At 54.4% G+C, this 116,365-nt stretch overlaps 7 protein-coding genes and 3 long non-coding RNA genes across 37 annotated transcripts; 4 read left to right on the top strand and 6 right to left on the bottom strand.

Moving 5' to 3' along the window:
* Positions 1-526: 526 nt before the first annotated feature.
* ATG4D (autophagy related 4D cysteine peptidase) lies at positions 527-10,514 on the top strand. 2 transcript variants are annotated; one of them, XM_037887979.2, is made up of 11 exons: positions 527-661; positions 2,143-2,443; positions 5,477-5,560; positions 6,312-6,485; positions 7,070-7,403; positions 7,619-7,683; positions 7,942-8,090; positions 8,713-8,791; positions 9,290-9,366; positions 9,453-9,572; positions 10,072-10,514. In XM_037887979.2, exons 2-11 carry the CDS (start codon positions 2,227-2,229, stop codon positions 10,243-10,245), a joined length of 1,473 nt encoding a protein of 490 aa, XP_037743907.1. In that variant the 5' UTR covers positions 527-661; positions 2,143-2,226; the 3' UTR covers positions 10,246-10,514. The 2 variants fall into 2 exon arrangements, with proteins under 2 accessions (XP_037743907.1, XP_037743906.1); XM_037887978.2 differs by having other exon boundaries at positions 530-661; positions 2,140-2,443.
* On the bottom strand, positions 10,503-14,340 carry LOC102940064 (galactosylceramide sulfotransferase). Its single transcript, XM_043532840.1, has one exon. It carries the CDS (start codon positions 12,829-12,831, stop codon positions 11,767-11,769), a length of 1,065 nt encoding a protein of 354 aa, XP_043388775.1. The 5' UTR covers positions 12,832-14,340; the 3' UTR covers positions 10,503-11,766.
* A 2,105-nt stretch (positions 14,341-16,445) lies between these two features.
* Positions 16,446-27,819, bottom strand: KRI1 (KRI1 homolog). 2 transcript variants are annotated; one of them, XM_043532839.1, is made up of 19 exons: positions 27,662-27,819; positions 27,212-27,288; positions 26,756-26,861; positions 26,119-26,218; positions 25,463-25,514; positions 25,054-25,103; positions 24,722-24,818; positions 24,395-24,469; positions 23,432-23,544; positions 22,425-22,551; positions 21,964-22,059; positions 21,380-21,550; positions 20,707-20,782; positions 20,098-20,201; positions 19,705-19,846; positions 19,068-19,198; positions 18,675-18,739; positions 18,035-18,130; positions 16,446-17,232 (listed from the first exon to the last, which is right to left on the bottom strand). In XM_043532839.1, the coding sequence occupies exons 1-19, from the start codon at positions 27,741-27,743 to the stop codon at positions 16,785-16,787; spliced, it is 2,208 nt and encodes a 735-aa protein (XP_043388774.1). In that variant the 5' UTR covers positions 27,744-27,819; the 3' UTR covers positions 16,446-16,784. The 2 variants fall into 2 exon arrangements, with proteins under 2 accessions (XP_043388774.1, XP_037743972.1); XM_037888044.2 differs by having other exon boundaries at positions 16,446-17,229.
* Positions 27,820-29,748: 1,929 nt separating this feature from the next.
* On the bottom strand, positions 29,749-32,637 carry CDKN2D (cyclin dependent kinase inhibitor 2D). Its single transcript, XM_037888024.2, has 3 exons — positions 32,546-32,637; positions 32,127-32,284; positions 29,749-31,478 (listed from the first exon to the last, which is right to left on the bottom strand). Exons 2-3 carry the CDS (start codon positions 32,268-32,270, stop codon positions 31,119-31,121), a joined length of 504 nt encoding a protein of 167 aa, XP_037743952.1. The 5' UTR covers positions 32,271-32,284; positions 32,546-32,637; the 3' UTR covers positions 29,749-31,118.
* Positions 32,638-34,377: 1,740 nt separating this feature from the next.
* Positions 34,378-48,759, bottom strand: AP1M2 (adaptor related protein complex 1 subunit mu 2). Of its 3 annotated transcripts, none has more exons than XM_043533036.1 (12): positions 48,403-48,759; positions 40,417-40,573; positions 40,112-40,179; positions 39,542-39,672; positions 39,146-39,293; positions 38,757-38,883; positions 37,686-37,828; positions 37,018-37,089; positions 36,198-36,356; positions 35,737-35,862; positions 34,887-34,962; positions 34,378-34,643 (listed from the first exon to the last, which is right to left on the bottom strand). In XM_043533036.1, the coding sequence occupies exons 2-12, from the start codon at positions 40,535-40,537 to the stop codon at positions 34,621-34,623; spliced, it is 1,194 nt and encodes a 397-aa protein (XP_043388971.1). In that variant the 5' UTR covers positions 40,538-40,573; positions 48,403-48,759; the 3' UTR covers positions 34,378-34,620. The 3 variants fall into 3 exon arrangements, with proteins under 3 accessions (XP_043388971.1, XP_043388970.1, XP_037743951.2); XM_043533035.1 differs by lacking the exon at positions 48,403-48,759 and adding an exon at positions 44,930-45,411; XM_037888023.2 differs by lacking the exon at positions 48,403-48,759 and adding an exon at positions 41,531-41,815.
* LOC122463404 lies at positions 38,105-40,898 on the top strand. Its single transcript, XR_006286753.1, has 3 exons — positions 38,105-38,539; positions 39,445-39,742; positions 40,749-40,898. It is a non-coding gene; the product is annotated as an uncharacterized LOC122463404 (long non-coding RNA).
* SLC44A2 (solute carrier family 44 member 2) lies at positions 45,505-81,120 on the top strand. 10 transcript variants are annotated; one of them, XM_043533034.1, is made up of 24 exons: positions 47,425-47,471; positions 62,026-62,074; positions 62,371-62,444; positions 63,598-63,682; positions 64,008-64,101; positions 64,573-64,657; positions 65,302-65,421; positions 65,615-65,675; positions 66,309-66,435; positions 66,997-67,080; positions 67,946-68,058; positions 68,834-68,965; positions 69,840-69,939; positions 70,227-70,319; positions 70,567-70,651; positions 71,356-71,618; positions 71,739-71,833; positions 72,825-72,928; positions 73,408-73,481; positions 74,182-74,252; positions 74,539-74,627; positions 75,162-75,246; positions 76,194-76,349; positions 79,052-81,120. In XM_043533034.1, exons 6-23 carry the CDS (start codon positions 64,604-64,606, stop codon positions 76,313-76,315), a joined length of 1,872 nt encoding a protein of 623 aa, XP_043388969.1. In that variant the 5' UTR covers positions 47,425-47,471; positions 62,026-62,074; positions 62,371-62,444; positions 63,598-63,682; positions 64,008-64,101; positions 64,573-64,603; the 3' UTR covers positions 76,316-76,349; positions 79,052-81,120. The 10 variants fall into 10 exon arrangements, with proteins under 10 accessions (XP_037744071.1, XP_043388968.1, XP_043388969.1 ...); XM_037888142.2 differs by lacking the exons at positions 47,425-47,471; positions 64,008-64,101 and adding exons at positions 52,055-52,203; positions 57,476-57,631; XM_037888143.2 differs by lacking the exons at positions 47,425-47,471; positions 64,008-64,101 and adding an exon at positions 45,505-45,634.
* On the bottom strand, positions 58,700-59,700 carry LOC119564821. The gene is made up of 2 exons (XR_005223672.2): positions 59,539-59,700; positions 58,700-59,086 (listed from the first exon to the last, which is right to left on the bottom strand). It is a non-coding gene; the product is annotated as an uncharacterized LOC119564821 (long non-coding RNA).
* Positions 80,475-87,481, bottom strand: LOC122463403. Of its 3 annotated transcripts, none has more exons than XR_006286752.1 (3): positions 87,319-87,481; positions 86,156-86,283; positions 80,475-85,223 (listed from the first exon to the last, which is right to left on the bottom strand). It is a non-coding gene; the product is annotated as an uncharacterized LOC122463403 (long non-coding RNA). The 3 variants fall into 3 exon arrangements; XR_006286751.1 differs by lacking the exon at positions 87,319-87,481 and having other exon boundaries at positions 80,475-84,853; positions 85,041-85,223; positions 86,156-86,697; XR_006286750.1 differs by lacking the exon at positions 87,319-87,481 and having other exon boundaries at positions 86,156-86,697.
* Positions 87,373-108,814, top strand: ILF3 (interleukin enhancer binding factor 3). Of its 13 annotated transcripts, none has more exons than XM_037887740.2 (21): positions 87,507-87,623; positions 88,597-88,814; positions 93,153-93,245; positions 93,329-93,555; positions 93,885-94,065; positions 94,434-94,581; positions 95,899-95,990; positions 96,375-96,470; positions 96,834-96,945; positions 97,661-97,758; positions 98,169-98,280; positions 98,382-98,510; positions 98,789-98,988; positions 99,499-99,669; positions 100,166-100,303; positions 100,522-100,698; positions 100,983-101,139; positions 101,426-101,479; positions 105,242-105,607; positions 107,816-107,953; positions 108,161-108,814. In XM_037887740.2, exons 3-21 carry the CDS (start codon positions 93,243-93,245, stop codon positions 108,292-108,294), a joined length of 2,733 nt encoding a protein of 910 aa, XP_037743668.1. In that variant the 5' UTR covers positions 87,507-87,623; positions 88,597-88,814; positions 93,153-93,242; the 3' UTR covers positions 108,295-108,814. The 13 variants fall into 13 exon arrangements, with proteins under 13 accessions (XP_037743670.1, XP_043388959.1, XP_043388957.1 ...); XM_037887743.2 differs by having other exon boundaries at positions 87,529-87,623; positions 88,742-88,814; XM_037887742.2 differs by lacking the exon at positions 88,597-88,814 and having other exon boundaries at positions 87,373-87,623.
* Positions 108,815-116,365: the final 7,551 nt, after the last annotated feature.

Genomic DNA, 116,365 nt, shown 5'->3' with positions numbered 1-116,365 from the left:
GCGAGGTGGGGGCCCTCCGACCCCTCCTGCCTTCGACGTGGGGGCCTTCCGACCCCTCCTGCCTGCGAGGTGGGAGACCTGCGACCCCTCCTGCCTGCGAGGTGGGGGCCCTCCGACCCCTCCTGCCTGCGAGGTGGGAGACCTGCGACCCCTCCCCCACTCCTTCTACTTAGGTGACCTCTGACCCCTTCACTTCGATGACCTCTGACCCCTGACCCCTTCATCTGAAGTGTCTTCTGACTCCTCGCTCCTTCCACTCTGATGACCTCTGACCCCTGACTTCTGATTAGGTGACCCCTGACCCCTGCTGCTTGGGTGATCTCTGAAGCCCTCTAAACTCCAGTGACCTTTGACCTTTCGACCCATCATAGTTTAGTCACCTCTCACCTCCGGCCCTGTCAGACCCCGCTGACCTCTGACCCCGACCTCCCCCTCGAGACCCCACTGACCCCAGGGACTCGCCCCGTCGCCTGGCAACGCCACTTCCGGTGACGTAAGGCGCCGGCAGGGAGGCGCTTCCGCCCGGAGAGGGGCCGGCCGCTTCCGGGTTCTCGCCCGGAGCTAAGATGGCGGCGGCGGGAGGTGGGGGAGCCGCGGGGCCCCCCCCGGGGACCGAGTGAGCAGCGGAGCCGGCCCGGGCCCGAGCCCCGAGTCCGCCCAGGTGGGGCCGGGGTCGTGGGGGGCCGGGCTCTGGGGTGCTTATTTGGGGGGCGCTGGGCTGCAGTTTGGGGGCAGGGCTGTGCGGGGCTCTGGGCTGCGGTTGGGGGGCAGGGCTGTGGGGGGGCGCTGGGCTGCGGTTGGGGGGCAGGGCTGTGGGGGGCTCTGGGCTGCGGTTGGGGGGCAGGGCTGTGGGGGGGCTCTGGGCTGCGGTTGGGGGCAGGGCTGTGGGGGGGCTCTGGGCTGCGGTTGGGGGCAGGGCTGTGGGGGGGCGCTGGGCTGCGGTTGGGGGCAGGGCTGTGGGGGGCTCTGGGCTGCGGTTGGGCGCAGGGCTGTGGGGGGCTCTGGGCTGAGGTTAGGGGGCAGGGCTGTGGGGCAGGTGTGTGGGAAGCCCTGAGCTATGGGGGGTGCGCTGCGGACAGGGCTGCAGGGGGGAGGGGCTGGGGTTATGGGGGGGCTGGAGTCCCCCCAACAGGCGTGTGGGGGGTGGCACTGGGACAGGGCTATGGGTTGTTTTCAGGTTGGAGGGGCTCAGCGTGTGGGCTGTGTGGGGACAGCCTGGGCTAGGCAGTGGGGCGCTCAGGCTGTGGGGGTCCCCCTGTGAGGCGATTGTCAGGGGACCTCAGGCAGTTCCTGGCTTGGTAAGTTTGGGGAGGGGGGCCCCTCGGGTGTGGAGCAGGGCCTTGGCTGTGGGGTGCCAGAGCTGCCTAGGAGGCATCGGCTGGGTGGGGAGCAGCGGGGCTATGCAGGTGTGGGGCAGGTTTGGGGGGGTGCCAGGGGTAGGTCTTGGCTCTGGGCCGTGTCTGGGGTGGGACTCGGGGCTATGAGAGCTCTCTTTGGGTAGCTGCATGGCGGAGAGGTGGTGAAGAGTCTTGGCTGGGGGTGCCAGGGCTGTGGAGGGGACCATGAAGGGATTCCCCTGGCAGAGGTGCCTGCGGGAGGTCAGGTGACGGGAGGACCAGGGTGTCCAGGGCTTGCAGTCCTCAGAGAGCCCCTGCAACCCAGTGCGGCAGGAAGCTGCTTCTCCCTGCGTGCCCAGTATGGAAAGAGGGTAGGGTGAGGACAGCACCGTGGGGGTGGGGCATGTGGGTGTAAGGTGAGGCAAGATCCCTGCTGTAGAGAGGTGTGGGACAGGGTGTGGGGCAGGAAAATGCTGTGGGGAGAAAGGACTCTACGGGAGGCTTCCCTCTGTGCCTTACCCACTACTGACTGCGCTGCGCTGCCCTGGCTTGGTGTGTTGCACTGACTTACTGCCCTGATGCCTGGATTTGTTCCCTGGGCCTCTCGCTCACCTGTGCTGTGTCAAGCAGCCCAGCCCGCGTTCAAATGCCCTTCTCTTGCAGCAGCATTGAGGGGTGAGGTGCAGACCTGGGGGAAGTGACAGGGTGCAGGGAGGGGGTGACATTCACCCCTCTGTGCTAACAGTGAGTATCCAAATGCCGCCGCCTCCCTGAAAATAACCCCTTGTCTCTGGTCGCTCAGCAGCTCTGCTTTCCTGGCAATGCACGTGCACTTGCGTCCCGGCCCCGCCACCCTGAGAACACCGTCTGCGCCTGTCCCGCCTTCTCAATGAATTCCATCTCGCCTGCCTCGGTGCAGTACGTCAGCCAGGACAAGCTGCACCATTCAGATGACAGGAAGCTCTTTAACCCCAGGGCCGGGAGCCAGGATGGGAGCTGCAATGGGCTGTTCCCGGGGGGGGCGCAGAGCGGCCAGCCCAGCGAACCTGACGAGGTGGACAAGATCAAGAGCAAGCTCCTCTCAGCCTGGAACAACGTGAAATACGGTGAGCGCCCCAGCCTCCTGGGTGCTGCCCGGCTCGCTGTTGCGCTGGCCTTCGGGGCGAGGAGATCTGCGTCCTACTCTGACTTGCCGCCCAGTCAGTGCACCTGGGATTTCAAATGTGCCGGGAGCGGCTTGGCCAGCGGGGAAGAGAATGATGAGATGTCACGTGTCTGTGTTGGAACTGGGGCTGCCCCAAAATGTGCTGTCTCTGGGGTTTTAAGCTCCCCTCCGCTCCTGGTCTCCTGGGAGTGCTTGGCCTGGATTAGTTTAGCTGTGCCAGCGCAGCAGCCTGTTGCAGGCCGCTTCTGGCCTGGTGTGGTGATGGTAAAGGGAGCGTCCGTGGCTGTGTGTTGAAAAGGCTCTTCCCCCAGATCTCTAGCTGGGGCATGGCAGCTCCAGTGGTGGCAGCTGTTGGTTGGTGCATTGCGATCTGCTAGTTGTCTTGTAGATTCCCATGTCTATACCTCTGGTGCTTGTGTCAGAAAACTCCTGCTCCTGGCCATGGGGGAGCAGCCCGTCCAGGTTGTCTACGGTCCCTGTGGGTGTGTCTGGATGCTGTGGCAAGTCTAGGCCTATGAGCAAGCCAGGCCTTGATGTTTGTGAGAATCCTGCTGGCTGGACTCCAGCCAGTGGCCCTGCTGGGAGGCTGGGCTTCCACCCATGCTCAGCCCTAGCTGTGTTGTGACCTGAAGACTCCTCAGTCCACCTGGAACAGGGACCTTGAAATTCCTGTTCTAATCCCAGCCCTGAAACTGACGCCCTCTGGGCCCAGGGCAAGTCACTTAACCCTCTCTGTCTTCCCCAGCGGTGAAATACGGGGATCGAATGGCTCACCCACAGCACAGGAGGGTGGCGAGGATCAGTCAGTCAGTGCCTCCACATGTCTTGCAGGCTTAGGGGGATCCCTAAGAAATGGGGAACGTCTAGTGTAATGGCTACAAACTGGGCCCATCATTCATGCTGTTTCTAACCAGGACAGCTTCGAGTCCCATTCCTAGCAGGGTAGCAGAAACCTCGCCATGAATGGAGGGGGTGGGGTTCCCCATCGCAGCTGAGTGCAGGTTTCTCTTCCTGTAACTCAGTCAGTTCTGGCAGATCAAGGGCTCCTTCAACTCACTGGCTGCTGACGTGGCTGGAAAGACCACACTCCCCCCCCCGAGTGCTGGCTCTGTTTGTGTCAGGGCATCGAGAGCTGACCTCAAACCTACCCTCCTCCTCCTGTGGGTGCCTGTTGCCTGCATGTGAGAGTCACTTTATCTTGCTGATAAACTTTGCAACACTTCTGCTGCATCAGCATGTCAACAAAGGCAGTTCTGGTCCTGCGCTCCTCTGGGTGGTTAGGATCTGGCAGCTAGAAGGTCCTGGGAGGACAGCTTCACTCCTATAGAGCCCTGGCCGAAGGTCACCTGCCTTAAGGAGGATCAGGCTCCTCCTGCTGTGCCATGTGACTCCTGGGCCCTGGTATGGCTGGTCTAGGGGATAATGCAGGAGTGTTTCAAAGAAAGTCCCTAGAATCCCCCCCCACACACACCCCTGCAGCAGTTGCTACCTTGCAGCCCTGTGAGTGGCCAGGATCAAAGCAGAGTGCAGGGACTCCCAAGGGTGGAGGCAGGTGCCTCAGGACCATAGAGGGCTGTTAGTGGGCATGTTGAAGGGAGCAGGTGAGCGAAATGCAGAGCTCAGACTGTGCGAGCTGAGAGGTATTCCTGGCCCCAGCTGGTGTACGCACCCTCTCTACAGGGGCTGCTCATTGTTGTGCTCTCCGAGTTCCTCCCAGGCGCGCATTAAGCAATGGGATTACGTGTCTGTCACCTGTTAGTCCTCCCCCCTGCCCCGGGGAGCAGCCCATGCAGTGATGTGGCGTCTTTTGGTAGCATTCTAGAGTTGTTTGAAATGTCCCTGCTGCTCTGTGTTGGAGAAGGCAGGTCAGCGAAATGTCCCTTGTATTTGGAGCAGAAGGTGGGAGGTTTGGGAAGGTCCTTCGTTCCCAGAGGAGTTTGTTCCACCATCAGGGAGTGGCCTCTGAGAAAACTCTCTCCTGCCCAGCCAAGCCTTGCCCTTAGGGCACAGCGCTCTATTGTGCCGGGGAGTGGAGCTGTCGACCAGGGTCCCCTGGAGCTTTGGATGGTCTTTTAGATATCTTGGGCCCAAGCCAAGAAGCGAACCCCTTGAAGCTAAGGACCGAAACCTTGATCTGGAGCCAGCAGTGTGGGAAGCCAGCGTAGAGAGTGGAGGAGAAATAAGCAGCGCCTTTCGTCCCCACCCTGTGTCTAGACCAGTGCGGCAATTAACATGGCTGCTTCTAACAACCTGCTGCGTACTGCTGGCAAATGCTGGTGACAGCTCCTGGAGCCACCCACAGAGGGAATTTCAAGGCGCGGTTCTTGACTGTTGCCTGTTTCACTTCCTCCAAGGGGCTGTAGCCGGTAGCCTAGAGCAACAAAGTAAAGGGCTGGGAGGGCCAGCCAGCACGTGGAGCGCAGCATTCCTGAGGGAGCTGGCCAGAGGACTGGTTTGGGTTTGACTGGCGAGGCTGTGTGGCAGGATTCAGCTGCCCCTTGACCCGCTCTGGCTTTCTTTGTACCATTGCACCAAGGTGTGGCTGTTGGCATTTTCTCTCCTTTAAATGACATGCACGCGGGCAGGTGGCAAACACAGCCAGAGCTGCCCGCACAGGGGCTCAGTCAGCCCTACCCCCAAGTGATCCCCCCCAAAGCTGAGTACATGGTGCCTGCCTGAACCGATTGCAGTCAGGACATGATACTGAGGACAGGGCACCTCTGGAGCACCTGGGATAATGCCCCATGGCAGGGAAATCTAGGGCAGCCAGCCAGGCCATCAGAGCTTTGTACACTGGCTGAATCCATGCCCTGTGCATGGGAACACAGCTGTGGGTTATTGACCCTGGCTGCTGGGGATGTGAGGGTTTAGCAGGAGGAAGGAGCTGGCTACTCTCTGATGGTCAGGACCTGGGAATGGAAGGGAGTGTGGACGGGAGGGCACTGCTCACTTCTCTCTGCTTCTCCCCTCCCAGGATGGACGGTCAAGTCTAAAACCAACTTCAGCAAGCTGTCCCCCATATACCTCTTTGGCCATGTCTATTGCTTTGAGGTGGAGGGTGAGTAGCCGGGTTAGCGCAGAGATCAGCCATGACTCCATTTTGCCTAGCTCCCGTCTGGCCAAATGCCCAGAATCAGAGCTGGGTGGGATTTTTCAGTGAACCGTTTCCTAGCCAGAGAATGCTGATTTGTCCAAACCAGGAAGGGCGGTTTCACGAACCTCTCGACTTGGGGAGAAGGGAGGCAGCTCTGGAGTTGTGGAAACCATTGGGTTTGGTGTTTCCAAAATGAGCAGTTCCGGTTTCCTGGTTCGTGCCGATTTTGTTTATAAATTCAAACTAATTTGAGCACAACCCCTCTCCCCGCCCCCAGTGGACGGAAACAAAGTCTTTGCAGTGACCCAAACCAAAACTCTTCCCTTGAGATCTTGGCTCTTCGTCCCGATTCGGGAAGGGGAAAAGTGTCAGAATCTCACATTTGTGTTGGATGACATGTTTCCCACCCAGCTCTACGTGGAATCCCACTCCCCCGCCCCCATCACACACCTTAATCCCCAATGTTTGGGAGCCCTGGCCCAGAGCTCTCTCCTGTTGATAAGGCTCAGTGCTAACATCGCCCCCTCTGGCCACTGGCGGAGCAGCACTGAGAGGCTCCGAAATGGGGCCGTGACAGCGGGGTTCCTTTCTGTGTTGCTACCCTGCCCCTGGATTGAGTGGGGAGGCCCCCCATACATGTCTGGTGGCCCGTGGCTGAGCAGGGGTGCCTCCTTCCCCGCTGTGGCTGATTGGGTGGGGGGGGTCTCTCCTGCAGAGGACGTGGAGCGGTTCCAGAAGGACTTTGCCTCCCGCATCTGGCTCACCTATCGCCGGGAGTTCCAGCAGCTGGAGGGCACCGTGTGGACCACGGACTGCGGCTGGGGCTGCATGCTGCGCAGCGGGCAGATGATTCTCGCCCAGGGGCTCCTCATGCATTTCCTCGGCAGGAGTGAGTGTGGGGACAGGGGCTGCTGGTGGATGCCGCAGAAATCCAAGGCTGGCCAGCATGTGCCCAGGGCTGCCGGGTCCGTGCCCAGGCCCTGGGGGGTGGCATGTGGGAGGGGTAAAGGAGCTTCAGAGGAAGGGTTAAGACACCTTGCAGGAGGTGGCAGTGGGACCGTCTGCCCCCGGGGGAGAGTTCTCCTGCCCCAAGAGCTAGGGGCAAGACACTGCACATGCTCAGCACAGGCCACAGCTGCTCTGGCTGCTGGGGTGGAGGGAGCAGCCGGCGCTCCGAGCACCCTGGGTCGTGTCCCTTTGTTGGTAATACCCTGCCTAGCCCCTCCCTAGAGCACTCAGCCTTTCACAACATAGGTGGGTGTTTTTGAGGGAAACTGAGGCAGGGGCAGGAACAGAACCCAGGAGTCGGCTCTCCAGGAGGACAGTGCGTTTCTGGCCTGGACTCCAAGAGTGACTTTCAGGCTGAGCTCTGGCCCCTGGAGAGGGGTATTGGCATCATGCCACGTGTGGACCCTGCGCCCCCCAGGGCAGACTTGTGGGACACGTCGCCTGTACCTCTCCTGTTACTCTTAGACTGGACCTGGCCCGATGCCTTGTTCACCACCAGCCTGGTGGAGATGGACCCCATGAAGCCTGTCTCTCCTGCCCGGCCTGGCAGCATTGGCTTGCAGCAGCTGCCTACCCTCGCCATGGACAGAGGCAGGGACCACTGGGGCATCTGGGCCCCTCTGTGCCCCCTTAGCCCCCAGGACCTGGAGAAGGAGCGCAGCCACCGCACGATCGTCTCATGGTTCGCAGATCACCCTCAGGCACCCTTCGGCATCCACCGGCTGGTGGAGCTGGGGAGGAGCTCGGGGAAGAAAGCCGGGGACTGGTACGGCCCCTCCATTGCGGCCCACATTGTCAGGTGAGCTGATGACGGCCCCCAGCACTGGGGATCAATCCATGCTGACTCCATCGGGGCGGCCCTGGGCATGACATGGGAGCTCTCCTGAAGCACAAGCCTGCGGCCTGCAATCTCCACTCCCGCGGTGCCTGGCATTTTCCGATCCCAGTTGCGGAGCTGGGCTGGGGCGAGGCCAGGCGCAGGACGCTCATTCTCTTCCCCTCCATCTCCTGCAGGAAAGCGGTCGAAGGCTGTTCGGAAGGCAGCAGCCTGGCTGTCTACGTATCTCAGGACTGCACAGGTGAGCTGCCCCAGGCTGGTGCTGTGGTGATGGGGTAGCCTGTGGCTGAAAGCCGATGTGCTCCACGGACACCCGAGCTAGGGGGCGCTCTGACTCTCGGGTGTCACACCTAAAGGCTGGGGGTCTCTCCCTGCCCCGGGCTAGGATCTGACACCCCCCCCACCCCCCCGCAGAAGAAGCCAGACCCTACTGGTGTCTAGGGTGGTGCCAGGCTGCCAGTGACTAACCCCCCTCCCCTCTGTCCGGTGACCCGCTCAGTGTACAAGGGGGACGTGGCGAGGCTGGTGTCGGGGAGCGACGGCCGGACCGTGCCTGATCCCGGCGCCAAGCGGAAAGCTGTCATCATCCTGGTGCCCATGCGCCTGGGCGGGGAGACCCTCAATCCTGTCTATGTAGACTGCGTGAAGGTAGGGCAGAGGCGGGGCCTGAACAACTGGGGGGCCCTGATTGGTGGGGGAAGGAATGGGAGGCAGGACTTGTCCAGCAGTCCATAGCTGTCCAGCCCCCATCACATAAGTATCTGCCTGTCCCAATCTCTAATGTATTTCTCCTCACTGCTTTCCGAAAGGCAGGGCAATGCTATTATCCCCATGGCATAGATGAGGAAACTGAGGCACAGAGAGGCTAAGGGACGTCCAAAGGTGCCCCAGGGAGTCTGTCAGAGCTGGGAATTGAACCTGGGTCTCCCAAGTCCCAGGCTAGCACCCTGCCCGTCCTTCCTCTCAGTCCCTGTGTTGCCAGCTGCTCTGGCATGGTACATCAAGCTGCCTCGAGACACGGCCCAGTGTAGGAACCTCCTGAGGCCCTGGGGTAAGCCCAATCTCCCTGGAAGTCCTCTCGGTGACGCCCCCGTCCAGCTCCATAGTGGAGAGCAGCCCCACGTTTAGCTGCATAGATCCCTGCTGTGTGCCTCGGCAGGCCACGCCTGCCCCAGGGCCCGTGCTGGGGGCAGGGCTGCTGCCGTGGTGGGGCAGCAGGAAGTGAATAGCAAGGCTGAGCCCCCCACCCTGTGTCTCCATTTCCCTCCAGGAGCTTCTGAAGCTGGAGCTCTGCATCGGGATCATCGGTGGGAAACCCAAGCACTCGCTCTACTTCGTGGGCTACCAAGGTATGTGCCCGCAAGCTCCTGCCCGGTGCCCATCCCTGGCATGTTCGGGGCAGCAAAGCGGGAGCTGCCAGACGGAAAACAGGCTCTTCCCGTGGGAAATCTCCGGCCTCTTGGCAAAAAATGGAAACACCCGCAGTTTCCAATTTGGAAACACTGCTGCAGTGCCTCCCAGTCTCCTCCCTAGGCCTGGCTCCCTGGTTGGACTACAGCTCCCATGCTGCACCACAGTCTCCCTGTGGTGAGGGGTGGTGGCTGTCTCCTGGGCGTCCCTGGCCACGGTACATCATGGGAGGTGTAGTCTGGCTGGGGAGCCTGGCCCATAGGAGAAGGGGGAACAGGAGGGAACCAAACCACCGGTCCCATGTGGCACCGCAGCGGGTCTGAGTTGCAATGCTTTGGGTTGGGTGCTGGGGCTGGTGTGATCCGGGCTGCCTGAGGGAGGGGCTGTTGAGCTCCTGCTGATGCTTCTCCTCTCCCCACCTCCCCCCTGCCTTCCAGACGACTTCCTGCTGTACCTGGACCCCCACTACTGCCAGCCCTTTGTGGACACCACCAAAAAGAACTTCCCCCTGGAGGTCGGTACAAGCCGGGGGATGCGGGGGGCAGCTGCTGCCGGGGGCTGGCTCCGTAGAGTAACACGTGCACACGCTCTCTCTCCCAGTCATTCCACTGCAGCTCACCCCGCAAAATGGCCTTCAGCAAAATGGATCCCAGTTGCACCATCGGCTTCTACGCCCGCGATGGGCAGGAGTTGGACACGCTGTGCTCGGTGTTGACCAGGGTAAGGGCCGCAGCGGGCAATGCCTTGGTGCCAGCTGGAGTGGGGACCGGCTGGGAGGTGCGCTCTGCTGGGGCCCCAGAACACCCTCCCGTAGCCCCTGTGCTGGTGTCTGGCGTCTGCGCTGTGCATGCGGGCACCTGCCTGGGAAAAGTGCCGTGTGGATTCTGCCTCCTGCCACTGGCGGAGACTTAAGCCCGCCTCAATATCTGGATCCTGCCTGGTCAGAACAGGGCAGGGCAGCTCCGTTCTCCTCCCCCAACGCTTGCCCATGCGGGTGAGGGCTCAGAGAACCCGCCATGCCAAGCCAAGGGGCTAGTGCCTCCAATGGCCTGGCCTTGAGCCTTTTCCCTGCCCCTTGCAGCACGGGCTCCTGGAGGTGCTGGCTGGGAGCAGGGGGACACCGCGTGGATTTTGCAAGCAGATAACGTGTGTGTGGCGAAGGGGGTGGGGTGTCTGCCTCCCTCTCGTGGCCCTCTGACCCCGGCCCTCTGCCCCCCAGGTACTGAACTCCTCGTCGGCCAAGGAGAAGTACCCCATGTTCACGGTGACGGAGGGTCAGGCGCAGGAGTACGGGCTGGCCGAGCTGTGCTCCCGTTTCTCCCAGCAGACCGTGCAGCTCCCCAAGCGCAGCAAAGCCAAGAAGCCCAGCTCGGACGAGTTCGTCTTCCTGTGAGCGGGGGGGGGCTGCGCCCCATTATTTATTACTTATTTATAGAGACATGGCGGGGGCCACTGGCTGCCCCGCACACCATGTCACAACACTGGCAGTGCAGCGGGGGTGCTGGGCCGTTGCCCGAGGGCAGCCCCCCCGGCTGTGGGGACAAGCAGCCGGCGAACTGGAGAGAGCCCTGCTGCACACTGTACTTCCCAATTTACACTGGAATAAATCCCTGGCACTCGGGGGAGAGCGGTGCCCTCACCTAGGCCGGGCCTGTTACTTTGCTGGGATGTAGCGCTCCCTGAAGCTGATCGACGGCTGTGCAGGTCCTTTGTGGTTTCCTGCTGGAGTCTGGCTCTGCCCTCTGCCGGCTCCTGGGCTGCCAGGGCCTGACCCCGCTGTCCCTCTGAACCGGAGTGCAGAGGTCAGATGGCCCAGCTGCAGCCTGTCCCCAGAGGGAGCTGCCATCCGCAGGCACTGATCCTGTGAGGTGGGGGGACACCTGCATCCCCTAGGGGACCCTAGCACTGCTGTCCACAAGACCACTGCCCTTGTGCATCACCCCTCGCACCACAGGGAATGAGACTAGGCCTCCGAGCCGGGAAGTGGTTACTAGCAAATGTGAAGGGCTAGGCCCTTCCCCCATGGCTGTCCCGGGAGTAGAGCCACAGGGCTACTGTGGGGGCACCAGGCAGCCCCTCCACTGCTCTAATCCAGCCCTGGCACAGAGGAAAGCTGGAGCCAGGGGCCCCATGGCTTATGGGGTGTCGGCAGGCTGAGAGGGCTTTAGGACGAGAATCGAACCAGCTATGTGCAACGTGTGTAGTGAGGGGTGGCTCTGGAAACCCTCTAAGAAAGGGAACTCTCCCTACCCCCATGAGCACCCTTCTGGGGCAGCTGACCCATTCCCCCCTAGCCCAGGGCAGCCCAACGGAGCAGGCTCTTCCTGCATCGGTGTCAGAACATGAGCCACAGCTGCTGGTTTTGAATGGACCTGGTTTATTTATTGTGGGTGCCCCCAGCTCAGGACACAGTGTGCGGGGATGCTTCCCCCCCCCCACCCCCCCACCCCGTCAGGCGCTCCTTGGACCTCTCGGGTAAAGTCCTGCTGGAAGGAGAAAGTTGGGGAGTGCGTGTGACATAGGGTGTGGCAGGGCCACTTCCAGCTTCTCCAGGGTGTGCTACAGCAGTGCCCTATGGATCCGGCTAAGAACAGGGCTCCCGGCTGCTCAGCCCCCAGTGGGGCAGGGGAGAGGGGTTGGGCTGGGCGCTACACACACTGAGCTTGCGGTCCTGAGCGCTGCCCTGAAGGGCTCACCATCTAGCTAGGCGAAGGGTGAGGAGTCGCAGGCCCGGAGCGGGAAGTGGGCAGTGACAAAGCAGCGAAGAAAACCCAGCTGTCCTGCCTCCTGCTCTGCTCGCGGGCTGTGGCTCAGAGAGGGGCTGTAGTGCCAGGGGGCTGGGCTGCTGCTCTGGGCCCTGAGGCCCAGCTGGGGCTCACTGGTGGGTTATCAAAGCCCCCTGGCCTGTCCCCCACTAGTCACATGGCAGGGAGCACATCTCCCTGCCGTACTGTCGGTAGTAAAGGTGGGCGTGATACTGCAGCTCCGGCAGCACCAGGCGATAGCAGCTGGCGTGCTGAGCCGGTGGGAGGCTGGGCCGCAGGTTGTAGCCCAAGATGGCAGCGGTGTCAGGCTGCCAGGGCCGCAGCTCGTCTGCTGTCTCCTCGGGCCCCACAGCCTCCCCGGCCAGGCAGGTCTCCCGGGTCTCCCGCAGCAGCAAGCGCAGGGCGTCCAGCTCGCCCTTCATGCGCATATAGCCGTAACGTTCCACCCGGCGCCACAGCACGGCCTGGAAATACCGGTAGAGCCGTTCGTCCAGCCAGTTCCATGCCCGGATCTGCCGCGCCAGCCCCGGGGCCAACGCCTCGTCCACGGCCCCCTGGCGGGCGTTGAGCCGCACATAGGCCAGCTCCTCCAGCCGCAGCCCCAGCAGCTCCCGCGCCAACAGCAGGGACTCGTCGAAGTGCTCGGCGATGAGCACCAGGTGGAAGGTCCGGTTCAGCTGCTCCAGCTCCCGGTCCCACCGGCTGCCCCCTTCGTCGCCGCCGGCCTCCAGCCCCAGGTCAAAGGCCATGGGGTTCCTGGCCAGCCCGTTGCCCACGTCTGCCAGGTCGTAGTACCGCGCCGGGGCCTGCAGGAAGGCAGCCAGGGGCTGGGTGTGGTTGGCGAGGGGCCGGAAGGCGGGTACGGTGCTGCGGTAGTAGGCGAAGACGGACTGGAAGGTGCGGACGGGGTCGCGCAGGATGGTGAGGTAGAGGCTGTCCGGGGGCATGACCCGGCGCAGCTCGCTGGCTGCCAGCCGCAGGTGGCTAAGCAGCAGGTTGTAACGGGCGGCGCCCGGCGGCAGCGGCTCCACGAAGGCGGCAGCAAAGCGCTGGGGGTAGGCGAACTGGTAGGTGTAGCGGGGGAAGGCCACAGTGAGGTTACGCTGCTCGCCCAGGCGGAAGAGGATGTTCTGCAGGGTGCTGCTGCCCGTCTTGTGGGTCTTCACGAACACCACGCTGGGGGGAGGGCGGCCGGAGCTCTTCCCCCGCAGCATCTCAGTGGGGCTGGTTCTACCCACCTCCCTGCGGTGGGGGAGAGGGGGTGGGTTAGGGGCCCTCACTGCTGGAGCAGGGCCCCCAGGTGCTGCACGGCCAGGTCCAGCCCCATTGAGCTGAGTCTGAATCGACTGGTGGACAGGATGGGAGAAAGGGCCAGGCGGGGGAGGGGACTCAGCCTGCAGCCCTGAGAATAGAACCCAGGTGTCCTGAGTGCTGGCCTGGGGCCCTGGTTGTGCTGCTCCATCGTAAACCTCCCGCACCCCTGTCCTCTGCCCAGCGGTCCTCTGTCACTAGTGGCTGGCCTCAAGGCCCTGCATGCACGAATCCCCTGGCTGCTGGCCTCCGGGCCAGGCCGTGCTGGCAAGGCCAGAGCGGGGGTATCTGGTGCTTACCCCCAGCCTGCACCACTTGTTAGCGTAGGCTTTGCTGCCCTCAGCCTGGGGCCTAGCCAGCTGCTGGGGGGCTCAGGGCCTGGCCCTCCCATGGCAGGGAGGGTGCCCCAGCCCTTGGCTGTTTCCTGTGAAAACTGCCCCAGCAGCCACTAACTGCCAGGGAGTGTGTCGAGGCTACAGCGGGTGATACTGAAAGGTGAACCGTCAGGCTGGAGGGAGGTTACCAGTGGAGTTCCTCAGGGATCGGTTTTGGGACCAATCTTATTTAATCTTTTTATTACTGACCTCGGCACAAAAAGTGGGAGTGTGCTAATAAAGTTTGTGGATGACACAAAGCCGGGAGGTATTGCCAATTCAGAGGACCGGGATATCCTACAGGAAGATCTGGATGAGCTTGTAAACTGGAGTAATAGTAATAGAATGAAATTTAATAGGGAGAAGTGTAAGGTCATGCATTTGGGGATTAATAACAAGAATTTTAGTTATAAGCTGGGGACGCATCAATTAGAAGTAACAGAGGAGGAGAAGGACCTTGGAGTATTGGTTGACCACAGGATGACTATGAGCTGCCAATGTGATATGGCCGGGAAAAAAGCTAATGCAGCCTTGGGATGCATCAGGCGAGGTATTTCCAGTAGAGATAAGGAGGTGTTAGTACCGTTATACAAGGCCCTGGTAAGACCGCACCTGGAACACGGTATGCAGTTCTGGTCTCCCATGTTTCAGAAGGATGAGTTCAAACTGGAACAGGTACAGAGAAGAGCTACTAGGAAGATCTGACGAATGGAAAACCTGTCTTATGAAAGGAGACTCAAGGAGCTTGGCTTGTTTAGCCTAACCAAAAGAAGGCTGAGGGGAGATATGATTGCTCTCTATAAATATATCAGAGAGGGAGAGGAATTATTTAAGCTCAGTACCAATGTGGACACAAGAACAAATGGATATAAACTGGCCACCAGGAAGTTTAGACTTGAAATTAGGGGAAGGTTTCTAACCATCAGAGGAGTGAACAGCCTTCCAAGGGAAGCAGTGGGTACAAAAGACCTATCTTGCTTCAAGATTAAACTCGGTAAGTTTATGGATGAGATGGTATGATGAGATAAAGATCAATTAATTGCCAAAATCATGTTATCTATTCATGGTAAATAGGCCCAATGGCCTATGATGGGATGTTAGAGGGATGGGATCTGAGTTACTGCAGAGAATTCTTTCCTGGGTTTCTGGCTGGTGAATCTTGCCCACATGCTCAGGGTTCAGCTGATCGCCATATTTGGAGTCGGGAAGGAATTTTCCTCCAGGGCAGATTGGAAGAGGCCCTGGGGGTTTTTTGCCTTCCTTTACAGCATGGGGCGCGCGTCAGTTGCTGGAGGATTCTCTGTACCTCGAAGTCTTTAAACCACGATTTGAGGACTTCGATAGCTCAGACATAGGTGAGAGGCTTTTCGCAGGAGTGGGTGGGTGAGATTCTGTGGCCTGCGTTGTGCAGGTCAGACTAGATGATCATAATGGTCCCTTCTGACCTTAATATCTATGAGGCCTGGCCTGTTCTGGGTTTGTGACGTGCCTGGCACCTTGGGGGTGTGCCAGGGCACTACTGTAATACACCCACACGTACAGCGCCTGGCACCATGGGGGTGCTCCTGGACACGACTGTAATACACCCACACGTACAGCGCCTGGCACAATGGGGGTGCTCCTGGACACGACTGTAATACACCCACATGTACAGCACCTGGCACAATGGCAGCCTGGTCCAGGATGGGCTCCTGAAACAGCAGCAGCAGCCCCCTTGCTTTGCTTGCTGAGGTGTGTGGCCATTGGGGACAATCAGCAAGCCCTTGGCCCCAAGCCAGCACTGCAGGTTTTTTTTTTGGGGGGGGGGGGGTCTCATCCCAGCCTGCCCACTATGAGCCTTCACCCACGGCAAGAGCTGGGCACTGAATTACAGGGTAGCCATGGCCCAGCACCCACAGCTGCTCCTGCCAACAGCCACATTCAGCCCCTGCAGCCTTCCCTGCCCCCCCAGTTTGCTGAAGCTCCCCCGATGCACCCCACAGGTGCCAGATACTCACTGCTTGGCCGCCTGCCGGAGGAGCAGCAGCAGGAGTCCTGCCAGCAGCAGGGCACGGCACCGCCATGGCCCAGCCGAGTGGCACCAGCGAGCCAGGGCCATCTCGTCCCGCTCCTGCTGCTCTGTGCCCAGCCTGGGGCCACCAGCGCCTGCCACGGCCTCTTAAACCGCTCGGAAATCCAAGGGCTGCCTCGCATCACCTTGCTAAGGCGGCTCAGGGGCTTAGCTGCAGCCCGGAGGGGGACAAGCGACGGGCCCAGCCCCTGAGGGGCACGGCAGGGCCCAGCTCCAGCCTTGGGCACCTGGGCAGCCCCATCAGCCTTGCACAGCCCCCTCCCCCCAGCCAGCGCTGGTAGGGACAGGGCAGCTGGGCCCCAGGGCAGTATGGGCACGAGCCAGGCCCAGGCTGCCCCGCTGTGCCCCAGGGGCTGAGCAGTAGCAGCAGGCCTGGGCCCTGCGGGGGAGTATGGGACCAGCAGCTAGGAGCCGCAGGCGGTACCAGGGGCTGCCCAAACCCAGACCAGAGCCAGGCCCTGCCTAGGGTAGCCAGGCTGACAGTGCAGGACCAGGGGCCGGCCCAGCCCTGGGGGCCAATTTGTGTAATGGCGCCTCAGGGCCCCGCCCCACTGCCCAGGACTCCCTGTGCCCCTGAGGGGAGCTGGGGAAAAGCAGGATCTACCCCCACCCCGGGGCCTTTCTGCTCCCCCCGAGAGGCAATTTTGCATCCGAAAAAACAACAGGCACTGCCCCACGCCCGATTAGGGCAGGTAGGAGACTCGGCTCCACATGGCATTAGCAGGTTCCCCCGAGGACACCAGCTGCCAGGGCTAAGTCCTTGGGTTAAAGCAAAGGCAGCTCCTGGTCTGCTCTGGGGGGTCAGCCCCGGCGATGGTGCTCACCCAATCCGGCCCCACAGCCTAACCCTCCACAACCCCAATCCCCATAGCCCGAGGAGCGGACAGCCCTGTGCAGCCAGCATCTCCCTCCGTGGGAAACCAGGGGAGGGTTTGGCTCCCCCCGGGCTGGCACCCCTTAGTTTCAGTGTGTCCCCCGGACTCTGGGGGAGGCAGGCTGGCCAGGGGGAGCCACAGCTGGCCCTGGCAGGATGGGCACCGGCCGCCCCAAGAGGAAAGCTGCGGTCAGGGAGTCAGAGCACTGGACCGAGGTTTATTTCAGAATCCGTGTAAAAAAGGGAACAAGGCCCAGCGGCGCTGAGGGAGAAACAGGCTCTGCTCCACTCTCTGAACCAAACACTGAGCCCCACCCTGCCATGCACCTGCTCCAGCAGGGGAAACCGAGGCACTGAGCCAGAACAGGGGTCAAGCCCACTTCTGGTAGCAGGAAGGGGTAGACACAGTGACCCCAGCTGCTGGGGAGGGGCGAGAGTTGCCCCCCCACACTCAGTTCCAGGGCAGGCCTGGGGCCCCTCTCCCCCCGCTGCCAGGCGATGGCACCCAGCCACGCGAGCCCCTGGCTCTCTCCGTGCTCAGGCCCGGGCGGCTTTACCCACGGGACCCTGGCGTCCGGGCGCCTCGGCCTGCTGAGTCTGTTGCGCCAGCTGCTTCCTCTTGTGGCGGCGGAGCTGGAGCCAGCGCAGGCGCCGGGGGTTGAGCCCGTAGGCCTGGAGCCTCTGCCCGCTGAACTCCCGCCCGCCCACCCGCACCCTGGCGCCCAGCAGCCGCCCCCGCCGGCCCCGCCGCGGCCCTGCCCGGGGCCCAGGGGAGGCCTTCCCCGCCAGGCCCCCGGGCTGCCCAGCAGGGGACAGGGTGGGGCCGAGGGCCCCTGCTGTGGGCACCGAGGGCCCCTCGTCCTCTGGGCGCGCAGCTGGCCCGGCGCCGTGCGGCTCCTGCTCCAGCTGCCGCTGCTTCGCCTCGTCCTGGGGCTTCTTCCCCAGCTTGGGCCGCGGCTCGTCCTCGCCGGCCTCCTCCGCGCTGCGGGACAAGGAGAGGGGCCGTGTGAAAAGCGGGGGTTCCCCAGCCCAGGGCATTGTGCGAACTCAGCCCTGCCATGCCAGAGCCACCCACCCCCTGCGAGGCCTGCGGCCGTGAGAGCAAAGGCATCGCCAGCCCGGGGGCCCATCTAGCCTGGTATCCAGTCTGCAGCAGGGTCCATGCCAGTGGAAGGGGCAAGACGCCCTGCAGGAGGCAGCACAAATAGGATCCCCTCCCACCAGGCAGAGGTCAGGGCTCCTGCCCCAAAGCCGTTCACGCTGTCCATACAAGCGCCCAGACTTTTCAAGCTGCCCAGCTCTTGGCCTCCCTGGGATCATGTAGCAGGGAGTTCCACCGACCCACTGTGCCCCATGTGAACACAGCATTTCCTTTATATGAGGGCGACGGGCTCAGGAGCATTGCCCCCCACCTGCCCAGCCTGCTTCTCTGGGGACAGCATGGGGCCGGGGGCACTGACCAAGAGGCCCAACAGCTGCGGGGAGAGGAGGGAACATGCTGTCCGCAGAGCGGCCTCAGTTCTGTAACCCCAGTGCCTTTAAGACTCCCTGCCAGGGGCCCACCCCGCCCGTGCTGCCAGCCCCCTGGAGCCCCATAGAATGTGCAGCAGCTGGGGGGCCCATCCAGCAGCCCCCTGGGACTCCTAAAAACCAAGGAAATTCCCAGCCAAAAAAATATGGTTAGAGACGAGCTCCCATGCAGGGGGCGAGGGTTCAGATCGCACGGTGGGAGCACGGGGGACCCAGCGCTGGCGCCCCCTGCTGGAGCCCAGGCCCAGGCTACGTACGCGGCGGAGAGGGACTTGAGGATCTGCTGCTTCTTGCTGGTGTTCTGGGCCTTGCGGGTGTAGGCGGCCTTGTCCTGGAGCTCCTCCTTCTCCGACCTGCGGGGAGACGCGGGGCAGGAGGGCTCAGATCCTGACCCACAGAGGGGGACCCAGGGGTCACATTCCAAGGCCTCTAATTGGAGAAGGGCTGAGAGCCAGAGAGCTGGGAAATGGGAGAATCAGCCTGGCCACGTGTGAACGGGGCCTGGACCGTAATCTGGCAATGCTACGGCAGAGCACCAGAGAGGGAAACTGAGGCACACACAGAACCCAGGTTTCCTGACTCCGAGCCCTCCCCTCCACCCCAGCTCTAACCTCCACACCTCACTCCCCTCCCAGAGCCAGGGACAGAACCCAGGAGTCCTGACTCCCTGCTCCGCCCCCCCCCGCTCTAACCACAAGACCCCACTCCCCTCCCAGAGTCAGGGATAGAACCCAGGAGTCCTGTTCCACAGGGCTGTGGGAATCTCGCCCTGCATGTGGTTTCTGAGCAAAGCAAAGTCCTGGTATGAAGCTCCCTGGGGCCCAAGGACCCATCTGCTGCTGTCCCATCCCCCACCTCCAAGCGCCACAGAGGAGGGCCAGCCCCCCAGCCCCTCACCTGTACATGCAGGTCTTGCGCAGCGAGCACCAGCGGTTTAGCTCCTTGTCATCAGCGGCCAGGATCTGACGGGGGACGAGAGCAAAGTGGGGGAGGGTTCATGGCCTGTGAGGAGCAGGAATCCACTGTGGGGGAGGAGAACCCCAGGAGCCGGGGATCCAGAGGGGGAAACCGAGGCACAGAGAAGGGACAGGATTGATCCCCTCAGGTCAGAGAGTTGGGGCAGAGCTAGGGAGAGAACCCAGGAGTCCTGGTTCCCAGCCCCTGCTCTGACCACTAGACCCCACTCGCCTCCTGGAGCTGGGACAGAAGCTGGGCTAGGCCCAGAACTCTGCGGAGGCCGGCAGAGCACAGGGATGGGTGCTGGGCAGGGAAGGGGCGGCAGGCGGGTACCTCGTCGGTGCTGAGGCCGAAGTCGCAGGGCATCACGGTGCGGTACTTGAAGCGGCAGGGCAGGTCACCGATCAGGTCCTCGTAGTCCAGCTGGTAATACTCGTCCAGGTACTGCTCGAAGGAGCCCACCTCTGGGGGGGGAAATTGCAGGGCTCAGCACAGCCCTGGGATGGGGGCGGCTTCAGGAGCTCCCTGGTCCAGCAACCCCCTCCCAGCCCAAGGCAGCACCCCTAGTACAGCCCCCTCCCAGAGGTGATCCCCCACCCAGTTCAGTTCCCCTTCTCAGCTGCGGAGGGCCCTGAGGCAGACCCAGAGGGAGCCGGGGGCTGGGCCCCCCTGGCTACAGGGTGCCTTTGGGGCAGACCAGGGAGGGCACCAGGGGGCAGGAGGGAGCCTGATCCAACGCGGCCATGTCTTAGCCAGCGGGGGGCACCCCAAGTGCGGAGCCTGCTGGCCTGGGCAGAGCTGCGGGGAGCCATCGTGGGGACACCCAGGGAGGGGGCTGGATAGCTGGCAGCACGTGGCTCCCGGTGGGGTGGGGAGGGGGCAGGACGGCTGCTGGGCCCAAGGAGCCTGACACCCCAGGACAGCCTGCGCTGGAGAAAGCTCCAGGCAGAACCCCCCCCAACCGCCTTACCAGGGTTGAACGGGGGCTTCTCCCGCTCCACGGCCTCCGTGAAGCGTGTCTTGAGCTTCCTCTTCCCCAGCAACGTCGGCGGCTCCTTCTGCCGCTTCCGGGGGGGGCCTGGCCGCATGTGGGGGTCGTAATCCGCGTCCATCTGGGGGGACAGAACCGCCCCGGCGGCACCCGTCACGCTCGGCTCAGGGAGACACCCTCCCCACAGTACCTCCCAGCGCCATGGGCCCCGATCCCCAAGTGGGGTGCCCCCGAACATGCCCCGCTGGCACCACCCCACTGGGGCATGCCGGGAGCGCCCTCTGCTGGAGTCACCCGGCACTGCCAACAGTGTCATGAGTTCAGCGGAGTCTCAGCACCAGCTGGCAAATTCCCTCTACCCCAGGGACGTACAATGAAGTTGGGGTCCTCGCAGTGTGGCTCGTAGCTCCCCTCTTCCTCCGGCCACTCGCCCCCCTCTGCGTCCTGGCCGGTCCAGTTGTCCCAGTTCCAGCCATCTGGGTCCAAAGGGGAAAGAGACGGTTTCTTTAGAGCAGAATCGTACTCCTACTGCTCCCCCACACACAACCACTGAGAGGCAGCCACCTCTGGGCTGGGGCGTGGCAGCTGATTTTAACAGCACTGCCCACAGGGTTGGGGACGGGAAGTTCAGATGCAATGTCCCCTTGCTGCCCCCCGCCGTTTGCAGTGTGGGGCCGCTATGGAGCCAGCCCAGGTAGGCTCCGAGTGGCGTCTGCGTTGTGCCGCGACAGCTCCCACAGAACCAGCCCCTCAAACTCACGCACCCCTCCCAGACAGTGAGTCATTTGCATATGTAAATATGCAAATCAAACCACCTTCTCCCTGCAGCATGGGGGTGAGGGGAGAAGTGACCTGCCCAGCTGGTCTGAGCAGGGTGGGGACAGGACCCAGACATCACAGGGCCCAGTGTGTCCTGGATGGTGCCCCCCCATTGTCCTCCCCGCACACGCCCCGCCCCCCTCCCTTCCCCCATCCACCTACCATCCACGCCCTCCTCCTCCTCGAACTGCGGCTTCTCCTCCTCCCCCTCCCCGTAATACTTGGCGCCGAAGAACTTCTGTGGGGTGGGAAAAGGAGAAGGAGCAGAGTGAGCAGCTGGGCTGAGTGGGGCAGGATTTCCCCCCCGGGCAGGGAGTCCCAGCCTGGGGAGGGGCTGTGCCCAGTGGGACAGGACAAGGGAGGGCTCCTCTGTCCCAAGGCTGGTCCCCACGAACACCCTGGGCCCATCCCAGCCCCATGCAGGGCTGCATCTCCTGCCCCGGAGCGGAGGGGACCGCCCTGCCATTGGGGATGCGGCCTGGTGCCATCCCGCTGACCCACAGAGGAGCCAAGCCAGGCCAGGCCAGGGACATGGGCCCCTGGGCCAGCTGGGAGCCAGCTGGGCTTGGCGCGGACATTAACCCCTTGGAGCCCAGAGGGGTGTGGCAGAGTCAAGAGATGCGAGGGCCCCATGGGGAGAGTGGGGAGGTGTCTGCAGGCCCGCCAGGAGGTGCCGGAGTGGCAGGGTCTGTACCGCAGGCCGGGAGGCACCCAGGCCCCATTTGGGGGTGGGGGGCGGTGTTTGTGCTGCAGGCCAGGAGGCGCCAGGCCCCCCAGGGCGAGGTGGGCGGGTCCCGGTCCCCCGGGCGAGGGCAGGTGTGCAGGGGGCTCTTGCCTGCATGAGCCGGTCATGTTCGGCCGGGTCAAAGGCCCCCTCCAGCTCCTGCTCCCCGAAGCCGACGGTCGCGTTGCCCGTCGCCTCCCGCAGCTTCTCCAGCTTGGCCAGGATCTCCTGGCGCTTCAGGTTCTTCAGCTGCTTCAACTCCTCCTGCTTCCGGGCCTTCTCCTGGGGGGAGGGGACTTGGGGTTATTATGGGATGGGCTCCCCTCACTCGCTCACACCTTTGTTGTCTCCCCCGCGCCCGCCAGAGGGTCCATGCAACCCAGAGAGACGGGGCGGGGTGGCTCCTAACCTGCGAGAGACTCCCTGTCTGATAGAACCAGCCCCTGAGACCAACCCAAGACAGGAGCAGGGAGAGAACCCAGGCATCCTGGCTCTCAGCCCCCCCTCCCCCGTTCTAACCACTAGACCCCACTCCCCTCCCAGAGCTGGGGATAGAACCCAGGGGTCTGAGCCCCCTGCTCTCTCCCCCCATTATTCACTCAGCTCCGCGACTCAGGCTGCCCCACAACCTCCAGGGGGTGGAGACCCCCCAGCCCCCTTCAGCCCACCCCCTGCACGCTGTGGTCGTCTCTCACCTTCCTCTTCCTCTCCCTGATCTCCTCGCGCTTCTCCTTGCGCCGCTCGTCCTTCCTGCGCACCGAGCTGGCGATGGTCCGGGGATAAGTCTTCACCTGAGGGAGGGGGGATGGGACGACGACACGGGATCCGCGTTACTGCTAGACCCCCCCCTCCCCACACACAGGCGAGACTCCAGGGCCCCTGGTGTCCTGCAGCCACAGCCTGAACACCCCCACCCACAGCATGGGGGGCACCCTGCACTGCAGCCCCCAGGCCTCACTCCAGCCAGGGGGGCTGGGGCTGCATCTGTGTTGGGGTCTCCCAGCTCCCCCATCCTGGGACCCTATCGTGCCCCCGCCAGCTGCACTGGCTCCAGAGTCACTCCCCCTCCCCGGGGGAGGAGCACGGTGCCTGGGGAGGGACGCAGCGCTCGAGGGGGGAGGGGCAGGGGGACACGGCGCCCGGGGGTATCCCTTACCAGCTGTGCATCAGGCTCCTCAAAGCGGAAGTTGTACTTGCGCTCAAACTCCTCCTGCTTCTGGAGGAAGAGCTCCCCCTCGTCCGAGGAGTCCTCCAGCCGCAGGGGGGACACGGCCCCAGGGTCCCTGGGGAAAGATGACAAGGCCGTGGGGGGGTGTCTCCAGGAACTACACCCACCCTAGAACCTCTCCTAGGGGTGACGTGACACCCTGGGTGGGTCGTCGGCGCCGGGGATCAAACCCACGACCACGGGATCTAAAGGGCTGAGCTAAGAGCCAGCAGCATTCACCTGCACCACCGAGGACGGGGGTGATGTTTAATTTGGGGGCCCCAGCCCAGGCTCCCCGCACCAGTCCTCCCCACTGCTCTAGCCCTCCCCAGGCCTTTGCCTTATGTTTCCACCTCCCCAGGCCAAGGACAAGTGCCCCCTGCTGACAGCCGTCACCCCCACTCAGTGGCACCCCATGCTTGCCCCCCAAGTTGATTTCAACACGTGCCCCTCCAGGAGCTAGCCATCCCCTCTGGGGGGTGCCTATAGGGAGCTCTGCTCACAGGCCATGTTTTCACCCCCGCCTGCTATCCCCAGGAAGCCCCCCACCCCCACGGCTGCCCCCCCACTGCCCCACAGCAGCCGAACCGAGTGGTTTCTCCTCTTACAGGAGCAATACCCCCCCCCCCCAGTTCCTGCTCTGATTGGCTGGGGTGGCCACACCCACCCCAGACTGGCCAATGGGGCGGGAGGCCAGTCTCCAGGAGTTCCGAAGGGCACATGTCCAGGCAGCAGCTGGGGCGGGGCCATGACTCTGGGGGCCCAACCCCTACTGGGCTCACCAGCCCCGAGAGTCAGGCCAGGCCCCCCAAGTTAGAGACCCCCCACCCAATAAAACATGGCCCACTCGTGATCTGGCTCCTGGGGTCAGGGGATCCCTTCATCCAGCCAGCCCCAAGGGGCAGGGAAAGGCAGCGGCAAGACAGCTGCTCCCCAGGTGCGCCCACTACACTTGCCTTCCCTCCTCCTCCTCGTCCTCCTCCCTGTAGCCCTTGCTCAGGATGTAGTCGCGCAGGAAGCGCTCCCCGGGGTCCAGCGCGGGGTTGCTCCAATACTCCTTCAGCGGGGCCTGGCGGAGAGAAGACGGCGGAACTCACTGCCACAAGGTGGCGACTGAGGCCAGGGCATCGATACGGGAAACAGGAGCAGCCAGGGTTAGAGTAACTGAGAGTTGGGAGAGGGGTTTAGGACCCCCTCCCGCTTTGGGGCAGGACCCCAACCCTCTAACTCACATGGGTCAGGAGGGACTTCCCCCGGGGCAGGCGATCCCATTTCTGCCTCCTGCTCCTACCTCTGAAGCAGCTGGTGCCACTCCCGTCAGAGGCGCGATCCCAGGCTAGACAGGCCCCTGGGCCGAGCCAGAGCTGCAGGGAGATGGGGGCAGGGAGGAGCGGATCGAAGGCTGGGCTGGCCCTTGCTGCGGCTGTCACAGGCCAGCTGGCCCCGGAAAGGCCGTGGGGCTCAGCAGCTCCAGGAGATCGCTCAGCTGGGGGCGGGAGGGTTAGTGGGCTTGGCTGGGTGGGTGGGGTCAGTGGTGAGCAGGGCAGAGAGCAGAACAGAGCCCCGAGGGTCCGACGCCCGGCAGGGACCAGCAGGAGCCTCCTGCCTGTGGGCTGAGGATGGACTCTCCAGAGGGGAGACGCCGGAGTGCCCGGACCCTGGGCAAGGGGCCGAGCACTGGGCCAGGGGCTGGTGGACACGATTTGGGTTTTACATTGGCTGTAGACCCTATTCACCCGCCAGAAGGGGGAGCTTGTGGGGGTCTCTGCCGGGGGCACAGGCATCCTCCTCGCACCAGCCGCGCCCAGCCCAGGCGGCCAGGGGCAGGTCACATGGGACGCTGGCCCAGCACCACAGCCCTGCCCCGGGGTCGGGGGCTCCGACAGCACCTGGCTGGGGGAGAGCGGGCGCCCACTTACCAGGTCCTCGAGCTGCTGGTCCGGGGGGAAATCCTGCCCTTTGAGCCAGCTGACATAGCCCTCCTGCTCGCGCGCCTGGGGTGGAAATAAGCAGAGACCCCGTCAGCCCCCCCGAATCCAGCCAGCCCAGCAGGAGGTGCCATGCCGTGATCCCCACCTAAGGGAGCCAGCCCCCAGAACTGCATCCCCTGAGCCCAGCCGCCTTGACCCCACCAAACCCCGCGCCCCACCCCCCCACCCCCCGGCACAGGAACCGTCTCTGCCCAGAGCTCCCCTGGCTGAGCCCAGGGACCCAGAGCAACCCCCTCCCCGCCGCCCGTCACCCACCGTCTCCTCCGTGCTCTTGATCCGTTTCTGCAGCAGGGCCGAGCCGCCCTCCCCCGCGCTCTCCTCCCCGTCGCTGTCTGCCACGAACGGCCGGAAGCTGTCGGGACGGGGACGCCTCGGGATTAGCAGCAGACACTGGGGTTCGAAGCCACGGGACCCCCTCATCGACCTGCCTGGCTGGAGCGTTGAGCACCAGCTGCCCCAAGCACACCTACCCCTTTGGGGGCCCGCATCCCCCCCGGTGGCCCCTGCGTCTGGTGGGTCCCCATAGGGACTCACCCTGGTCACCCACACACCCCCCTCTGTGCCCCACACCCCGTCCTCCCCCTCACCTCTCCTTGATTCGCTTCTGCTCCTCAACGTAGCTCTGGGAGGCAGCTCTCTGCACAGCAAAGGAAACAGAGGGTTAAACTTGGCACTGGTCTCCAGACCCCGGCCCTGAGATGCGGCCACCTCTGGGGTGGGGCATGGAGGCTGTTTATACAGGGATCCCTCCCCCAGCGCTGAGATGCGGCCACCTCTGGGGTGGGGGCCAGCAGTCTTTCAGCAGCTATGCTGCAACAGCATAGGGCAGGAAGAGGAGAATCCCATGTCCCATTGATACCACAGGTGGGGTTTAAGGAGGAAGAACAGGCTCTGTAGTGGGGAAGGCTTCCCTGGCACCTCCTCCCTCCTCTCTCTGGGCAGAGATACAGCCCCCCACCCCCACCCCGAGAAGGCCCTTTCCAAGCTGCTCCCCACCTTCTGTCTTTCAGCTGCTGCTTCCTCGTCCTCCTCATCCTCCTCATATTTGCTGGAAGAGGAAAAAATTGGTTATTTGTCTGCTTCAGCCTTTCCGCAGCCCCTGCGCCATGTCAGCCACCATCAGGAGAGGAGCCAGGCACCCAATCCTGGCTACATCAACACTGCCACAGACCCACAGCTGCCTGCGGGAGCAGGACCCCTCAAACTCTGCACTGCCCTTTCAGCAACAGGGCAACCAGGCCTGACCCTTTGGCCGGTGGGCTCCAGAGGGAGGTCAACCCTTCTTCCGCATTGTCCTCAACATACACCTAACACCTGGAGTGCCGCATTAAGCCAATGGCTATAATCCAGTCGCAGGCTTCAGGGCCTCAGCCAGTCGCTTGCAGGGGTCAGGAAGGGATGTTTTCCCCAAGTGCACAATTGGCCAGATATATTCTGGGTTGGGTCTTTTCCGCCCCGCCTGCCTCTAAGGCATCAGAGATTGGCCTCGGCTAGAGATGAGATACCAGTCAGTGCAAATCAGGGCTCTGAGCTGGGACAAAGCATCCTCCATCTAAGATGCGTGGCTGGTGGGTCTTGCTCACTTAAACTAGCCTTAAACTCTTTGAAATCGCCCCTCCGGGGACCTCTGTGGCCCAGCCCCCGCTCCTTACCCTTCCTTCTCCAGGATCACCTTTCTCTCGTAATCCTTCAGGTACATGGGTTTCTCCTTCCTCTTCGGGACCACCTCCCTCCCGCTTTCTGACAAGGAATCTGAGGACACAGCCCAGCTCAGTGTGGGGAGCCAGGCGCTCCGGTCAGGGGGAGGCAGCTGGACGCGCACGCCAGGAATTCGGGTGTCCTGCAGGCTGGGAAGGGGAGTCCCCATAGATCAGGGAGCCAGACCCAGCCCAGCATTCCTGGCTCAGGGACCCCAGCCATGGGCCTTGGGGGTGGGGGCTTCGGGAATGGAGCACAGGCAGTGGGGGAGGGGGGTCCTAGCTGGGAATTAACCTGGGGGGGGGGGGCAGGAAGGGGATCCCATGTGGTGTGTCCCTCCTAGGTTACTATGGCAACATGGCAAGCTGCCCACAGGAGCCAGGACCGTGCCTCTGGCTCCAGCGCTCCCCCCGGCACAGCCGGGCAAAGGGGGCAAAGTTACTGTGACCAGCGGGTCCCACCTAGGACGATACTTCCTCCCGGCAGCACCACACCGTTAGGCCAACGCTGCGGCTCTGATGGGGGGGAGCCACCGGGGGCAGGGAGAGAGGGGGAGGACTGCACAGCACACACGGGACGGGGAGACATTACTTGCTTGGCTGTAGAAGGTGGCATCTTTCTCGTAGATCCTGGGGTCCTTGGTTTTCAGCAGGGCCAGAGTGCGATAGAAATCTCTGTCTTCCAGGGGATCCAGCTCCTGCGGAGCCAGCGGGTTAGTCAACAGCGACCCCCACCCTTTTTCTGGGGCTCTGGCTCTAGCACTGATCCCACCCCACAAGGCACCAAGGGGGCAGCTCAGCGTTATCCCCACGGGACAGAGGGGGAAACTGAGGCACTGAGAAGGAAAGTCACCCACTTAAGGGCATAGAGCCAGTCAGTGTCAGGGCCAGGGCCAGAACCCAAGAGGAAACCTGGCTCCCAGCCTCCTGCTCTGACCCACAAGCCGTCCCTCCCCTCCCTGAGCTGGGGACAGAACCCAGGAGTCCTGTTCTGAAGCCACTCCGCATTCTCAGGCCCGCTGACCCCCAGCCTCCATCCCAGGCTCACCACGTCGTCCCCACTTTCCTCCGATTCCGAGCTGGACTCCTCACCGGCCCCGGCGTCGGCCCCATAGCGATCCTGCACTGGGGTGGTCAAAGGCAGTGGGGTTAGCGGGGAGCTGGGGGGGGGGGTTGCGGGTACCTATTCCCCTCTCCCCCAGGTGCCCCACCCGCCCCAACTTTGCACCCCCCCCAGCCACGCCCCACCCCCTCCTCCAGGACCATAGAAGGAGGCGGGGGGGTGTCTCTGGGTCAGGGCAGGGGTCTATTCGCTGAGCTTGGGGGCAGCCCAGGACAAGGGGGGGGCTGCAGGGGCAGATGTTATGCAATGGGGGGGCGCTGCAGGGACAGGTCCCTGGTGGGGAAAGGCGCCCTTGGGGTGGGGGGTTCCCCAGGCTGGGGTCGGGGGAGCCCCCGGCAGGCCCCGCCCCCTCGCCAGGCCCCGCCCCCGGCTCACGCCGCTGCAGCTCCTCCCGCCGCCGGTAGCGCCCGTAGCGGGCCGCGAAGCCCGCGTTGATTTTCAGCCCCGGCTCCGGCATCTTCCTCGCCCACCACGTGGGCGCCGGGCACTTCCGGGTCGGGAAACCACGTGGGCAGGCCAAGGGGGCGGGGCGCTCGCCCCTGCAACCCCACCCCCCCATTTAAAGGGACCGCAGCAACCTGGGGCTGTCACTGAAGACAGTGTCCTTCCCCCTCCCCCCCCCCAAACACCCCCAACCAGAACCCCCCAGGACACCCTGTCCCCCCCAGCTCTGCCGGTGCCCCTCAGTCCCAACCCACAGCCCCCCGGCCATCCCAGCCCCAGGTGCCCCCGTGTATATAAAATCTCCCCACTGTATTTTCCACAGTATGCATCCGGCGAAGTGAGCTGCAGCCCACGAAAGCTCATGCTCTAATAAATTGGTTGGTCTCGAAGGTGCCACAAGGCCTCCTTTTCTCTTAGCAAAGCCCTGGACCTTAGGTAGTTCTCTGGCTCTTACCCCTGCAGCACCCGAGTGCCACAATCAGGAGGTAGGGCCGAGCTATTGTACAAATGGGGAAACTGAGGCCCGGAGAGATTTTTTTTTGGACCTAAGCTACTTGCTCCAGGCCACCTGGGGTCTGTGGCACACGCTGCTGGAGGGAGAGGTGCACTGTTCGAGTTCACCCCACGGTGAACTATATCACTGGGATGCAGCAAAGACAGAAGAAAGGGGCCTGGGGTGGGGGGGTAAGGAGCTGCAGCTGGGAAAAGCCTCTGTCTCTGGTAATCTCCTCTCAGCTGCTTGTGGCTTCTGGCACTTGCCACAGGCTGGGATGTTGTGAAACAGCCCCAGCTGGGCCTCGGGCTTTTGCTTTTATTTTTTAAAGCTCCTGGCAGCAGCCAGCTCTCCTTTCTCCTCCTCTCCTAGCTCGGAGGCTGGGCTGCCCCACCCTGGCCTGGCAACAGGCACCCAGCTAGCGTTGCCAAACGCTGGCTTCCTTCCTTCCGTTGCTGTGTCACTACGTGCCACACCCAGAGGCTGGGCCCAGGCCGCGGGGACAGCCCGCCCGCCCGATAAAGCGTCCCTTGCAGCGTCACCTATTGCGCAAAGATCTCTGCGGAGACCCAGCCAGCCCTGGGAGCGGAGACAGGCCTGGGAGCTTGGATCCCCACCCCACGAGTGCCAGTGTGGCCCCTGCGCCCCCCCTTACAGGTTCCTATAGCAGCATCTGAGCCAGGACAGACACCCTCCCTTGCAGCAGGAACCTCCAGGCCAGTAGCTGGGAAACCAGCTCCCCTGCCTCCTAGGGGCCCAGCAGAAAAGGGGAAGGTACCTGGCTAGCATCCCTGAGCTGAGCTCCGGGCATGGGTTGTGGGGGAGCATCTAAGGTCGCGCTGGATTCCCAGCCAGAGTCACAGCAAAGGCTCCGGAAAAACCTGAATAGTTCTGAGCCCCTTCTCCCTGCAGCCCGACATGGAACAGTTGGGAGGAGAGCTCTGCCTGAATCTCGGGGATATGGGCGGGTTCTTTGCATCTTCTCCAGTCCCTGTTGCAGGCTACAGGAGAGCAGGAGGCTTAGACAGGGGAAAGGAGAGGGTGCCACCAGGGAGCAATGGTGCCAGAGCCCCAGTGTCCTCCCCCTGGCAGAGTTACATCAACTGGCACACAAGGCAGGAGAGCCCCTGGCCCAGCCCATCACGGTGCAGTGACGGGGGAGCCGGAGCAGGAGCCCAGAGCCGGGGGGCAGTGCTGCCGTAGTTGTGTGGGATGTGACGTGGGTGCAAAACAAGAAGTATCGTGGCAGCTGCAACTACTGCCCAGCTCTGGGAGGGGAGAGCGGTCTAGTGGCTAGAGCAGAGGGTGCTGCAAGCCAGGACTCCTGGGTTCTGTCCCGGGCTCTGTTGCAATCTGTGACACCTCAGAAGAGTCACTTCCCCTTCCACTATCAAATGGGAGCGGTGACGGGAAGTTTGACTGAAAAGTGCATTGAGATCCTAATTCCCCACCTCTGTGGCAAGACAGCTGCAGGGAACCCACCCACGTCGCCATCTCTGCCGGAAGGAAGACCCAGGATTCATAATTCACAAATATTAATTTAATGGTTAAAAACATTAAATTATCCCCCAACATTTTCTCCAAAGCACAATAAATAGAATCTGGTTTAATCTTTTCTCTGTTTTAAAAAAACCACTATATACACAGCACAGATCCACCAATTCATCCCGGGAAGAGGCTGCTGCCAGAAGAATCAAGCTCAAACGTTTTCAACGCAAAGACAATTCTGTTTCAAACACACGGGCGCTCGCGGGGAAGGGACACTGCTCGCCCGTCCCCAAGGGGTCTAGCAGAGAAGGGAAAACACCAGCCACCATCCCCCAAACCGTGGCTGGAGCGTGGCTTGGCAAGACCACAGAGCCCAGCGTGAGCTGCATTGCATGCTGGGATGTGTAGTCTCTAGGGCAGCCTGGACCGAGGAGGGGCGGGAGGCACAGAGCTGATCTTGGAGCTGGGACGGGGCGTGGAACCCCATGGGCAACATGAGGCTCTTGCCAGTGGGACGCCCTCTTTAATAGCAGCCCCATGCATTGCCATGGGGGATCCCAAATGCTGGCCGGCCCTAGACATGGGTATTTGCCCCATAGCTCCAACTCAAGTCCAGGCCAGATGGGGTGCCAAGCACCTGCTGCGCTGACACAGGAGCAGCCCCCCCGTGCTGGGCTCTAACCTCCTGTCCCCCTCATCAGCTTGGTCCCATTAACCCTTTGCATGCCGCAGTTCCCAGTGCCCCCCACCAATCCCCGCCCCTCCCGGCTGGGTTCAATGCAAAACGGACACTCACAAAATAACACTGTACAAGGCAGGGGGACCGGCAGATATGGGGGTGGGGAGAGACCAGAGAGCCCTGTGCATGGAGCGCTCTCCTAGGGAGCCACACAACCGCCCCACTGCTTTGCGCTGAAGTGGGAGGGGGCAGGGAAGGTCCGGCTTTGCAACTGAAGCACCGTTGTGTCACTGTGCCCTCCCCACACCACAGACAGTCTTCGCAGCTTGGCAGGTACTCCTCCTGGCTGCAAGGTTAGCAAGCCGCCCAGGGATCCGAGTTTGAATCATGGGCAGCAAAACCAGGCTTCCCCTCACATACACACACAGGTCAGCAATCCGGGAGGGAGCGGGGAAGCACCCACGGCAAGGAGGATGGGGTGGGGAGAAGCCCCCCCTCACTTGGGAACATCCTAGGAGGGGAGAAAAGCACCCACAAAAAATATAAATAGAAACAACAGTGAAAGTTAAAGACGAACTCTGAGGTAGGTGGGGGGCAGGGAGCTGCCTTTACACGGGCCGGGAATTAGGATGGGAGGGGGCAGGCAAGTCCCTCCGGGGCGGGTGCAACGGCAGGACTGGGGATGTCCCAGGAGGAGCCGTGCCACCCACCTCCTGCCCAGGAAGGTGTTACGCGGGGGCAGAGAGGTGCTGCTCCAGGATGGCCTCAAGGTGCGAGAGGCCCAGGTGACGGGCAAGCTCCAGGGGGGTGCGCCCCTCGGCGTCACGGTGCCGCAGGTTGGACTCGGGCGCCAGGTACCGCACCACCTCCGTGTGCCCCTCCCGGACGGCCACGTGGACGGGCAGCGCCCCCGCCCCATCGGGCACGTTGACGTCGGCCCCATGCTCCACCAACACACGCAGGGTGTCCAGGAAGCCGGTGCGGGCGGCGTCGTGGGCGGGCGCCCGGCCGGCCTCGTCCTGGATGTTGGGGCTGGCGCCCTGCTTCAGCAGCTCCTCTGCCACAAACGTGTTGCCGAACATCATCACCTGGGCGAGCGGAGGGGGGGGGGTCACACGCAGCCTGGGGGGAGGGGATTTGAACCCAGGACCGCGAGCCCCCCCATGGGCAGCTGGGGACTGCACCTGTGCCCCAGAGCCCTCATCCCGCTCTAGGCAGGGAGCGGCCAGGGACTGGGACTCTAACCCAGGGCCCGGGACTCTAACCCAGGGCCCCCACCCAGTGAGACCTGGAGCCAGGCCAAGTGGCAGCCTTCCGCCCGGTGGCTGTATCGGTCTTGTTTGGTCTCCACCCCCCCAGCTGTTTATAAACATAGCTTGTTTGGGGGCACCTGCGGGATTAGTGTAAACCCGGGAGGGGCGGCCAGAAGGCATGAGGGGGGGTGGGACCTGGGTGCTGCAGGGGGGCATGCGCACACGAGGGCGCTGGAGATGATGGGGCAACAAAAACTGGGACCCCCGCTGGCTTGCCAGCCCCGTCCGGGAGGGAGAGCCCTGAGCTGGACAGCCTGGGCACAAAGGAGCTGGGGGTTCCCTCACCCCCCCAGTGCCCTTCGACCTGCAGCTGGGGTGGGGGGCGCCAGCTCCCCGTGGGGATCCCCCAAGCTCCTGGTGGGGTCGCGGGGGGTGGTGCCTGCCCTGCTGGGGGCGCCCCGGGGGAAGGCGGCGGGGCCCCACCTGCAGCGCCGTCTTGCCGAAGCGGTTGTGCGAGTCGGGATGAACCAGCTCCTGGTGCAGGAGGCGGCGCAGCTCGGCCAGGTCCCCCCGGGCGGCGGCTCCGCTCAGCCGGTCCCCGGCGCTGATCTCGTCCCCCAGCAGCATGGCCGGGCGGGGACCTGGGGGCGGACACACCGGGGGGGTCAGCCCGTAGCCCCGCCGGGGATCGCCCTCCGCCCGGCTTCCCCGCGCCGGCCCGGCCCCTCCCGGGACACCCCCCTTCGCACCGCTCCCCGCGGCTGCCCCCTGGGACCCATCGTGCCCAGGCTCCCCCGCCCGGCCCCCCATTCCCCGCCGGGGCTCTCCGCACCCCCGCCCAGCCCCTCCCCGGGCTGCCCGGCCCCCCAGGCCCCGCCCGGGGCTCTCCGCGCCCCCCTCACCCTGCTGCGGGTCGTCTGCGGCCAGGGAGCGGGGCCGGCGGCTGCGGCAGTGGGGAGGGCGGGGGCGGCGCTGGGGGGGGCGCTGGGGGCGGGGCGGGGCCGGGCTCAGCGAGGCTGGGGGCAGGGGCCGGGGCGGGTCCCGCGCTCGGCTCCGCCCACGTGGCCGCCCCGTGTTTGTTTTTCTCTCCCAGCTCTGGGCTCGATACATTGTATCCGAGCCACCCCCGCCCTGGCCACGCCCCCTCCCCCGGAGTGGCCAATCGGAGCCCGGCTCCGGGCAAGCTCTTGGAGCCTCTCGCCTCCTGATTGGCCGCCGGCAGGCGGCGGGGAGGGCGGGGCTCCCTGATTCAAACGCAGCTTCGGGCGGGAAGGAGGCGGCGGCGCCGGGGTGACCGGGACCCCCTCGAACCACCCTGGGGAGGGGCCGGGCCCCCCCAGCCGGGCCGCGCCCCGCCCCAGTGAACCCCCAGCGGCCGGGACCCCCCTTCTGCTGGGAGACTCACAGACTCTAGGCCCCCCTGGGGCCAAGCCCCCCAGGCTGAGTGACCCCCTGGGGCCAAGCCCCCCACCGGAGGAGCCGCCCCCAGCTCATGCTCTCTGCCCCCACCTGCTAGGAGCCCCCCATCCCATGGACCCCCCACAAATGCCAGGAGCCTTGCAGAAGTTCTGGCACCCCCAGACCTGGGTTGTGCCCCCCCCAGCCATGCTCTGTGGGGAAGGGATCCCAGCAGACCCTGCATGGGGGGCAGGGCAAAAGCAGCCGCTTGTGGCAGGCAGGCAGCGACCAGCTGCCATGCCCCAGCCCCCCCGATGAAGCGTGACAGACAAAGCACCTGCCCCACATGCTGCATTGGAAGATGGGGGGCCAGCCCCCTGTGATCCAGCTGGGCACTGCATTACCAGAGCGGGGAAATTCCCAGGCCTTTCCCCCTGTGCTGCCCCCCGGCGAGAGGGGGAGGATACGTTCCTCTCCATGCCAGCCCGTTCAGCGCACCCATCCATCCTGCCTTGCTCCTGCCCACATCCCTCCGCCCCTGGCCCAGGCGCCGAGCTGCGGGGGGTCGGCCTTTACGCCCGGGCCATTAATACCCGGCTCTCGGGCGAGCAGCCGCTGCGTGAGGATGACTGGCAGCTCCAGCCGCCCGGCGTGAAGGGCCGACGCGCCCTCGCCTCAGCCCCCGCTTTGCCGGGACACAGCACCGCAAAGCCAGCAGGCCCGGGGAGGAGCCGCAGGCCGGTTTGGAACCAGGCCCCAGTCACCTTTCCCCACGAGCACTGGGTCAGACCCTCGCCCGGGGAAATGGAGCTGGCAGGGGACAGGGCAGAACTCAGCCGCAGCTCTCTGCCTCCTGCCCCCTCCTGGCCGATTGCCCCCCAGCTGATCCATAGCAGGGATGACACATAGGAGTCCACCACGCAACTGCCATTCGGGGCAGTACAAACAGAGGCCGGCCTGTAGCAGCCAGATACTCCTGCTTCAAAGGAAGGGACCCGGCGCCCTGCAGTGCTGCGATTCCTTGGCGCTGGAGTGCCCTCCTGACCCATTAGAGATTGGCTCATGCCCGGGAGCAGGTGGGTTTAGATCCCATCCCAGCTCTCGGGCTATGTCGTCCTCCCTTGGGTTTCTTGCTGGGCCCAATCCTGTGCTCAGGGACGCATATCCAGCCCCGCTGACTGCAATGGGGAGCAACTGAGGGCAGAATGGGGCCCTCTGCAAGTCCCGCCCAGGTACCCGCAGCACCTTCCAGCCCAAAGGGGTCAGGAGAGCCCCTCCCCGATTCACATCGGACACCCCCCTGGCAGCTGGCACTAAACCATCCTCAGAGCCAAGCGAAGTTCATTTCCTCTTTATAAATCAATAGATAAATCGGGAGAAAGGACCGGGCCCTGGGGTAGGGGAGTTCGGAAATTCGGCCCCAGCTGGGGGCAGAACGGCGGACAGCAGCCCAGGGGGAAACGCACAAAATTCTCTCTTAAAAGGGCCTCTCTAGGTTCACAGGGCACTCGCTGCGGTCCGGGGGCTCCAGCCTCCTTCAATCGTGGGGCCGCAGGATCCCTCGCCGCCCAGCTGGCGCCTACTGGGTCCGGAGCTGGTAATCTGGACCGAGAAAGGGAGACGTGCGTGTGAAATGCGGAGCCGGGGATCGTAATGGGCCAAGTGGATCACAGGAGCGCAAAGTGCACCATGGCCTGGTGACCCTTCCTGGAATCCGCCCACCCTCAGTAGACCCCCACGCCCATGGCCAGGGGGCCGATACAGAGTGAGCTTCCCCCCTCTAGGGCTGAGAGGGGAGACCCCGGCCAACGCACCCCCCAGCCGGACAGCCCCTGGGTGACTCACCCCCGCTCTGGGTGATGTACCGCACCCAGGGCAGTGCCTGGTACCCGCTCTTCTCGATGATCTTCATGTAGCGCACCTGCCGGGGAAGGAAGTCACAAGGCAGGTGGCTATTTGGTGGGGACATTCCCGCCCTCCACTGGCTCCACTGGGGGACTGCTCCAGCCTCCCCACAGCTCAGAGCTGTACCCCCTCCCCCCGGCTTGCCAGTCACCGGGACCTTCCCCTCTGGCCCCTCTCCGGGGGAAACCGAGGCACAGGCTTGCCCAAGGAGCTGGGGCAGAGCCCAGCCCTGGCCTGACCTCCCTGCGTCTCCAACCCATCTGCAGAGTCGCTGCATTTCCCTTGGCACCGCCCCCCGTGACAGCCCAGACTCTGCATTAGGGTCGCAGGCTGCCCCCTGCTGCAGAGGAAGGCTCAGGGAAGAGGAGGGGGAATGAGCCCCACTTCTGGCAACTGAGCTGCAGTCCGGGGGGGGGGGGGGGGGCTCCCCCGTCCCGGGTCCAGCTCCCTCGATGAGTCGCTTGCCCACAGAACCGCCACGCAGCGGAGCGTGTCAGCTCATCTTCCCCAGCCCCCCACCCCCCCAGGGCCGGGGGCGGTCATAGGCAGGATGGCGTGGAGAGACCAGGGTGGGGCGAGAGGGAGGCTGGCAGCTTGGACTGAAGGCACCATGAGCAGGGGCAGGGGTGATGGCATGGGAAAGGGTATAGCCCCCCCCCCCCCCCCCCCCCGGGCTTCCCCAGGCCCTCTCCCCACTCCCCACACACCCTGCCCCCCACTCCCCTAGTTCTCACCTCTCCACACCCAGCCCCCCTCCCTCCATATAACCCCCCTGACCGCTCCTGCTTACCTGGATTCCGGAGACGGTGAAGTAGGGGATCTCAAAGCGGACAGCGATGGGCGGCCGCCCCTCCACCTCCTCCTTCTCCACGCTGGGCAGCCCAAAGTGGGCCCGCATCAGGAACTCTTTCCCACCCTGTGGAGACAAGCATGGCCCTCATGGGGAAACTAAGGCTGCAGATTACCCCAGGGCGCCCCCTCCCCACCTTCCAGCATCCCTGCGAACAGCTGGCTGACCCGGGGGATCGATTCGACCAGGACAGGCAGCAGGCAAGTAACTCGCCCAAGGTTACTTAGCAAAGTCAGTGTCAGAGCCAGGGGTAGAATCCAGCAGTCCTGGCTCCTAGCACCTGCTGCTCTAACCACTGGACCCCACTCCCCTCCCAGAGCCAGGGATAGAACCCAGGAGTCCTGGCTCCCAGCCCCCAGCCCTTGCCAGCATAAGGGGGAGGACAAAGGCCGCTCTCTCACCGGGAACGACTTGATGCTCCAGATGACGATGTTCTTCTCGGGCATGTACTTGGCACTGCCAACGCTGGTCTTGAACTTGGGGGAGTCGGCGTCGCTGGGGACGGGGACCGAGATCTCCACACCATTGGCCACCGACTGCTTCTTGAACTGGCCCTTCGCCTTCCCAGGGCAAGGGGGGGAACGCAGCGTCAGGGGCGTCCCCTTTCACAGCTCAGCAACCCCATGGGCTGAGCCAGCTGGGGCCGGAGGGCTGGGGGGAATGAGATCAGACCCTCCCGCTGCTCAGCCAGGAAGGCAGCAGAGTTACTGTGCGGAGGAGTTAATTGGTGGGGCTTATCATCAGCCATGAGGACACTGGGCCCTGCAGCCCAAGGAGCGCTAGGGGAAAGGTCTCCTGTCTAGGTGCCTGTCCAAGCCACTCACAGCCACCCCCCGCCCCCGGGGGGAAGGACATGTTAACCCCATGTTACAGATGGGAAAACTGAGGCATGGGGCAGCGTGAGTGACACACTCAGGGTCCTGCAGGAAATTGAACCCAGGTCTCATGAGTCGAAGGGAGTGCCCTATTCACTAGGCCATCCTTCCCCACTAGAGTCTTACCCCACTGGGGGCATACAAAGCTCTAGGTGTTCATTCTCCTTGGCAGGCTGAGGGTGTTTTGGGGGGGGCTCAGTGCAGGCCAAGGGGAGTCCGCACACCCCATTAGCTCTGGGGCATCTGGCACAGCAGTGTGAAAATCTGGGGGGGCGCAAAGGATCGAGGTGCCCTTGGACCCAGTCATGACAGGTTACCCCCGCCCACACCCAGCCCGGGGGCTCACCTTCACCATGATCTCCACGCGGCTGTGAGAAAACTTCTCAATGACCGACTCGATCCAGATGAGGGGCTTCACCTTCCCGCAGGGAGAGAGAACGGAAAGTCAGGCCCCCCCCGCCCCGGGTAGTGCCCAGGAGTGGGGCAAAAAGGGAGTCGCTCCAAGTCCCACAGCGAGTCATTGGGAGAGCCAGGGGCAGAACCCAGGAGTCCTGCTTCAACCCACGAGATCCCCACCCCCTTCCCAGAGCCAGGGGCAGAACCCAGGAGTCCTGCTTCAACCCACGAGATCCCCACCCCCTTCCCAGAGCGAGGGGCAGAACCCAGGAGTCCTGCTTCAACCCACGAGATCCCCACCCCCTTCCCAGAGCCAGGGGCAGAACCCAGGAGTCCTGCTTCAACCCACGAGATCCCCACCCCCTTCCCAGAGCAAGGGGCAGAACCCAGGAGTCCTGCTTCAACCCACGAGATCCCCACCCCCTTCCCAGAGCCAGGGGCAGAACCCAGGAGTCCTGCTTCAACCCACGAGATCCCCACCCCCTTCCCAGAGCCAGGGGCAGAACCCAGGAGTCCTGGCTCCCAGCCCCCTGCTCCCTCCAGTCTCCTGTGTCGGACGGGGCAGGGGGCACAGTGCTGAGTGTGGTGCCGTGCCCTCCCTGCAGGCCCCCTGCCCACCTGCGTGTTGAGCCGGTAGGACATGAGCTCGAAGTCTCCGTCAGGCGGGATGAAGGAGATGGTGCGGTCGTTGTCGAAGCGCGAGAGCCGCACGCACTGGTGGAACTTGACGTCCTCCAGCTCCACCGACTTGTTCTTGCCTCCTGGAACGGCGAGCAGAGGGGGCAGCTGTGAGGGGGGTGGCAGAAGGGCTGGGGGGGTGCAACTGGATGGGGGGAGCCCTGCAGACACTCAAGATCTACTGCTCTGTGATAAGAAGCTGAACCCCAAGTGTGGCGGGGTGGTCCCCCCGCCACGCTGGGAGAGGGCCGAGGGAAAACAGCCACAGCTGTAGCCCGTGTAGTTAGGGCCCAGCTGGCCCTTATCAGAGGGCTGTGGGCCAGAAGGGGAGAGACTCTCTCTAGCTACCTGGAGAGAGGAGGACCTGGCTGCTGGGGAAGCTGAGGGGGTACCCAGGGAAGGGCAGAGGGAGCTGGGGCGCTCCAGCCTAGCAGAGCCCCAGGCTGCAGGCCGAGGTAAAGGCCCACACAAGGGTACTAAGGCTGCAGAGGGGCAGCCCAGGCCTAGACAGGGGCAGCTGGTCTGACCCTGCTTGCCGATGATGAGTGGTACGGACTGCGTCTGCCCCAGGGAGCGGGGGCTAGACGATGACTGACCATAGTCCCTGAGGCAAGGGAGGGATAGGGGGTTGGGGGTCCACTGAGAGGGGAGACCCAGACTGAGCCCTAGGCTAGAAGGGCACCGGGGTCCAGGAGGGGCACGGGGCCAGCAGCAGGCGAGACACCGACCGGCAGAGGGTGCTCCTGGCTGAAAAGAGCTAATTCCCTGGGCAACCAGCAGGCAGCGCCGCAGCGGTGAGTTGTCGCCCCGCGACACCAAGACACAGTTTATATAGGGCCTACAATAACTCCAGCTGCTAAAGGGAGCTCTGCCATAAGTGTGGGGGGAGCAGCTGTGGGGTCAGCCTGCCCCTCCACACAGGGAGCCCCCCTCCCCTTGTACGTGCTCTCCGCCCCGGGCAGAAGGGGCTAAGCCGTGGCAGGGGCAAGCCGGGGCACCCCGGGTACTCACGCCCGGTCAGCTCAAAGAGCATGCGGTCGTTAAGGCCCAGCCGCAGCTCGGGCATGCCGGAGAGAAACGTCTTCAGCTTGATGGTGCCCACGATCTCGCTGAGCAGGACACTGCCATTGGTGTTCACCTGGGGGGCCGGGAGCACGGTCAGCCGAGGGACCCCGTTCCCCTCTTCCGCGCTGGCTGGGCACAGGCTCGGTGCTGGGCCTGGGCCCTGCCCCCAGGAGCCAGCCATGGCCCCAACACACGCCGGGGCTCCTGGCAAGCTGGGCTGGGGGGCTTGGGCAGCCACCAGCCAGGGCAGGGAGCCAAGGCTGGAGTCTCGTCTCCAGCCCCCGGGACCCCTTGGCCCATCTCCCTTGTGGCCCCAGGGCCGCCCCCCCGCTCACCAGCAGGTTCACTGACTCAATGACATCGATGAAAACCTCGTTCTTCTTGTACTTGATGCCCTCGGAGCGCCAGGACACGGCGTTGGTGACGGTGGGGGGCACGTGGGACTTGCCGGTCTCCAGCTTGTTGCCTTGCTGGGTGATGTACCTGGGGATGACGCCCGGTTAAAAGAGCCCATCCCCTCCCTGGGGCACGGGCTTTGCTGCCCACTCTGCCCCTGGCCGGAGAGATCCTAGTTACACCCGCGCCAGAGGTCCAGCCCCACGAACCCGACAGGAAACTCCTCTCTCTGTACTAGCCTCCATTTCCTGAGCTTCTCCATTTGCCTTATTTTCACTGGCTGCCTTCCCGGGCCCAGCCACGTGAATCGACTGGCCCCTGCCCGGGCTACTCACTCCTGGAGGATTTTGCTGTCAGTCGTCTGGGGGAACCCGAAATCCATCAGCTCATCCAGCAGCTCGTAGATGACTACGAAGTTGTCTCGGATGCTCTCCTCCTCCAGCTCCTTAAAGTACTCGGAGAAGACCTGGGAGAGGGGCAGGAGCACCAGCCACTTCAGACGCTGCTCGCTCGCCCGCCTTTTCCCAGGGGCCGAGGTAGGATCTCCCTTCCCCGGGAATAACCCCTGGCCCCACTGAGTCAGCTGGGCGAAGCCACGCCAGGCATGGGGGTGGGAGGGGGTGACCAAGTGGATCTGTTCTGGGATCACATGGAGCTGGGTGCTGCCAGGCTGGGGTGGGGGTGAGGGGGAATCAAGCAGATCTGTTCTGGGATAGGGCAGAGCTCCAATATCCAAGGCTTTGCTGCCTCCCCGTGCAGACGTCATTGGCTCTCCCAACCCCGCTCCGCTCAACTGAAGCGGGGTCCGGGGACATGACGCTGAGGCTGCAGCCCCTCCCGCCCCCCAGCAGGAGGCGCCGCAGGGACGCACCCCCATTGGATCCAGCACCGCCCGCGTCGCTCACCTCCACCACCTTGTAGAGGAAGGAGTAGACCAGCGAGGCGTTGGCGTTCTTCATGGTGGTGGCCACCACTGTGGGGCGAGTTAAGGAAAGGGGGGGTCACTCTGGAGAGCAGGGTGCCACGTTCTGCCCATACGCCCCCCCCTGCCCCAGGAGGGACCTGCCGGGGGGAGAGGGGTCAGGCAGCTGCCAGTTAGTGTCGTCCATTTGGGGACACAGCACCAGGAGATCACGGGCACCAGAGCTTGTGAAGGTCGGGGGGGGGATGCCCAGGGGAGGCAGGGCGGCAGCCAGCGCTGGTAGGATACGGTACAGGTTGGTGTGCTTGATCCAGAGGAAGTGGACTTTGCCATGGGTCAGCAGCGGGGTCAGGGCCCCCTCCTCCTCCTTCTGCATCAGCAGCGGCATGAAGTGATCGATCTCTGCCATGCTCACGTCCCCCTTGTAGTTCCGGCTGATCAGCGGCTGTGGGACAGAGAGGCTGGGGGTGCGTGGGGACAGGCCTGAGGGAGCCCCCCCACTGGGACCCCTGCAGGAGAGCACCAGCCCTGCCATCCATGGGGACCCACTCCCCACAGCGAAGCTTCGCCCTGTTCCACCACGGGCTGAGGATTTTGTGACCTTTCTTTCATTCATTCAGGTGAATAGCCTGGTGGACTCCCTGTTTAGGGGACTCCCCCCCTCTGCTCTGGCCTCCCCCACTCTGCCGGGCTCCCCCACAGCACCCACGCAGCCCCTGCCCCGCATGGCCTGGCAGCCCCTCCAGAGCCCAGGTGAGCAGAGCCCAGAGCTCCATCAGGGTTGACGAGGCCTTCGTGGGGCAGGTTGTTCCCGCACCTGCCCCTGGTGGAGCTGGAGCTGGGCATCTGGATGGGAGATGGGCTGGCTGGGTCTCGGGGCTGGCCAGTCCCACTTTGCTCTGGCCATTCTGTGACCTTCACGGGACCCTGCGGGGAGGGGGATGTCCCCCCATCCCTTCACAGCATGCTCCTCCCCACATCTCATCTGCTAGTCAGAGCAGGGGGGCTGGGAGCCGGGACTTTGGGAGGAGATTGGGGTCTAGTTGTTAGGGGGGAGGGCTGGAAGCTGGACTCCTGGGTTCTCTTCCCAGCTCTGGGAGGGGAGTGGGGTCTGGTGATTGGAGCAGGGGCCTGACAGCAGAACTCCTGGGTTCTATTCTCAGATCTGGTTCTGTGGCCATGGGTGAGTTTCCTTCCCCCGCCCCGTGCCTCAGTTTCCAGGGCCAGTTCAGAGCGGGGGCTGGGGTGGCACTGGACCAGGGCAGAGCATGCTGGGGGTTCTTTCCAGCCTCCCTTTAGGGACCATTTGCAAAGTGCCCCCCCCCCCGGACCCAGCTGCCCAGGCCGAGCCGGTTGGGGGGTGGAGGCCTGGGGGGCGGGGGCAGCAGGGCCCAGGGCTCACCTTGCCTTTGAGGTCCAGGACGAAGACAGCGGAGGCTGACATGATCCTGGCCTGGCCCCCTCCCGGCCTGTGCGCAGCTTCCTCCTTCCTGGCTCCCCGCAGAGTCACCGGGGCCAGGTGAGGGAGCTGCGCCCACAGGTGAGCTGGCCCCTTAAAGGGGAAGTTACACATATCTGCCGACAGGAAGGAGGGAGGCGGCCACAGAGGCGCCCTGGGGTGGGGACACACGGAACCCCGGCACACCTGGGCCCACAGGCACCGGGACAGACGGTGCTTGTGCCCCCCCGCCCCCCCGTGGGTCTGCCCCGCAGCTGGCCTGACCTCTGGGCTGCAGCTCCAGGGGGCTGGGCTGGAGGAATCCTCTCTGCCCTCCAAGAGTCCAGCGAACCCCCCCTCAGTGCTTTGCCCCAAACCCCTGCCCCCTGCTTAGCACCTGGGGGTCATTCCCGGGGGGGGGGCAGAGCCCAGCCCTGGGGCTGTCAGTGTGTGGGGGTGTCCGGGGGGAGGGGGGCAGGCTGGGGGTGGGGCAAGGAGGTAAGGGAGCTGGGGGGCATTGTGGAAAGATGGGGGGCAGGAGAGGGGGTGGCCTGGGGCAGGGGAATCTCCACAAACTCCTTGCTCTGCCCAGGGCCCTGGCCTGGCAAGAATTCCCCAGCCACCCACGTGGGCGCATTCCAGCCCCGGGCCGGGCAACCTCGCCAGCCAGGACAATGGGGGCCTGTGCTGGGCAGGGCCAGTGCCAGCCGGAATCCAGCCTCCTCTGCGCCGGGCTATGCGGCTTGGCACTGACGCCTGGCTCCAGGCGTCAAAGGCGGCTTGTGGAGCGGATGCGGAGGGGCGTGGGAGCCGGGCTGCGCTCAGCAGCATGGCACGAGCCGGGGAATGCGGGCGGGTGGCAGCTGGAGCTGTGGGAGCTCATGCAGCCGATGCCATTTCCCGCTGAAGAGTCTCACAGGAGTGTCTAGAAGCCCTGAGCAGATCCGAGGCCCCCCTGGGGCCTTGCGCTGCCCAGACCCCCACCGAGATCCAGGGCCCCCCTGGGGCCAGGTGCTGTATGGACACAGCATGAGAGAGATTCCCTAAAGAGCCAAAGCCTGGGCAGGGAAATAGAGGCCCAGAGAGGGATGTGACTTGCCCACGGTCACCCGGCAGGGCAGTGGCAGGGCCAGGAATGGAACTCGGGTGTCCTGAGTCTCAGCCCAGTGCCCCACCCACTAACCCGCAGTGTCTCTGGGGTATGATGTGCGTGGGCCGGCTCCGATCCCTCCTCTCCCCGGCCCAGCAGCGGCACGGGACTCTCGGGGCCTTCCCCTGCTCCAGCTCTCAGCCCATCTCCTAGCGGGGTGGGTGCCCACCTCCCAGACACCATCCTCTGGTTGGCACCCCCTTGCCAGCAACCTCAGCGGAGAGGAGACCTGCTCCCTCCAGCTTTGGCGGGGGGGGCCTACGTGCCAGGTGCTGTTCGGCTGTTGCCATTCGGCAGCACTTCGTATGCAGTGCCGTGGACACAGCCTGTTTGTTATTGGCTGTGTGCTGCATCGGGCGCGGCCCCTCCCTGAAGAGTGCCCGCTCTGCTCCCCGGGAGCCGGAAGGCAGCCGAACCCAGGGGCCGCAGGGACGATTCCGTTACAAAACCCAAACCCAGGCGTCGGGCCCCGCCTGGGTGGGCATCCAGCTCGGCTGCTGCTCCAGGGCTCTGTGCTGGTGCCACGGGGCAGAACTCAGAGCTTTGAGCATCTCTGCCCCTGGCACCAGCCTGATGGAGAGTCAGAGTCACCCCAGCATCGGGGGTGCCCCCCGGGTTCCACTGCAGCCGAGCTGCCCGCAGGGCTAATGGAGTGCCCGGCTCCAGAAAGCAGAGCCCGAGCTGCCAGGGCCTGGCTCCCCCATGAGCAGGGGACTCGCCCTTTTCCAAGGGACCTGAAGCCCTTGGCTAGAAGATGAACAAAGGGCCCAGCCCCTGCCCTGTCCCCACATAACCCTTGTGATGTGTTTCCTAAGCGAGGCAGCAGGGGGTGCTGGTGCTCCCCTTTCAGGGACCCAGGGAGTCTGTTTCCATGCCCGTGCTATGCTGCGCCTGCACCCTGGGATCTCTTCAGGGGTGCCCAGTGCAGGAGCCTTGCGGCTGCCCCCGAGGGATTCAGGGAGGTGCAGAGATCAGTCCGTTTGGGAAGCGAACCCTGGGGCTTGGCAGCACAGAGCCAAGAAGGGATGAGAAGGAAGGATGGGCTGACGGCCCAGGTGCTGGGGTAGGACCCAGGAGATCTAGAGACTGTTCCTAGCTCTGCCCCAGACTCTCCTGTGGGGCCTTGGGCCTGTCCCTGCATCTCTCTCCATTCCCCCTCTGTCAAATGAGAGTGAGCCTGCTGTTCTCCCGCTCGGTCTGTCTGGTTTCTTTAGATTGGAAATCGGGACTGATTGTCTGGGCAGTGCCTGGCACGATGGGGCCCTGATCTCAGTCGGGGTCTGGGTGGGGCCCAGCACGACGGGGCCCCGATATTGGTCGGGGTTTGTGCAGCGCCCGGCACGACAGGGCCCTGGTCTCGGCTGGGGCCTCTCGGCACTGCTGAGGTACATATATAATAATAAGGGGAAGCTCAGGAAGAAATCAGAAGCAGGCAATTGCTCTGTGCTGGGCAGTGTGGGCACATGCTGGTGCCAAGCCCTGGGCTCTTTGCCCAGGGACAGAGCCCTCCATGCTCAGCATGTCTCTGTAATTGCACGGTGTATATTTGGGTGGGTACAAGCACGTTCTGTCAGGGGGGACGACCCATGGTGCAGCAGGGCCCACGCCCAGGGTAATTGGAGGGGGTCAGTGAGCAAGGCAGTTCCAGGCCGCGTCGGGAAGAGCTGCTCGCCTTTCACAAGCATTCCTGGATCTGAGGGAGGCAGCAGGACTGCGGCTGGGTGGGGTTGTGGTTGTGAGTTCTTGTAGTAACAGTCAGGATCACAGGCCAAGCAGCGCACAGGAAATGTGGCCGGCTGGCTCCTTCTCAGGCACTGACATCCCTGTGTGCCGCCCACGGGCTCTATGGGGCTGTAGGGGCTGGGCGCTGCTGAGACCCAAGGAGGAGCAGGGTGGGATCTAATGCAAGGGGTGGGTCCTGGGGGGGTCTCAGTGCCTGGGACCAGTGCCCCCTCCCCTCCTGCTGAGCTGATGCAGGGAGTGAAATTAACAATGAGTTTTCATTAAAAAAAATTCAAACTCTATGGACTGATTTGTTCTGACAGGCTGCAGGGATGCTTCTACACGGACCGCTGGCCTCATCTGATACAGCGGGGATATCAGGCTATATGGACCCATAATAATCTATATGGCAGGACATGGGATACTGGACTATATGGACCAGCAACAGTCTATATAGTATGGCAGGACATGGGGTGCTGGTCTGTAATGACCTGTAAGTCAGATCCATTAGGAAAGAGTTGTGGATACTGAGGTCTGAGGCCTGGTCCCCTATGCAGTCGCTTAACGAGCTGGACAGACCCGTGCTGCTGTTCCGGGCTGTTTAGGGTCTTGTCCGGTGCGCATCACTGTGGTATCTTCTCCAGCGCAGCAGGGGGTGGGCAAGTGGGCCAGCGGACCTGTAATGGCTCGATCCTGCAGGGCAGGAAGGAGGGTGCTGGACTGTATGGCCTGATGGCCTAACCTGGTGTGGCACTGGCAGGCAGGGAGATATCAGCCAGTAGCGATCCATGAGCTGATCTAGGGTGGAAGATGAGATATGTGGACTGAAGGTCTGACCTGTAATGGCAGGAGGTTCCATACTGGGCTATATGGACCGATCTATATGGACTGATGGTCCAGTCTGAGGCCGCAGTGGGTGGGATATTGGACTATACGGACTGATGGCGGGATGGGGCGGCCATGGGGCTATGTGGCCCTGCCCCAGCGGACCACAACCCCTCTCTGCCCCTCCCCAGGCAGGCGGCGGAGGACCCAGGCGATCGGGCAGCCGAGCTCTGGGGGTGTGTCCTCAAGCCCCGCCCCCCCGGCGGACCCCGGGCTGTGCCGGGCGAGCGGCGGCGGCGCCGGGTGCTGGTGATCGCAGCCGCCCGCGGGGTCCGGGCCAGCGATGGAGAAGGAGCCGGACGGGGCTTACGGTAACGGGGGGGCTCCGTGGGAAGGGGGGGCTGCGTCCAGGATCGGGGCCCTTCCCCGCCCGCATCGCCGGGCATCTGGGCGGGAAAGTGCCCGAGGGGAGCTGGGTGGGGCTGCCCCCATCTGCTGGGCTCAGCCGGGGGGGGGTGAGCTGGGATCCCCCGTTGTGCCCGCCCACCCGCGGCTATTTCCCCTTAGGGCCCCCAGACAGCTGGACCCTGTAACGCCCAGGGGCTCAGCCCCGCATTCCCCCCCCTCCCGCAGTCGGGGTTTGGGGCCCAAGTGCCCTAAGAAGGGAGCCGCGCCCCTGGGCTCCCGCTGTCCGTGGGGGGCGGTCAGGCTGGGGGCTGCGGGGGGAACCAGGCCCGTTAGCTGGTCCGCTGCATCGCCGGGGCGGGTGATGGCTGATGCTGGTTTGTGATGGGGAGATGGGCGCTGTGGGGCTGGGTTCGCCTCGGCTGCTTCGAAAGCAAAGATCCCAGCGGGGTGCAAAGCCAGGAAACCCTCAGTCCTGCCCTGGGGAGGGTGCAATGCAGCCGAACTGAGAACTACGGCCAGGAGACCCCGACCCAGACCGGGGCCCCGTCGCGCCAGGCAGACCCCACCCGAGACCGGGGCCCCGTCGCGCCAGGCAGACCCCACCCGAGACCAGGGCCCCGTCGCGCCGGGTGCCGGGCAGACCCCACCCAAGACCGGGGCGCCGTCGCGCCGGGCGGCGCCCAGACCCCGGCCGAGACCAGGGCCCCGTCGCGCTGGGCGCCGGGCAGACCCCGGCCGAGACCAGGGCCCCGTCGCGCCGGGCGCCGCCCAGACCCCAGCCGAGACCAGGGCCCTGTCGCGCCGGGCGCCGCCCAGACCCCAGCCGAGACCAGGGCCCTGTCGCGCCGGGCGCTGCCCAGACCCCGGCCGAGACCAGGGCCCCGTCGCGCCGGGCGCCGCCCAGACCCCAGCCGAGACCAGGGCCCCGTCGCGCCGGGCGCCGCCCAGACCCCAGCCGAGACCAGGGCCCCGTCGCGCCAGGTGCCGCCCAGACCCCAGCCCAGAGCAGGGCCCCGTCGCACCGGGCGCCGCCCAAACCCCTTTAGTGACAGCACTCAGCTGCTCTCCCTTCGCGGGGAGCCGGCTCTAACCCGCCCCGCAGCGCATTTGCAGGCTGCTGTGTGTAGAGGGGGGCTGGGAGCGCCGGATATGTGATGTTACAGACCATTAGTTCCCTCCCCCCCATTCCGGGTCCCCCAACTCTCAATCATGTCCAGTTCCTGGGGTGATGTTCCCAGGGGGTGTTTATCCCAACCAGCCCTGGGCTTGGCTGCCACCCCACCCCCACTTCCGTTTCCCTCCGTGCGGAGCCCTGTGTTTCTAATCACCAGCACCACTTGCTCTGTTTCCTTCCACCCAGACTGACAGGGGCAGGGGAAAGGAGTGGGGGCGGGGTGGCTGGGCTTGGGGCACACCCTGGTGTGACAGCCCTGTGAGAAATGCGATGGGCCAGGGCAGCTGCCCGGCTCCCCTAGGTGCGTGCCCGCACTTGCTCTCCTGCACAAACAGTGCTGATAGCTACGGGGGGGGAGCAGGGTCTGGGGCCGCTCCTAGCAGGTCCCGGAAGCAGCGGCGTGTCCCATCTCCAGCTCCTATGCATAGGGGCAGCCAGGGGGCTCCCCTCCACACACTGCCACCATCCCAAGCGCTGCCCCTGCAGCTCCTGTTTGCCGGGAACCGCAGCCAATGGGAGCTGCAGGGGTGGTGCCTGCAGACCGGGCAGTGTGCAGAGTCGCCTGGCCTTGCCTCCGTGTAGGAGCTGGAGAGGGGACATGCCGCTGCTTCTGGGAGCTGCCTGAGGTAAGTGCCACCTGGATCCTGTACCCCTGAGCCGCCCCCCCCCCAGTGCCCCAATCCCCTGCCCCAGCTCTGATCCCCCTTGCACCCTCCGAACCCCTCGGTCCCAGGCCAGAGCCCCCTCCTGCACCCCAAACCCCTCCTCCCCAGTCCCACCTTACAGCCTGCACCCCCAGCCGGAGCCCTCACACATCGCCTGCACCCCATTCCCCCTGCCCCAGCCCAGAGCCCCCTCCCACACCCTGAACTCCTCATTTCTGGCTCAGCCCCAGAGCCCGCCCCCCAGCCAGAGCCCTCACCCCCTCCGGCACCCCAGCCCTAATTTCATGAGCGTTCATGGCCCGCCATACAATTTCCATACCCAGATGTGGCCCTTGGGCCAAAAGGTTTGGCCCCCCACGATCTAGCGTCTCGCCCCTTTCACTGCAGAGCACTGTGCAGCCAGAGGGTCAGCATGGTTATTCCTTTTGGTCACTCATTAGTGGTACTGCGGTGGCTACCAAACCTTGGTCCTGCGTGGAGAGCCACTGGGCCAGGCGCTGCCCAGACCCCTCCCGAGATCAGGGCCCCGTCATGCCGGGCGCTGCCCAGACCCCGCCCAAGATCGGGGCTCTGTCATGCCGGGCGCTGCCCAGACCCCGCCCGAGATCAGGACCCCGTCATGCCGGGCGCTGCCCAGACCCCGCCCAAGATCAGGGCCCTGTCGTGCTGGGCAATGTACAAATGTAGACTGGGAAATAGTCCCTGCCCCAAAAAGCTCACTCTCAAACAGCCTCCTCCCCAATGCCCAGGACTCCTCAGGGACCCCCTGTGGTGGGCACAGAATTTTGACTCTCCTGATTTATGGGGCAAGTTTGAATTGAGGAGATGGTTTCCGCACCCTCCCCCCCTGGCCCAATGAGACAGAACAGGGCTGGGGGCGGAGCGCTCTCACCTTCCTGGTGGATAACGAGCTCTTTCCTCTGTCCTGGTCCCCACGCAGGGAGCCCCGGAGCGCCCCACCCTGGTGATGCTCTGGCTCTGGCAGCCAGATGGCACCCCAGCGGTTGGGATGTCGTCAGCCCGGTCTGGGGGGGGTTGTTCTCTCCTGGAGGAAGAGCTGTGGCGGGAGCCAGACTGAATCCATCCAAGGAGGTTTCTTGGCTCAGACGGCTGGTGTGATCGGCTGCAGGGCTGGGCTCTGTTCTTCTCTGGAGCCAGCTCTGCGTGTAGCGCCCTGGGGACAAGGCCCAGGTTGCTGTCCCCTCCCTGGAGCCCGTGGGGGTCCGCTCAGCCAGGCCCACGCCGCCAGCGCTTTGTCCCCACGCGGGGTTTACGCTGAGCTGGCTCACTCCGGCCCAGACATGTCGTTCTCCGCGGTGAAGGCAGAGCCGCTGGATGCCCGGCTGGCTCGGGGAGCTGAACGCTCGCGCTGCTCCAGCTAAACTAGCTATGGGGCCTGGGTGGGAGCTGGGATGGCACTGGGGGGCTGGCCTGAGCCGCCGTCCATCCCGCTGTGGCCACACAGCTATTTGTAGCAGGCTGGCTTGGACAGAGCTAGCCCGGGTCTGGCTGCCCGCGCTGGGAATCACCCATCCAGGCCGCTGCATAGACGTGCCCTTAGAGTGGGCGCTGTGTGGGTCCCAGGGCAGGCAACGGGCATATGGACTGGTGGCCCCGGAGGTGAGATCCGATGTGCCTGGCACAGCGGGGGCCTGAGCCTGGCCGTGGATGGCACTGCAGTCCAAGCCCCTCTTCTCCGTAGATTCCTGCGCTCTCGATAGGTGCGGCCACTGCACCCATCACCATGGTATCTGGGTCCCTTCCAGGCACGTGGGGCTCACTCACTCGCTCTTACTCTCTCCCTAGGTGAGCGTAGGGGATCCTCGGCCTTGTCTTCCCCCTCGGCTAGAGCCCGGCCTGCCTAAGGGGGCAGGTCAGGTCCGTCACCCTCCAGGAGGGGGAGAAATACCCTGCTTTAGACGACGGGGCTGGGACCTCGCCTGACAGGGCTAGCTTGGCTGGGGAAGGGCAGCACGGGGTGTGGGGGTGTGGTGGGGGGCAGGGGTATTTGCAGGGGATGCGTCTCTCTCTGTAGGGGTTCTCCAAGGCGGGGTGATGCCCTGCCCCCTGTACAAGGGGAGCGTCATGGCCGGATTCAGGGTTTGCAGCTGGGATTCCGGGCTGCAGATGTGGGGTCAGAGGTGCCCCCCCATTCCCACCCCCGCCAGCTGGCAGCGTTTCAGAGCATGGCATGCCGGGAAGAGGGGCGGAAGTGGGCCAGGAACTGAGGAGGGAGGTGGCTGCCTTCCAGGCATTCAGAACAGGGTGGGTCGCAGAGCCACTCACTCCCCAGGGACACGCTGCCTTGGGAGAGAGCCCACAAAGCGTCGAGTCTCTTGGTTTCGATATGTGTGGCTTTTCGCTCCCAACCCTGCTGTGTTTAAACGGGGAAGCCCAGCCCCTGCCTACACAAGTGCTTCCGGGGGGAGCGGGTGCTGTGTAACCGTGCACAGACACAGCTTAGGGGGTGGGGGGTGAGGAGTTCTCTGCCCAGTGGGATCTAGGGAGGAAGAATGTCCCAGAGAAAGACGGACCTGCTCCCTGTCTGTCCCGCAGAGACCTGCACCCGAAGCTGCTGGGGGGGGATGTTTCAGTCTGTCGGGGGATGTTCAGTCTCCTGGAGGTTCAGAGGCTGCCTAGGGCCCCGGTCCTTGGGTTCAGACCCTTATGACCAGAGGCTGCAGACCTTGGCCTGGCTGGAGGAGAAGGAGCCTCCCCACTCTCAGCGGACTCCTGCCCCAGCTAGCTGACTCAGGGAGAGGGAATCTGAGCAAGGCAGGAGCTGCCTCAGCCAGACGGATGAGAGGGAGTTTTGAGGGGTGGAGAGCCAGGCTCTGAGATGCCTGCCAGTTCACATGCCAGTCCAGACCCAGCTTACAGGGAGAGCTGCAGATCCTGGCCACGCTGGGACCCGTCAGGGCAGCAGAGGCCTGGGCCCGGACAGCAAACAGCTGGTGGTTTAATGCTGCACACAGTGTTGAATTGCGACGCTGGAAACGCCAGAGGTGCCGGGACCACAAGAAGATTTGGAAAGAGGCAAGCGCTGTCCACGGGCCCCCACAGAGCCCCCAGCATCAGAGGGGCCCAGGCCCGGCACAGCCACTTGTTACAGGCCAGGCCTCTTGCTTGTCTGGCTGCGCTAGCAGGCATGACATCCTGTTACAAGCCACACGGGTCATGTGGGCCTGCAGGGGGATTTCCTCACCTCGGGGCTGGATGTTGTTAGCGGAGGGCAGGTGCCAGACTGGCAGCTCTGGAAACTGGCATCCTCTAAGCCCAGAGCAGGACCCGTGGCAGGGTGACCCCACACCTGGGGGAATGGAACAGTTTGTATAGTGGGGGCTGAGAGCCAGTGAACCAAACTGTAAACGCTGTGTAGAATGGAAACCACTTCAAACCAGGGGGTGCGGCCGCACCCCGGCACCCTGACTTGCAGCACCTGTACCCATGCCCTGTACCCACTGCCGCTGTGCATCCCTTGCCCTGGGGTCTCGAGGTCTCTGACCTCACCACAGGTGCAGCCCAGGCCATGGCAGGATGAGCTGCTGATTTTAGGAAGGGCCCCAGGTAATAAATCTGAGATTGCGCCCGGAGGCTGGAATTGGGGAACCCTCTGTCACGCAGTCCCCAGGCGATGCTCTGGAACTGCTCCCTACAAAGCCAGGCGGGACTCTGGGGCAGTCTCCTTTCTGTGAGAAGCCTGTCTTCAGGACACACAGCTCACACAGCTTCCACCTTCCTGGGTCTGACCTCGGAGCATTCAGCCTCCTCTGCCCCTCCGTGCGCTTCCCACAGCCAGTCCGCCCAGGCGGGGTCCTGGGGAAGCCGGAGGGTCCTGCCCCCCAACTCCGCAGTCAGACGGGACTCTCAGCCAGGCGGTAAAACAGAAGGTTTATTAGATGACAGGAACATGGTCTAAAACAGAGCTTGTAGGTGCAGAGAATAGGACTCCTCAGCCGGGTCCGTCTTGGGGGGCAGGGAGGCCAGAGCCCCATCTGGGCCTCCCTCCATTTCCCCAGCCAGCTCCAAACTGAAACTCTGCAGCCCCTCCTCTGGCCTTTGTCTCTTTCCCGGGCCAGGAGGCCACCTGATCTCTTTGTTCTCGAACCCCTTGGTTGGCATCTTTGCAGGGGAGGGGCCCAGGCCATGAGTTGCCAGAAGACAGGGTGTCGGCCATTGTCTGGGCAGACAGCATCCCACTGGCCCTCTAGGGCTCTGCAACAATCACATCCCCTGATCCCACCACCTAGAGACTTAAGAAATGCCTAGGGGAAACTGAGGCACCCACACAGTAGTCAGAGAAAACATTAAGAACATTCCCACTTCGTCACACCGTCCTTCCTGTGTCCTGGGGCACAAAGAGGGGGTGGCTGTCCAGACCGGGATGGGGGTGGGGGGCATCTGACCCAAGCTGGTCAAGAGCCCGTAGGTCACAATAGCAGCGTTGCATCAGCTGGAAGATCCACCCAGAGCAGGAGACGGCCCCGAGCATTGCATGCTGGGATACTAGCCTCCCTGGAGCAGGTGGCTGGTGTGATAAAGACGGGCAGCAGCAGGGCCCTGCTGAGGGGGGAGCTGAGAACCCATCACAGCCTGGGGCTGGGGCTGCTCTGCCGGCAGGCGGACGAGGCGGCTGCAGGGATGGAGCGAAGGGCGTTGGGAGAGTTCAGCTGGGAGCCAGGACCAGACTTCGGTGAGGCTGCAGGTCGGGATGAGGGGCATGAGTGGAGTTGGGGGGCAGGGCTGGGGTAGCAGGGGGACTGCAGGTTGGGAATGGGGGGCAGGGCTGGCATAGAGGGGGCTGTGGGTCAGAGCTGAGGGGCACCGGCGGGCCTGGGGGGCAGGGCTGGGATAGCAGGGGCTGTGGGTCAGGGTTGAGGGGCACAGATCCTCCACTCTCCCAGGCAGCGAACTCTTTCTCAATTTAAAACCAAAACCGAATTAACCCCCCCTGTTACAATAGGACACAAACCCAAGCCCATTTAATCTGATAAATGCTTTAAGCTGAATTTGTCTCTTCTGTCCGTGTCCTGCCCAGGCGGGGTCAGCAAGGCTGGTCTAGCAGCCGCTGTGTGTGTGTTTGTGGGGGGACAGACTAAAACCAAGTTGGTGTTGTGATACTTTTAGCTCTGCAGCGAGCCCGCGGCTTCTCAGGGATCTCTGGCTACGCCCCACTTCCCCGCGCCTGCTCTCGCGCCCCTCAGAGCCAATGGGGCAGGGAGCGGCTGAACTGATGAGTGCGAGGAGGTTGTTCCACTTTTGGGCTGCGAGGAATATGCTGGTTCCGTGCCGTGAAAAGGGGCCTTGGGGGTTTCCTGGGGCTCTGCAAACTTGCGGCTTCCTGGCATTTTCTCTGGAACGGCCTCTCTATCGAGCGCCCCTTTGATCCTGGCTGAATGCAGATAAAAGCCAGCAGCATCCATGTCTTTTAATTTGCGCCACTTCATTTCCTGTTGATCAGGTTGTGCTTGCCAGGATGCTGCTCTCCACCTCCTCTGAACAGCACGCACTGGGGCTGGGGCCCTGGGGCAGCCCCTAGCGAGATGGGGGGTCTGGAGACTGTCACTGTGTGTGGCCGGAGGCTCTGGGCTGCTGGTTCAGGAGGTGACACTTTCTACCGTCTCCTCATTCTCATCCTCAAGCCCTGCAGCTCATGGCTTCCGAAAGCTGTGAGCCCGTGTCCGGGGTGCAGGGACGGGGGCTGGCTCGGGGCTCAGAGCCTGCAGCTTGTGGACGGAGGGGAGAGGCTATGAGATCGTGCCCACCCGGCTGGTGGGGTGAGGAGAGAAACACCCGCGGGAGCCTCTCCTGAGGGAGACTGAAACTAACCCGCAGAATCCATGTTGGGGAAGGAAAATGGCCAGAGGGGCCTGGGAAGGCCACGTGATGGGAATGTCAGAGGGTGACAAAAGAAACCGAAATAGCTCTGGGTGTGTGAATAACCGAGCCAGCCCCTGTCCCGGAGTCCCCGGGCGATGCTCTGGAACTGCTCCCCACAAAGCCAGGCCGGACTCTGGGGGAGTCTCCTCTCGGGGAGCAGCCTGTCTGCAGGACACACAGCTCCCCCGGCTTCCACTTTCCTGGGTCTGACCTCGGAGCATTCAGCCTCCTCTGCCCCTCCATGTGCTTCCCACAGCAAGTCCACCCAGGCGGGGTCCTGGGGAAGCCAGAGGGTCCTGCCCCGCAATTTCGCAGTCAGACGGGACTCTCAGCCAGCCAATAAAACAGAGGTTTATTAGACAACAGGAACATGGTCTAACACAGAGCTTGTAGGTGCAGAGAACAGGACCCCTCAGCCGGGTCCATTTTGGGGGCAGTGAGCCAGACAACTACGTCTGCCCTTCACTCCTCGTCCCCAGCCAGCCCCAACTGACTCACCCTCCAGCCCCTCCTCCTCTGGGCTTTGTCCCTTTCCCGGGCTAGGAGGGCACCAGATTCCTTTGTTCTCCAACCCTTTAGCTCTCACCGTGCAGGGGGGAAGGGCCCAGGCCATCAGTTGCCAGGAGACAGAGTGTCGCCATTTGTGTTCACTGGCCCTTTGCTCTGCAGCCATTACACCCCCTTATCCCACCACCTGGAGACTTAAGAACTGCCTAGGGGAAACTGAGGCACCCCAACAGTATTCAGAGGAAACATGAAGAACAGTCCCACTTCGTCACAGCCCCCCCCCGCCAGGTCAGCTGGCCACGCCAAGGGCTGTGGCATCACAGTATCATCCGATGAAGTGAACTGTAGCTCACAAAAGCTTATGCTCAAATAAATTGGTTAGTCTCTAAAGTGCCACAAGTCCTCCTGTTCTTTTTGCAGTATCTCTGCTAGCCCTAGCTATGGGAGCTGCTGCTCTAGCCCAGCCCTGGGCTGTTATGCACGTTGTACAGCTGGGACCCGAGGCACTAAGTGACTCAGCCAAGACCACACAGGGAGTCAGTGGCAGAGCGGGGAGTTGAGCCAGATCTCCTGAGGCTGAACCCCTGGACCATCCTTCCTCCCGCTACTGCCTGGATCTCTCAGTCCCAGCCCTCCAGGCTTCCCGCTTCGCTCCCTCTGCCCCCAGCACTGTGGCTCAGGGAGCGGCTAGGAGCATCACCCGCTGGGCTGGGGTTAATCAGCCTCCCTCATGCCATCACACCCATGTGTTTCTTGTTCCTCTCTCCCCACCCTCCCTGCAGCAGCCTGACTGGCAGAATGACTCATGGCCCAGCAGGCTCTGCCCTGGCCTCTCTCCTCTCCCCATCACTCTTGAGGCTTTCCCCAGCCCTCTCTTGTGCTGAGGGGCAGCCTGGCACTGGGCAGCGGGGTGCGGGTGCCTGGCGGGGGTGATCCCTCAGTCCAAGGCAGCAGCTCCAGGAGAGATGCGAGGATTCTCCCACTCCTCCAATCCCAGCTTTTGTTTTGGAGCTGTAAATCAGTGGCCTACCAGTCTGTCCCATGACGTCACCGCCAGCCAATGGGGGCACAGAGCTGCTGCCAGGGCAAGGGCTCACGGGCGACTGGCACAGGTTGCCCATAAATCTCTCTCTCCTGCCCTGCACTTAGGGTGGCGAGAAACATGCTGCTTACAGCTGGTGACTCCAAGAGCCACTCCTATGGCTCGTCCTTCGATCAGGCCCCAGGTCATAGCCCAGCAGCAACTGATACCGCTGCAGGGAGGTGGGTTCTGCGCTGGCTTAGGGGGGGTGCACAGGATGTACCGTCAACCTTTGGCTCAGTTACTATCCGAAGGAATTTCTGTCTAGTGCTTAGAGCGGGGGGGCTGGGAGCCAGGACTCCTGGGTTCTATTCCCAGCTCTGGGAGGGAAGTGGGGTCTCATGGTTAGAGTTGGGGAGGGGTGGAAGTCAGCGCTTCTGGTTTCTATTCCTGACTCTGAGTCAATGTGTCTAGTGGAGATTTATTTACAATCTAAATATAGCGAAGAGGGTAAACCACAGCAATGAACTGTAGGCTCAGGGGACTGACCGTGGCCATGCAATGCTCAGTGATTTCCATGGCAGCCCCAGATCGGAACGTGCGCCCTGACGCAACATGGATCGGGTGGGTCTCAGCCACGAAGAGACCCGGTACCAGCTGGCTTCTTGCTCTCCATCCCAGCAGAGGCACCGAGGACGCTGAGATGGAGCTGAGGCACTGGCAGGAGGCAGCGGGAGGTAGATCCCTGCCTTGCCGTGGCTCACGGTGTGTGCACCCTGAGGGTCAGTCGAGGTGCTGGGGCTGGCAGTTAGAACCGTCTGCCAGTGGCGCTGAGTAGGCGTTAAGAACAAAACAAGCTGAAACAGCTCCCAACCACAGCCCCACACCTTGGTCCCGTGCCAGCGGCGGCCAGTGGGGTGGCTAAAGGAAGAAGAAGAAGGTCTAGTGGTGAAGGGCTCTAGCCTGAGACATAGGTGAGCCAGGTTCAAAACCCTGCTCTGCCACAGGCTCCTTGTGTGACCTCGGGCAAGTCACTTAGTCTCTCTGGGCCTTCAGTCCCATCTGCCCACCAGCGGTAGCAGCCCTGCCTCCTAGGGGTGTGTGAAAGAGGGTAGATGAGCACAACAGATAGAAAGGCTTAAAGCTTTTTTTAAAGACACAATTCTAAGGTCTTGTCTATACACAAAAGCTTAACTGTCGGTAGAGTCACCTAGTGAGAACCTGGTTAGCCCGATATCAAGGTGCCTTGTACCAGTCTAGCTAGTCCCGTACAGCAGGGGTTCTCAGACTTTTGTCCTGGTGACCCCTTTCACACAGCAAGCCTCTGAGTATGACCCCCCTTACACATTAAAAACACTTTTTTATATATTTAACACCATTATAAATACTGGAGGCAAAGCAGGGTTTGGGGTGAAGGCTGACAGCTTGCGACCCCCCACGTAATAACCTTGCGACCCCCTGAGGGGTCTCGACCCCCAGTTTGAGAACCCCTGCCATACAGGAAGGGGAACAAGGTGTAGCAGGAAGACACCTTTATTCTGGTATAAGTGCATCCACACTAGAGACTGTGGGAGTATGACTGTATCAGGAACCAACACAGTTCTACCAGTGCAAACACAGTGCCTCGGCCCGTCAGCGGAACAGAAATGCGCGCGCACCTCTCGATGCGCCTCTCTCCCACTTGTGCCCTCCCCTCATTCTCTGCATTAAGGGCTTGCGAGAGGAAAGTTTCTTTTTCAGAAGAAAAGAAACTCAGACTTTCTGCCTGTAGCTGCCGTTGCACATGCTAAGCGTGCGTGATTGAGAGAGAGAGAGAAGAGAATTCAGCCTGACTCCAGCTGTGGAGGGGGGGTCAGAGCCCAGCTCAAAGCACTGCATACCTATTTGCATGGGTGTAAAAAAGCTTATTTTTTTAAGCAATAAAACTTCCCCCATTTCGTTGCCTTTTTATGATTTAAGCAGCTACAACTGTTCACAGCGTGTCTGTGAGACTCCCTTCTCCCATTGCCACCATGCTACCCTGGTACTAAGGCACGGAGCTGCTTCATTGACCCCTTTCTTTGGGGAGAAGTTCTTCGCAGTAGGTCAGATCCTGTGTGTTTGGGATTTTTCTGTGCAGAGCTCTGCTTGGCCGCAGGTCTGGCCGTGCGAGATGGCTAGAAGCTGATACATCTTCCATCCGAGGGACATCTTGAGAGATCCTATGAGAGCCTCAGTCCTGCTTTTGAACTGGCCCCTGGCCTTGCACCTTGGGTGATGTTTCCACCTTTGTTCCCATTCTGATTCGGGAGCGCTTGGCATGCATTTGGCACAGGGTGTAAATGACCAGACGTGGCACAGGGCCTGGGAGAATCAGGCCAGCAACCCAGGCCTATCCTATAGGAGTGGTTGCTGTCCCTTTAAATGTGTTTGCTGAATGGGCTTCTGTTTTTATTGGCTGCCCATAGTCACACCCAGAGAGAAGCGGAAAGACGGTTAAGACAGCCAGAGAATCAGTATGTGAAAGAGCAACACAAACTGCCTGCAAAGGGAGCTTTTTGCTAAACACCTATTACAGGTTAGACCAGTTCAGCCAGACAGGAAGAGGGGGCCACCAGAGCGGACTGGGCAACTGATCCCTAGCTGACTGTGGGAGTCGGAAGGAAGTGAGCTGAGCTCCTGCAGCGAGTCGTTGGCATGGGGGTAGACGAAGAGAATTATTATGGCAAACACGGTAAGAAAGTGTGCGTCGTGCAGCAATGTCCAGTGTGTCTGTTCTCTGGGGCTTGCTTATGCCAGCCTCCTGCGCTCCCTTCCTGCTCCTGGTGCTCGCTTTCCCCTCTGTGTGTGCAAGGGTCTGCAGGGGACAGCACTGAGTTCTGGGGAACCGGGTGCTGTCTCGCCGGGGTGCCTTGGGCCTTTGCCAGGAGCAGTCTGTGCTCGGATGCCTTTCTGATTATGGGCAGAGAGTCGAGTGGAATCTGGGCATGGATGGACATGGCTGGCTCTCTGCAAAGTCCCTGAACTTTAATGAATGTCTGACCATCAGGCTCCTTCACAAGCAACTGAGGTCCATGGACGGTAGAGATGGTGCGTTACAGTTAATTAAACAGCTTCCTGGCGAAACAAGACAGCAGCTGCCTTTCCTCTGCATTTCTTTTCAGTTGTGGTGAGCCCTGCCCTTGGGACTGAATGGAGAAAAACACTCTAAGCCCTGGTATAAAGGCGCCCTACACCCATACAGTTTATTCCCGTTCTTGCAGGGGAACAGCTATAAAAGCACCTTTGTAATCAGTATAAACACCAGCTGGCTTGTACTGCTTTCCATGGTGTAGTTAAAGCAGCATGACTTGTGTGTGGACAAATTGTCACTCCCTTGTTGTGAGTCACTCTGTGTTAGGTTCATAGCCCTGGGCTCTGGCTCCTCCTCTTTTAGGCTCCCATGGCCACAAATTAACCCTGGAGTCTCTTGGCCCTGATGGCTGAGAAGCTGGACTTCCAGTTCTCCTCTGTGACCCTCACCCTTTCTGCAAAGGTTCAGAGTTCCCCTTGCGTCAGCACAGATGGTGGAGAACCCCCCCACCATGCTTTCCAAGACATTGCATGGGGGGTGGCTAGTTTGGGGGTAATTGCCACAAAGTTGCTGCTTGCGTGGTATTTTTAGGGAGGTGAACGTTCCAGCAAAGTTAGCCATCGCTGCCCTGGAGTGACCCAGGACTGGAAGAGCAGGGTGGGGCAGAACCGAGGTGTGTTGGCAGAGCTGGGGGCACGGGGAGCCCAGGACTGGAATAGAAGGGTGCAGCTAGTCAGGACTGAGATGCACTGGCAGTGTCCAGGCCTGGATTAGCAGGGAGGGGCTGTAGGTTTGGCCTGAAGCATGCTGTTAGTTCCAAGCAGGGCTACTAGTGCTCACTCTCTGAGCAGTGAATTGTGATGCCCCTGAAAGGGGGGAATTCAGTGAGTAGAAATCAAGAACTGTTTCGTTTCACGGGTCCCACAGGTCCTGCTGAGAGTTTGGTGATCTCTGTAGCTTGGCACATGGGCCATGGTGCATCTTTTGAGTGCTGAGTGGGAGCTGCAGACCTGCTGTTATAAACTCTTCTGCATAAATTCTCCCTGGTGGGGGTGGGGATGCAGCTGCTCTGAGTGTTTGCGCAGACAGTTCCCAGAAGCTGGCAAGAATCCTGCTCTGTAGATAAGGAAAACAGGGGCCTTGTAAATCACTTCACTGCCTGTCCACAAACAAGATGACCAGGGCAGGTGCTGTGTGCGTATGAGACATACAGAGAAGGAACATTGCACACTCATGTCTCTTCCACAAGTGCCAGCTGTAAGTACAAGTATATAAGGTAGCTGCAAAAAGAAAAGGAGTACTTGTGGCACCTTAGAGACTAACAAATGTATTTGAGCTGTAGCTCACAAAAGCTTATGCTCAGATAAATTTGTTAGTCTCTAAGGTGCCACAAGTCCTCCTGTTCTTTTTGCGGATACAGACTAACACGGCTGCTACTCTGAAACCTGTCATTAGGTAGCTGAAATTTCTGGCGTATGTATGCTAGCCTTGGCCTGTTTTTCCAGGAAATCCACCTGGTTTCACTTTCAAAGCATCTGTGTATGCCTGCCTTGTGCATTGGCTCTTACCCACGTTTTGATTCGGGAATTAGGGCATCTCAGCAGCTCCCAGGTTTCTCAGAGAGGGATCCGTGCGTGGCTCCTTCTCAGGGCAGGAGGTAATGGAATGAGCAGTCTGGCTCCAGCTATTGAATTCCATCCAAGGAGTGCTTGGGTGGGTTAGGGCGGTTGCAGCCTGTAGAGAGAAGGGATTTCTAGGTTAGATAGAACTTACTATCCTAGGTCTGGAGCTGGCTCTGGGTAACCTGACTGAGGGGCCCCTGGGCCTCTTTTGAGGCTCTGAAAACATTTCTGGTGACTTTCTCTCTTGGAAAATTCCCAGGAGCTGAATGGAAACATTCTCTGAGAATTGGCTGAGGAGCTATGTGGAAACTTGTTCTACAGTCAGGCCCCAAATTATTTCCAGCCCTGGACACCAGGATATCGGAAGAAAAATTATGTCTTGGTAGATTATTTTCCTCCCTGGTTCTGGGTAGTCTCCAGGCCTTTGCTGTAAAGGTGAAACCTGCTTCCAGCCTCCTCCATCGGCACCGTCCGTGGTGCCAAGATGAGGGACGTAGTATTCTAATATCTAAACCAAAGGGGGGCAAACTCCGTAAACTCACTGAACATTAAATCCCACCAAAAGAGGGTAAATCCATCCTCATCATCGTATCCACGCATTATACTCCACACCTGAACATAGCCATTATATGAACAACATACCCCATATCTCAGTGTCTGTACTTTGACCTGTTAAACTTTTACCCCCAATCGGGGAGATTGCAGATTATGTATTCCTTACGCCACCCGTTCCTAAACCGAATTTCGCACCCCTTGATAATCTGTACCTTATTCCCTGATAACCAGAAACTTCTATGCTTAAACTCTGTACCGTTTTCTTTTTACTTCAACATCATCTTAATAAAATTATGAATTCTAATATCTAAACCAGAGGGGGGCAAACTCCAGCCCGTGGGCCACATCCGGCCCGCAGGACCCTTCCCTCTGGCCCCCGAGCTCCTGCCAGGGAGCGGGGTCATGACAAGCTTGCAGAGGAGCCAACCCGACTCCCCACAGCCCGGTGAGCAGGGCGGAGCCTAGTCCTTGGCCCCTCCCCTTCTGCTCCCCTCCCTCCCTGCTGCCCTCGCAGGCACAGTTCCCCCAGCGGGGCAGCGGGGCGGCATGGCTCTAGCGGGGCCAGAGGGAGTTCTGGGGGGGAGGCGAGGAGCTGGGGGTCGGTCAAGGGGCCTGGGGCCTGCTGCCGGGGACAGGGGCTGGGCAGAACAAACCAGGGCCCCCCTCCACCTCCAGCATGCACCTCCAGCAAGCCCAAACACGGAGCGAGCCCTGCCCGACTGCCAAGGAGAGCAGCCAAAACGAGCAGGGGAAACGCACAGGGAAAGGACTGAGCCCCCTTTCCCCCACCCCACAGCTAATGTGGGTTGGGGAGAGCAGGGAGGGTTGGATGGGGGCGGGGGGGCCCCGGGGGGGCAGTCAGGGGGTGGGGAGCAGGGGAGATTGGATAGGGGACGGGCATCCTGGGGGGATGGTCGGGGGCAGAGAGCAGGGGTGTTTGAAGAGGATGCATGAGTCCTGGGGTCAGTCAGGGGTGGGGAGCAGGGGGGATTGGATGGGGGTGGGAGTTCCGGGGGGCTGAATAGGGGGTGGGGGCCAGGCCACACCTCACTGTTTGGGGAGGCATAAGCCTCCCTCAGCCTTCTCTACCCGGCCCTCCATACAATTTCTGTAACCAATGTGGCCCTAGGGCCAAAAAGTTTCCCCATCCCTGAACTAACATTTTCCTTAATTCCCGTGCTCCTGTGGGGTGGCTAGGATCAGCCCAGAAAATGGTGGTTTCAGGGGATTTCCTGTTCTGAATCTTTCTTGCCTCTGTCTCATAGAATGGAAATTCTCCTGCTCATGAGAGCCCCAAACTCATTACTAACCCCACAGCATCCTGAGTTCTTCTCTTCTTGGTGGGAAGAAATTCAACTGCCACATATGACAATTAGACTTAGAATCAGACTTCCTCAACACACCTTCCCCACCATAACATAGCAGCCATGCACAACTCTGATTTTGAAAAGGAAATACAATGGGCCAAGGTCTACCCTCTGTTATCTCCGGGGCTGCATGGGTACCCCACCAGGGGCAGATTTGGCTCAGTCTGTGTCTGGTGGCTGCAAACACTGGTCAAAGAGGGAGCATTGCCAAGTAGTTAGAGCCATGGAAAATGGTGTCCTGTTCCTGGCTGTTGTACTGATGGGCTGTGTCCCTTTGGGCAAATCACTTCCTCTTGCATGGCTTCAGTTTACCAGCTGCCCTGCCACCTGATGAAAGGGATATTTGTCATCTCTAACCAACACCAATATTTGCCAAGTTCCTGCTACTCCTGGGTATGAAGTAGCTCCAAAACAGGTCCTAGTAGAAGGAAAAGGACGTGGAAATTTACCCTGTTGGCCCAATGCTACTCCAAATGGATGGCTAATCAGTGTCCTCTTACCTTCTTTTTAGGGACGCCACAGAAATATGACCCAACATTCAAAGGTCCCATTCATGACAGGTAAGAGCAGCCTCTCAGCAGCTGGCAATAGGAGTGGGGTGCTCCTCAGGCTGAGCAGAGAACACCTGTTCTCATCCAACACTCTGGGGTGGCGCTAATATGAATAGGTGACTGGGGAATGCTGATTGCCGCAGAGACCTTGGAGACAGGGTCCACGTCGCAGCGGGAATGTGGATGGGAGTGGTTTCTGCAGGGAGGTGCTGGGATGAAGCAGGGGGGCATAGTGAGTGCTCCAGTCTCCCTGCTTTTCTGGAGCTAGCGCCTGATCTTGTTCTTACTTCGCCTTCCTCCCTCAGGGGCTGCACTGACATCATCTGCTGTATCCTCCTCCTCATCGCCATCCTTGGCTATGTCATTGTGGGAGTCGTAGGTAGGTAGCATATGGCCCTCTCTTCCTTTCTCTGTTTTTTAGGAAACAGAGTGGCATTTGTCACCCTCGACACCTCTAGACTCAGATCCTGGCGGGGACAGGCCCTAAAAAGGCATTGGGGTACAGCAGATGCTTGGTTGGGGTAAAAACACCAGGTTGACAAGTGATTAAATGCTTAGTGTGTTGTGATGTTACACATGTGTGTGAGGGGGGTGGCTCACAGGGCAGTACTTGGCACAGTTCCCATTGCCCAGCCACTATCAGATGATGTCTCTGGGTAGGAGGGATGGTTCTCCTCTTGCAGGTGGAGTCACCCCTGTTCCTCGAGGCAGGATCCCTGACTGTGACGTGGCAGGGCTTCTCCCCAGCTTTCAAGCATATGTTGCCATGGCCAGTCTTACTGAAGCAAGTTTATTGTCCAAACCTAATCAAACCAGCAAAACTAGTTCCTCAGCTCACCTCTGTTCTAGTGTTTTGTGGCCTCTCCTCCTAGGGGTTTCTGGTAATCCTGCTTTTTGCAGCTTCCCAGTTTCACCCAGCTTCCCTTCTTCTGGAACGCTGGCACCAGGGTTACCTCCTTGAGCACCTGGCCCCTTGTTCCAGGGATCCATCCCCAGGGTTAGCTCCACTTCTCTGTGGCTTCTGTCCTCAGGAACAATCTGTCCCAATCACTCCTCTTCCTGTCCTCTGACAGGACTTCTAGCCCCATATGGAGCCCTATCCCCTTTAATGAGCTCGACTGGGCCCACCGACTCTGGCACAAGAGACCCAGACCTGGCCTGTTCACAGGGCCCAGCCACCCTGGGACAATCCCTTTAGCTCTTCAGCAGCTGAAGACTCATGAGGGCAGGTTGTCATTTCATGCCCTACCTCAGTTTTCCATCTGCTCCTGTTTCATGAGGAGGCTGGAAGAGACTGGTCCATGTATCTACAGTCATGTCAAATCAGCACAGAGGGGACTTCTGGGTGGGGCTACCCATGATGAGGCTGTCCCACTGATTTGTTTGGGGAGGAGGGTGTTTATATGAGATCACTTGCTAACTGGGGGAGGTCCTTGGCCAATGGTTGACTCAGCAGGTTGATACAGCAGGTGAGGTGGGAGAAGGGAATGAAGGTTGCCTGGTTAATCGTAGCTTTTTTTTCTCCCATTCAGCATGGACACATGGTGACCCCCGGAAGGTGATTTACCCCACAGACAGTCGCGGGCAGTTCTGTGGCCAGCTGGGAACTCCCAATGAGTATGTGTCTGAGATCACTCTTCTTTTAAAAGACTGCAAGGAAAGCTGGTTTGCCATTAAATGGGAACACTGAGTAATGTCCTGTCTTTGCTCCATAATACCTCCAGAAGAAATATAGCCTCAAAATACTACATCCTTGATTTCTTGGCTCCCTACAACCCCATTCAACTGTATCTCCTCCCCTCCCCGCCTCTGGCTGCTAGGATTTGCCTGTGGGATTTGCCCTTTTCCCTCTATACCCCCCCCCCCCCCAAGCTCCTGTGAGGTATAAACCGGGACATCAACAATCCTATCTGTTTGCTCAGTGCTACCTTCCATTTTTCAGGCTGTGTGAGAACCCCCCTCCACTTGCCACTGCCTGAGACTAGGCAAAGCGAGAAGAGCTCTGATCAAACCAGCAGAGACTACTAGAGCTGCAGGTAGAGGCTACGGACCCAGGCTGAGCAACACCACCTTTTAGTCTCAAATCACACCCAAGTGTGGGTCACTGTGATTTTCCAAGTGGCAGCTCCAGTTCTAATCAGCCAGGAAGTGTATTGCTGCGAGTCTCTCACCCCAAGAGATGAACCTCTAGACCATTTCCCAGGGAACTAGATACAAGAGCAGGATTAGAACTAGGTTCTCCAGCCTGGTGGGACAGCATTTGACTTTAGATTCCTGCTCCAGCTCTTCGGCATACGAAAAGGGAAGCAGTATAAATGCTTCAAAACCACAAGACTGTCGTGGCTGTGGAAGGACAATGTGACTTCTCCACTGCTGTTGGATGGGCAAGGCAGCGCAGGGTCTCACTGCAGGCCTGGACTAGAATAGGTGGTGTGGGAGGTTCCTGGGTCCCATGTTCCCCTCTTGGACAGGAGATTCCAGAAATTGAAATGTTGTGTTGTTTGCAGGAACAAGCCTTTCCTGTTTTACTTCAACATCATGAAGTGCGCCAGCCCCTTGGTACTGCTGGAGTTCCAGTGCCCGACCAAGCAGGTAATACAGCTCTCCGCAGCTTCTCATGCTCCCAAACACCACTTGTTGCTGCTTCTCTTGGGGCCCCAACCCCTGCTTTGTTCTCATTTGGAAGGTTTTACATAAGAGCTTTGCAGTGTCTCACATGCTATCTTTAGCAAATGTCCTTGCAGATAACACACAGACCACCGCCCGGGGAGCAGGGGGTGTTGCTTTCCAGTCAGCCATGAGTGAATCCTGTAACTGGGTGGGCACTGGGTACTGTGCCAGGTATGTAGAGCACGTGTCTCCTGGTGTTTGTGTGTCTCTCAGTGTTTAAGGAGAGAGGAGCTACAGTGCGGGATGCCCTCTCTTGGTTGTGCCTGAGCATTGCAACAGCAACTGAGAGCCTCAACAGGGAAAGGTGCAGGAAGAAGAGCAAAATGAGTGGCTTCTGCTGGTGATTTGCTTTGAGGTTAATGGCACAATGGGCAAGAGTTGAACTGTAGGCTGAGAGTGAATGGACAGGACGCTAGCTAGCAGACTCCTGCCCCTCACCCAAGAGGGGGCAGTGACCTTGTGTCTGTCTCATCCGCTCCTCTCTGATTAATAATGATATTTAGATCTTATACAGCCCCACTCAGTTCTTTCAGTCTTACATACTGTGCATATCTGAACTCTTTCAGATTTGTGTGAATAAGTGCCCAGACCGGTATCTCACGTACCTGAAAGTCAGGACACAGCTCACCAAAGACTTTGAATACTACAAGCAGTTCTGCGTCCCAGAATTTAACACTCAGCAGAAGGTGAGTTTTATATTAAAGGAAAGGGATGTATTTTAGAAGTAAACTATTCAAAACTGGTCCCAATATGGTGCCATTCTAGACTCTTCTTTCTCTGATGTTAACCTGATGCTTGCATATTTCTCCAGAGGAAGAGTGAATGGTGTAGAAATTTTCAGGCGAGAATTTCATTTAAACTTGTCTCTCTCTCTTCTAGAGCGTCCCGGAAGTGCTGAGGGATGGAGACTGTCCGGCCATGATCACTCCCAGCAAACCTTGTAAGTCTGACTAGGGAACGAAGGAAAAGAGGCTGGGAAGGCTCCCGGGAACTGAATATGGGTCGTGTGTGAGTTCAGACAGGGTTTGTTGCCTCTTGTGCAACAGCATGTGCGGGCAATGTACATCCAAGATAGCTTTGCACACAGGTGTGTTACCACCAGCTGGTCTCCATGTGTCTGTGTCCCCCTACCTAGGATTTGCTCCAGTTCATTCCCTTGCAGGTTGCTTGGAAGAGACCTGCAAATACAAGGGTACAGCTTCCTTCCCCCAGTGGTACATCCAACCAGCTGGGACAGGGTACTGAGCAAAACCCCCATTAAACTGCTAGATAAGAGCAGGAGCAGACCAGCTGCTGGGTTTGGGAGTGCAGTATGGTGATGAGAGCAAGGGAACCAGCCAGGTTCTAAACCCAGCTCTGCTGCTGATCTGATGTGGAACTGTGGCGGAGTTCCTTCCCTAATCTGTGCCTCAGTTTCCATATAAGTAAAATGGGGTTAGTGATATTGACACTTGTGTAAAGCACTTCCTGTTAGCCTTACCTGAGGGTACTGGATTTTCCTGATGAGGCAAGTGGCGATTAGACTGCTTTGCTCTACAAAATTCACCTGTGTCTCTTGTACTTTGTCCCTCAGTGGCACGCAGGTGTTTACCAGCAATCAACACCAAGAAAGGGGTCATCATGGTTGGGAACGAGACGACCTTTGATGATGGATGGGGACAAACAAAAAGGAACGTGACAGAGCTGGTGGAAGGGGCCAAGTGAGTTCTGAGCCTCATCTCTGAGGAGAGGTATCCTGGGTGCCTCTGGGCTTGTCTTCGTTAGGAAACTCGGTCACGTTAGAACATGACCAGAAGGCATCATGGTAAATAAGTTGCCATGAAATAATGCTTATTTATGTGTGTTGCGGTAGCACCTGAGAGCCTTAGTCTTGGACCAGGAAGCCACTGTGGCAGGCTTTGTGCAAACACAGAACAAACAGAGGGTCCCTGACTTAAAGAGCTTACAGTCCAAGTATAAAGACCAGAAACGGGTAGAGACTGACAGACAACTGGGGGAATACAGGGAAGCAATACCGGGCAGCGGTCAGTGCACAACAACCGCCCAGTCACTAGCAAAATGTTTGTAGGCATCACAGTGGAATTCTAAAAAGGGATCTGAAGGAGGACAATGAGGTAGCTTTGAGGATGTTCAGTGAGAACAATTCTTATCCCGGCACCAGGAGGGCCTTGGTCGACCTATAAAGAGTGCGGGGTTGATCACAAACTGACATGCCTCTCTTCTCCCCGCTCCCCCCAACTCCCTGCTGTTTTTAATTCCAGAAAAGCAAATGTGGTTCTGGAAGCAAGACAACTGGCCATGAAGATCTTTGAAGATTACACAGTTTCCTGGTACTGGATAATAATGTAAGCAGAGAACTGAATGGCTCAGCTAATGCATACAAAGAGCATGATGTCCGATCCCCTTCCAGACAGAGCTGTATGGGAACGGAGCCAGGGAGCTGCTAGCGCTTAATGGGTGCAGAGTCTGGCAGAACATGTGCTGTCTGAGAACAGTGCGGCATTTGAATGAACATGTATCAAAGCTTGCTGGTTATGGAAGCTGTAGGGTTTTTCTATTCCCTGTGTAATGAGGGTTGTGGTGGGGATTTTTCCACTCCACTTTGCTGATGGTAAAAAGGTGGTAGTGGAACTATGCTAAAATAAAGGAGTTTAGAGAGACTGGCTGGCTTGGGATCTGAATGGAATCCAGAGTGGTTTCTTTGTTTAGTTTGTTGGTGTGTCCCCCCTCTCCCGATTCTAATCCACCACCAATGTGGCAGTGGCTGAGTCATTCACCTCTGACAGTTAGGCATCTTGTGTGCAATGAGTTTGTTGGGTCTCGGTCCAGTTCTTAGCAGGACACATGTTGCCAGGACAAATTGCCCCCCGTGTTGGTAGCCCCCATCTAGAGACCAAGGATTTGAACAGGCACTGGGGGACTGACCTCTTCCCCCCTCCTCCAGGATTGAGAGACACAGAGAAGGCAGTTTAGGGGAAAGTTTGCTCTGATGCTGCTTGTGTTGCATCTGCTCTGGGGACAGAGGACTTCCATCAGTAAGGCTGCCAACTTAGCACCTTCCACTGTTGTTAAAGTTCACAGGAAAAAACGAGAGACTAAATCAGTTAATGGAACAAAGCTGCAGGGCACAGAAAATGGGACGCTCTGACATGGGCTTGTTTCTGCATGTGGTTCTGTGCTCATGAACTTGCCACTCTCTCCCCTCCACAGAGGTCTAGTGATTGCCTTGGTGATCAGCTTCATCTTCATTGTCCTGCTTCGCTTCCTTGCTGGGATCATGATCTGGGTTATGATTGTGCTGGTGATCTTGGTGCTCGGATATGGTGAGTGGCTGTTGAGCCCAGGGTCTCTGACATGAGGCTGGCTCCAGGGATTCTCTCCTTGCATTCACCCTGCAGAACTATCGGAGATTGGTTTAGTGACTTAGGTCACAGCCGCTCAGTCTGTGTTCTAGTCTCTTCTGTTTCACTGTGATACTGCAGTAGGGTTGCAGGGCTCTTCTGCCTAAAGATGCAGTTATTTCCACTGACTTATGCTAGCAGGTGGATCCTATTATTTCCAACCCAGGATACAAGAGGGGATGGGAATATCCCTCTCTGAGGCAGAGGGACAGGGAGTTTTGCAAGGAAAAGCTGAGGAACAGCCAACCTTAGTCAGAAGTTTGTTTACATTAACAATAAAAATTAAGTAAGCTCCAGGAAGAAGGCAAGTTTGGACCATATCCAGCATGTACATTTTGTGTAGACCAGGGTGGGAACACACATGAACATCTGCTGGGAGGGGAGACCTGACTAAACTGGCTGACATCTTTTGGTCTGTCGCTTAGCCCTAGTTTGTATGGGGCTGGGGCCAGAGGCCCTCTCCAGTTATCAGTTGTCTCTTTGCCTGGAGCTCCCTGAATGGTTAGACAGCAGTTGCTCCTGTAGGTATACATTTACTGAAGCCTCCTCATTCTTGCATCCCAAAGAGCTGACAGACCCTCCCCACAGTCTCCTTTTAAGGATAGTTCCCGCTGGGTAGCAGATACTCTGAGCATGACGTTAATCAGAGGCTAACAGTTTTACTCTAAGGCAGTCAAATCTCTGCTTTCCACTGCAGGAATCTTCCACTGTTACATGGAATACGCCCGACTAAAAGGAGAAGCAGGCTCTGATGTCTCCCTGAAGGACCTGGGATTCCAGACTGATCTGCATGTCTATCTCCACCTGAAGCAAACGTGGTTGGCCTTCAGTAAGTCTCTCTTCTGCTCTACTGGGCCTGGAGCAATGCAAACAAACATGGGGCTGTGGGACAACAAGCGCGCCTGTATGCTCATCTCTTGTGCTTGTTTATTTGGAGGAAGAGGCTAGAAAATAAGACATCATGAAGGGTATAGGTCCTGCTGTCCTGCAAGAATAGGAGATGGTGGTCTTAGAGGGGGGCTCTGTGGATGCACAGCAAGAACTCATGTACCTCCATATGTGATGTCCCAATCATGGGACTATGTTCATGGCTGCATCCGAAAGGCAGAAATGCCTGGCTGGGGGGGATGTGAATTTCAGTGCTGGACTGACTGCTCCTGGAGACAGGAATCCTCAATCTCCATAACAGGCCCATCAGCATGGGCAGTGGCAGGACATGTGCCTTTTTCCCAAGCTCCTCTGGGGATGTGAAGGGAAGAGAGTTCATCCTCCATGGCCCTTCCGTCCTCTGACTTTTTGCTGAGGCTGCTGAGAAGGCCACCAGTTTTTGTCCCTCTTGCAACCTGGACGCCTGGGAACTGGAAAGAAGGGAGAACTCCTTCAGAAGCCAACGTCTAAGGAGGACAATCACGTCACACAACTGCCTGGTCAGTTCTTTGGAAAAAAATGTAGACCGTCCCCTACAGAGGATATCTATGCTCATAACCTCTAGAGAGTTTAAACCCAGGTGTATTAGTGGTAATGCTACCCCCAACCCAAAGTTGGGGGGTTTCCTTAGGACTCTGTGGAAGAAGAGGTGGTCTTTTCAAGGTGTGCTGCTCTCATATCTAGGGGCCAGCATTGTAGGATCCTACAACAAAGAAACCGTTGGCATCCAGAGCTCTGATCATGGTACGACTCCAGTTTTCCCCTCTCTCTTTCAGTGATTATCCTGTGCATCATAGAGGTGATCATCATCCTGTTACTCATCTTCCTCCGCAAGAGGATCCTTATTGCCATTGCGCTCATCAAGGAAGCCAGCAGGTGAGCTTTGTGTGGACTGCAGCAGCCGCATGCAATAGGGAGTGCTGTGCTCGCTTAGGGGGAATGGCGAAGACCAACTCTTGCTGGGTCAAACACACAAGCCAAGTTTCCCCCTCTGGCCCATGATAGAGATGGCTGCGCAGTCACAATTCCAAACCTGTGGTGGGAGGTTTGGGTCCTATGCAAAGCAAGCTGCTGTCTGTGGATGGTTTCTACTCCATCTGTTTGGATTTCCTTTGCAATGAGAGGATTTTTGTTGTTTTTACTGACTCTCTCTTCCCTGGCAGGGCTGTTGGTCATATCATGATGTCGCTGGTGTTTCCTCTGTGCACCTTCTTCCTGGTGTGTCTCTGCATTGCTTACTGGGCCAGCACCGCTGTGTATCCTTCCATCTTCCTCTCTCCTCCACCCGCAAAGAACCCCTGGTGTGGTGGGGGCAGAAATCACACATCCCTCAGAAGGCTAGAAATGTTGTGGGATTATTTACTTACATGTATCCAGTCTCATGATTAAATAATAAAAAAAAAAAGGTGATAAACAGGATGGTAAGAGCAGGTCTGTGTGGGACAGATAGAGAATTGGGTCCAGTCTCCTTAAAGTTGAATCCCCTTAACTGCTTCTTCCCAGTTTCTTATCTACTTCTAATGAGGCTGTCTACAAGGTGTTTAACGAGTCTAACTGTGATTACGCTGGGCAGACCTGCATACCAGAGGTGAGGGGCTCTCTGAATAGTCACAACTGAACATGTTAGACTTAATAAGATTAGTCTCTTGAGCAGACATATTGTGCAAAAGCCAATTTGGCGGCTACTGTAGCCTCCATCCCTGGGAGTACCATATGGCTCCTATTTGCTGTGACAGTCTCTCAGGCTAGCTAAACTATACCCTCCCCTCACCGCCCTTTGTTCATGTTTACACTCTTCGTATCTGTTGATTGCTCTCCTCCTCCTCATAATCCTCCTTTAACCACTGTATATACTTAACCCTCTCCATCTCCAAGCCCCTCTTGAGAGTGGGAAATATATATATTCCCATTTTCCAGAGGAGAAACTGAGGCACATACTTGGCTGAGGTTGCAAAGGAAGTCCTGTGTCTGAGTAAGAATTAGAACTTGGAAGTTCCTGACTCCCCGCCTTGAGCTTAGTTCATGCCTTTACCCCTCATCCTTGTGATGTTGAGGCACCAGAGATCTTCACAGTACTCCCAGGGGCTCAGTGAGTAGTGTGTGTAGACAAGTTCTTTTACCCATCTGAAATGCAACTGTTTCTGGGATTGAACGTGGTGTATGAGAAGAGAAGAATAATTTCCTGGACTCAAATTCCAGAAGTGGCTTTTGGGTTGGCGAGAACTACTGTCTATCTAGGTTTTTGTATGGTCCTCATCTCTGCAGTATCTGAGCGTCTCTAATTCTCTCTAGACATTCAATATGACCAACATCACCAAGCAGTGCCCAGATGCCCGCTGCCTCTTTGCTTTCTATGGGGGCGAGACAGCCTACCATAAATACCTCATCGTCTTCCAGATCTATAATGCCTTTATGTTCTTCTGGCTGGCCAACTTTGTGATTGCGCTGGGCCAGGTCACGCTAGCCGGAGCCTTTGCTTCCTACTATTGGGCCTTCAAGAAACCTGATGACATACCGGCTTTCCCCCTCTTCTCTTCCTTCGGCCGGGCACTCAGGTGAGCACTGGAGCTTTTCCAAAGAGGGGTGTGGGTTTTCTTGTTGGCTACAGGAGAAATAATGTAAAAGCAAAAATGCCAAGAAGCTGCATCTAATCAAGGCCCTCTTCCCCGTGGCAGGTATCACACTGGCTCATTGGCCTTTGGGTCTCTGATTCTTGCCATTGTCCAGATCATCAGGGTCCTTCTGGAGTATCTGGATCACAGGCTGAAAGGTACCCAGTTGAGGATAGTTTGGGAAAGGGCAGGTGGAGGGACAAACAAGGTGAGCAAAGTTTCTCCATGTCGAGTCACAACTCAGAATAATTTGGTCCGTGTAAGCAGATGGTGTTCCTGCTCTACTCCAAACTTGCCCTTTTCCTTTATCTTTGTATCTTATTACTGAATTTAAACATAGGTACTACTCTGTGCTTCCTTCTGAGCCTAGCTGTTCCTAAAGGCTTTCTCTGTCAGACCCCCTCTTCTCTAGATCTTTCTGCCTTTGTGAGTAGAGAGACCTTACATACTCCTCTTGGGTAGGCACTAACCCAGCTGGTCTGATTGGCAGTGAGTCAGTAGAATGGCTCTGGACCTCTGTGCAGAATTGCACTTGATACCCTGTTACAATCCTGTTCTAACCAAATGACCTCAGTGACTGTGAAATATGAGCTGTGAATTAAAGCACAAGAGCGACACGTGAGACCTTTCCCCCGTACGATTCTCCAGAGTATCCTCTCTGTCCACAGGAGTAGTACAGTCCAGTGGGTAGGGCTCTCACTCCAGATGAGAGTACTAAAATCCCAGTGCTCCTGCTGGTGTGATGGCTGTGGCTAACTGGAATACCCAACCTAAAACTTTCATCGGATGCTCAGGATGAAGTGAGGGATTGCTGCTTGCTTCTTCTCTGAGGATGCTTTTGATAGTGGATGGCTAAAAAAGAAAATTGGTTTATGTTTCCTGAAAGTAGCTGTGCAAGAGAAGGTAGCTGCCAGCTCCATCTGCCAAAGTGATGGTGCTGTGACATAGGCTTAAGCTGAAAGGAGCAAACAGAAACGGCTGGAGAACAGATATGGGTGGGAACTGTGCACAGGATCGGGATTGGAGAGATGTGTTGCAGAGAGCGAGGTGTCTGGTGCTGAGATTTTTGATACTTGAAGAGTTGCTGTTTCAAAGAACAACTTTCTCTTCTGCTCCACACTCTTTCCATTGTGTCTCTTGTGCTTTTAGCTGCTGAGAATAAGTTTGCCAAGTTCCTGCTGACCTGTCTCAAATGCTGCTTCTGGTGCCTGGAAAAATTTATCAAGTTCCTGAACAGGAACGCATACATCATGGTGAGGACCCTAGTTTAAGAATGCCACCAAACATCCAGTGAATGGGGATTTGGAGATTCTCAAAAAGGGACTGCTTCTGAACACTCCTTCCCACCCCATCAATGGTTGGCTTCCCCTAGCTCCATGACGATCTCATTTAGGTCTTAAGAGACATTGGCTGTCTTATGTGAGTGACCCAACGTCCAGCAGTGTACACAGTATCAGCAGATCAGATCTGTCCTGTGTACTAGTGAGAGATGGCACAGGCTTCAGACAGAACGGCCGCTTGGCACATTCTGCCCTGGCAGTGTGGTGAAGGGGGCGGGGGGGAGGAGAGGAGGTGGGTCTCTTTACCCTAATGCGGCTCTGAGTGACTAACCTGTACAGTGACAGTTTGTTGACAATCTTTAGGCTTCAGGGCAAAATCTTCTGGAAAAGACCATGACGCCTACTGAGTAACCCCATTTCTTCTCTGTGTCCTCCTTTGTGATCTGTCCCAGATTGCCATCTATGGCACCAACTTCTGCACTTCAGCCAAGAATGCGTTCTTCCTGCTCATGAGGAACATTATCAGGTAAGAACCTGGAAACTGATGGAATCCTCCCTCCTCCAAGACTACCCAACGAGGAAATGGCTCCTCTTCCCCAGGGCTGCTATTTACCAGGCTTGGCCAGGGTAGCTGACTGAGGGCATGATGTAGGTACAGCCAAATCTATGAAAATGGCTTTGGATGCCTTGCCACGGATGGACAGGTGACCACGGATAGATAGGTTTCAGAATAGCAGCCGTGTTAGTCTGGATGAAGTGAGCTGTAGCTCACGAAAGCTTATGCTCAAATAAATTCGTTAGTCTTTACGGTGCCAGAAGTACTCCTTTTCTTTTCACGGATAGATAGGTGACCTGTGGAAAAAGGTGTGTTGGGAATGGAGAATAAGAGGCAGTAGCTAGAGGTAAGAGGACAGGGAAGATTCTAGTCCCTCTGGGAAGCAGCCTATCTAGGGATATGTAAAGGTGACATTTGTATCTGAAACCATTTCAGAGGCCTGTGTGAACAACTGACTCTCACTATGGAGATCCAAGGTCTGTTTATCTGCCATATATCAGGTGGGAAATGCAAACTGGCTCTAGGTTTGCACAAACCATTGTGTCTTTAGCGACTCTTATCCTGGGTTGTCTTTATCACAGAGCCCCTGGGGGAGCTTGGATGCACTTTGCCTCTTTTTCCCCCCCATCCTGGAGGGTATGGAAAGACATTCACATCTCTCTGTTTTCAGGGTGGCTGTTTTAGATAAAGTCACAGATTTTCTGCTCTTCCTTGGTAAACTCCTCATCGTGGGAACTGTTGGTAAGTTTGGGATCTCAGTCCTCTTCCAGGGCTTACTTTGGTTACAGCCCCGCCCCCTGAACCCTGCTGTTGTAGAAAGACTGGTGAAAGCTGCATGTCCTTGCATCTTCTCAACTCCTTGCAAATCTCCCAGCCATTCCAGGAACCAACTTCCTGTCCATAATTCCCCTACTAGGTCTCTAAATTCACCTTCCTCCTCCCCCGTCAGCCCCCTATAATGCTGCCCTTTCTTGCTTGTAACTAGTGCATCTCACAAACATCTGTATTATTATTTTCTCCTCTCTAGGAATCCTCGCCTTTTTCTTCTTCACTCAGCGGATAAAACTGGTTCAGGACACTGCACCTCCTCTCAATTACTACTGGGTCCCTATTCTGGTGGGTATCTTACTTGCCTTACAATGAATTTAGGGACGTTAGCCTTTCTCCAGAACGTGTGCAGCTTGAGCAGAGAAAGCTTCCCCTACTCACTGTCCTCCAGGAGTCCCTCTTTGTAGAGGAAGGAGAGCTCATTCTCAGTTTCCCATTCAAACCTTGGCTTCTCTGCAGAGTCAGCCAATTAATGCAGAAGCACATCTCCCCATAGGCACTTCCAGGCGGCTGCACTGAGCCAAGCCTGGCCAGCTTCCATTTGCTGGTGCTGCTTGAGCCTCCATGTGTCTGAATCAGGTTGGGCAGGGCTGTTTCTCTTTTCCTATGGAAATGGAAGGGGGAACTGTGCGTGGAGTTCAGCACGTCTTTTCTCTCTTTCAAGGGACAGAGCTTTTGCTCTCTATACTAGTATCAGGTTATAGATTTCAAGACCAGAAGGGATCACTGTGATCATCTAGTCTGACCTCCTAACACAGGGCAGAGAACTTCCCCAAAATAATTCGGTTTGGCATTGAGGTGACAACCCGGTTTCTCTTACAGACTGTGATTGTGGGCTCCTATCTCATTGCACATGGATTCTTCAGCGTCTATGCCATGTGTGTGGATACCCTCTTCCTCTGCTTCTGTAAGTAACTGGGCCTCAGGGATTTTGGTGCTCAGTTGAGTATTACTTTGTAGCTATACCTCTGTCATCCCAGACGGCTGGCCTGTGGAACTGTTCTGTTGTGTTTGACTTATGCGGCCTTTCTTTCACTACTTGTCACTTCATAGTTTGTTTCTGCTCTACTGAACTACTTCCACCGACATGGCTTCTGCTTATAAAAGAGGGCAGCACACCACAAAGGGACCCTCCAATCTCCATCCTCCCCCTTCCCTAGAACTGAGGTGTCATAATTTTTTCCTTAGTCTAGGGCTTCCCCATACTTCTCATTACCATTAAAGACTGTTATGGGCACTTGCAAACCGCCAGCTTTCCTCTGCCTTCTGCATCACAGCTCCAGTCCTCTCAAATGCTGCCTTTTGTGCATGGGCTGCAATGGGAAGGATGTGCCCAGGGCTTGGAGCACTTGGGCAAATCTTTCAAAAACGCCAGAGGATTTAGAAGTACAAGTTTTCAAAATCTCCCCCTAAGAACTGCGTACAGAAATGCACATGCACCAACTCGGCATCAGTGATTTAAAACCCTGAATAAAATGAGATGGATGGAAGAACCCCTGAAAGCTAACTCCTTCTATCATTTCTAAAACTCTGACGTTCTCTTCTGCTTCTCCCTGCTCACCACCCCCATCACTACTCTAACAAGCAGCTCCTGTACACCTTGCTTGGTAGCAAAAGAAATTTGTAGCCCAAGAGTAGACTCTCTGTAATCTGTTTTAGTCTCTCTAAATTTCTTGGTGCTTTGATCTCGGTGGTGGAATCTAATTGCAACTAATGTGAGTTTTTCCTTCTTTTTTTCTCTCCCTCTGTCGTCCTTCTCTCTTGTTTTTGCTGTGCTGCTCCCCTTGCTCCTCCACTGCTTCTCATTCCTCCTTTCCGTGGCCGCTTCCTTCATCTTCCTGGGGTTACGAAAAGGTGAAGACCTGGAGAGGAATGATGGATCTCCTGAGCGACCTTACTACATGTCCCCAGAGCTGAGTGAAATCCTGCTGAAGGGGAGCCTAGAATCATCCAAAAGTGCTGATAGCCAAGGATAGGGCTCAACTTTCTGAACAGGGAGGGCTAGCACATGTGGGTGTCTTGTAGAAGACTTGTGCTCCCCCAGCCAATCTGTAACTGTGTGGCATTATTCCAAGGGTCCACCCTGGTGGTGCATGATTTTCAGCTGCTTGTCCTTGGAATTCTTGAGGGTAGAGGGGGTGTTGATTTTGGAAGGACAGTGCAAGTGGGTGAATGCTATATCAAATCTATGATTCTTCCCCCTAACTGATATTCTTGTACCAAAATGGGTGGAACTGTAATTGGGACTCTTGTGCATTTGACACAATCATCTCCTCCATTAATGCATGATAGGTAACATTTTGCTAACCTAACCAACAAGACTCTGCCTCCACAGAGGCCAAATTTGGCTTTATATATACACAGGATAGTGTATATCTCGCTTATTAAAAAAAATTAACTTGCATCCTCCTCTACTCTCAATTGCCTATAAGGAAAGGGGCATTGTAGCTACTTCTGGAATGTTCCTTACAAATTGACTTACAAATTTTGCTTTGTCCCGTTCTATGCTCTGTTTGCAGGGGAGCTGTTTCTCTTTGCAGTTGGTGAGATACTAATTTGTAGAATGATCAAGAGGTTTACAGCTGCCCATGTGTCAATCTGTTCTGGATGGAACTATATTTTCCTCTTTATTGCTCAGCCTCCAGCTAGCTGCAAAGAGAAATTAACTACTTTTCTCACTACTCTTTCTATGCAAATTCCAGCTGGCAGACCTGAAGTTTTCTTTACTAGGTGGCATATGCTTCACTTTCAAACCCGTTGTGTCCACAAGGGTCCTGGAAACCTTTGTGTCCCAAAGTGGAATTCTCTCTGTTTAAAGTAGGAAACTTGTAGTTGCTGTTTTCTCACGCTGACTCTTCAGAAAGGTTATTCTGGGGGAATGAACAAGTTGGCAGGATTTTTTTTTTTATAATTTTTTTTTTAAGTTGAAAAATCTAATTGATCTTTTCACTTGTATGTACATCTTGACTTGTATAGAATTATTTCAGTCTGTCTCCCACTTCCTGGCTGGCTACTCGCTTAAGTAGTAACTAAATGGAAGATGGTGGATCTTTGTGGTAACTGGCTTACAGAACTCTGCTCATTCCTGAGGTAGTTCAGCTAACGTTTGTCCCACTTTTCAATGAGAGTGCTAGATGGAGGGGGTAAAGCAACTAGATGGAGGGGGTAAAGCAGCTAGATGGAGGGGGTAAAGCAGGGTTATAGCCTCCAGGCGTCTCATATAAGATCTTGGCACCTTCTTAGCTTACAGCCCAGTGCAGTCAGGACAGTTGGGCAGAAGATAACTGACTGTCGGTGTCGGAAGCTGAGCTACATAGTAAAGAAAGGGATGCCCTAAGTAGCTACTGTGATTTCCCTTTAGCCACTAGACCATCCATCAAGTCTAGATGCCACAAGAATCTGTGATTATGTACCCAGTGTTAATGACTAGAAGAGCAAGAGAACATGGCAGATATTACATCTGGGAGGTGTTTCAGCATGATGGTGGACAGAAATAATACAACTGAATCTAGAGAGGTTTGACAGATGGCCAATTTTTAAAGTTTTCGACATCTAAAACATATGCCCGCAAATACCCCATGGATCTTCACCTCATTTTCTCCTTACTATATCAAGCACGAGAAGGATGTTGCATGGGGTTTGTTGTCTTATTTTGATTGATTGATTGAGGAAGAGTCTCTTCCTTGGGGACTCAATTCTGTGAACACTGCCAAATCTTGCATTACAAATTCCCATCAAAATAAGGTTTCCATATTTTGAGTCTTATCCTTCTAGGAAAAAGTTGCTGGGTTTCGATACTCATGCCATCACCCTCAAAATATTCCAGGACTGTTTCACTAAACTATGAAGCTGATGGTCTCTGTGATTTTGGCTGCTATTCTCCTATGGCTTTTGCTGGAGCTGCTGCTCTGCTTTGAACAGCTAGCATCTGAAAAATATATTCTGTGCCACGGACATGCCTAATTATTATGTATGTACTGTATGTTGACAGGGGTGTTGTACACTAGGTGAACTGTGCCAAACAAATAACAAGTGACTTGCTTTACAGTCAAGTCATGAGCAGTTACACTACACTGAAGAACAATGAGTGAGCATTGTCTTTCCACACTATCCCCAAGTAATGGTAATCTCTGTATTTCCAGGCAATGGTACTATTGAGCAACCTGTTCTGTTCATATAGGAGGAGCCTCTGTCTTAGCTGATTTGTAACCTAACACTTTAGACTCCCTGTTCCAAACAGATGTTGATAAACAGCCTCCCTTCAGGAGTCCAATACTCTGTCTTTAAAATGGGAGCGGTACAAGTTCCAAATGACTTACATTTGGAAGCTGCATACAGCAACGGCTTTAGAAGAAAGAGAGAATACACACACATGCACTGCCTGTGAGAAACAGAAGGGCATCCGCATCTCAACTGGGTATTTAACGGATGAGTTTTACATCTGCTCTTTTAGCACTTGTCTGTCTCTAGACTCCTTACTGCATCTTCTATGACCATCACAGGGACTGCAGCCACTTTCCTGAGCATCCAACTCAGTCTGAATCATGAGAAGGTTGTGCATGTAGATGTAAGAGCACCGGCTGTTTAAATGGCACTGAAAACAAATTTATCCCTAAGAGGCTTGGCAAGCCCAGTAACTGGTTCTAGTTTGAGGTGTTTACAACCCTGCAGTACTTAAGTTCTGTATTTTTAACCCCCTCCCCCCTTTGCAGTGGAAGACCTGGAGCGTAACGATGGTTCATCCGAAAAGCCTTACTTCATGTCATCTGACCTGAAAAAACTTCTGGACAAGACAAACAAAGGTCACTCGGATGCATAGCAGCTTCCTCTTCACTCACTGCCCTCTTCACTTCTATTTGTCCCTTCCCCGTTTCCATTTCAGGAGCAAATAATAATATACAGCATTAAGTGCTATTAGTCTAATATGCAAACCTTGTTAGTACTTTGTGAACTGCAGTATCCTTTACTCAAATTAAGATGGACGGCTTTGGCTGTCAGCCTGTGCATTGGCCACAAGCTTGTCCAGAGCAGTGGAAATTGTTTCTGAAGAGCATTTTGCAGGATTTTCCTTCCTCAGATAGAGAGAAGGGATTAGTGTCAATAGTTCTACTTAAGATTGTTAGGCATTGCTAAGTAAAAACTGAGCCCACTGCCCTAGTGGACAGGTATCCACTACTGCAGAACCCAGCGCTACTGGGACCCTGTTGGTCTCAGGGGAGAATCGAAGAAATGAGTTGGTCAGTTTTCAGCTGAGGCCCACTGATGTAAGGTTAACTTGCCCTGCCTTTGTCCATCTCCATCTATTCCAGAGACTGAATTCAGTCTACAGGAATGTAAAGCCAGCACCAATCACAGATTCACAGACACCAAATGAATTTTAAAATAAAACTACTAAATCTGTCACACCAGTAAAGCCAGATCATTACCTCCTCCATTAGCTCGCTAGAAGATCACTAACATACTTGACTGCACTCAGATACTACCATGCTGGACACATTAAATACCTTCACTGATTGAGGAACGCACCTATTAATGCCTTGTCTTCATGGACGATGGCAGGGACAGAAGAGAAACCTGCAATGTTAATCAAGCTGCAGAACTTGAACAGCAGAGGAAATGCAAAATACTCAGATAAGCGCTGGTAGGGAATGTGCATGTCTGGATAGTCATTAGTGTTACTGATGAAAGCTCTATGTCATTTGTTTTGTCTCTTCAGTGAGATTGACAGTCCAGGAGTGTGCTGCTTCTGTACCTTTAACACGTTTTGGTTTATTGGAAAAATCCAGCATTATATGCAAAAACCCATTTGAATGCATGGGAAAGAAAGGATGCTCATTGTTGCTTTATATATATATGTGTGTGTGTGTATGTGTGTATATATATATATATATATATATATATATAAAAAGAGCTGGCTAACGGAAAAGTATTGTTAACTGTGGTGAAACAAACCAAAGGGTCAAACAAACAAACTTGCCTCACAGTTTTGAAAGCCACTGTGTTCTGTGAACTCCACCATCTGATGGGGGAGCCTGCTGGGAAGTTCCAGTCCGAGGGCAGCTTCCACCTAGAGAAATACCAGCAACGTGTGTGAGAGAAAAAGCGAGACTAGAATGCCACTGAACGTTAGACAGCCCAGTGTTGCAAATTAAGTTATCAGGCATGTTAAGAATCACTGTAGTTTCCTTTAAGTGGTCATCTCTCTGACTGTGTCCAATGTTGGCAAAACTGATAATGTACCACAGGTGCAACTCTACCTCCGGTAGCAACAGAGTAGAGTAGACAGGACTCAGTTTTTTTTTACCAGTGAGCAGGGTTGGCCAGGATGGTGGGGAAAAAGGACAGGCCTCAGGCTGCACTAGAGCATCCACCCTTGCTCCCACTATTTGTGAATTACTCTATTTTCACTAATGTAGATGGGGCCCTCTTGGGGATAGGAAAGGTGGTCAACCTCATGACTTCATTTATTATTTTTAATCTGCTTAAACAAATTGAAATGGGGCTATTTGGATGGTTTACAGCTTCCAAATAATGCAGGAACACAGAGGTGTAAAGAGGCATTGTGAGGTTATCTGGACTCTTTATTTTTTTAAACAAAAAGGAACTCTTTATTCCAAATATGTTAATTTGGCCAGTTAATTTGTAGCATTTAATTTGTGCTAAAGATTATATTTTACTTTTTTTATACCTATTTCTAGTAACCTTTTGAGCCTGTAGTATTTTTTGTAAGATATGAGAATTGTTTTATATCTGAAATATTAAAGGGTTTTTTGGTTTTGTACATTTTTGTTTTTATTAGTTGTACCCACGAGTTCCAGTATTGTTATTGGTCAACATTGCTTCTTTCGTTCAACAGAGGTCTTAGGTACTGGTATAGCCCCTTAGCCATAAAGTCACATGAGCCTGGAGCACAGCATAGATGATCTCATTACTGCTGTAAATTTGTGATGGATTTTTAAAATATATATGTATAAAACCTTTTGTTAAGTTTTTTTTCTCTCCAACTGATTATCAGCTTTGCACGTTTGAAAGGTTGGTAGTTTATAATGAAAACCAGTTACTTTGGACATTTTGCTTTGGTTTTAAATAAGCAAATAAAAAGGACCAAGTTGTTGAGTTTGCAGAGGCAGCTCTAGCTACTCTTCTAAACCACACTCCAATGGAAAAGACTCACATGCTTTTGCAATGTTGCTATTCATTTAATACTTAGAACTTTACAAGTTCAAAGCACTTGTCAAATGCATTAATCCTCCCAAAGTCCTGTTAGGCAGGTATTATCCCTACTTTATCATTGGGGAAACTGTGGCAGAGATGTGCTGTGACCTTGCCCAAAGCTTCCACTGGGAGTTGGTATCAGAACTTTGGATTGGAACTTAGGAGTTTCATATTCCTAGAACTGTCTTTTGGACCACTGGGTCTCAGAAGCAGCATCTACATTAGGAAGCTGATCTGTTGCTGACAATAGCAGGGGGTAACCAGTCCCCTTGAATTGGTGAGGGAAAAGCTCTGCTAGTGTAGATAGGACAAATTATTCTTCAACACTGTGTTATAAGAAAATATGACTGAGACTTGCCAGATCGCTGACCAAAAAAACAAAACAGCCCCAAAACAAACCCTACCAAAACACTGTACTGCACACACTGCTCTCTCCCCGCGGAGAGGATGAGAGAAATAAGTAATATCTGTTATGTGTGATTTGTTCTGTCACTTAACTCACTACTGGAAGATGCTCAGATGCTACAGGGATGAGGGCGCAGTATAAGAACCTATATCGAACAGGAAAAAAAAACCCACCTGAGCTTGGTAAGCAGGAGTTGCCCCATCAATGACTCATTGGCTAAACTTCACCTCTTTGAAACAACTACAGCCTGTTACATAAATAATCTGTGTGCTGTGGAGTCTCCAAACCTGGCATCATCTACCTGTGCCTGACAGCTAGTAATCCCTTCCATGGGGCTATATATACCAAAAATGTCCACAGAAACTACTTTAAAGGATTTCTTACTCTACCCTTACATAAACTCCTGGTGATTCCTTTAGAATCCCCATCCCATTTTAAAATATAACCCTGTCCGAACTTTGTATGTCCTGTTACGCATCACATATTTACAGTGCCCCTTTTTTTAAACTAATCATAAAGGTAGGGTGACCAACTGCATTTCTAGGAAATAAAAACCAGCTTTTCCCCTATTTCATCCCCAATTTTTTATTCATGTCACAAAATCCTAGACTTATAGTGCATGATCCTTTGCATGATTATTACCTGATCAAATGCTACTTACCGGAGATGGGCTGTGGGACAGTAAGCACTAGATACGGGATGTTCAAAAGGACAGATGGTCACCTACGTAAGGGGGCAGGAGTGGTTACAGAAACAAAACTACAGATTTGATTTACTGGCATCTAATGGAAAATGTTTGCAAAATGTTTTGTGCAAGATTATTCTGCTCATCTATTGCTCTTTTTCATCTCTTCCACAGTCTTTTGTTTTGTTTTTACTGCTAGGGATATTTGCACAAGGACAGGCTCTGTGGGTGGTCTATTTCTGCTGCTTGTTTCTCCAGCTCAACTGCTAATTATCTTTCTAATAGAATCATTTTGGTTGCTGTAGAAATAAAGTTCTAAAATAGCAGGTGCCCAGAAGGACCAACAGCAAAGGGGATTTCAGGGCCTTTCTGTTATTAGGATATTTTTCTCATAAGATGGCTCATTTTAAGTCACTATGGAAAGATTTGTATTTTCAGGCATACAAGAGTTGATGAGGAAGCATAGTTCCCGCAGAAACCATTGCTTTGGCTTGGGATGTATTCTGCAGACTCAGTTGTAGTCTAAGAAACTATGGAATTTAAGGAACAGGATGGGGAGGAAGTCCTAGTTAAATACCCTAATGGAATTCAGACTGAATACCAGAAAGCAGCCCTCTTTCTGCCTTCATAGTCTTGATATAATTGTAATGTAGCCTCTTCCCCCTTTTTAAAGATGGCAACTACACCTACACTGTACTATAATGAACATGCTTCTTTATTTATCCTGGTGAAGTAGATAAACATTGGCGGGGCCCTGCCTTCTGCAGCAAAGGGACATATCTTTTATTAAGGAGCTGTTCAGAATATTAATGTTGTTGCCGTATCACTCAGACTGGAAAGACAGTCTAGTACATTTACACGTGCACACTGTGTGGCGGGATGCTAATGCCCCAAAAATGAACTCCAGTGATTGATTGTTATGCTGTGACTTGGTGATTCTCTCTATCTCCTTATGGAAGCCTGTTTCTGTTATTCAATTGACTGTGTGATTAGAAGCTTTTTTCTCTACCTACTGAGCTGCATCTTAAAGCCATAATTGCTTATCTTACCTTTAAGAACAACTGTCTCCGACTGCCTTTAAAATACCCCTTTATGTCCCTGTAAACCACTCATGTTCCATTTCCTTCCCTGGATCCTTCAGGGGTGATCCTGCAATGGTATTTTGCCTTTACAAAGACTGCAGGATTGGCCCCTCTATGTTGTTGTGATAACTGTCCCTTCCTTTGATTTCCGAAAGATGCTCACTCTATGCAGGGAGGCCTTTTATGCAAAATAAAATAAAAACCAACAACCTGGAGTGGGGATGTATGTATATATTTCCAATGTATATGTGATATTCCATTATATCAATGTCAGCATTCCAACCACAAATAAAGTGCCTACTTGGACTGAAGCTTGGCTTTCTTCCAAATGGATCATTCTGATTTGTGTGGCTAATCCTTAGCCAGATTACACTGTCATGACAAATAGTCTACTGAAATCTCTTCACTACTTTCATTTCTCCTCTCTCTGACAAGGTAGGTGAACAAATCAGCATTGCTGTCATAACAGCGTAACATTCTACCACATACAGAAGGGTGTTTCACTGAATTCCGCCAAATGTCCAAATTTTCATTGCGGGAAAGGGAGGACACAGCAAGACCAAGGCCTGGACCAGATTAAATACAGTAGAGAGAGAATCAGACTCCTTGGCCTTATCTAAACAGGTCATTTTAGGGAGTTCCTCCACCATTGGTCCAGCACTTATGCTAGCAACACAGGGAGCACTTGTGTGGAGGAGCTGCTTTGTGTCTTTACCAATGAGTTGTCCAGACTGCTGAGGTAGATGACAGTGGTAAAAATGCTGTCTAGCAGTCTACATATTACACCTTCTATCTAGCTGGCATGGCTAAAAATAGTAAAGATGCAGTGGCATGGGCAGTACAAGCCCACCTGGGATCTTGATTACATTATGTTGCTAGCCTGCACTGAGGCCCATGATGCTACAGCTTTGCTATTATTTTGAGTTGTGCTAGCTAGGTTACAGCTAGTACAGGTATGCCTACCTGAGTTGCAATCACACCTCTGACAACACTGTAGACATACCCTGAGTCTGGATCAAAGACTGGGATTCCAAGGTTGCTAATAGCCATCAGTGGCTGTTGTTTCTCGACATTTTAAGGAGACATTTGCACTCATCCCCAGGAACTTGGGTCACTCAAAATCATCCTAAGGAGTTACAAATAAATCTTGGCAAATTTCTAGACACTTCCACAATATTTTCCACAAATAGTGCAACATTTTCTTCTTCCCTACAGTTACAGCCTCCCTTTCACTTTGATACTTTGACATAGTAAATGCAAAGAAACCAAACCAAAAATTCTTCTACCATAGCACCGAACTGAAAGGCACTTACTACCTTCTTCTCTATATGCGCTACTCTGGTAAAACCTCAGATCTCTTCTCTCAATTGTGCTCCCCAAACAAAGGCTGTTAAGTGGGTCACGCATCCATCCAAAATCAAACAACATTTTCTGCCTCTTCCTTACACTGAAGAGTTCTCAGCTACAGTAGATAGATCCTGTTTTGTTGACTGCATCTAAACAATACAATGGATGAAGTAAATTACAAGTGTACGCAGACCAACTAGGATAATAATCTACAGGTGCTGTCTGTCTGCACTCTAAAACTAACAAGTAACACAACTGTAAGTTATTAGAAATCGCTATGCAGCTACTTCAGCATCTGATGGAGTGGATTCTAACCCATGAAAGCTTATGCCCAAATAAATTTGTTCGTCTCTAAGGTGCCACAAGGACTCCTTGTTATTTTTTCAGTGTCATGGGCTCTCAAATAAACTGAATTCTTCAGAGAGTAATATCAATGGAACAGCGCACCCAAAGTTTGCTTTAGCAAGGGATGAGCTGTTGTAGTTATTATTTATTATGTGCATTGTCAACTTGCCAACAGTCTGAAACCTGCTCCAAGTGAAATGTACAGATTTTTAAAAGCCACAATGCACCCAAGCATAATATTGGCTCTTGCTTGGAAACTGACTAGAAATGGCTTGTGTGGCAAGTTCACAAGACTGGCAAAGCAGGGACTTGATCCTGCAATCCTCACATGACTTCAATAGACTGAGTAAGCAGTGCAGAACTGGGCACCTGACCACCTTCAGGTCTGAGGCAAAGAGCAGTCACAGACTGCATTTGTTCATGGTTGGACCCCAATCTGTGGGCAGCGCTGGAGGAGGATGCTACCACTTCTCCCCTCCTGCCCAAGTCTGACCCTGAAGGATGGAGAATGGTAACAAGACAGGGAGGGGAGAGAGCATTGGAGAAACTGGCAAGTGTTCCCATTTTTCCAGCTTGGAAATACAGTCATCCACGCTCAAAGAGGGCAGGGGGGCTGCCACTGGTGAGCCTGAGTCCTGTCAGGTGAGCCTTCCTCATTGTGCTGAGGGTAAGAACCTCACACATGCATGCACACAAATGCAGAGAATGAGAAGATCTGAGCCCTTCCATACTCCACCTCATAACAGGTGTGAGGTGAGCAGCCACCCAGTGATCCTTCCCATGCTCCCTTCATGACAGGATGGACAGCTGCTGCCAGGCTCCCCAAAATCCTTTCTGCTCACATCTCATGCTTCAGGTGGTCACCTGCAGGGGTCAGAAAGAGATTGCCCAACCCCACAACCTATTCTGTATTTGCATTTTGTTTCTCTCCTTCCTCAGAAGCATCAGTGATGGCTACAGCTGGCTGGTTCTTGTTCACATCATGTTCAGAATCTAACTGAGTGCTATATGTGGATTTGGGAAGAATTTTCCCCCAGGTCAGATTGGCAGAGACCTTTGGGGGTTTTTTGCCTTCCTCTGTGGCTTGGGGTGTGGACTGCTTTCCAGGATCGTCTGGGTATATATCTCAATTAATCAGTTTCTTGCCACGGCAAGGGTCTTTGGCACTGGGACACCTCACTCCCTCCTATTCTCTTCCTGTGGCACATCACAGTTTAGCCTCCTGAGGGCTGTAATACCCTCAGGGCAGCTGCCCCCCCATGCCCCTTTTCCCTCAGAGCAGCCGCTCCACACTGCCCCCCACATCCCCTTCCCTTCAGGGCAGCCTCCCCACACTGCCCCCCATGCCCCTTTCCCCTCAGAGCAGCCGCCCCACACTGCCCCCCCGCCCCCTTCCCCTCAGGGCAGCTGCCCCCCCATGCCCCTTTCTCCTCAGAGCAGCTGCCCCACACTGCCCCCCACATCCCCTTCCCTTCAGGGCAGTCTCCCCACACTGCCCCCCATGCCCCTTTCCCCTCAGAGCAGCCGCCCCACACTGCCCCCCCGCCCCCTTCCCCTCAGGGCAGCCGCCCCCCATGCCCCTTTCCCCTCAGAGCAGCCGCCCCACACTGCCCCCCACATCCCCTTCCCTTCAGGGCAGCCTCCCCACACATGCCCCTTTCCCCTCAGAGCAGCCGCCCCACACTGCCCCCTTCCCCTCAGGGCAGCTGCCCCCCCCATGCCCCTTTCCCCTCAGAGCACCTGCCCCTTGCCCCCCTTCCCCTCAGAGCACCTGCCCCCCTCGCATTCCCTTGCCATCACGGTGGCTGCCGCACACTGCCCCTCTCCCCATGGATCCCCTCGCGTGGGGGCGGCCGGGGAGTCGTGGGGGGGGGCTAGCCCCGCCCCCTCGCCTCGCACCTGCCCCAGTTCCCGCGCGCCGAGCCACCTCCCCCTCGTTCTGAGCCCGCGGCGCCGCGCGCGGAGACGCAGATCCGAAGGAGGCGGAGCCTAGCCGGGCGCGCAGGTGACGTCGCAGCGCCGTCCCGCGCCGATTGGCGGGGAGCGGACCCGGCGGCCTCCCCACGTGATCCCTCCCTGCCCCCCCCGACGGCCCCCCTCCCCCATTCTCCCGCCGGCTCCTCCCCCCTCGCTGCAGTCGGAGCCGAACAGCGCTGCGCACCGCACCGTGTGGGGAGCCGGCGGCGGTGGGCACGGCCCGGCCGGTGAGTGCGGCCTCGGGGAGCCGGGCAGCAGCCGGGGAGCGGGGCCGGGCGAAGTAGGGGCCGCCCCCGGCCCGAGGGACTCCCCGCGCTGAGGCGGAGGAAGGGGGGGCGGTGCTGGGCCGCGGGGGGGCGGTGCTGGGCCTACTCCGAGGCCTGGCGGCCCCTTCCTGCCCGGCCTGAAGGCGAGCGGGTGCCTGGTCCCCCCCGGGCCCGGCCCGGCCCCCCACTCCGCTCGCCCCATTGTGCTGTGGAGACAAAATGGCGGCGGATGGCGGTTGGGCCGGGAGTAAAAGCGGGGGGGGGGGCGGGAGTGGTACGGCGCGGGCGCACAGGGGGGTGCTGCGCGCGCACCTCGCTCACCCCCTCGCGCGCTGCCCGGCTTGGGGCGGGGGGGGCGCGTGCGGGGTCTCGCGGCGGCCGCGGCTCCACGCGCTGCTTGCGGCCGCTTTGTTCTCGCGGCCGCCTTTGCAAATGGCGGCGGCGGCTGCTCCTCGCGTGGGGGGCCCGATCCTTCCTTCCTTCCTCCCTCCCCCCCCCCCCGCCCCCCTGCGCGGCGCGATGCAGGGATTCCCCCCTCCCGCCGTCCCGGGGCCGCCCGCTCCTCCTGCAGAGGGCGGAGCGCCGCATCCCGGGTAGGCCGCCCCCCGGCGTGCACCAGTGGCAGCCCGGGCAGAGAGCCGCGCTCGCTCAGTGCTCCCCTGCTGCGGGTGGTGGGGGGAGCGGGGGCCTGCCCGAGGCGCGCTCTGGTGCGGCAGGAGACACCTACTCCCCGAGGCCTGCATCCTGGCAGTAGGCTGCAGATCTCTGCCGTTCTCAGCGCAGTGAAACAGCGCTGCGGGGGAGGGTGAATCCGTCAGAGCACAGGCCCGAAGGGGCATGTAGCAGAGATGGGGAAACATCCGGCTGGGTCCCATTGAGTTCATCTCCCCACAGCTTCCCTGGTAGCTGAAATTTCTCCTTTGTTCTACTTCAGACCAGTTTTCAGAGCTGCTGGATTTCTGTGTAACTCAGAATTCAATGTAAAGTACGACTCGCAGATTGGTAATGGCATACCTACTGAAAAACCTGGAAATCTCTGCTTTCCATTAACGTCCTGCATCTCTTTACATTTGAGCCAGGTTTTGTAAATCTTCCCACAAACAGGCTGTTCTGGGACCAAGATTTGGACAACTCAAAAATGTGTCCTGTCCTGTAAGTGAATGAGAACTTGAAAGCCTACCGAACTGGTTATAAACAAAAATGAAATGGACTACCCAGTCTTATTCAAATTGAGGAAGTTAAAAAAAAAAAACTGTATAAATGGAGAAATAGAAACTATTTTTTTCCTCATCAAGCTAAGATATCACAGAATAGATGGGGTATCTTTATAAAAAACGCAAAAAGAAAAGAGGATTTGTGGCACCTTAGAGACTAACAAGTTTATTTAGTCTCTAAGGTGCCACAAGTACTCCTTTTCTTTTTGCAGATACAGGCTGTAACACAGCTGCTACTCTGAAACGTTTATAAAAAACAAAACTTTAAACCTTTAGCATTCTAATTACTCTCTTGCTTGTCACCCACATGAGCCAGTTTGGGCCATTACTTTGAAATGCAAGAACCCAATGCTTTATAGCATTGGAATAATTAGTTAAAACATGAAGTGGCAATGATAGGAGGAAGTTTTAGCATAGTAAAGAGCATGATGTGATTTCGAAGTGTGTGTGTGACACCTTTTTTAGTCCTTTTCCCACATTTTATTGAATGTTAACTTTGTGAAGCATTGTCGATAGTTCACACCATAAGTAGAATTAATGTTTTTAACCTATTCTGTGGTTACCTTTCCTGCAAGGTCTGAATCCTATGATGCTGCAGAAACCATAAGTAGGTCTTTTTTATTCTCACATTAAAAAGGAGTTTTTGTGATCTTAAGTGCATAAATAATATTAGTCTTAGAAAATTGGAAATTTCAGTTTAATCTGCTATAGCATTTTCTGGATGTGACCTTTAATTTTTTTTTATTGACACGATTCAGAATTTCTCATCTCACTTGGAGAGGGAACAGTACAGATGTCATTAACAAATATCAATGTATTGCTGTCAACACTTATTTACAAAATTAATATTCAGGGTACAAATAAATATAAAAGTAATTTTTAGTAAATTAAATAGATATTTGGCTAACAGGTGAGGACATTTTTGAGAATTGGTACAAATACTTTCAGAAGTATTCAGAATACAAACTCAGGCCTTCGGACAGGGATTAGAGAGGTTAGGACTTGTATATGTTCCTAACATATGACAAGGTGTGTGGCTATGTCAGAATACCAGCACACCTCTGTATTACAGGATAAGAATGAATTCTGGAATTGTCTGAGACATCTAGGCTTCAGTCCTGCAAACACGTACATGCTTATCCTTATTATTGCAGGTAGTCTCATTGAGCTAATGGGACTGCTCACAGTAGGAAAGTTTATCATGTTTGTAAATATTTGCAGAATTGCAGCCCTAGCTGTTTCTTTTAATATGTTATCATAAAAGGCTGCATGGTGAAAATTCCCCACTTGCTGTGTCAAAGGATTAATGATAGTGGGTTGTCTTCATCATAGGATATTACTTTGTGGGATTGGGGGACTGCCTTTTCCTTCTGTATTGGTACAGCACCTAGCACAATGGAGTCCTGGTCCATGACGGGGATCTAGGCACTATGATGATACAGCTAATAAAACATAGAGCAGCACTGCTTTAGTAAAATACTGAGTGTTTTGCCACTTCATTGCTAGCATTTTTTTCTTCCTAGCCCCTCACAATAGTTTATATTTATTTAAGATGTGTCCGGATTAATTGCAAATTAGTATTATTGAAAAAGTGATACGGCATCCTGAGTATATTGTCAATGCTAAGTATTTTTATAATACTCATCAGGGTGTTTTTGTTTTTACTGTTTCCTAAGATACCTGTCTGCATGGATCCCAGTGTAATTTAATGTAATAAAAGTTAAAATTTAGTCCCCTTTTTGTGAAGATGTATGTTCATTTGCAAACAGCTGAAATTCAAGTACATGTATTTGATTCTGATGTGTAAAATACAGTTGAGACACGATTGCCATGTAAATCTGAGGTAGGTAGGAAATGCCAGACAAGGTTAATATGGATGCATTTAAAATAGTTTGACAAAATCTTAATTGAAATTAAGCAGAGCCCAGTAGTGGCGTTGAAGTTAAGGGTCTGCCAGCATTTGTCTCCAACTATAATTTCTGTTGTAAACCTTTACAAATTTATTCATTAGCTCTGAGGCTTGATAACTTTGCATCACCTTTTTGAGCTCAGTAAGAATTTCGTGTTGGAGATGCCATATGCTTAGACATTTTTAGCCAGCACCTAACAGGTAATTTAGTTCCTTGAAGTTATTAGAAAACTAGGAGTTTGGGGTGGGGGATAAATTGACCTTGTAATATTTTGCAGAGAGAAATCATGGAGACTTACTAAAGATAAATATTTTCAAACTGATTTTGATTTACTGTCTCTATTCCAATAAACTGTTGGTTCTTGTCATATTCTTATTTCATAGTTTCCTGCATTCTTACTGCTATTTAGAACTAGAAGGGTAAAGCCAGTTTGGTGCTAGATTGTATTTTGGGCTTCATGCCAGAAGTCACCTGCACATCTGAAAACGTTCTTGGAAAGGTGTCGCCTTTCACAAAGAATAGATATGAATCCTTAGGAGATGAATCTTACTGCCATCTATCTACTATTAAAGAGTGATCCAATGAAGAAACAAAGGGGTAGAAGTTTGAGTTGATACAGAGTTAAAAAACAGTTATGGCGACCCCTTTCACATAGCAAGCCTTTTTTATATATTTAACACCATTATAAATGCTGGATACAAAGCGGGGTTTGGGGTGCAGGCTGACAGCTTGCGACCCCCCCATATGATAACCTCCCGACCCCCAGTTTGAGAAACCCTGGCATAAACTGTTTTAAAGCGTTTTGTTCGTTTCTAAAGATTACCTCAGAACAGTGATGAGTAGTTCCATGGAGATTCTTGTACAACTGTAGCACAATTATTATGGGAATTATCAAAACACTTGTATTCCTGCACAAAAATTAGCTATCTTAGTTTAGTTTGCACAAGTGTATTTCCTCATAGGTAGGCCTGGAAGGATTAGATTTTTATCAATAAACATGGATTTCATTGAACACACAAACTGATGGAAAAAATGTTAACATTAAAATTTACACATAGTCAAAGTAAGAAAAATGTTGTTTGAATTATTAGGGTTGGTTAGGGATATTTACTTTGTATATTTTGACATGTGATGTTGACAATTTGTTTTAATGGTTATAAAGCTTTAATTTTCTGAATCTCAGTGTTGTCTGTCATGAAATAATGGTTTGACCCTCCACGTAATTTCCTGCAACTGGTGAAAATTTAAACTGATAAAAATAACAAACAATGCTTAAAAATAGACATCAGTATTATCTGTCAGAAGTATAAAAAAACCCGAATTCTGCCATGCCTACTCAGAACACAAATAGTGAAACAAGGAAAACAAAAGTTAAGGCAACGAACATAACCATACTTGCTCATATATCATCATAGTGAAAAAGGCTGCCCGTTTACTTGTAGGCAGTAGGATGAGGTGGTGGTATGGGAAATAGATTATCGCAAGTGATCACTTAGACTGTCTGGGATGAGCAGGCATTGGAGGATCCTTTCTGCTAGGACACCAGGTTGTTCCTTTTGCCATGAAACTGCAGTGGTTAGTTAAGTTTGCAGTGATTCCATTTTTCATGCTCCACTTCACTAGTGGAAAGTAGTTTTGCATTAACTGGGGATTTAGTTAGGTTGCACTTAAAAATTCGGGTCTTTAAAATGTGGAGAGGGGCTTGTGTAGTGGATTTTTTTTGTAAAGAAAATGAGAGCGCGTTTTAGGCAGAGGGAGGCTAAATCACTTCCCCAAGGCCACAATGGGTACAGTGTAAGAGGTAGGATTAGAAATCAGGCAGTCTTTTTTGCTCAGACCATTGGACTCTTATAATTAAGTCTTTAGACAACATGAAACCTCACTCCTTTTGTGCTCTTGAATGAAATATAGCATAGGGTTGGCATTATACATTTAGGTCTGTGTAGTTATTTCACATGTTGCATTGCACATCTTGGATGTGTGGTAGTGGTTGTCAAACCTTTATTAAATAGATATATTTGATGTAGCACTTGATGAGCTGTGGAATGTTTTCATCCTTCTTCTCAAAGTAAGAACTTTTAAAGCAATCCATACATGTTAGAATGGTGTCCATATGGCAAACTTGATTTTGATCATTATTCTGCATTTGGGTTAATGTTCAGCTACTATATCAATGCCTATGGGTATTGGTCTTCAGGGGTAGAATACTTGGTCAGCTATAAACTGTTCATATGGTCCTAATCTGCACAGTTTATGCACCCAATTACTTTGATAACAAATTTGAGTTACAGGTATGTACTTACCAAGTAGACAGATGATTTATCAGTCCACCTACAAATCATTGGTAATTATTTTTCTGTTTTTAGATTATAGGAAGCTGTATTGGTTGTAGTTCCTTGGAGGAAGAAGTTAAATAAGTACTTTTTGAAAGCTTCAGCAAAGATTCAGAAGCAAAAATGGTAAGACTCTGAAATCTCCAGCTTTCAGAAATAAATATTATTCTTAGTCTATTATTAAATTGCATCAAATTTTGTCTTTTCAGCGACCGATGCGTATTTTTGTGAATGATGACCGCCATGTGATGGCAAAACATTCTGCTGTTTACCCAACTCAGGAAGAGTTGGAGGCAGTTCAGAACATGGTCTCCCATACAGAACGTGCTCTCAAAGCTGTATCTGACTGGATTGATGAACAGGAAAAAGTCAGTGGGGAGCAGCCAGAACCGGAGGCCATGGAAACAGTAGCTGAAGAAGAAAACAAAGAAGGAGGGTAAGTAACATTACTAGTCAGCTGTTTTATGGGGACTCTGTCAAGTGCTTCAGTAGTATTTTTTTTCTCTAGACTGGTAGTAATGTGCTCTGAAGTGCTTGAAAAGACATTAGTTCTCATTTTCTCCCTAATTCTGACATTCCATAGCCAGAGGAAATAAACGTGGAATTCAAGTAATTTTCCTATATGTGTATAGTAGTAGTACTCATATTTTGGATCTAAACCTTTACTGCTTTGTCCTGTGAGCTAGGTTAATTTAAGTGTCCTTTAAGTGCACTTCAGGCTTCGACTTTTGTGCTGCCATAACTGCATTTACATCTCTTTCACAGGGATCAGAAGGCTGCCGAGCATTTGACTAGGACCCTTCGTGGAGTGATGCGTGTTGGGCTTGTAGCAAAAGGTCTGCTACTGAAGGGAGACTTGGATCTTGAGCTAGTTCTCCTGTGCAAAGAGAAACCCACAACTGGTCTCTTGGACAAAGTAGCTGAGAATCTTGGAGTACAGCTTGCTGTGAGTAAAATCCTTTGATTGTGTATGCTTGTCACAGTGAACACACACAAGTGAATGGATTAAAGGGACTAGAAGGTTACTGGGATATTTATTAGGCTTCTTACTAAGACAGAATGGGAAAATGTGGTTAATATCTTTACAGAACCACCTTGTCTTTACAGAAACACCTTGTAAAGTAGGTGGATGTCATTTGCCGCAAACAATAATTTTATAATCTCACTTCATAAACTAACTAAACTGAAAAGTAAGTTATAGCATCCGTATGAGGCTTGTTGATACCCCTTAAGGGAAAGGGCGGTGCTGTGCACTTGGAAGAAATGCATAAATCCAAGAGAAAATTTCTAAATGGTAAAATTATTATATTGTAGACTATTACTGAAGATAAATATGAAATAATCCAGTCTGTGAGTGAAGCTGCAATTATCATTAAGAACACACAGGAGCCTCCATTGACACTGACCATTCACTTGACATCCCCTGTTGTGAGAGAAGAAATGGAAAAACTGTTAGCTGGAGGTATGGAAGACTGAAAACGGCTAACAGTCAGTCTGGGAACTTACGTTGTCTATTGCTAATCACTGTTAAAATGTGCTATTCAATTTCAGCTTAGGTAGTCCAAGTTGTTTGAGACAAAAATATTTCATGCAGACAAATTCAATTTCCAGATTGTAATACTACAAGAGACCATGGATGTGGATAATTAGAAACAGACTCCTAAAATTGAGTAGCACCTTTCAAGTGGTATTTCACTTTTCTTACTTGGGCCTTTAGTTCACTAATATGTAATGTTGTTTAAATCTTTTTTTTATACCTAGCCGTGTTAAAGGCCCATACAAATGACATCAAATGTAAGCTTGTACCTTAAAAAATATTGAAGGCTTCTTGTAAATGACTTTTGCATGTACATAAAATTGGATATGTTATATAAAATGGTTTGTGTTGCAGCAAAAATGATAGGTGCACTGTTGGGTCTCTTTGGCTGTTTTATCAGCTAAAGTTCAGAATTCCAGGACGTGATGCAGAGTTTTGGATAAAGTTAGACGCCATCCATGATCTTATTCAAACTTACTCTTTGGAATAAGACATCAAAAATATTTTCACTTGAAAAATCTCTTACTATAATCAGTTCTGTATCACAAGCATCACACTATTTGACTCATGAACTTGTATGCATAACAAGTGTTCGAACTAGCCTTATCTAAAACCCTGGTCTTCAGACACTTCAAAATTATTAACACAAATCTTCAGTTTTGCTGCAGCACAGACTGGAGAATATTTTTGTGCTCTATTGATTGTCTATGGTTCTGATATCTGACTTCGTCTACCAAGCCTTCTAGTTTGTCAATTTTAGGGACGCTGGACCTTTGACCAACAGGACGCACTCTGTCACGGGCCGGGGCCAGGGCAGTCAAGCCTTGTGGGCGGAGGGGGTTCCCTTGGCTTTAGAAAAGCCTTTACCTCTGCTCTGGATGTAGAGTGAGGGTTAAGTTCAAACTTCCTTTTCTGTTAGGTACCGTAGCATTCTACTTTCTGAAGCTTTGTTAAAGCAGTATAGGCTTTCTGTCCTCTCCTACACAGAATTCCTCTTTCCCCTCATAGTATAGGAGTTAGCCTATTCCCTGTTACATTAATCTCCCCCCTCTCTGCAGTGTGAAGTTCCAGTTAAGGGTAATAAAGTGAAGTGTACTGCAGACTATCCTTTCAGGTAAAGGGTATAGCTCGAGATCTTTTGGGAGCCTCCGCTGCCCTTTAGGAAGCTGCCTCATCCCCTCTCCACCTGACAGAACCCCCTTGGTCAAACTGTGCCTGTCTTCTTATTCCATCCACGAATAGAAACGCTATCAGTCAACGACACCCCGGACGTTCTGGACAGGCAGAAATGCCTTGCTGCCTTGGCGTCACTCCGACACGCCAAGTGGTTCCAGGTTTGCATTTTGTTCTTATATTTGTCTTTAAGTAGCCAGTTAAAGTTTACAAATATCTAACTTTATATTAAAGTACTTTAACATTGGACGATAGTTGTGCTGAACTTAGCGTCTGTCAACCATACAGTTGCTAAAGAAGCACTTAAGCGAATTTAATGTTCAGAGGAAACTTTTTTTAATGAGTAGATGCATAGTTGCTGCTTTGTGTTAAGAGTAATGTCGCTTTTGTACACTTTAATTACTATTACGTTATAAAATTGTAATGATGTAAATATATATTGTTTACCCTTGACAAAGTAGCACTGCAAAAATTAATATTTGTCTGCACATTAATTGGTTTTGGTATTTTTATTGAATATGTCTTTGCTTGATTACTTATTCTAGGCCAGGGCTAATGGTCTGAAATCGTGCGTCATAGTCATCAGGGTGCTGAGAGATCTGTGTACTCGGATTCCTACTTGGGGACCACTTAGAGGATGGGTAATTCTTTTTTTTTTTTTTAACTGTTTTCTGAATTGTTTGGTTTTATTCTTTGTCACTGGAGAGAACTGTTCTTCAGTCTGAAATGCCATTTTCACAGATTGCAACTTTCTTTAATTTGAAGACATTATTGAAGCATTTTGTTTTTGAAATATACACTTGAAGACTTTCTATATGATCACATACTTTGGAGCTGTAGGCTGAATTTAAAGTAATTTCTAAACTTATGGCAGTTACAGCCCTCTGCTTCTTATATTCACTTTGGCGATTCTTTTGCTTTTGCTTAGGCATTTGTTGTAAAGTTTCCCTAAAACAGTCATGTGTGTGCATCTCTCACTTTTTAAAATCTCAAATGTTTTACAGCCTCTGGAGCTGCTGTGTGAAAAATCAATTGGAACAGCTAATAGACCAATGGGAGCTGGTGAGGCCCTGAGAAGAGTACTTGAATGTCTTGCATCAGGAATTGTTATGCCAGGTTAGATGGTTCTCTGCGTATACATTTCAAAGCAAGAAATCACATGGGATGCAATTAAAGTTTGGTGCATTATAGTATTGTGTGGTACTTACAAGGCCCCCCTCATTGTCAGGGATGCTCTAGGTCAGTGGTTCTCAACCTATTTACCATTGTGGGTCACATATATGGCCCACAGTGTGGTATGTGGGCCGCATCCAGTGCTACCTGTATGGCCCTGAGGATGGGCTGTAGCTCTGTGCTGATTGGGTTGCAAGCGGCCCATGGGCCGCAGGTTGAGAACCACTGGTCTAGGTATACTTGATCCTGCCTCAGCGCGAGGAGAAGGACGAGATGACCTCTCGGCCCTTCCAGCCCTACATTTCTGTGATCCTGTGTTTGCACAGTTGAGATTTAAAAGTTCATAAAAATATGTAGCATAAATGGGTATTACAGTACCATCGTTTTATCTAGGGCACATGGACCCATGATGATAAGCCCTGCAGTGTGAAGTACCAGATTCTACAAGTGTTAAATTGGTTGTCTTACTTTCTAAGTGGTATTAACCAACTTCACTTATAATTGTACTTGTAAAATAATCCAGATAAATTTCAAAATGTTGGACGTTGATCGGTGTTACACAGATGAGTGTTGAATGATGCCAAGGGAATACTTAGTTTAGTTTTTTTAGAAACACTAGGATAATTCTCTGCATATCTTCCTTGTTTCCTGCCTTCAGATGGTTCTGGTATTTATGATCCTTGTGAAAAAGAAGCCACTGATGCTATTGGGCATCTAGACAGACAACAAAGGGAAGATATCACACAGAGTGCTCAGGTATAGTTTTGCCTACAGATGTTGCAAAAACTTAATGAGTTCAATTTATGTTGAACTTCCATATTGGTTAATGGTAGTCTAGTAACCTCTCTGAGGTTGGTTTTAATTTTTTTAATACTTAGTCATGTAAAAAAATGGGTCTCACACTAAAAAAGAAATTTATAGTTTCATCTGCCAGAAGCAAAGTATCAGGTTTTAAGTAGTGACTTACCGCTGTGGCCCAGGTTTTGGATTGAACTTAGAATTCTAAGGAGCATCCCATTTAAACTGAGCTGTCTTTTTTGGTGTGTTTTTTGTTGGTTTTTTTTTTGAGCAGGGGTGGGTAGAAGATTCCTCTTTGAACCTCTGCAGTGAGCAAATATTACTTTAGCAACTTGTGCATCCCATTAACATGTGTTCCATCTTTTTAGCATGCTCTGAGACTTGCTGCTTTTGGCCAGCTTCACAAGGTCTTGGGGATGGATCCCCTGCCTTCCAAGATGCCCAAGAAACCAAAGAACGAAAATCCAGTTGACTACACTGGTAGGTATTGGAATAAACAAATACATTCTCAGTGCCCAGTGCTCTTGCTACTCCATCACTCAGTAGTTGATATATTTAGCTGCCTCTTATGATCTTTACAGTCCAGATTCCCCCCAGTACCACATATGCCATCACCCCAATGAAGCGTCCTATGGAGGAGGATGGAGAGGAGAAGTCTCCCAGCAAAAAGAAAAAGAAGATTCAGAAAAAAGGTATTGAGTTAACCAGAGGTAGGTAACAAGTTGCTGCCTAAGAGCTGTTTTCAGACTAAATGAGGGGCAAACTGCAGAAGAAAGTGTTTCTTGTGGAATGGCTTGTAAATCTGAGTGACTGGATTTTTCTCCTGCTTTTTAAGGCTTTATCTACTGTAAATGATCCTTTCAAATCTGTACTTCTAAACAAGAAGTCCACAGTGGCAGATTGTAACCTCTTATTGTCTGAACTCAGTTGTCAAGTTTGTCTTAAAACAAATGTGTATGTCTAACAAACAAACTGTTTTTGTGTTTAGAGGAAAAAACTGAACCTCCCCAGGCTATGAATGCACTGATGAAATTAAATCAGCTAAAACCTGGTCTCCAGTACAAACTTGTGTCTCAGACTGGTCCGGTTCATGCTCCTATCTTTACTATGTCCGTGGAAGTCGATGGCAGCACGTTTGAGGCATCTGGACCTTCGAAAAAGACAGCCAAATTGCATGTGGCAGTAAAAGTAAGAGCTTTGTCTTCATGTAAACACTTTTTTTTCCCCCCCTTCAAATTCCTTTCTCTAAAACACATTAGTATCCAAACAGTTACTCCCTTAAACTTCTTCTGGAAGATCATGTTAGAAATCATATGTGAAGTGTATAGGCCCTTCTACACTGGGTACAGTTTTGTGTTGAAGTTAAAACACTGAAATAGTAGCAGCCCTTGACGGATTAAGTAAATCACTAGCCAAAAGACTTTACCCTTCTTGTTGCCAATGTTTAAAGGGCCTGCAGGGCTTGGGGGAATGGTTATAGCCTCCTGGAAGTTTTAGCACCATCAGTGGGGATGGATGAAGCTTGGGCTAATACTACATTTGGAATGAATGGAGGTAGTTGTAATTTCTGGGACAGGGCCAGTGGATCCACTTCTACACAGCCCTCTCAGCTACTTATCTCACAGTTGGGGTATAAGAGGCATGGAGGATATAGTGTCAGTACTTCTCAATGGCCTGTCTCCCTTCCCGCACCCCCAGGTGTTGCAGGATATGGGTTTACCTACAGGAGTGGAAGGCAAAGAGTCTGGAAAAGGAGATGAATCGGCAGAAGAAACAGAACAGAAACCAGTAGTTGCTCCTCCTCCTCCTGTAGTGGAAACTATCTCTACACCCAGTGCTGCTTCTCCTCCCTCAGAGCAAACTCCAGAGGTGAGCACAGACTTCTTACATCTTTTGAGACCAAGTCTTTCCTCCAACCTTCAGGAGAGCCGTGTTGTGACAAGCTGCTTAAATGATTCTTTCACTCATGAGTCTGAAACTCTCAAGCACTTTTTAAAAGGAATACTGTCCACTTGAGTTTCAGTGGAGTTTTGATTAAATAGTGTGTCCTGAAACTCCTTACAATTCCGTAAAATATTTGAGGATTTTTTCTCTCCTGTTTTAAAGGGGTGTTCTAAGTAAGGAGCACACTGACTATACATAATGCTGACAAATGCAAAATAAAACTGATAAAAATCATTAACTTTTCAGTTACGATAATTATAAGGGTTATAGCTGAAACTTTTATTCCTCAAACTTAACTTTCAATGTAACTTTCCCTTTAAGACTAACATTTTCCTTAATTATGAAAACCACAAACATACACTGGATAACTCCAAGTCCAACAGCTCTTTGTACCTTTAACGGCACTTCTAATTTATTTTAGAATGTGAAACAACAGGGACCAATCCTGACTAAGCATGGCAAGAATCCAGTGATGGAACTCAATGAGAAGAGGCGTGGTCTAAAATACGAACTGATTTCAGAAACAGGTGGCAGCCATGACAAGCGCTTTGTCATGGAGGTGAGCGACTTTGTAGTCCTCTGTACACAAGGTTACATTTATAGACATTCTATGCAGCTTTAACTTCCAGGCCTAGTAAAATTTCACTAGTTCATACTAATTTCTGTCTGACACTGTGCATGGAAGTAGCAAGCTATGCCATAATTTACCAACATAGCAGTGACAAAAGTGACATCTCTTGTGTGATTCATAGCATGGTTATTTAATCTATTTCTAAGGTTGAGGTTGATGGGCAGAAATTTCAAGGAGCTGGCTCAAACAAAAAAGTGGCAAAAGCCTACGCTGCTTTAGCTGCCCTAGAGAAGCTGTTTCCCGATGCTCCAGTTGCTATTGAGCCCAATAAGAAGAAAAGAGCCCCTGTACCTGCAAGGGGAGGACCCAAGTTTGCAGTAAAGGTAGGTACACTTGCTGGTGATTTTAAATGTTTCTGTTCTGTGTATGTAACCTAAGCAATATTACTCAACGCCCCAGAGAGGCAGAGGAGTGGTGGTTGTTATCCCAGTTTGCCTTCGGAGAAACGGAGATTGATTTACCCCTAGGTTTAGAATTAGGGCCAAACACTCAGGTTCGTAGCTCAGTTCTACCTGCACTGGACTTTAGAAACACAAATCCATTTCAGGTTGGGCACTGAAATGCTGATTTAAAAATAGGGTTGTGTAACAAGGTGTCTCTTCCACAGCAGCATAATCCAGGTTTTGGAATGGGAGGCCCCATGCACAATGAAGTGCCACCTCCCCCAAATCTGCGTGGACGTGGCAGAGGAGGCAACATCAGAGGCCGTGGCAGAGGCAGAGGTGGATTTGGTGGTGGCAATCATGGTGGCTATATGAATGCTGGTGAGTTACCATGAATGTTTCACTCTACTAACTAGAGGTCTGCTGTCGCATGTTAAACTTAATACATGTAAAGTGAAGTAGCTGTTCACAAGTAGGGTATCTCCGATGGAGTTGATCAGCTTTCTTGGTTTAAGCATATAGGTGGTAATAGAGTTCCTACATTACACAAATTAGATAACTTACACTGTAGCTTATTGGAAGTGAAGTTTGTTTTAATGAGCTTTTCATTCCTTTCATTAACAATAGAAAATGAATATCTTAGAGTAATTGCTTTCCTCCATTCTAGGAGCTGGATACGGAAGCTATGGTTATGGAGGAAATTCTGCAACAGCAGGCTATAGTAAGTGTTAAGGTTTTAATCTTTGAAACACAGCACCCAACTGGGGTTACTCGAACTCTGGGTTTCAACATACAGTGATATACCTGTACCTGAACCATCATAGCATGTTCATTTTAAAATGAGAAATAATGAAAGGGAGCTGAATCAGATGTTTAAAACTTAAACTCAAATCCAGGTAACATCAGGTTTCCTCTTCAAATGTGAATATTTTAAATTTCTCTGCTTTAAGCCATGTGAAGCAATCCACCACTCTTGTGAATAAGATTTTCCTGAAAATACACAGCTATTTGTCTTGAGAAGAAGCCTTCATTGGGGGGTGACAGGAGCAGAGAAATCTAAAACATGACTTTCAAATGTGGCGCATTTTGCCATCTTCAAAAGAATTCTAATTTTTTTCTCTGCTCTGTCTCCCCCTTTTGTAGGTGACTTTTTCACAGACTGCTACGGCTATCATGATTTTGGGTCTTCCTAGATCATCTAAAAGTATTGCAAAAAACAGCTTTTTACTCCAATTTTCTCGAACTCCAAAACCCAAAGTGTTCGTGCTGTGTCCCTGTGCTTCACTGGGTTTCTCAACAGTGGCTTTTCACCGCAGCTTGTCTGAAACTATTAGCCGGCAGAACTTAAGACAGTGGCAGTTTTTATTGTGATTTGCCTTTGAACTTGGTCGTAATTTGATGTACACAACAGGGGGAACTAATTATCCAAGAACGTTTTTGTGCAGTTTGCACAAATTTTAAAGTCAGCTCTGTTCAGCATAAAGGCAAAAAGCCCACCTTTGCTTTTTATGGAAAGCATTACTTTATTTTTAAGAAACAAATACTGAAGTTTTAATCTACCTTTGTCTTAATTTACAGCAGGTTTTGTACAAAATTTAAGCCTTTTAATAAACACCAGAACTTGGGTTGATGCCTCTGACAGTAGGGAAGATACTTCCAGCGTTTCTGAATCTAGTACAGCCCAGCATTTTAAGCATGCAAAATGGTGACTTGTATGTGCAATCATATGTGCTAAATTAATCTTTACATCCTTTGTAATACACTGGTGAATAAATGCTGGAGGGGTGTGACTTATTGTGGCTGCTAGCTAGTATACTGTCAAAGGTATTGTACTGTGCTTCCAATACTGGTACAATAAATATCCAGGCGTTAAGGAGTTGATGTAAAAGTGTTAGTTTTGATGACTTCTTAAAAATGCATGGGTTCATTAGTTACATAAAAATGGGCTTTTTTGATCCAAGCATAAAGGGCCTAAAGCACTTCAAAAACTAAAATGTCCAAGGGTTGCAAACTCAGCAGGCTGACTGGCTGCTCAGGCCATCTGATATTCTCTGTAGCTTATGCCTCTTGTAAAATGCACATTGCCCTAAAAGCAGAAGTATTTAATAGCCCGGACAATGAAACTTCATAAGAGTTTGAAGTCTCAGGGAATAAATTGCCTTTTGAGACTCTGTAATATTTAATAAAACATCATGTGTTCGGTCCTTTATTCTTGCTATGATACTTATGTTTCAAAATTGTATTTTCTTTGTCACTGTTCTTTTTAGCTGCAAATCCTGAAGCATTGCATTAATTTAATTTGTGAGGCTCAATAACATTTGAGTTAACTCAATAATTTAAACTGGTGAAAACAGTAACCTGTCAAACATCCGGTTGCTGAAACCTCCTTGGGCAAAATTTTAAATATTCAGTGTGAACACTTTTTAAAAAAATAATGCATGTCCTATTTTTTTTAGAAAGTTATTGTTTGAGATAATGTCTTTTTATACAAGGGAATAGATATTGTTCTGAATGAGGTGAAAATGCCATTTTTTTTAAATGAATACATGTTAAAGTAACTTGTGTGTTGGATATTTTTATTCAGTAGTTTTAACTGAACAGTGGTGGAATTTAGGTGTTGAACAGTGTGAACACTTGCTTAGTTAAATATAAAATGTTCATCTAGAAATGACTGTCCCAAAAGCTGTCTTAACTCTCTTGGGAAAAGCATCAACTTCCACCATTTACGTTTTCAGCTCAGGTGATGCAGGTTTCTCCCTCACCTCCCATTCGGAAGAAGCTCACTTCTGCATTCTTTCATATATTCTTTTGCTATAACTCTGGATCTCTGTTTGTACCAAAGACTGGAGTTTAGTACCAAGCTACACACTACAGGAATATTTTTTGTTGTGGTATGGTATAACCATGTTATAACTTCTTTTAGGTGGAAAGAACTATTAAAGAACCTTGTTTCTGCCCTATTGAAATGTGGCCTTCTGCCCACAGAAGAAGAGAATGTTATAACATGTTTATTTGCATAGTGTGGAAAGGGCCTTACCCTAATTTGGAGGTGGGGTGAAGTCCATTTAAATGGTTATTCCAGGAATATTAGAAGTTTTAAACTAGTATGCAAAATAAAGAAAAAAGCTGGATGGTTCCTAGAGCTAGCTCTTCTGTACAAACTGCAGTTTGTATGTTGGAAATGAGCTCTGATTCACGTTCCATCATTCAGATGTGCTTTTTAAAGTTTCACAAATGTGGAGCTGTTAAAGGTCACAAGCTTACTCCTGGACTTTTTAACCTTACATTCTTCTCTATTTGAGAAGTACTATGTTCTTATTACACCCCTCCTTTGTTTCTAATGTAGTTTAACTCAGTAAAACTCCACCTGTCTCTGAAGCATCACTTAAGCTCCTGGAGCTGTGCGTACTCTACTGTGATCAGTGATGCAGGTTTTTGTCTAGATCCTAGTGGCTGTTGTTTCTTGGTAAATAAGAATCATGACCTTTATTAAAAAATCAAAATGCAACATACCTGCTCTCATCTTAAGTTATTAAAGTAGGCCAGTTATCTAGGGCCTGAACTGAACAATCCCGTTAAACCTGAACATGTTTAAATTGGGCAGGAAAGTAGTTATTCAACAGTGCAAGATCCAGTCTGTTAGTGCCACAGGTCGATCAGAAAATAAGTTTCTAGCTGCCAAAAGACTAAGTACAAGGTTATTCCAGTTACTCCTGTTGGGGATCCTCAGCCCTAACACAGGGTTCTGGTAACCTTCTGAGTTCATGCTGATGCCAGAATTCGATGGAGTGAGCACTTTGGTACAGTTGAATAAGCTTTGTGTGAGGCATCTTTGATTTCAGTCAGATTATTCCTGTTCAGACAGCATTTCATGTGGAAAGCGCTCTTTATTGTAGAGCGATTTGCATGGGTGGTGGCTCTCAGTCCTTGTCGCTGGAGTAAGATTCGTCCTGATTTTCATTCCTTTTCTGTGGAGAATGAGCGTCAATTGTCATTGGTGGCTAGCTTGTCTCCAGTGTGATTTGAGGACGAGACCAACTAACTTTGTAGAACATTAAGTAATAATTGTTAGATATTGTAACATGCATTGGAAAAACCACTAGTCACCTTGAAATTAGTTCTAGAATTTGATAGAGATCCTTAAAGTTCTACACACATTTAATTCCTAGGACTTGAAGAGTTGTTTAATGAGCAGTGATAGTAACTGGAAGATCCTATGTCAGTGTGTATCGTGATTCCTTATCTACTTAAATGAACAAAATGTTACACCTGTTGGCCTTGTCTGGAATTACTTAAATCTTCTTGTGTTGGTCAAAATAGTTCTGGAGTCTAAACTGCTGCTTATATAATGTCAAAACATCATAGTGTGATACAAGGCACACAACCATTTACATTTAATAAGGTATTTTAAAACAAAGTGGTGGAGTGACTGTTTCCTCAAGCCTGTCAGAAACACCGTTTGACTTCCTCTTCCTTTGTTCAGGCCAGTTTTATAGCAATGGTGGTCACTCCGGCAACACAGGAAGTGGTGGAGGTGGTGGTGGCGGCGGGGGCTCCTCTGGCTATGGATCCTACTACCAAGGTGGTGACAACTACAGCTCACCAGTTCCACCCAAACATGCTGGAAAGAAGCAGCAGCATGGAGGACAGCAAAAACCTTCCTATGGGTCAGGGTATCAATCCCACCAAGGCCAGCAACAGCAGTCATACAACCAAAACCAGTACAGCAATTATGGCCCTCCACAAGGCAAACAAAAAGGATATAATCATGGACAAGGCAACTACTCTTCTTACTCTAATTCCTACAACTCCTCTGGAGGATCAGACTACAACTACGAGAGCAAATTCAGTGAGTGGGGGATTGTTTATAAGGACCTAAGTAGATACTTAGGGCTAAAATGCTACATTTGGGGGCCAGACAGAGACTTCCACAGGGATTATGAAGTCTTTTTGGGGTGAGCAGGTGGTATTGCCTTAAACATTAGAATTGTAGTGAGCTTCAGGAGTTGTGATGATGGTACTTCAATGCCATGTTGGCATGAGAGTCCATTATGGGTGTCTTGCTCTGCTGAAACTTCCTTTATTGGTTAAGGATCAGTGTCGTGGAATCAGGGACATGAACAGGGTTTGAAAGAATCTTCAAGGCCCGTAAACACTTCTGTCCAGAAATACTGTTTCTTCATGCAAAAACAATGAGGAGTCCTTGTGGCACCTTAGAGACTAACAAATTTATTTGGGTATAAGCTTATGCCCAAATAAATTTTAGTCTCTAAGGTGCCACAAGGACTGCTTGTTGGTTTTGCTGATACAGACTAACATGGCTACCACTCTAAAACCTGTTTCTTCATGATATACAGTCCAAATGAAAGATGGCTAGTGAGAGACTGACTAGCCCTTGATCATGTGTCTGGTCTGAGATGCAGAGAATTACAAATTCTAAATGCAGGCCCATTCTGTGTAGCTGGCCTTTCTATTCCTGGTGATTCTGGGCAGAAAATCTGTGGGTTTGACATAAACATATCCTCCTATTTCGTGTAGTTTAGATACCGTATTTAGTGTTCAACTGGAAAGAAGTAGGACTCCCAGTGAATGTAAATCTGTATTCTAAAATGGACACCCTGTGCACTTCATTCCAGAGTGAGATGGTATCCATATTCAGGATCTGAATCTGCTAGAATAATGTAGGTAGTTAGTGAAGTTAAACTGTCCCTGTTACACGTAGGGCTGGTCTACATTGGAAACTTAAGTCAGCATAGCTACATCTCTCAGCTGTGTGACAAGCTACACCCCTGAGAGAAAGCTAGGCTGGCCTAAACCCTTGTATAGACAGTGCTAGGTCCACGGAAGAATTCTTCCATGGATGTAGCTACTGCCTCTCAGGGAGGTGGGTTAACTACAGCAATGGGAGAACCCCTCCTATCGCTGTAGTGAGTGTCTACACCGAAGAGATTCAGTAGAGCTGCAGCTGTGCCGCTGTAGCATGTTAAGTAGAGACACAGCCTTAGTAGTTTGCTGCCAAATGTAGCAGATTGGCCTTTTGACCTGTTAGACTGATCTCTCTCCCATTCTGATGCTACTTCCCATGATCAGTCAGCGCTGTACCAAGGAGAGACTATAGTCTGTTATAGGGTAACTTCTCCACAGCCTGTACAGTTGTGCTGCGTCTTTGTGGATATTGTCTGCTACATTACCACTAACGTGATCAGTTGGGCATTTAGTCTTTAATCACTTTAGAAGAATAAACATTTGATAGTTCTGGTCTTTCCATCACAAATCAAACTGCTTCAGGGCACTTATGCCAAAAGCCAGCCTGCCTGTTTACGTACAACACCCATGTAGTTTTTGGCTAGGCAAGGCTAATTGAGGAGTAATGGTCTCAAGTTGCAATGGGGGAGGTTTAGATTGGATATTAGGAAAAACTTTTTCACTAAGAGGGTGGTGAAACACTGGAATGCGTTACCTAGGGAGGTGGTAGAATCTCCTTCCTTAGAGGTTTTTAAGGTCAGGCTTGACAAAGCCCTGGCTGGGATGATTTAACTGGGAATTGGTCCTGCTTCGAGCAGGGGGTTGGACTAGATGACCTTCTGGGGTCCCTTCCAACCCTGATATTCTATGATTCTATGAGGCCACCCATGTGACTCAGCCAAAAAATTACCCAAGTCCCCACTCTCCACAAAAGGTATTTTTTTACTTGCATGAGCCGTTCTTCCAGCTGTCGGCCAGACCCCCCAGCCATATGCAATTTACAGGCTGTGGAGAAGTTACCCTGTCTCAGACCGTAGTCTCTCCTTGGTGCAGCTCTGACTGATGAAGCCTCTCCTGCGCTGGCAGCTAAGCCTGGGGCACTTTTGCCAGCCAAAGGCTGCAGGGGAAAGATTTTCTCTAATTGAACACTTGGCCATAACCCTTACTTTGACGAGTCATAAACTCCTTGGCAGTTTCTGTTACTAACTCAGTTCTATATTGATAGTCTAGATATTTTTTATGGTGTCCTGGTCTAAGAGCAGAGTTGCAGACTTCATTGTCAGCGTTGCTCAGCGTGTGTTCTCAATTGCAGGTTACGGTGGCGGCAGTGGCCGTGGTGGAGGTGGAGGAAATAACTATGGGTCAGGAGGTGCCTCATACAATACTGGTTCACACAGCGGCTATGGGGGAGGATCTGGGGGAGGAGGGTCGTCTTACCAAGGTAAGCAAGGTCAGTACACAACCCTCTTCGGCTCTCCTTTGTTAAATGTTTTTGTGTGTGGTGCGAAGATGCAGTCACCACTCTTCTGTTTTCTGTGTGCGCTCTGCTGGATGGCAGCCCAGACTGGATAAGTAACAACAATTCTTGTTGCGTACTGTTGTGTTAAAATAGCTCGTCTCAACATGGTTTAGATGAACTCTTCTCTCTCCATTTCAGGTGGATATTCTTCTCAGACTAACTACAGCTCTCCAGGTTCAGGCCAGAATTACAGCGGACCCCCAAGTTCCTACCAAGCTTCCCAAGGCGGCTACGGCAGAAACGATCACAACATGAATTATCAGTACAGATAAACCGACCCTTTCTCCGTGGGTGTGAAGTTTTGTTACCTTCCGCACTTGCGCACCCTTTGAATATTCAGTTTTATTGCATCACAGTAAACATGTAAACCCCCGTTTCCATGTTGCAGTGCTCTTTGTGATATCCGTCACTAATGGTCGAGTACCTGTAATTCCATACTTAGCTGTATTTTGGACATCTATGTATTTAATGGTTTGTTAGTTGCCATTACAACTTTGTCTAAATAGAATTTTTGAGTTAATAAAATTTCAGTATCCTTTTTCTATTTAAAATTGTCATTCAAGTGTTAACCCAGTATGGCTTTAAATAGATAAGGGATATGCCATCTGTTAATGCTTTTGTGAAGTGAGTTAAACAAGCTTTCTGTATTTTAATGCTTTAGTGTTTCAGTTTTATAAGTGAAGATTTTATTTTAAAAACCAGTGGGAAAGAGTGGGTTTTGTATGTCTGGATCATTCAGGCAGTACATCTTGATTAAGCTGAATGTAGACAAATAAACACAAACTCTTGATGTCTTTGTCTCCAAACGTGTAGTTTTGCCTTGCATACAAATGTCAGCTAGAATGTTTGTCTGCAGCAAAATAACTTTTTCCTCTTCCTTTAGTAGCCACAGTGGCACAAATAGTGAAACATGGCCAGAAAACCATTTTGCAAAAATATATCCAGCAGCCCCAGAGGTGTGCAGATGATAGACCTGAATTAAAAAGCTGTTTCTATCAATATAGAAAGTAGAACTCAAAGTTTGTTCTCAATTATAAAAATTGGCTACAATCGCCTTTTTGGACCGTTCAGTCCTATTGGTTCATATCCAGGTTTGCCATTTTTACATTGGGTTTTCTGCTGTGTAGCTGAAATGGGACCGAACTTGTCAGTCACCAGATCAGGGGGCTTGCCATTCCCATTGGAGCTTGCAACTCAGATCAAAGTTCCTCCTTTCTTTTCTCAGCTGGGAATTGCTGTGCTCCTCCAGGCGCGTCCCTTCAGGGCAGAGAGAATTGCTTGACTGTGTGAAGCAGCCTTGTCTTCCCCACCTCGTGCAGAGACAGAGCTCTCTGCCTCATCTCCTGCCTTGGCAAAGGACACACTTAGGAATAGTGGTTCCCGAAGGCTTCTGTGGCTGCCCTTGGAAGCAGTGAGAGGACAAGAGCTTTGACGCTCCCTCAGTCTGGTATCTCGTGTGCCAGTGCTGCCGTAGGCAGAGAGATTCCAGCAGCAGCCGTAGTGGGAATACCTCAAGCCCAGCAGGAGGCAGTAGTTCCCTAGTTGAGGTTTGGTGAGGTTCCAGTACCAACAGGGCTGTCCCTCCTGAGCCCCGGACTGCCTTGTGGCAGATCCCTGAGTGCCTTCCTAACCCTGGTGGCACCATTAGCTGCAGACTCCCTATCAGTAACCAGTAAAGGACTGGGATTCACCCCTTTACTGAAAGTACGGCAGTGGCTCAGACCTACCTCAAGTAGCAGGGCACACATGGAGTCAGCAGCCCCTCTCCTCTGTCAGGGGCTGCTGAGTTTATTTCCAGTCCTATCCTTGGGAAATTAACCAGGTGGGAAGCGGCTCTCCAAAAAGTAACCATGCTGTTCATGAAAACAATCTACTAACCAGCATCTTCCCTTGCCTCCTTGCTTGCAGAGGATGAGTTCTCAGACTCTAGCCAGGCAGAGGAAGAGACCCAAGAAAACTCCTTTCCTCCTAGCGAGCATGAACTCTGCCGGCCGTGCTGCCCTAGGTACCCATGGACTGAAAGAGGTGACAGATCAAAAGGAAATCAGATCCTGGAGTACTTTTACATAAGAGAACAGCAATTCTTCTCCACCCGGTTATGGAGAACGTGGACACCGAAGAGCACCAGGCTGTCACAAACACTGACTCTTGTCAAAATTAGAAAACCGGCCTACCTCGCCCTTGGCACACGAAAGATTGAGTGGGAGCTGAGAGCCGTCTCAAGCCGGCATGTCTGAAATGCCTTAGTTGAGCACTAGGTGGTGCTGCTGTCCGCCAGGGAACGGGAAGAGCATTCCTTTGCGACTAGCACTGCAGCATTAAACCCGAAGGCTTTGCCTGTGTTTGTGCAGAAATCGGGTTTGAGCCAACTCCCACCTGTCAGTGTTCATTCCCCCCTCCAGCCCCAGCAACCTCTATTCCCTCTCCCTGTCCAGACACAGCGTGGCCATGCAGACTCACCAAGCTTTGACCTTCTAGCAGCCAGGTTTGGTCGGTACTGTTAGCAAGACCGTTAGCAATAAGTTTCTCTGAGAAATTCCTCACCCCCAAAAGCGCATCAGTCACTAAGTTAAGGTGCTAGAAAAGATCCCAGAGCAAAGGATGGCAGCCTATACTGCCTGCCCTTTCCCTGACGTGCACATCAATTTCAGTCGTAGTCTGGTGTAGCTTAAATGACTGGCAAGCTTACCCAGCTGCAGACAAGCAGTGTATTGCATCCTGCTGCTGTCAGATGGGATTAACAAATGAGCCAGTAGGTCAGGCAGCTTGGGGAAGGCTGAACTTTGCTGCCTTTAATCATCCTTTGTACAAGGGATGCTGAGGCAGGCAGCAAACCATGTCAAGGCTCTGCCAGACAGTGACTGGTATCCCCCCTGCCTCTGGCCAGTCAGGCACCAGCCGGGCAGCTTTGCGCAGCGACCTGTCTAGTGAGGCCAAGGCATCTGCTGTCACAGGTGAAAGGCAGTGAGGGTGCTGGGTTGCTGTGCAGTGGTGGGGAATGGGCCGGAGTCTAGCATCAGCAGTTCAGTGCCAGATGGTTGGGCAGGTTAACCTGCAGGGAAGGTTTCAGAGTAGCAGCTTTGTTAGTCTGTATCTGCAAAAAAAACGGGAGGACTTGTGACACTTTAGAGACTAAAATTTCTTAGAGCATAAGCTTTCATGGGCTACAGCTCACTTCATCGGATGCATAGAATGGAACATATAGTAAGATATACACATACGGATAAGCTGGAAGTTACCATACAAACTGTGAGAGGCTAATTAATTAAGAAAAGGGGTACTTGTGGCACCTTAGAGACTAACCAATTTATTTGAGCATAAGCTTTCGTGAGCTACAGCTCACTTCATCGGATGCATTAATTAAGATAAGCTATAAGCCGGAGAAAAAAACTTTTGTAGTGATAATGAAAATGGCCCGTTTAGATCGTGGACAAGGTGTGAGGATACTTAAGGAAATAGATTCAATAAGTGGAATGACCCAGCCACTCCCAGTCTCTCTTCAAACCCAAGTTCATGGGATCTAGTTTGCATATTAATTCAAGTTCAGGAGTTTCTCGGTGGAGTCTGTTTTTGAAGCTTTTCTGTTGCAAAATTGCCACCCTTAAATCTTCTACTGAGTGGCCAGAGAGGTTGAAGTGTTCGCCTACCGGTTTTTGAATGTTGTGATTCCTGATGTCAGATTTGTGTCCATTTATTCTTTAAGGGAGGCAGTTTTGCAAGAAAAAAGCTTCAAAAACAGACTCCAACGAGAAACTGCTGAGCTTGAATTAATATGCAAACTAGATCCCGTTAACTTGGGTTTGAAGGGAGACTGGGAGTGGCTGGGTCATTACACTTATTGAATCTATCTCCTTAAATATCCTCATACCTTGTCCACTGTCTAAATGGCCAATTTTGATGATCACTACAAAAGTTTTCTTCTCCTGCTGATCATAGCTCATCTTAATTAGCCTCTCACAGTTTGTATGGTAACTCCCAACTTCTCTGTGGGTATGTGTATATCTTACTATATTTTCCATTCACTGCATCCGATGAAGTGAGCTGTAGCCCACGAAAGCTTCTGCTCTAATAAATTTGTTAGTCTCTAAGGAGCCACAAGTCCTCCTGTTCTTTCTGCAGGGAAGTGTGTTTCCCCCCTCTGTGGGAAGAAAACTGCCCTGGTGATGCGTAGCTGAGGCTTTCCAGCTTGGTTCTGCTCCAGCCTACCTCTGCAGCTGCCCCCCTTCACTTCTACAGGCCCAAGTGTCCTGGCTTCGCTGCCCAGGCAAGTGCACGGCTAATAACCCCTTCCTGATGCTGCCGAGCACGGCGTCCCTGCAGCGCGTTGATACCTGAATTGCCGTGGAAAGACTCACAGGAGAGCACGTTGCTGCTGTTTTAGATCGTCTGAGCCAGAACCTGCTTAGAAGAGCCAATCGGCTCCAGCCCCCTTGCATCATGCTCTACCTGACAAGGCAGGGTAGGGCTTCGTGGGCACTCATGCCAACCCAGCCAGCAGGGTGCCAGTGGGCACCCTGCTCTCTTGCCAGGTGCAGGAGGAAAAGGAACTGCAGTGTGCTACATCTGAGTGTGGGGATGGGTGGGAATGCAGCACCCACCTTGCTGACAGTGGCACGCGCAGCCCAGGCTAGAAATCAACGGGGCTTTGCCTGTCTGTCAGGGAAGCTGGTGTGTGCTTTAGTGGAAGTGAATCCCCACCTGCTTGGGTGTTTGGTTTAGCTCTGATTGGGCGCAGCCTGGGGGCCCCTGTCTGTCCCTTTTGTCATTAGATTGACATCCGTCCCCGCTGCCCGTCCTCCTGGGTTTCCAGCCAAGCTGTGGGGAAGATGCACCAGGGAAGGGTTTAATGCTTAAGCGGGCCTGGGGAGTTCTGTGGGGGAGGAAATGAAAAGGTAGGCATGGGAGGACCCTTCTCCAAGCCATGCAGGTTAAGCCTAAGGATAGGGTGAGGGGGGGAGCTGTTGGGTACGATAGCTTGGGGGAGGGCTGACTTTCACAGGCGATGGGCTGGATCTGGCATAAAAGTGAAAGCGGCCTCTGACTGCCAGAAGCTGGGAGTGGCCCTGTTCTGTTCACCTGGCATTGGCTGCTGTGGGAAGACAGGGTACTGTGCTGGATGGACTGGTTGGTCTGACCCTGGGTGGCTGTTCTTAGGACGGGATATTCGTGGGGAATTCTGGGAAACCAATTAGAGAGGGAGGGAGAAAGTGGGGAAATAGCCCCATGTCTTGGGGGAGGAAAGGCTGGATCCAGCCATACTAGGCTGTAGCTGGCTTGTGGGACTAGAGGGGATGTACTGAGCATTTTCCGCAAATCTGCACAGGCTTTGCTAGCTGTATATTCATGGAAATGTGCCCCTTGCTGAAACCAGGCAGCTTGCTTCAAAGGGCCCGGTGCTAAAGCGGATGAAGGGAGGGTGGCTGCAGTAAGCTATTCACTGCATTGAATGGAGCTGGCTTTTGCATGAGATTTGCATCACAGGCTGCACTTGTGTGTGGTCGTTCCAGGTCACAGGGCCCTTTTCCCAAGGCTTGGGGCAATAACCCTGGTGTTCCCGCTGGGTTCTGGCACGGCAGATCGCAGTCTACTTACTTAAACACCTCCTGACGGTTTCAGTTAGCACCACCTAGCTCTTATCAGTAGATCTCAAAGCACTTGGGAAAGGAGGTCAGTATCAGCATCCCCATTGTACGGATGGGGAAACTGAGGCACAGAGAGGGAACATGGTTTGCCTGAGGTCACCCAGAAGGCCAGGGGCTGAGCTGGGACTAGAGTCCAGGTTCTGAGTCCTCAGTCTCCAATCCATGGTTGTCACAGGATTCTCCCTCTCTTCTAAACGGCCACGCAGTTCTCAGTGAATTGCATCCCACCCTGGACGCTGTTTCTGGGTGTCCTTTGGCAGAAATGCTGGCCTAGAAATGCAAAGAATTATTAACAAACCTGGGACTGAAGCCTGGTTTTAGCAGTGACACAAAGTAAAAACTATCTGACCAGGGTACTTTTTTGAAACTGCTGCTTTTACACTTCACTAAAATCAGAGCTCTCGGACGTGCCCTGGGGGGGCTGCCTGGTGGGCCAGCTGCCCTCGTTAGATATTCATTCAGCATAGCAGTCTCCTGCTGTGTGGTTTTGCATATTTGCAAATCTACTCATGCCCCAAAAGGCCACTCAAGGTTATTTATCGGTCACTGCGCCAATTCCCCCTGGTGTGAAGAATAAATCATGCAGTTGGTACGTGGACAGTGCACAAGTGTCCTTTCAGTGACGGTCTGACGGTGCAGAGAGGGGGCAGCGCTGCATTCACTTGCTTCCCCAGGCCCCACCATTGAATGGACTTGGCTCTTGGCTGGCACACGGCAGCAACCACAAGTTGACTTTTGCCCTTGGCAGTTTGTTTCCTAGGGCACCCTAACTCTCAGCTGAGATGCTGCATGACATTAAAACAAAGCAAAGTTAAACCCAGCGACGGCCCCTGTTTTCATCGTGCTTGGAGACAACGGCATTGTAAGCAGGGCCTGCGGTGGACAGCGGACACCTGTCTCCACCATGGATTTGAGCTGTGTAATGAGTCAGTGGCATGGTTGGCTGGGGATGCGGTTAAGACAGCTGCTGAAGTGTGCGAGACCTCAGCATTAGATTTGCATCTCATTAGAGTTTTTCCTCTTCCTCGTTGGCATGGCGCAGGTGGGGCCAGATTGGGAAAGGCTGCTATTAGCCTCAGTCAGCTTAGCAAGGGAGGGGTCGGGGTCTCCATTATTTGGGGACTTGAAATGGGGAACGGAGGCTGCTTTCTCAGCCACGTGACGGGGCGGCTGCTGGAATCACAGAGCGTGGCTCTCAGCAGCACGTCAGGCTACATCGAGCCTGGTCCCTCCTGGCCTTCAAATCTCTGAATCTAGGATCTACCTGAAGATCAAAGGCTCTGAATTGAGGCCGGAATGAAAAGCAGGGGTCGGGCTTGAGAGCTGAGCCCACCTCCAGCCCGATTTGCAGCTGCCTCCATGCCCCCTGCCCTTACCCCACACGAGGGGGAGCCTGGACCTTTCTGCTCAATGCTGGCTCACATGGTAATGAGAGTGGCAGAGGGGCTACCTTGCAAGGATCTGCTCCTCTCGAGGGAGTCTCGCAGCTGGCCTGTAGCCGGAGCCCCCTCCAGCGGGGTCAGGGTGATTTTGCAGATACAGACTGTTTTCCCGTTAGCCACTTTCTTTATCTCAGCCCCATCTCCCAGTTCCGAGCAGCGGGGAGTCGTGGGGGGGACCCAGCATGCACCACACAGTCTTTGTCCCTGTGCATTCGAGGGTAGCAGGTCGTGCCTTACCCACTACCAGCCCAGCATTGTTGAGGTGATGCCACTGGTCTCCATGGGGACAGAGGATGGGGTGGGGAGGGTGCTATGGCAACCAGCTGGCACAGGGGAGAAGGGAAGAGGAGTTGCCTAGCAACAGAGGAAGTGCTAGGATGTATTGATCTAACCAGCCTCGATGTTTGGGGGGGTGGGGGGAGAAGCGAAGGTGCCCATGCTGTCCTGGGGGTGGGGGTGGTGAGGATGACTTATCTAATGTCTGCAAACAGCTTTGGCCAGCAGGGAGAAAGGGGGGGAGGAGCACTGGGAAGGGGGGCGCTGAGAGCAGTGCCTTTCGGCAGAGGGGTTACCCGCCCCACTGGAGCAGCAGCCAGGCTGCGGTGCCCAGCTAGGGAGGGGCGCCCAGGGCCGAGATGTTGGCTGCAGGTCAGCGAGTCTCAGGCACTTGGGCTGGATTTATCCCAGGAGGAATTGGGGGCTTGTTTTACTTTTAGGAGGGCAGCTCCCCTCCCTTGGCCCAGGTTTCCGGCTGGTTGGCACCCCGGGTTCTGGAATGACTCCGGGCTCCGTCCCACCCGCACACGCCCAGCGAAGCTCCCAGCCTGTACCAGGGGGGTCGGCAGCTTGCTAGCTCAACGGGACGTGGATGCATCGCCCGGCTGGGGGGCAGGGACCAGGACGGAACAGATGCCGCTCGCTGGCACCTGTCGGGTACTGCATTGTCACCAGGCCCCTGCTCGCACGCCCCCTTTTTAAACACCCGACTCTTACCTAGACACAAAGGGGATTGCTGGAGGGTTCTCCGGGTACCTTGGGCCCACCTCTGGCTCCAGCCCAATTAAACGGCTGCAGGTGCCACTTTCAACATGAGTTGCAACAACATCTCGGTATTTGTCGCCTCCAGAGTATTTGCTGTCTCCATTGGGGCCCGGTAGGTTGCTCAGTGGGTGGACTCGGCCCAGTCAAATAAGGGAGCATTTCTGCCCAGACCAGCCAAACGGTCTGCATGTGTGTAACGCCCAGGCCTGCAATTGTGG

This window comes from Chelonia mydas, chromosome 20 (genome assembly GCF_015237465.2).
Source record: "Chelonia mydas isolate rCheMyd1 chromosome 20, rCheMyd1.pri.v2, whole genome shotgun sequence".
In the NCBI taxonomy this organism is placed as follows: Eukaryota; Metazoa; Chordata; order Testudines; family Cheloniidae; genus Chelonia; species Chelonia mydas.
The sequence above is the reverse complement of the archived record's forward strand: the minus strand, read 5'-3'. Positions and strand labels throughout refer to the sequence as shown.

Bases quoted from the DNA above. Each gene is read 5' to 3' on its own strand.
- ATG4D (XM_037887979.2), top strand. From the start codon at position 2,227: ATGAATTCCATCTCGCCTGCCTCGGTGCAGTACGTCAGCCAGGACAAG. The intron at 7,404-7,618 runs GTGAGCTGATGA...CATCTCCTGCAG, and splicing joins ATTGCGGCCCACATTGTCAG to GAAAGCGGTCGAAGGCTGTT. The intron at 9,367-9,452 runs GTCGGTACAAGC...TCTCTCTCCCAG, and splicing joins AAAAGAACTTCCCCCTGGAG to TCATTCCACTGCAGCTCACC.
- LOC102940064 (XM_043532840.1), bottom strand. From the start codon at position 12,831: ATGCTGCGGGGGAAGAGCTCCGGCCGCCCTCCCCCCAGCGTGGTGTTC.
- KRI1 (XM_043532839.1), bottom strand. From the start codon at position 27,743: ATGCCGGAGCCGGGGCTGAAAATCAACGCGGGCTTCGCGGCCCGCTAC. The intron at 24,470-24,721 runs GTGGGTGACGGG...TTTCCACCCCAG, and splicing joins TCAAGAGCACGGAGGAGACG to GCGCGCGAGCAGGAGGGCTA. The intron at 18,740-19,067 runs GTACCCGCCTGC...GTCCCCCGTCAG, and splicing joins TCGGCCTCAGCACCGACGAG to ATCCTGGCCGCTGATGACAA.
- CDKN2D (XM_037888024.2), bottom strand. From the start codon at position 32,270: ATGCTGCTGGGGGACGAGATCAGCGCCGGGGACCGGCTGAGCGGAGCC. The intron at 31,479-32,126 runs GTGGGGCCCCGC...CCGCTCGCCCAG, and splicing joins TCGGCAAGACGGCGCTGCAG to GTGATGATGTTCGGCAACAC.
- AP1M2 (XM_037888023.2), bottom strand. From the start codon at position 41,701: ATGTGTAACTTCCCCTTTAAGGGGCCAGCTCACCTGTGGGCGCAGCTC. The intron at 37,090-37,685 runs GTGGGCAGGGGG...CCCTGCGGGAAG, and splicing joins CCTACCGGCTCAACACGCAG to GTGAAGCCCCTCATCTGGAT. The intron at 35,863-36,197 runs GTGAGAGAGCGG...TTGTCTCCACAG, and splicing joins GGAGCATCAAGTCGTTCCCG to GGTGGGAAAGAGTTCCTGAT.
- SLC44A2 (XM_043533029.1), top strand. From the start codon at position 52,152: ATGGAGCGAAGGGCGTTGGGAGAGTTCAGCTGGGAGCCAGGACCAGAC. The intron at 69,940-70,226 runs GTGAGCTTTGTG...CTTCCCTGGCAG, and splicing joins CTCATCAAGGAAGCCAGCAG to GGCTGTTGGTCATATCATGA. The intron at 75,247-76,193 runs GTAAGTAACTGG...GGTTACGAAAAG, and splicing joins TACCCTCTTCCTCTGCTTCT to GTGAAGACCTGGAGAGGAAT.
- ILF3 (XM_037887742.2), top strand. The intron at 96,946-97,660 runs GTTAGATGGTTC...TCCTGCCTTCAG, and splicing joins ATCAGGAATTGTTATGCCAG to ATGGTTCTGGTATTTATGAT. The intron at 100,699-100,982 runs GTAGGTACACTT...TCTCTTCCACAG, and splicing joins GACCCAAGTTTGCAGTAAAG to CAGCATAATCCAGGTTTTGG.